The following is a 141,781-nucleotide window of genomic DNA, read 5'->3' as shown; positions in this document are numbered from 1 at the left end:
CCCCAAGCCCAGGCCCCACACCGTGGCTTCCTCAGTGTGGGCCTGCATGGGAGCCCGCCAGGCAGCCTAGGCCAGTCGCCTCACAAGGCTGAGCCTCAGTTCCCAGGCACTCCTTGGGAGATATTGGGCGATATTGGGGGCACAGATTAACCAGATGTTGGCAAAGTACCTGGCACACAGTGGGTGCTTAGCAAATGCTTAGAGAGTAAGGGACTGAGTGGCCTCCCAACCCCCAGGTGGTAGGACAGAAAATCAGAATTCTAGGCTGCCCAGGGTCCCTGCAGGCGCTGCTCTGCCCTCCCCAGAGACAGACCCCTCATAGCAGCGGCGGCCTCGGCCCGCCTGCTGAATGAAGAGAGCCCCACGCTGCCCCATGCCTTCCCAGGTCAGCCAAGGAGACTCGTTGTACAAGACAGAACAGATTCTGCGGCTACAGGAGGGGGCCCTGAGGCTGGCAGGGAGTCCTCAGCAGGCCCCTTCCTCACCCAGGCGGCGGCCCCACTGCCTGAGCGAACCCCATGAGCTTCTGTACAGCCCACAGCCTCTAGCCACCCCCACAGGGGCCCAGAGTTGCTGGCTGGGGATGCATGTGTGGCCGTCAGCTCATGACGCCCCTAGTCACAAATAAGCCCCTAAACTGAGAGTTGCAGTCAGCCCAGGACAGGTCACTGCTGGTGAGACCAGTGGAGCCCACCAGCCCACAAGGACTGCACGTCTCAAGCAGTCCCGCGTACTGGAATCACCTGGGAGCTTGTGAAAAGGCGAATTCTGATTCCTAGGGCTGGGGTGGGAGGCGTGGCAGGGCCTGAGATCCACATTTCTAACAAGCTCCCAGCCAGCGCTGCCGGACCAGGAATCACACTGGGAGTGGCAGGCCGCTGGGCGGTGTATTCATGGCCATGAAATCGTTAAACACGAAGGACTCTAGAGACTGTGCTCTCCTGTTCCCCATTAAGGCCAGAAACCCTTCCTGCCGCAGGTCTGATGGAGGGACGGTGCCCGGCATGTACCAGGTGCTAAATGAAGGTTAGTTGGCCCGAAATAAAATTATGTCCAGGAACAGGCAGCTCTTCTGGTGGGGCAGCTCTCTCGTGAGTAGAAAGCTGCTTCCGTGGATGCAGCGGGGCTCCCCGAAACTGCCACCCGCTGGCCTCAGCGCACCCCAGGTCCCTTCACGCGTCGCTGAGGCTGAGCAAAACGTTTGCAAGCTACAAAGCGACCAACAAGCAAACAAAAGAGGTTGACTCCCAAGACTAAAAATAGCACGATCACAATAAATGTTTGCCTGCAAAATGTAACCTTTGTCAAACAGGCAAGCGGAATGCGACTCGTGTAGTTAGATTCAAATGATACTGAATTGTGGAGGCAGGTGCATTTTATTATGTTTCATGTGACCTGGGGTAACATGTTTCTGACCCTCAAAGAGCTTAGGTGACCCCGTACCATCTTCCTCAAGCTCTCTTCCCCCTTAGAAGTCAGCAATGGGGGCCTCACTGAGTCACTGCCCCTCCAAGCTGTCAGTCTCACAGGCTGCCTTCAGGGGGAACATACCTCAAAGGCAGCTCAGAATGGTTCTAATCTTCTGTCAAAAGCAACAGTGGAATCGGGCACCCGGGTGGCTCAGTCGCTGAGCGTCTGCCTTCCTGGGATCAAGCCCCGCATTGGGCTCCCTGCTTGGCGGGAAGCCTGCTTCGTCCACTCCCACTCTCCATGCTGTGTTCCCTCTCTCGCTGTGTCTCTCTCTGTCAAATAAATAAATGAAAAAAATCTTTTTTTTTTTAAAAGTAACAGTGGAATCAACATTTTTTTGTATAAAGCCTTTTTTACTATTTTTTATAATTTTTTTAAAGATTTTATTTATTTGACAGAGAGAGAGAAATCACAAGTAGGCAGAGAGGCAGGCAGAGAGAGAGAGAGGAGAAAGCAGGTTCCCTGCGGAGCAGAGAGCCTGACGTAGGGCTCGATCCCAGAACCCTGGGATCATGACCTGAGCCGAAGGCAGAGGCTTTAACCCACTGAGCCACCCAGGCGCCCCTGTATAAAGCCTTTTTAATAGTTAAGATGATTTCACAGGCATAAAGGCTCGGAAAAGATAGACATCACTAAAATCCCTTTACCGTCTTGACCAGTCAGTTACCAACCCCATTGATCGTTTCTTCTTATTGTCTCTTGAACCCATCTACTCTTTCAAGTTTGCTGGTTATTTCTGTATTTATGAAGACATATCCATTTACTTTAGAGAAAGAGAAGCCGAGTCAGGGCAGAGGAAAGGAAAGCTCCATGCTGGGCATGGAGCCCGACACGGGACTCAGTCCCAGGATCCCGAGATCGTGACCTGAACTGAAATCAAAGTCGACACTCAACCAACTCAGCCTCCCAGGCACCCGTCAAGTTCACTGTTTAAATTCACGTTGTGGGGATTTCTTTCTTTTTTTTTTTTTTTAATTTTTTTTAAAAGATTTTATTTATTTATTTGACAGAGAGAGATCACAAGTACACTGAGAGGCAGGCAGAGAGAGAGAGGGAAGCAGGCTCCTTGCTGAGCAGAGAGCCCGATGCGGGACTCGATCCCAGGACCCTGAGATCATGACCTGAGCCGAAGGCAGCGGCTTAACCCACTGAGCCACCCGGCGCCCACGTTGTGGGGATTTCTTGCTCAGATTTCAGCCACAGCCTCCTGCCTGGTCTCCGTTATGCTTGTATTGCCTCCCTCCAGTTTGCCTCCCATATTTGTGCTCGGGTATTCTCCCTAAAATTAAATTAGAGGGAATCACTCTCCAATATAAAATCTTCAGGCCTCCTCACTGCCTCTAGGACAGAGCCCTAACTCTTTAGACTGGCTCACAAGGCTCTTAATGCCTGGACCCTCCTAACTTCTCGTCAGGAGCCCGGGACACACTTCCTAATCTCCCCATCCTACTTATGCTGAGCCAGGTACAGCCCCTCCCCCACAAGGAGGGGCCATGCTATTTCTTGCCTCCATGTATCCATGCACACATTAACCCCTCTGCCTAGGATCCCCTTCCCAGACGTTCTTCATAGAAAATACAACTCTCATTTCAAGCTCACTACATGTTTAGGGAGCGAGGGAGGGAACGATGACTATGGAGGCAAACATTCAAAAACACTGACAAGCCCATGGATGGGTTATGGGAAAGCAGAGGCTTGGAATCCCTTAATGTTAAAGCTGCAGGGAAGGGGACTCTGGAGACTGTCTTGTCCAATCTCTTCACTTCATGGGTAGGAAACCTAGGTCAGAGAAGGGCACTGACCAGTGTCCAATGTCCCCCCAAATTGGTGGCAAATCTGGGATGAGAACCCAAGACTCCTAATTCCAGACCAGCCTTTCCTCCACACCACTGCCCAGCTGCAAAATGCTCTTTTTGACAGCCTCTTGTTCTTTGAAAATTTTCGTTCAATTATCTATCCTGAGTAGCCCATCCTACTCTGTGCCTTAGTCTTTTTCAATAAAATGCCTGACCTATATGTTCATTTATGTGAAAGATGATTAGAGCAGTAATCCTCAAATCTGGAGCAACAGAATAACCTCCTGTACAGTTTTCCAGAACCCTACCCAGACCTACTATACCAAAAACTCTGGGAAGAGCCCCAGAAATATGTATTTTGTTTAACCCCCCCCAAAAGAACCAAGAAACTGATAACACTGAGTGTCTCTGGAGAGGAGAACTGGAGAGTGGAAGACAAAAATGAAGGACTTCATGTACTTTTAAAATTCTGAACCATGTGAATATATTTCTTTCAAGAGATGGTATAATCTTTTTAAAGAAAAGAAATAGAATAACCAGACAGAAGATCAATAAGTAAATACATGACCTGAATGACACTGTAGACTATTTGGACCTAACAGATGTATGCAGAACACCCAACGACAGCAGAATATATATTCTTCTTAAGTGCATACAAAATACTCTCTAAGGTAAGCCACATGTTAGGCCACAAAACAAGTCTTAACAAATTTAAATGATTCAAATCATAGAAGGTATCTTTTCCCAATAACAATGGGAGACACTAGAAATCAATAGCAGAAGGAAAATGAAAATCCACAAATTTGTGGAAATTTAATAACATGTAGTTATATCACCAATGGACCAAAAAATAAATTACAAGGGAAATTAGAGAATACCTTAAGACAAACAAAAACAAAAACACAGCATACCAAATCTTAAGAGATGCAGTGAAAGCAGGGGGAAACTTTTGGCTGTATGTGTTTACATTAAAAAGAAACAAAGAAAGGTCCCAAATCAACAACCTAACTTCATACCTCAAGGAACTAGAAAAAGAACAAAGTAAAACCACGCTAGCAGAGGAAGGAAATAATAAAAGATGAGAGCAGAGATAAATGAAATAGAGAATAGAAAAAAATCAACAAAATTAAAAGTTGGGTTTTGAAAAGATAAACAAAGTTGACAAAACCTTAGCTAGATTAATGAAGAAAAAAAGAGAGAAGATTCAAATAACTAAAATCAGAAATGGAAGAGGAGACCTTAAGGTCTTTATGTCTTTATATATCTTTATGTCTTTTATGTCTTTATAGACATAAAAGCTATTATAAGAGGATATTGTGAATAACTGTACATGAACAAATTGGTTAGCAGAGGAAATGGATAAATTCCTAAAAATACACATCTGTCAACACTGGATCATGAACATCTGGTCTGACTACAGTCCCTACCCACCAATGAAAGCTCTTCAGGGCATGTGGCACCTGCCTGGCTCAGTTCGTTAGGTGTTCAACTCTTGATTTTGGCTAAGGTCATGATCTCAGGGTCGTGGGATTGAGTCCCATATCAGGCTTTGTGCTCAGAACAGAGTCTGCTTGAGATTCTCTCTCCCTCTGCCCCTCCCCTCCTCAAATAAATAAATAAATCTTTGAAGTCTTCTCAGGGGGACAACACAGGGAGAGTGCCTTCAGTTTGGTGCCACCCGGCTCTGGCAAATGCCTGTTCTGACCCAGTGTAAGCCCAAGGCAAACCCTGACTGGCCTATTAACAAGATGGGGACCAAATCAGGCAAAGAGAACCACTGCAGGTGACTGGACTGAAGGCAAATGTGGCTCATCTGCAAAGGTAGGGTGCACATCACACAACTAGGAGGCACCCCTAAAGTACCAGGTTCTGGTGAACAGGGGACACTGCACTGCAGCGCACTACACAACCTCTTCTCCATAAGGCCACTGCTTTCAAGAGCAGAAGATGTAGCTGACTTTCATATCACACGGGAACAAACACAGAGAGTCAGACAAAATGAGGGAACAGAGGAATATGTCCCAAAGGAAAGATCAAGACAAAAATCACAGCAAGAGAGTTAATAAAACAGAGATCAGTAATAGGCTGATAGAGAATTTTAAGTAATGATCATACAGATACTCACTGGACTTGAGAAAAGAGTGAAGGATTTCAGTGAGATCCTGAACAAAGATAAAAAACATTTTTAAAAAATATAGATGAAGAACTCAATAACTAAAATTAAGTTAGGCTAGAGGAAGCCTAGGCATGAATCAGTGACCTGGAAGATAGAGTAATGGAAAGCAATCAAGCTGAGCAGGAGAAAAAAAAAAGAATTAGAAAAAATAAGAATAGACTTAGGGAACTCAGTGACATAATCAAGTGTAATAACATTTGCATTATGGGCATCCCAAAAGGAGAAGAGAGAGAAAAGGGGGCAGAAATTTATCTGAACAAATAATAGCAGAAAACTTTCTGAACTGGGGAAGGAAACAGAAATCCATATTCAGGAGGTTCAGAGACTTTATCCCACCCCCAAGAAAATCAACCCAAGAAGATCAATATCAAGACATATAGTAATAATAAAAATAGCAAAAACAAAACAAAACAAACAAACAAAAACACAGTGTAAAGAGAGAATTTTAAAAGGAGCAACAGAAAGCAGTTGCACACAAGGGAAATCCCATGAGGCTATCACCTGATTTTTCACCAAAAATTTTGCAGGCCAGAAGACAATGGCATAATATATTCACAGCACTGAAAGAAAAAGAAAAAAGAAAAACCTGCAATCAAAAATACTCTGTTTGGTAGGCTATCATTCAGGCAAAGAGAAGTGAAAAAGCATTTCCCACATGAACAAAAGTTAAAAGAATTCTTCACCACTACACCAGCCTTACAAGAAGTGTTAAAGGGGACTCTCAGAGTGGAAAGGAAGGACCATAAACATGAGTAAAAAAAAAGTAGGGAGCACAAAAGCTGTAAAATTAAGTACATCTATAAAATAGACTGACAGAATAAAAAGATGTCAACTATCACACCACATATGTAAAACATGAAGGGGAGAAGACTAAAAATTTAGTGCTTTTAGAATGGGTTTAAGCTGAGGGACCATCAACTCAATATGGACAGCTATATGCAGAAGATGTTATATACAAACCTAATGGTAACTACAAATCAAAAACTGGTGATAGATATACAAAACATAAAGCAAAAGGAATCTAAGTGTATCAGTAAGGAAAGCCAGCAAACCGTGAGAGAAGAGATCAAGAGAAGAAAGGACCAGAGAAGTACTACAAAAACAATGATAAAACAAGTAACAAAATGGCAAGAAATACATACCTATTCATAATTACTTGGAATGTACATGGACTAAGCACTCCAATCAAAACACGTAGAGTTATGGAATGGGAAAAAAAGGGGGGGAGTCACTTCCAGGAAGATGGCACAGTAGTAGGACCCTAAACTCACCTCCTCCCGTGGGTATAACTAAATAACATTCACATCAGTGCAGATAACCCAGGAAATGACCCGAAGATTAGCAAAACAACTAAATGTAGAAAAGAGGCCACACTGAAGAAGGTAAGCAGGGCAGACATGACGTGGAGACGGCTAAGCCCTGTGGATCTGACCAGAGGAGAGAAGGAGCCACGGGTTCAGAGAAGGAGGAGAAACAGACTATCCCACCAGGGAGCTTGCACAGGGAAGACACATCCACATAGCATTTGGTGCTGAAAATCAGAGGGGCCAAATTTCGTTGAGTTCTTTCAGTCAGTGAGACATATAGTCTGGAACTCTAAAAATCAGCAGGTTTGGCTCTGGGAGAGCCCAGGGGGAGCTAGGAAACTTAGTCCCCGCCCTTAAAGAGGCAGCGCAACAAACACCTGAAGAGATAAAAACTAGAAGCAGCAGTTTGGAAGATGCCTGGAGCATACAGGAAGGAGAATTTGTTACTAATCTCAGTTTCCTGAGGGACTTCTCCAGGAACAAAGGAGTTGGCAGGCACCATTCCCCGGTTCTCTCAAGACAGGGGAAATGTGCAACAAGGCATTCACCACCTAATGTGCTTAAACTGGTGCCCTGACCCCATTAGCCAGAGCTGCCTCACAGTCCAAGCTCTGCAGGTCTCCCCTCCACCCCCCCCCCAAGACAGGTGCAAACCTTGCCGACACTGCATCTCCCAACCTCCTGAGGAGGACAACCTCGCCATCGTCCCACCCCCATGAGCATCTCAAGGAGCAACCGTGGCTACACTGGTCTCCTCAGGGGCTGTGCATCCCCAGTGGAAAAGAACCAGGGCCACCTTATTAAAAATGCCTCCTCTGCCCATTATTTATAAGAGTAAGAGATGTAGCTGACTTTCCTAATGCAGAGAAACAGACACAAAGAGTTAGGCAAAATGAGAAGACAAGGGAATATGTCCCAAATGAAAGAGCAGGACAAAAACCACAGGAAGAGACCTAAGGAAAATGGAGATACATAATATGTTTGAAAGAGAATTTAAAATAATGATCACAGGGGTGCCTGGATGGTTCAGTCAGTTAAGGGATTGCCTTTGGATCACGTCATGATCCTGGGTTCCTGTGATCAAGCCCTGCACTAGGCATCAGGCTCCCTGAACAGCAGGAAGTCTGCTTCTCCTTCTCACTCTGCCCCCTCCCCTCTGGTGTCCTCTCTCCCTTTCTCTTTCTCTCTCAAATAAATCAATAAGGTGGCACTGGTCCACATTTAGTTGTGGAGTTTTCTCTGCCAGTCTGAAGTAGAACTCCTAACAATATCAACCCAAGGAGGCCCACACCAAGACACATGGTAATTAAAATAGCAGAATGTAGGGGCACCTGACTGGTTCAGTCCATAGAGCATGTAACTCTTGACCTTGGGGTTATGAGTTTGAATCCCACATTCGGTATAAAGATTACTCAAAAATAAAATCTTTGGGGGGAGGGAGGAGCAAGGTGTCAGAGGAGTAGGAGACCAAAATATCGTGGGGTCCCAGGAGTTCAACTAGATAGTTATCAAACCAGTCTGAACACCTACAAACTCAACAGGAGATCAAAGAGAGGAAGAGCAGCAATTCTAGGAATAGAAAAGCGACCACTTGCTGGAAGGTAGGACATGTGGAGAAGTGAATCCGAGACGAAATATGGGAAGAGAGACAGTGGCAGGGAGGGGCCGGCTCCCAGCAAGTGGTAGAGCAGCGGAGCACAAAATCAGAACTTTTAAAAGTCTGTTCCACTGAGGGACATTGCTCTAGAGGCTAAGGGGGGGGGGCGATAGGGGTAGAACCCTCCTGGGAACAATGTGGTCTCAGGACCCATGGGGTCACAGAAAGACTGGGGCTGTCTGAGTGTGTCAGAGCTCCCAGGAATCAGAGTGCAGAGGCTGGCTGCAGAGACAGAGCCGAGGAGGGGGCTCTCAGCTCAGGGTTACCTTAAACCATGATCCGAGGCACAGTTGGACCACTGCTCTTTGAGCAGGGACCCCACAAGTGGCAGATCTGGAGACACTCCCTCCTTTCTCTTCTGGGAGGAGGGGCATGTGACTGTGCTGCAGGAATCTGATGGGTTTAGAGACTCCAAACAGGGCCATGTGCCAGAGATAGAAACACTCAGTCACAGGCCAGGTGAGGTTGGAGTGCAGCCAGAGACCAGGGAGACGGGAGGCATTGATGGCTTTTCTCTGAGGGCATGCTAAGAGCAGGACCCCAAGCTCCCAACTCCTATGGGCTGGAGACCAGGGTGCCGCCATCTTCATTCCTGTCCTCCAAAGCTCTATGGAAAGTGCTCGGGGAACAAAAGCTCCCCAGAGCAAACTTCAGCTGAAGACTTAGCCTGGCCTCCGGCAAGGGCAGTGCAATTTTGCTTTGGGCAAAGACATTTGAGAATCACTGCAACAGGACCCTCCTCCAGAAGATGAGAAAGAACATCCAGCCAAGGGACACCTGGGTGGCTCAGTAGGTTAAGCACCTGCCTTTGGCTCTGATCATGATCCCAGGGTCCTGGGATTGAGTCCCACATCGGGCTTCTTGCTCAGAAGGGAGCCTGCCTCTCCCTCTGATGCTCCCTCTGCTTGAACTCTCTATGACAAATAAATAAATTAAATCTTAAAAAGAAAAAAAAAAAAAAAAAGAACATCCATCCAAGACCAAGTTCATCAATAAATGAGAATTGAGGAACTCCAGAGCTAGGGGAATGCAACACATAGACATCATAGCTTTTTTTCCCCATGGTTCGTTAGTCTTTCAAAGTTAAATTTATTAATCTTAATTTTTCTTATCCTATTGTTTTATAATTTTTCATCTTTCCTATTTTAGCCTTTTTAAACTATTTTATCATATCAATACTTTTTTAAAAAATCTTTTCAAATTTTCATTGTTACAGTAATATCTAACCCTTTATTGTATTTAGCCTTATTTTTTGTATCCATATAGGTTTCTCTTTCTTTAAAAATTTGGGACACAGTTTCTTCTAACAGATCAAAATACACTGTAAATCTAACACATGGCTTTGTTCTAGTCTAGAGCCTGATCACATTCTTTCCTCTCTTTTCTTTCTTTTTCTTTTTTCAACGCACTTCTGATCATAAATATATATATATATATATATATATATATATATATATATTTATATTTATATTCATTTTTTCACCTTTCTTCTCTCCCCGCTTTGGGTCTCTTCTGATATTTCTCTGGAGTCATTGCTACCCTTTTAGTATTTTGTTCTCTCGTTCATCCTATTCTTATCTGGATAAAATGACAAAGCAGAAAAAACTTACCTCAAAAAAAAAAGAACAAGAGGCAGTACTGGCTGCTAGGGATTGAATCAATACAGACATTAGTAAGATGTCAGAACTGGAGTTCAGAATGACGATTATCAAAGTGCTGGCTGGGCTCGAAAAAAACATGGAATACTAGAGAATCCCTTTCTGGATAAATAAATGAACTAAAATCTAACTAAGTTGAAAACAAAAAGCTATTAATGTGGGGCAGTAAAAAATGGAGGCTCTTACTGCCAGGATAAATGAGGCAGAAAAGAGGATTAGTGATATAAAAAACCAAATGATGGAGAATAAAGAAGCTGAGAAAAAGAGAGACAAACAACAACTGGACCATGAGGGGAGAACTCAAGAGATAAGTGATATCATAAGATGAAAAAATATTAGAATAATTGGGATCCCACAAGATGAAGAATGAGAGGGACAGAAGGTATATTGGAGCAAATTATAACAGAGAATTTCCCTAATCTTTCAAAGGGAAAAAGCATCAAAATCCAGGAGGTACAGAGAACCTTCCCTCAAAATCAATAAAAATGGGTCTACATTCCATCATATAATAGTAAAACATACAAATCTCAGTGACAAAGAGAAAAGCCTGACAGCGGCTCAGGACAAGAAGTCTATAACATACAATGGTAGAAATATTAGATTTGCACCAGACCTATCCACAGAGACCTGGCAGGCCAGAAAGGATTGGTATGATATATTCAGAGCACTAAATGAGAAAAACATGCAGCCAAGAATACTTTATCCAGATAGACTGTCATTAAAAACAGAAGGAGAGATAAAAAGTTTCCAGGACAGACAAAAACTAAAAGAATTTGCAAACACCAAACCACCCTTAAAGGAAATATTGAAAGTGGTCCTCTAACCAAAGAGAGAGCCTAAGAGTAACAGACCAGAAAGGAAGAAAGATAATATACGGTAACAGTTACCTTACAGGCAATACAATGGCACTAAATTCATATCTTTCGATAGTTATCCTGAATGTAAATGGGTTAAAGGCCCCAATCAAAAGACACAGGATATCAGAATGGATTAAAAAAACAAGACCCATCAATATACAGCCTGCAACAAACTTATTTTAGACCCAAAGACACCTCCACATTTAAAGTGAGGGGGTGGAAAACAATTCACCATGCTAATGGACATCAGAAGAAAGCTAGTAGTGATTCTTATATCAGATAAATTAGATTTTAAACCAAAGACTATAATAAGAGATGAAGAAGGACACTAGATCATACTCAAAGGGTCTGTCCAACAAGAAGATCTAACAATTTTAAATATCTGTGCCCCTAACATAGGAGCAGCCAACTATATAAACCAATTTATAACAAAATCAAACACATTGACAATAATACAATAATAGTAGAGGACTTTAACACCCCCTCACTGAAATGGACAGATCACCCAAACAAAACATCAACAAGGAAATAAAGGCCTTAAATGACACACTGGACCAGAAGGACACCACAGATATATTCAGAACATTCCATCCCAAAGCAACAGAATAACATTCTTCTCTAGTGCACATGGAACATTCTCCAGAATAGATCACATCCTGAATCACAAATCAGGTCTCAACCAGTACCAAAAGTTTGGGATCATTCCCTGCACATTGTCAGATGACAGTCTTCTGAAGCTAGAACTCAATCACAAGAAGAAAGTTGGAAAAAACTCAAATACATGGAGACTAAAGAGAATCCTACGAAAGAATGAATGGGTCAACCAGGAAATTAAAGAAGAACTGAAAAAATTCATGGAAACAAATGATAATGAAAACACAACTGTTCAAAATCTGTGGGACACAGCAAAGGCAGCCCTGAGAGGAAAGTACATAGTGACACAAGCCTTACTCAAGAAACAAGAAAGGTTTCAAGTACACAACACTAATCCTACACCTAAAGGAGCTGGAGAAGAATAGTCAAAAAAGCCTACACCCAGCAGGAGAAGAGAAATAATAAATATCAGAGAAGAAATCAATGAAATGGAAACCAAAAGAATAGTAGAACAAATCAACGAAACTAGGAGCTGGTTCTTTGAAAGAATTAATAAGAGTGATAAACCCCTGGCCAGACCTATCAAAAAGAAAAGAGAAATGACTGAAATAAATAAAATCATGAATGAAAGAGAAGCAATTACAACCAACACCAAAGAATTATAAACAATTATAAGAACATATTATGAGCAACTATATGCCAGCAAATTTGACAATCTGGAAGAAATGGTTGCAGTCTTAGAGACGACGTATAAACTGCCAAAACTGAACCAGGAAGAAATAGAAAACCTGAACAGACCCATAACCAGTAAGAAGATTGAAGCAGTCATCAAAAGTCTCCCAACAAACAAGAGCTCAGGGCCAGACAGCTTCCTAGGGAAATTCTACCAAACATTTAAAGAAGAATTAATATCTATTCTCCTGAAACTTTTCCAAAAAATAGAAATGGAAGGAAAACTTCCAAACTCATTTTATGAGGCCAGTATTACCTTGATCCTAAAACCAGACAAAGACCCCATCAAAAAGGAGAATTACAGACCAATATCCTTGACGAACACAGATGCAAAAATTCTCACCAAAATAATAGCCAATAGGATCCAACAGTACATTAAAAGGATTATTCACCACGACTAAGTGGGATTTATTCCAGAGCTTCAAGTTTGTTTCAACATCTGCAAATCAACCAATGTTATACAATACATTAATAAAAGAAAGAACAAGAACCATACGATACTCTCAATAGATGATGAAAAAGGATTTGACAAAGTGTAGCATCCTTTCTTGATCAAATCTCTTCAAAGTGTAGGGATAGAGGGTATATACCTCAATATCATCAAAACCATCCATGAAAAACCCACAGTGAATATCATTCTCAATGGGGAAAAACTGAGAGCTTTCCCCCTAAGGTCAGGGACATGGCAGGGCTGTCCACTATCACCACTGCTATTCAACATAGTACTATAAGTCCTAGCCTCAGCAATCAGACAACAAATAGAAATAAAAGGCATCCGAACCAGCAAAGAAGAAGTCAAACTCTCACTCTTTGCAGATAATATGATGCTTTATGTGGAAAACCCAAAAGACTCTAGTCCAAAACCGCCAGAACTCATACAGGAATTCTGTAAAGTGTCAGGATATAAAATCAATGCACAGAAATCAGTAGCATTTCTATGCACCAACAGCAAGACATAAGAAAGAGAAATTAAGGAGTCAATCCCATTACAGTTGCACCAAAAACCATAAGATATCTAGGAATAAACCTAACCAAAGAGGCAAAGAATCTATACTCAGAAAACTATAAAGTACTCATGAAAGAGACTGAAGAAGACACAAAGAAATGGAAAAATGTTCCATGCTCATGAATTGGAAGAACAAATATTGTGAAAATACCTATGCCACCTAAAGCAATCTACATGTTTAAAGCAATCCTTGTCAAAATACCATCAATTTTTTTCAAAGAAATGGAACAAATAATTCTAAAATTTATATGGAACCAGAAAAGACCCTGAAGAGCCAGAGGAATGTTGAAAAAGAAAACCAAAGTTGGCAGCATCACAATTCCAGACTTCAAGCTCAATTACAAAGCTGTCATCATCAAGACAGTATGGTAGTGGCACAAAAACAGACACACAGATCCTTGGAACAGAATAGAGAGCCCAGAAATGGACTCTCAATTCTATGGTCAATTAATTTTTGACAAAGCAGGAAAGAATGTCCAATGGAAAAAAGACAGTTTCTTCAACAAATGATATTGGGAAAATTGGACAGCCACATGCAGAAAAATGAAACTGAACCACTTTCTTACACAACACACAAAAATAGACTCAAAATGGATGAAAGACTTCAATGTGAGAAAGGAATCCACCAAAATGCTTGAAGAGAATACAGGGAGCAACCTCTTTGACCTCTGCTGCAGCAACTTCTTCCTAGAAACATTGCCAAAAGCAAGGGAAGCAAGAGCAAAAATGAACTACTACAAATTCATCAAGATAAAAACCTTTTGCACAGCAAAGGAAACAATCAACAAAACCCAAAGACAACTGACAGAATGGGAGAAGATATTTGCAAATGACATATCAGATAATGGGCTAGTATCCAAAATCTGTAAAGTGCTTATCAAACTCAACACCCAAAGAACGAATAATCCAATCAAGAAATGGGCAGAGGACATGAACAGACATTTCTGCAAAGAAGACATCCAAATGGCCAACAGACATGTGAAAAAGTGCTCCACATCACCCAGCATCAGGAATATACAAATCAAAACCACAGTGAGATACCACCTCACACCAGTTAGAATGGCTAAAATTAACAAGTCAGGAAACAACAGAGGTTGGTGAGGATGTGGAGAAAGGGGAACCCTCCTACAGTGTTGGGGGGAATGCAAGCTAATACAGCCACTCTGGAAAACAGTGTGGAGGTTCCTCAAAAAGGTGAAAATAGAGCCCCCCTATGGCCCACCAATCGCACTACTGGGTATTTATCCTAAACATACAAATGTAGTAATCTGAAGGGGCACATGCAGCTCAATGTTTATAGAAGCAATGTCCACAATAGCCAAACTATGGAAAAAACCTAGAGGTCCATCAACAGATGAGTGGATAAAGAAAAAGAGGTATATATATATGCAATGGAATACTACGCAGTCATCAAAAAACCAAAATCTTGCCATTTGCAATGACATGGATGGAACTAGAGAATATTACACTAAGTTAAATAAGTCAATCAGATAAAGACAATTATCATATGACCTCTCTGATATGAGGAATTTGAGGGGGAGAGCAGGAGGTCATTGGGGGGAAGGGAGGGAACAAATGACACAAGATGGGACTAGGTAGGGAGACAAACCAGGAGAGACTCTTAATTTCAGGAAACAATCTGACGGTTGCAGGGGGTTGGGGGAAGGGATCGAGTGGCTGGGTGATGGACATTGGGGAGAGTATGTGTTATGGTAAGTGCTGTGAATTATGTAAGACTGATGATTCACAGACCTGCACCCCTGAAGCAAATAATACATTATATGTTAATTGAAAAATAAATAAATATAAATATAAATAAATAAAAAACATCATTTTTTAAAAGAAAGGGAAAAAGTATTGCTAAAAATAGGAAAACAATTACATACAAGGGAAACCCCATAAAGCCATAAGCAGATATTTCAGCAGAAATTTTACAGGTTAGAAGAAAGTGGCATGATACACTCACAGTTGTGAAAAGGAAAAATCTGCAGCCAAGAAAACTATGCAGCAAAGCTACCAAATAGAAGAAGAGATAAGGAGTTTCTCAAACAAACAAAAACTAAAGGAGTTCATGACCACTAAACTAGCCCTCCAAAAAATATTAAAGATGGCTCTTTGAGTGGAAAGAAAAACCGTAAGTGAGGGTTTAAAAAGTTGGAAGCACAAAAATGATAGGAAAAAAAAAAGGGGTGTGAAGTATGTCATCACCATATACCTAAAATGTAGAAGGGGCGGTGAGGAGTAAAAAATAGGTTCAAACTTAAGTGACCATTAACTTAATAGAGACTCCTACATACAGAAGAGCTTATTTACAAATCTAATGATAACCACAAATCAAAAACTAGAAATAGATATGCAAAGAATAAAGAGAACAGAATCCAAATATATCACTAAAGAAAGCCAGTAAACCATGAAAGAGCAAGAGAAGAAAGGATCAGAGAAAATCTACAAAAACGACCAAAAAGATAAGTAGGAAAATAGCAATAAAAACATATCTATCAATAATTGCTTTGAAGTAAATGGACTAAACATCCCAATCAAAAGACATAGAGAAATAAATAAATAAATAAATAAAATAAGACACAGGGTGACAGAGTGCATAAAAAAATAAGACCCAGCTATATACTGTCTACAAGAGACTCTTTCAGACTGAGACACCTCCAGATTCAAAGTGAGGAGATGGAGAAACATTTGTCATGCAAATAGATGTCAGAAGAAAGCTGGATTAGCAATACCAATGTAGAACAAAATAGACTTTAAAAGAAAGATTATAAAGAGACAAGGAGGACACTGATAACAAAGAGGACAATTCAACAAGAGAATATAGCAATTGTAAATACTTATGCACCCAACATGGGAGTACCCGAATACATGAACCCGTTAATCATACACATAAAGGAACTAATTGATAGTATTATAGTGACAGTAGGGGACTTTAACACCCCACTTATATCAAAGGACTAAATTCATCTAAACAGCAAATCAACAAAGAAACAGTGGCTTTGAAGGATACAGTGGACCAGATGGATTTAACAGATATATTCAGAACAGTCCATCTAAAATGGCAGAATACCCATTCTTTTCAAGTCCACGTAGTGCATTCTCTAGAACAGATCACATATTGGGCCACAAAACCAGTCTCAACAATTTCAAAAAATTGAAGTCATACTTTGCATCTTTTCTGACCACAATGCTATGGAATTAGAAATCAACCACAACACAAACAAACAAACAAACAAATCCCTGGAGAGACCACAAATACAAGGAAGTTAAATAATATGCTATTAAATAATGAATGGGTCAATGGAGAAATCAAAAGTTACATAGAAACAAATAAAAATGAAAACAAAACTGTCCATAAATCTCTGGGATATAGCAAGAGTGGTTCTAAAAGGGAATTCTTAAGAAGTAAGAAAAATCTCAAATAAACAACCTAACCATACACCTAAAGAAGCTTAAAAAAGAAGAACAAACAAAACACAACACCAGCAGAAGGAAGGAAATAAAGATTAGAACAGAAGAAAATGATATAGAAAAAAAAGCCACTAGAAAAGATAAATGAACAAGAAGTTGGTTCTTTGAAAAGATCAACAAAATTGATAAATCTCTAGCCAGATTTATTGAGAGAGAGAGAGCGAGGACTCAAATGAATAAATTCAAAAATGAAAGAGGAGAAATAACCAACAGCACAGAAATAAAACAATTATAAAGGGATATTATTAAAATTATATGCCAACAAACTGGACAACCAAGAAGATATGGATAAATCCCTAACTTTGTAAACTGGATCAAGAAGAAACAGAAAATTTCAATAGACTAACTATACCATCCATGATATTGAATCAGTACTCAAAAAAACCCCAAAAAACAAAAGTCCAGGACCAAATGGATACACAAGCAAATTCTAACAAACATTTAAAGAGTTAATACCTGTTCTTCTCAAACTACTCCAAAAAATAAAAGAGGAAGGAAAGTTTTCAAATCTATTCTATGAGGCCAGCATTACCCTGACACCAGAACCAGATAAAGACATAACCAAAAAAGAGAACTACAGGCCAATATCTCTGATGAACATAGATGCAAAAATTCTCAACAATATATTAGCAAAACAAATCCAACAATTAACACAAAAAATCACTCACCACAAGAAGTAAGATTTATTCCAAAGATGCAGGAGAGGTTCAACATTTGCAAATCAATCAACATAATACATCACATCAGCAAGAGAAAGGATATTTTTTAAAAATGATCATTTCAGTAGATGCAGAAAAAGCATTTGACAAGATCCATTCCTGATAAAAACCCTCAACAAAATAGGTTTACAGGAAACATATCTCAACATAATAAAGGCTATATATGAAAAACCCACAGCTAACATTACACTCATTGGTGAAAAACTGAAAGCTTTTCCCCTAAGTCAGGAAAAGACAAGAATGTCCAATCTCATTATGTTATTCAACCCAGTCCTGGAAGTTCTAGCAGTAGCAATCAGGCAAAAAAAGGGAATAAAAGGTATCCAGACTGATAAGAAAGAAGTAAAACTTGTTATTTGTAGATGGTGTGATATTCTGTACAGAAAACCCTAAAGACTCCACAAAAAAAAACTGCACTCGAACTGATAAATGAATTCAGTAAGGTCACAAGATACAAAATTCATATACAGAAATCTGTTGCATTTCTATGCACTAATAATGAAGTAGCAACAAGAGAAACTAAGAAAACAATCTCATTTACAACTGAACCAAAAATAATAAAATACCTAGGAATCAACTCAACTATGAAGGTGAAATACCTGTACTCCCAAAACTATAAAACTTTGATGAACAAAATAAAAGAGGACACAAACGGGAAGATATTCTATGTTCATGGATTGGTAGAACCAATAATGTTAAAAATATCTTTATTATCCAAAGCCCTTTACACATTTAATGTAATCCCCATCAAAATACCACCAGCCTTTTTCACAGAACTGGAACAAATAATCCTAAAACTTGTAAGGAACCACAAAAGGCCCCAAATAGCTAAAATAATCTTGGAAAAGAAGAAGAAAACTGAAAGTATCACAATCCCACATTATAAAGCTGTAGTAATAAAAAACAGTGTGGTACCTACAGGAGGATAGACACATAGATAAATAGAACATAATAGAGAGCCCAGAAATAAAACTACCCACGGTTATATGGTTGATCAATCTTTGCTAAAGAAGGCAAGAATATCCATTGAGAAAAAGACAGTCTCTTCAACAAATGGTGTTGGGAGGATGGACAGCTACATGTAAAAGAATGAAAATGGACCACTTTCTTACATCATTCACAAAAATAAACTCAAAAATTAATTAAAGCCCTATATATGACACTTGGACCCATAAAAATCCTAGGAGATTACACAGGCAGTAATTTCTCTGACAATAGCCATAGCAACATGTTTCTAGATATGTCTCCTAAGGCAACAGAACCAAAAGCAAAGATAAACTATTGGGACTTCATCAAAATAAAAAGTTTCTGCACAGTGAAAGAAACAATCAACAGAACTAAAAGACAACCTACTGAATGGGAGGAGACATTTGCAACTGACATATCTAATAAGGGGTTAGTATACAAAATACATGAAGAATTTATATAACTCAACAGCAATTATAATAATAATGATAATCTGATTAAATAGGCAGAAGACATGAGCAGACATTTCTCCAAAGAAGACATCCAGATGACCAACAGACACATGAAAAGATACTCAATGTCACTCTTCATCAGGGAAATTCAAATCAAAACTGCAATGAGATATCATCTCACACCTCTCAGAATGGCTAAAATCAGCAACATGGGAAACAACAAATGTTGGCGAGGATGTGGAGAAAAAGGAGCCCTGTTGGTGGGAATGCAAACTGGTGGAGCCATTGTGGAAAACACTATGGAGATTCCTCAAAAAATTAAAAATAAAATTACCATATGATCCAGTAATTCCACCACTGGGTATTTACCCAAAGAATATGAAAACATTAATCTGAAAAGATATGTACATCCTATGTTTGTTGTAGCATTTTTTATAATAGCCAAATAATGAAAGCAATCCAAGTGTCCATCAATAGATGAATGGATAAAGATGTGGTGTGTATAAACAATGGAATATTATTCAGCCATAAAAATGAATGAAATCTTGCCATTTACAATGACATGAATGGATCTGGAGGGTATAACCCTCAGTGAAGTAAGTCAGAGAAATACAAATAACATATTTCACTCATATGTGGAGTTAAAGAAACAAAGAACAAAGGGGAAAGAGACAAACAAACAAACAGGCTGTTAAATACAAAGAATAAACTGGCCATCACCAGAGGGGAGGTGGGTGGGAGGGGTGGGTGAAACAGATGAAGGGGATTAAGAATACAGTTATGGAGAATGCAGAGTCAAGATGGCGAGGAATAGCAGACTGAGACGACATCAGGTCGCAGTTCAGCTAGATAGTTATCAAACCATTCCGAACCTCTACAAACCCAAAAGGAGATCAAAGAGAAGAAGAACAGCAATTCCAGAAACAGAAAATCAACCACTTTCTGAAAGGTAGGACGTGTGGAGAAGTGAATCCGAAGCCAAGGGAAGATAGACTGTGGGGGGAGGGGCCAGTTCCCAGCAAGCAGCAGAGCAACAGAGCACAAAATCGGAACTTTTAGAAATCTGCTCCACTGATGGATGTGGCTCCAGAGGCTAAGTGGGGATGGAGCCCTTGCGGGGACAGCGTGGTCTCAGGTCCTGCAGGGTCACAGAAGGATCGGGGGTGTCTGGGTGTGGCAGAACTCGCAGGTATCAGAGCGGGGACACCAACTACAGAGATGGAGCTGAGGAGTGAATTCTCAGCTTGGGGTCACCTTAAACTGTGATCCGCGACACAGTTTTACCACTGCTCTTTGAGCAGGGAGCCCACAAGATCCGGGGAGAATCACCTTCCTTCTCTGGGAGTCTGTGGCAGGAATTTGCTGGGTTTGGCGACTCCAAACAGGGCCATGCACCAGAGATAGAAATGCTCAGTCACAGGCCGGTTGAGCTCTGAGCTCCGCCGGAGAGCAGGGAGATGGGAGGGATTGAACGCTTTTCTCTGAGGCTGCACTGAGAAGTGGGGCCCCGGGCTCTCAGCTCCTCCAGGCGGAGATTGGGAGGCGCCATCTTTATTCCCGTCCTCTGGAACTCTATGGAAAGTGCTCAGGGAACAAAAGCTCCAAGAGCGAACCAAGCACATGATTTAACCCAGCCCCTGGCAAGGGCTGCGCATTTCGCCTCCGGAAAAGACATTTGAGAATCATGGCAACAGGTCCCTCTCCCAGAAGAACAGCAAGAAATCCAACCAAGACCAAGCTCATTGATCAAGGAGAACAGTGGAATTCCAGAGGTGGGGAAAGCAAAGCATGGAATTCAAGGCTTTCTCCCCATGATTCTTTAGTCTTGCAATTTAAATTTTTTATTTTATTTTTTTCTTATTCTAATTTTTTAAATTTTCCTCCTTCCCCCTTTAGGGTTTTTTAACTAGTTTATCTTAACAATACCTTTCTAAAAAAATTTTTTTAAACCTTCATTATTATAGTCATATTTTATCCTTCATCATATCTAACTTTATTTTTTGTATACATATAGGGTTTTTTCTTCTAAAAATTTTTGGGATACAATTTCTTCTAATGAATTGAAATATACCTAAATCTAGTACATGGCTTTGTTCTAGTCTCCAGCCTGAGCACATTCTCTCCACTTTCTTTTTCTTTCTTTTTCCAACCAACTTATCAATTCCTTTTCTAGAAATTTTAAAAATTTTCATCTTTACAGTTGTATTCCATCCCTTCATCATGTTTACCCTTATATTTGTGTGTGTATATATATATTTTTTTCTTTCTTTAAAATTTCAGGAGATTGTTTCTTCTAAGAGACCAAAATATACCCAAAATCAAGTGGGTGGTTCTGTTCTATTCACCAGTCTAATATATTTTTTCTTAAATTTTTAAAAATTTCTTTTTACCCCGTTATCTTCTTCACCTGATTTGGGGTCTCTTCTGATTTGGTTAGCATACATTTTTCTGGGGTCTTTGCCACACTTTTAGTATTTTATTCTCTCATTCACATTTTTTTATCTGGATAAAATGACAAGGTGGAAAAACTCACCATGAAAAACAAAAACAAAAACAAAAGAACAAGAGGCAGTACCAAAGGCTAGGGACCTAATTGATACGGAGATCGGTAATATGAAAGATCTAGAGTTCAGAATGATGATTCTTAAGGTGTTAACTGAGCTTCAAAAAGGCATGGAAGATATTAGAGAAACCCTGTCTGGAGAAATAAAAGAACTAAAATCTAACCAAGTTGAAATTTAAAAAGCTATTAATGAGGTGCAATAGAAAATGAGGCTCTTCTATTAGGATAAATGAGGCAGAAGAGAGAATTAGCAATATAGAAGACCAAACGACAGAGAATAAAGAAGCTGAGCAAAAGAGAGACAAACAACTACTGGATCATGAGGGGAGAATTTGAGTGATAAGTGATACCATAAGATGAAACAATATTAGAATAATTGGGATTCCAGAAGAAGAAGAAAGAGAGAGGAGGCAGAAGGTGTATTGGAGCTAATTATAGTAGAGAATTTCCCTAATATGGCAAAGGGAACAAGCATCAAAATCCAGGATGCACAGAGAACCTTCCTCAAAATCAATAAAAATAGGTCCACACCCTGTCATCTAATAGTAAAACTTACAAGTCTCAGTTACAAAGAGAAAATCCTGAAAGCAGCTCAGGACAAGAGCTATGTAACATACAATAGTATAAACGTTAGATTGGCAGCAGACCTATCCATAGAGACCTGGCAGGCCAGAAAGATATATGGCATGATATATTCAGAGCACTAAATGAGAAAAACATGCAGCCAAGAATACTATATCCAGCTAGACTATCATTGAAAATAGAATGAGAGATTTAAAAAACTTCCAGAAGAAACAAAAACTAAAAGAATTTATAAACACCAAACCAGCCCTATAGGAAATATTGAAAGGGATCCTCTAACCAAAGAGAGAGCCTAAAAATAGTAGACCAGAAAGGAACAGAGACAATAAACACTAACAGTCACCCTACAGGCATTACAATGGCACTAAATTCATATCTTTCAATAGTTACCCTGAGTGTAAATGGGCTAAAGGCCCCAATCAAAAGACACAGGATATCAGAATGGATTAAAAAAAAAAAAAAACCATCAGTATGCTGTCTACAAGAAACTCATTTTAGACCCAAAGACACCTCCAAATTTCAAATGAGGAGGTGGAAAACAGTTTACCATGCTAATGGACATCAAAAGAAAGCTGGGGTGGGGATTCTTATGTCAGAAATTAGATCTTAAGCCAAAGACTATAATAAGAGATGAAGAAGGACACTAGATCATACTCAAAAGGTCTGTCCAACAAGAAGATCTAACAATTTTAAATATCTCTGCCCCTAACATGGGAGCAGTCAACTATATAAACCAATTTATAACAAAATCAAACACATTGACAATAATACAATAATAGTAGGGGACTTTAACACCCCCTCACTGAAATGGACAGATCATCCAAGCAAAACATCAAAAAGGAAATAAAGGCCTTAAATGACACACCGGACCAGATGGACACCACAGATATATTCAGAACACAGATTCAGAACACTCCATCCCAAAGCAACAGAATACACCTTCTTCTCTAGTTCACATGGAACATTCTCCAGAATAGATCACATCCTGAGTCACAAATCAGGTCTCAACCTGTACCAAAAGATTGGAATCATTCCCTGCATTGTCAGACCACAATACTCTGAAGCTAGAACTCAATCACAAGAGGAAAGTTGGAAAGAACTTGGAGGCTAAGGAGCATCCTACTAAAGAATGAATGGGTCAACAAGGAAATTAAAGAAGAATTGAAAAAATTCATAGAAACGAATGGTAATGAAAACACAACTGTTCAAAATCTGTGGGACACAGCAAAGGCAGCCCTGAGAAGAAAGTATATAGCGATACAAGCCTTTCTCAAGAAACAAGAAAGGTCTCAATAGTTACCCTGAATGTAAATGGGCACAACTTAACTGTACCCCTACACCAAGGACCTGGAGAAGAATAGCCAAAAAAGCCTAAACCCAGCAGGGGAAGAGAAATAATAAAGATAAGAGTAGAAATCAATGAAATGGAAACCAAAAGAAGAGTAGAACAAATCAACGAAACTAGGGGCTGGTTCTTTGAAAGAATTAATAAGAGTGATAACCCCTGCCCAGACTTATCAAAAAGAAAAGAGAAATGACCTAAATAAATAAAGTCATGAATGAAAGAGGAGAGATCACAACCAACACCAAAGAAATACAATTATAAGAACATATTATGAGCAACTATATGCCAGCAAATTTGACAATCTGGATGAAATGGTTGCATTTCTACAGACATATAAGCTACCAAAACTGAACCAGGAAGAAACAGAAAACCTGAACAGACCCATAATCAGTAAGAAGATTGAAGCAGTCATCAAAAATCTCCAACAAACAAGAGCCCAGGGCCAGATGGTTTCCCAGGGAAATTCTACCAAACATTTAAAGAAGAATTAATATCTATTCTCCTGAAACTGTTCCAAAAATTAGAAATGGAAGGAAAACTTCCAAACTCATTTTATGAGGCCAGCATTACCTTGATCCCAAAACCAAAGATTCCAACAAAAAGGAGAATTACAGACCAATATCCTTGATGAACACAGATGCGAAAATTCTCACCAAAATAATAGCCAATAGGATCCAACAGTACATTAAAAGGATTATTCACCACAACTAAGTGAGATTTATTCCAGAGCTGCAAGGTTGTTTCAACATCTGTAAATCAATCAATGTTATACAATACATTAATAAAAGAAAGAACAAGAACCATATGATATTCTCAATAGATGCTAAAAAAGGATTTGACAAAGTGTAGCATCCTTTCTTGATCAAATCTCTTCAAAGTTTAGGGATAGAAGGTACATACCTCAATATCAACAAAGCCATCTATGAAAAACCCACAGTGAATATCATTTTCAATGGAGAAAAACTGAAAACTTTTCTGCTAAGGTCAGGAACACGGCAGGCCTGTCCACTATCACCACTGCTATTCAACATAGTACTATAAGTCCTAGCCTCGGCAATCAGACAAAAAAAAAAGAAATTAAAGGCATCCAAATTGGCAAAGAAGAAGTCAAACTATCACTCTTTGTAGATGATATGATACCCCTTTGGGGTCTGGGAAAACCCAAAAGACTCCACTCCAAATCTGCTAGAACTTGTACAGGAATTCAGTAAAGTGTCAGGATATGAAATCAATGCACAGAAATCAGTTGCACTCTTATACACCAATAAGAGAGAAGAAAGAGAAATTAAGGAGTTGATCCTATTTACAATTGCACCGAAAACCATAAGATACCTAGGAATAAATCTAACCAAAGAGACAAAGAATCTGTACTCAGAAAACTATAAAGTACACATGAAAGAGACTGAGGAAGACACAAAGAAATGGAAAAATGTTCCATGCTCATGGATTGGAAGAATAAATATTGTGAAAATGCCCATGCCACCTAAAGCAATCTACATGTGCTTTTTTTTAACCTCCCCCCACCCGCAATCTACAGGTTTAATGCAATTCCTATCAAAATACCATCAATTTTTTTCAAAGAAATGGAACAAATAATCCTAAAATTTATATGGAACCAGAAAGAACCCGAAGAGCCAGAGGAATGCTGAAAAAGAAAACCAAAGTTGGCCGCATCACAATTCCAGACTTCAAGCTCTATTACAAAGCTATCATCATCAAGACAGTATGGTAGTGGTGCTAAAATACATAGATCAATGGAACAGAATAGAAAGCCCAGAAATGTACCCTCAACTCTATGGTCAACTAATCTTCAACAAAGCAGGAAAGAATGTCCAATGGAAAAAAGACAGTCTCTTCAACAAGTGGTGCTGGGAAAATTGGGCAGCCACATGCAGAAAGATGAAACTGGACCATTTTCTTACACCACACACAAAAATAGACTCAAAATGGATGCAAGACATCAATGTGAGAAAGGAATCCACCAAAATCCTTGAGGAGAACACAGGCAGCAACCTCTTTGACCCGAGCCACAGCAACTTCTTGCTAGACACGTCTCCAAAGGCAAGGGAAGCAAGAGCAAAAATGAACTATTGGGACTTCACCAAGATCAAAAGCTTTTGCACAGCAAAGGAAACAGTCAACAAAGCCCAAAGACAACTGACAGAATGGGAGAAGATATTTGCAAACGACATATCAGATAAAAGGCTAATAGCTAAAATCTATAAAGTACTTATCAAACTCAACACCCAAAGAACAAATAATCCAATCAAGAAATGGGCAGAAGACATGAACAGACATTTCTGCAAAGAAAGACATCCAGATGGCCAACAGACACATGGAAAAGTGCTCCACATCACTCGGCATCAGGAAAAGGCAAATCAAAACCACAGGGAGATCCCACCTCACACCAGTCAGAATGGCTAAAATCAACAAGTCAGGAAACGACAACTGGCTGCTGGCAAGGATGCAGAGAAAGGGGAACCCTCCTACACATTGGAGGGAATAAAAGTTGGTGCAACCACTCTGGAAAACAGCATGGAGGTTCCTCAAAACAGAGCTACCCTATGATCCAGCAATCGCACTACTGGGTATTTACCCTAAAGATACAAACGTAGTGATCCAAAGGGGCACGTGCACCCAAATGTTTGTAGCAGCAATGTTCACAATATCCCAACTATGGAAAAAAACTAGATGTCCATCAACAGATGAATGGATAAAGAAGATGTGGTATATATACACAATGAAATACTATGAAGCCATCAGAAGAAATTAAATCTTGCCATTTGCAATGATGTGGAGGGAACTAGAGGGTATGATGCTGAGCGAAATAAGTCAATCAGAGAAAGACAAGTATCATATGCTCTCCCTGATATGAGGAATTTGAGAGACAAAGTGGGGGGGTTGGGGGGTAGGAAAGGAAAAGATGAAACAAGATGGGATCGGGAGGGAGACAAACCATAAGAGACTCTTAATCTCGCAAAACAAACTGAGGGTTGCCAGGAGGAGGTGGGTAGGGAGAGGGGGGGTGGGGTTATGGACATTGGGGAGGGTATGTGCTATGGTGAGTGCTGTGAAGTGTGTGGGCCTGACAATTCACAGACCTGTACCCTTGGGGCAAATAATATATTATATGTTAATTTTTAAAAAATACAGTTATGGTGGGGCACCTAGGTGGCTCAGTCAGTTAGGCAGCAGATTCTCTGTTTCAGCTTAGGTCATGATCTCAGGGTCCTGGGATGGAGTCCCACATCAGGCTCCCTGCTGAGCGGGGAGCCTGGTTCTCCCTCTGCCCTTCCCCCTGTTCATGCTCTCTCTCTCTCTTGCTCTTTCTCAAATAAAGAGAGAAATTCTTTTTTAAAATGTGGTTCACAAATACGTATATGTATGTATATGGTAGAATGCTATTCAGCCTTAAAAAAGGAAGGAAATCCTGTCACATACTGAACACAGAAAAATCTTGAGGACATCATGCTAAGTGATAGAAGCCAGTCACAAAAAGACAAATAGTGCCTTATTCCACTTATACTGAGTATCTAAAGTAGTCAAATAGATAGAGACAAAAGTTAAGGGGTGGTTGCCAAGGGCTGAGGCAAACGGGAAATGGAGAGTTTTTGTTTAACGTGTACAGCGCTGGTTTTGCAAGATAAAAAGGTTCAAAAGATGTGTTGCACAACAGTGTGAATGTATTCGACACGACAGCACCGTTCCCTTAAAGATGGTTAAGGTGGTAAAGTTTATGTTATGTGCTTCTACCCCCAAAAGAAAACATTTTAAGCCATGTAAAAGAAAAACATTTTCTCGGGTGAGTCCCAGCTTTGCAAACTACTGGCCCCAAGGGACCCTGCTCGGCTTCTGGAAAGAAGAGCAGCATTCAACCCGGCTGTGAAAGACAGAGACGTCTTGACTGGGCAAAGCGGGGGGGGGGGGGGGGGGGGGTTGTAAAGGAAGGAATTCCTTGAGACGCAGCATCACTCTCGCCAAAAACATTTATCATGATGCCTACTGTGTGCTTACGTGTTCTCTCACCTAATCCACACACCAGCGACTCTATGCGGGACAGGGGGCACTACCAGGGCCATTTTACAAAGAAGAAATCAGGTGGCAGTTTAGGGGGAGCGGGCGAGGGCACCAGTCTGCCTGCCCAAGGGGAATGGTGCACCGAGAGATGACGCAGAACGTCAGAGGTGTTGACACCAGGCAGAGACATCACATGAAGCCGTGGACATGGGGAGTCATTGCAGGTCCTGGAGCGGAAGCACGCGATTCCAGCGGTGTCTTCAGCAGGTGAATCTGGAAGTAGTGTGTGGCTGTGCCTTGCACTAGGTGGAAACCCAACCAGCGCCAAACGAGTGACAAATGCCTAACAAACAGATGCGCACAGTTAGGGTGCAGGGTTGGGGGTCACGTGCCCCAGTCTCTATCTCCCCCGCCCCCAACACTCCCGGGGCCTCTCCTCTGGAATGACTCGTATCCCTGGGGCGGTGCCTCTCCAGGTACCTGCTCTGCTCTGGCAGTGCGGGACCAGATGGGACCAGGCGTGGGGGCACCTCCCATCCCTGCGTGCGCCCTCTGCTGGAGGCGCCTGGCCTGGCTCGTGTATGCCGGCCAGTCTGGGCACGGAGCCTCTCCGGCTTTCATTTTTTATTAGAATGATGGGATGTCTTTTGAAGCCTCGATGATATTAATGCCAGCCTAAGGTTTCAAAGAGGGCAGTGTTCTTTGTCTCATTGGCCTCTGGCCTCCAGACACTCCACCTCTACCTCCCCTGCGGAAAGGATTGAGTTCTCAAGCATTCTGGACTCCCTTCCCCATCTGTGCTCAGCTCTGAGCCTCAGCACCCCAGCTCATGCTCAGGGAGGCCTAGCAGGCAGAACCCTGGAGCTCCTGGTGGGTGATGCTGGAGAATTCTAGAAATCGATCTAAAATTGAACACAAGGTGTAGGGACTTGCAGATTTGATCTGTTCTTCTTCTGGACACAAGGCTCCTACCACCACCATTGTTTCTCCAGATCCTTGGTCCAGCCAAGAAGCATCCAAGCTTGATCTCTCTCTTTGTATTTATTGGAGGGGAAGGTACTGGAGCAGTGTGCAGTGTCTTGCTGCTGGCCTTGTTCAATCCAGATGTCAGGATGAGAAAAATAACCCACGACCCTGGAACACACTGGGTCCCCATGATCAATATGCTTTTCTTCTTAAGATTTCATTTATTTATTTGACACAGAGAGAGAGAGAGATCACAAGTAGGCAGAGCAGCAGTTGTGGGGGGCGGGGAGCAGGCTCCCTACTGCGCAGGGTGCCCAGTGTGGATCTCAGGACCCTGAGATCATGACCTGAGCCGAAGGCAGAGGTTTAACCCACTGAACCAGTGCCACCCAGGTGCCCCGATCAGTACAAGTTTTCCTTGGTGAATGTAGATTACAGCAAACTGCAGAAAGAAGGGCCAGACCTCTAAATGAAAGGTTTCACTCTATGGCTGCCTAGGAGGGAGGTCGTGCCAAAGTTATCTGCATAATTTCCCTCTTTATCCAGGAAAGATTTCCTCTCTCAATGCATGAAATCATGCTGGTGTATTGTGTTGGGGTTTACACTGCCAAAAAAAAAAAAAAGCTCTGAAACTTGAAAAAACAAAAATAAAATTGGACACGGATGACCGTGATGGCAATAGACTCCTGCCGCAGCAGAGAGGTAATAACGTCTACGGCGATGGGACTCTTCTAGAAGGACCTCAGCCACACGGAAGGAGCACTGTGATGGGCTCAAGCATGGGGCTGTGGGGTTTGCAAACCACCTTCAAAAGCCGACCCCTGGAACCCTGCCTACTGGGCCTTCCTGGCATCCACGCAGCTCTCTGCAGATTCCTGAGGCCATGGCTCCAAGCCCTGGCTAATATCCCCTCTGACTGCAAGAGTCCCCACTCTGCCATTCTAAGCCTATCAAGCAGTATTAAGTGAAGGAAGACAAGCACATTTGAAAACCAGACTCACCCTTGGAGGGTCGAGTGTTCATTTCCGAATTAACCCAGGCTGGATTCAGGGGTTTGGAAGTTTCTGATTTGTTTCTTCTCTTTGGGGGAATAAAACAAAACTCACAGAGATGGAAAAGGTGCCAGGAACCATGCTAAGCACTTGACACACGTTTCTCTTTCTGTCTTCACAGTAACGCTCTCGTGCCCATGAATAAAGGGAGACTGGAAAGTTCATAAAAAATCGGCCCAGTGTTTCCCAGCTGGAGGCCAGGTTTCAGGTTCGGGTCTGTCTGATGCCTAAGTACCTAGCCTTGCCTCCTGTGTAACCCCTCCACCCATGCTGCGTTTAACAGCCACACCCACCCCAATCAATCCTCCAGCAAGAACCCAGCCCCAGCCAGATTGTGTGTTGCTGCCTTTCCCACCTGCTCCGGGTTTCCGGCCAGCTGCCAGAGGACAGCTAGCGTCTGCTGGAGCCCTGGGAACATATGTGACTTGCCTATTTGCAGGTACAGGTACAGGCACAAGCCCATCTTCCAGGGCATGAAACAGACATGGGAAACGTATGTTCAGGGCGCCTGGGTGGCTCAGTCTGTGAAGTGTCGGACTCTTGGATTTCGGATCAGGACATGATCTCAGAGTCATAAGTGTCGGGCTCCACACTGGGCATGGAGCCTGCTTAAGATTCTCTCCCTCTCTCTGTTTCTCCCCTGCTTAAAAAAAAAAAAAAAAAGAAGGAAGGAAGCAAAGAAAAGAAAAAGGAAAAGCATGTTCAAAGTGTTTAATGTGCATTGGAAAATGGCACGCTCCAAACCATAGACTGTTTAGTCCATCTGGGCCCGTAAGAGGATTCTAGGGAATTTTAAAAGTGCATCCGCATTCCGCATTTCAATCCCCACATCCACCCTGTGAAAGAGACAGGCGTCAATATCCTCATCTCACAGAGAGAGCATGAGGCTCAGAGAAGCTGTGACCCGTGCAAGGTCACACAGTTACGGAAGGCATCTCCGCCCGAGCCAAGGCTATGCGAGTTTCCGGAGGAGGAAGCACAGGCTGGGCCGCAGCTCTCCAACACCTGGGCCAGTGCTGCTGGCATCGGCTGGCAGAGAGCAGCAGTCTGCGGGAAGATCTCCAGACAGCGCCATCTCGCAGAGCTCTTCCTCCCTCACACGTGCTGTTTTTCTCATTATCCTTCCTCCTTTTGCTTCTCTTCCTTGTCTCTCACCGTAAATTACATCCCTTGTCTAAGGAATAATTAATTCCGCTTAAATAAAGATACCAGCAGCCTCGTTGCTGTGCTTACATAATTACGGACCATCACTGGGAGAGCCGGCCTCTGGACACACTGGAGCTGTACCCCGCTACTTACTGAGCTTTAAACAATGTGCCAGGCAGGTGCACGCCCTAGCTCATCACCTCCTCACACGCTTCTGAGATAGGCTTCCACCTGCCCATTTTACAGATGGGGTAATGGAGGCTCAGAAAAGTCACTCATAGCTTATTCAAGGTCATACAGCGCATAAGTGATGGAGCCAGACTTGAACTTAAGCCATCCTTAAAGCTAAAGTTCATGTTCTTTAGCCCACGACTTCCGCTGAAGAGTAGCCAAGCCATAGCCACTGTCCACCTTCTCCATCTTTAGAACCTTCCCCATTAACAGCCAACAGCATGCTTCATTCAGCGAACTCAGGGGAGACCAGGCTTGGAGATAACTAATTATATTAAGAACCATGATTTCCCCTCATATATGGGCTGCTTACTGCAGGCGTGATGCTTTGCCCCATGAATGAGGTGGATACTGTTATCCCCATTTTACAGATGGGATAACTGAGGCTCAGTCACTTGCCGCAGTACAGAGCTTGCAAGCCGTGAGATGAGGTTTTGGACCCAGATCTGGCTGATGCCTTTAACTGCATTTCTTCCCTCTTAACAGCCAGGTTTACTACTCTTCCAAAGATGGCACGAATTCTCTCTGCCTCCAGAGAAGCGCAGGAGAGGCCAGTCTGGTCAGTTTGGATCAAGGGACTCAAAACACCCTGAGTTCACGTCTCCTTGGTTCTGCCTGCGGGCTGGCTGCCTTTCCCTGCAGGAGAACTGCTCCGGGCTTCCGGCCGGCTGCCAGAGGACAGCTAGTGTCTGCTGGAGCCCCGGGAACATATGTGACTTGCCTATTTGCAGGTACAGAGCAGACTGAAGCTCGGAATATTTAAAAACGGTTCCTTTTCTTTCAGCAAGACACGTATGCACTGTTCACTTTCCAAAGAGAGGGAGAAGAGCGGTGTGCTGTGATCCGCACTGGGGGGTCGGGGAACCTGCCATGAGGGTCGCTAAAGCAGAAGAGCTGGCTAGACGTGACAGAGCGAGAGAACCAATAAGGACCCTTTTGGTTACCAAGTGACCGAAAACCCAACCCCAACTGGTTTAAGCCAAGTGGATTTAGTGGTTTATAGGGCAAAAGCCCCCCGTGTCAGTGGAGTTCCCCCGAGCCTATCAGAGGACCAAAGACTTCTCAGCTCTGCTCTCCTCAATGTTGGCCTCACTTTCTGGTCATGGAAAGATGGTGGTCACAGCGCTTACCCTCTCAGGAAAAGGGAAAGGCTGGTCCCACAAAGCTAAGAGAATTTCACTGGCTCTAGCTGGCCTGACTCAGCTCAGCACGGACGCAGGGAAACATACTGTGTTGGTTGGCTGGGCCTGGGTATATAGATCACCTTTCGGTGAGGTCAACACCCACCCAGACTTAACTTAGCGCGGAGGAGGGGTGGCGCCCTCCAAGCAGCATTGGGGAAAATCACAAGAAGCAGGAGGGAGGGGTGTGTGGGGGGGGGTGCTGTTGGATGTCACAGAGAATGGGAGCCACAAAGAGGATTGCTGGGAGGAAGGAAGGGAAGGACGAAGACAAGAAAGAAAAGCAAGTCTCCTTGGGGTGAGCAAACTCACAATCAGATCCACAATTTTGTGGTTACAGAGATATGCCAAATAGCTTCCAGACAGATTATGCTCCAAAAAATCATTTGTAAATCAGTTTCGAACTCAGCACATTTTTACCCATGTGGGGAGAGGGGAGGGGGCATATTTTATTGTCAACTCCCCCAACTTGCCTAACACTGTAAAATGCAGCCCATAATATAGTGGAAATGCTTGGCTATTTGCAATGAAAAATAGAAAGCAAAGCTTACAACAGTGAGTGATAAATAAAAAAGATTTTGGATCTGAAACCTTGTCATTATTTGCTGCGAGTGCTGATGCCTGAGAAAAAGGACACTAATTAATGAGCACGAGCTAGCAGATGGAGACTCCTGTAAGGATCTGAAGGGGGCTTCTCCACCTTCCAAGGACTCAGGAGGTTGGCAGCAGGGCTCCCTGTTAGGCTGAATTTCCCCTCACATGTTACGGTTTTCCTTTTTCTTGACGTAGGTACATCAAGGAGAACATTCATCTGACATCTTTTTTAACAGGGATGTCTGGAAGATGCGGGTCTTTGCGATTGCACCATGATTTAGGCCATTCGGGGCCCACGAGTGGAATCCAAAAGAGATGGTCCCATTACCTGTCCGGGTGGTGGTTCTGCAGCGCCGGGGCTAGAGGTGGTAAGGCGGGGGCAGGAGGTGCTGGGAAGGAGGAGACCTGGCTACGGGGGAGGCTGGACCTGCAGAAGAATGACCTGGGCTTGTGGGAGGAAATAAACAAGAGAGGTGCTAATCTCAGCCCCAGGGGCATTCAAATTCATGTGTCGCTAGCCCTCAGGCTTTCCCCTCTCTGACCATCTAGAAGTATGGGGACAGCTCCCCAGCTGAGCCTACACAGAGCACCATCCCACACCTGCCCATTGGCCCCGGAGGGTGATTCTCTGCTGCTTCTGTTTCCCGAGAACAAGATTCCCTCTCCTTTCCCATGTGCTCTCTTCACAGTGGCAACCGTGTCACAGAATTTCTTTGCCTAAAACCCCATCCTTTGCAACCCTCCAAAAACCTTTCAAGTTTGTCCGGGACCGACAGTAGCATTTCTTATAGCCTTCCGTGTGTGCCTTAGAGCCCTTAATCTTGGGTCAAATAAGTTTAAGAAACTTTTTATGGCATATACACATAATGACAAAGTAAAGGCTCTGAGGAATCTTTCAGTAGAGGACCTGTTTTGATTTTTTCTCCATCAATCCTTTGCCCATTCTGGCACAGACAACCTCTTATGCATTGTCATTTAACAGACACACTTTGGAAATCATTGTCTTTTTTTTTAAAGATTTTATTTATTTATTTGACAGAGAGAGAGATCACAAGTAGGCAGAGAGGCAGGCAGAGGGGGTGGGGGAAGCAGGCTCCCCGCCCAGCAGAGAGCCCGATGTGGGGCTTGATCCCAGGACCCTGAGATCATGACCTGAGCCGAAGGCAGAGGCTTAACCCAACTGAGTCACCCAGGCGCCCCTGGAAATCATTTTCTTAAAAGATAAAGCCCAGAAACCCTAACAAGGCATGGTGAGCAACGGACAGGACACCTGGACGCTCCCTGAAGATCAGCACAGTGATGGCCATTCAGCCACCGGGAGCCCTTGGGTGAGTTTTCTAACTTCTCTGTTTCTCTTTCCCTATCTGCCACACAGCGCATCTTCTCCAACACTTAGCTCAGTTTAATGAGCACATACTACATGCCGGGCACATTCTGAGCAGTGTCTGTGATAGAACTAGTTTGGTCCTCACAATAACCCAATGAGGTAAGGTTTTTATCTCTACTTAGCAGATGATGAAACTGAGGCACTAAATGAACTTGTTGAAGGTGATCCAGCCAGCTGGAAGTGATGGTATCTACCTAACAGGGTTTCGAGAGCTGAAGGAGATAAATCACAGAGCATGGGATAGTGTAGCTGCTTAGTAAATAGGGCTTTTTATTTTCATTTATCTTAAGAGCAGTAGAAGTCCAATAAAAGGGTTTAAGTTGGGCACCTGCCTGGCTCAGTCAGTTAAGCGTCTGCCCTCAGCTCTGGTCATGATCCCAGGGTCCTGGGATCGAGTCCCACATTGCGCTCCCTGCTCATCGGGGCGTCTGCTTCTTCTTCCTTCTGCCCCTCTCCCCCAACTTGAGCTCCTGCTCTCTCTCTCTCTCTCTCTCTCTTTCTCTCTCTCACAAAAATAAATAAATAAAAGGGTTTAAGTTATTAAGAGAATATTTTTTGAAGAATAGGACAGAGGGGTCCAGAGTGGACCCAGAGCGGCCAGAGGCTGTCACAGGGGAAGGACATACTGGCAGCTGGACCAGGCCCATGGGAGAGGAAGTGCCTGAGAAGACTTTCCATGGTGAAATCAACCACCTCAGTGATTAATGGGCATCAGGGGTGAAAGAGAAGGAATGGCAGGTTTCTGGTTGACCCTGGATGGATGGTGGTACCATTGACAGGAGCCCAGTGTGGGGACAGGTTTATTATGAAGACCAGAAGGGGATAAGGAGCTCTGTTTTGAACAAGTGACATATAGAGACCATGTGAGCGGAGATGGCCCGCAGCCACAAGACCCACAAGTTCATATCCAAGAACCACTTCACACTGATGAGAGGTCAGGCCTCTGGAGAATGATAAACCAGCCCTCAATGGCCAGCTAGTGAGCCTTTTACTGTGCCTGACCTCCTGTTGAGCACCTCGCTGGCTCTTCGCTGAACCCTCCTCCCACCACCACCCCTGGAGCTCTGTTCTTTTTTTTTTTTTTAAAGATTTTATTCATTCATTGAGAGAGAAAGAGAGAGTGCGTGCTCGAGCCAGTGGGCAAGAAAGAGAGCATAAGGGCAGAGGGAGAGGGGGAAACAGGCTCCCTGCTGAGCAGAGAGCCTGATGGGGCTTGATCCCAGGACCCCAGGATCATGACCTGAGTGGAAGCCAGATGCTTCACCAGCTGAGCCATCCAGGTGCCCCTGGAGCTCTGTTCTTATCCTCAATGCACGAAAGTAAAAAAAGAGTTCAGGAAGGTTCACTTTCCTGGCATCAAGTAAGTGGTTGGTAGAGCTGGGAACCCAAGTTGTCCGGATCCAGAGGGATGAGCAGTCTGCAGTCGCACAGTGGACACACAGGGTCCACACATTGTCAGCAACACTAGGGAGCCAGACAGTGGAGCAGAAGGTCTCTGTGCCCAAGAGTTTTTCCACTCTGCTCCAAGAGTTTTAAGTAGGGAGCCCAACACATGGCTCCTTCAAGACACCAAAATCAAGACCTGAGCTTAGAACAAAAGTTGGATGCTTAACCGACTCAGCCACCCCGGGGCCCCCTGCTCCGTTAGCTTTAAAATCCCTTTGTTTTCATCTGACCTGCCCACCTCATCTCCTGGTTTCCTCCCAGCTCTGGGAAGGCCTAATGCCAACCTTTCCCCATGCTCTAGTGCTCAGGTGCCAGCAAAGGTCTCAGCTTTGTCTGAGCCTGGCCACCCTACTGGATCTCCTTCCGCCCACACTGCGTCCTGCCGCAGAAAGGGCCCGAGGGCCCTGTCGGGGCGGGACAGGGCCACGCACTCCACAGGAGGGCAGCGCTGGCAAAATCTCCAGCTAGGAGCATTTGAGCAGGGACCTTCTCGGGCTTTGGGTTCCCCCAAGAGGGAGCCAGTCCTGGGGCCCAGAAGGGAAGTTGGAATCTGAACCCTCCGTGCTGGCTTCCACTTTGGATTTATTTAAATGACTGTGAGCACGAACATTTTCTTGTCGTTTTGTTTTCTGGTTATTTTCTCCTGAGTGACCTGACTTACGGTATCTTTTGATCATTTATCTGTTGGGATTTTACAGTTAAAAAGAAATCATTGGGGCGCCTGGGTGGCTCAGTGGGTTGGGCCGCTGCCTTCGGCTCGGGTCGTGATCCCGGGGTCCTGGGATCGAGTCCCACATCGGGCTCTTTGCCTGCTTCTTCCTCTCTCTCTTTCAGCCTGCCTCTCTGCCTACTTGTGATCTCTGTCTGTCAAATAAATAAATAAAATCTTAAAAAAAAAAAAAAAGAAATCATTTATACCTGCTGTTTATATAATTTTTAAAGACAGCTTTAAAAATACTTAAAAATGTCTAAAACTCTGCCTTTTTGTTTTTGTCACCACTTTACCTTTTAAAATGGTGTAAGTGAACATGGGCATATTCTTGATGTAAAAAATGTAAAATCATACAATTCAAATAAAGCCTTAAACCCACTGAGCCACTGCCTTCGGCTCAGGTCATGATCTCAGGGTCCTGGGATCAAGTCCCACATGGGGGGGGGGGTCTCTGCTCAGCAGGGAGCCTGCTTCCCTCTCTCTCTCTCTGCCTACCTCTCTGCCTACTTGTGATCTCTCTCGTCAAATAAATAAATAAAATATTTTTAAAGAATAGTTTAAAAGATTTTATTTATTTGACAGTGAGAGAGTGAGAGAGAGAGAGAGAGAAGGATACAAGCAGAGGGAGCAGGCAAAGGGAGAAACAGGCTCCCCTCTGAGCAGGGAGCCCAATGCTGGACTTGATCCCAGGACCCTGGGATCATGACCTGAGTGGAGGTCAGATGCTCAACTGACTGAGCCACTCAGGCGCCCCTTGAGCTATCTATTTTAATCTATTAAAATAACTGCACATCGGGGCACGTGGTTGGCTCAGTGGGTTAAAGCCTCTGCCTTCAACTCAGGTCATGATCCCAGGGTCCTGGGATCAAGCCCCATATCGGGCTCTCTGCTCGGCGGGGAGCCTGCTTCCCCACCCCCCTCTCTGCCTGCCTCTCTGCCTACTTGTGATCTGTCTGTCAAATAAATAAATAAAATCTTTAAAAAATAAAATAAAATAACTGCACATCATTTAAATAAAAACAACACAAAAAGATAAGAAAAATAGGGGCATCTGGGTGGCTCAGTCTGTTAAGCAACCAACCCTTTGATTTTGGCTCAGGTCATGATCTCAGGGTCTTAAGATGGAACCCTGAGCTGGGCTCTGCACTGGATATAGAGGCTGTTTACAAGCCTCTCTCTCCCTTAGTTCCTCCCTTCCCCCCAGCATCGGCACACTCTCTCTCTCCTTTCTTTCCTAAAATGAACGACTAATTAATTAAAATAAGATGAATAAAAAATAAAATAACTGTATATCTTTGCCCTAATATGACACAATTTTAAATATTATAATTTTCTAGTATTTCAAATATTATAATTTTGTAGTATGTTTTATATATCGATCAGTTCCCTCCCTCCTTCCTCTTATTTTACAAAATTTTCTTTGAAATTGTTTATATTGCTAAATGAGTTATATATATATATATATATATATATATTTTTTTTTTTTTTTTTTTTTGCCAAAGTCTGAAAAAGAGTCACATTTGGGTTTGCACTAAGCCATTAAATTCATTTCACCTTTCTACCTACACATTATTTAACCTTTACCCCAGGCATAGGATGGGTCTCTCCTTATTCAAGTCTTCTGTTGGGGGGGGGGGAGGCAGTTTTCTTCTTTGAGAAAATGCTATATTTCGGTTTAGTTTCTAGAACATGGGGTTACTCATGCCCCATAACTTTCAAAGACGTCCATCCCCCCCCCCCCCCGTAAAACCCTCTGGACTGACAACTTTGTTCTCGATCTCTCCCTTAAATTCTTCCTCAATTCACTTATTCATTAAACCAGTATTTATTTCTAGAGTCCGCTGTGTGCCAGGTCTGTGCAGTAGGTATACAACAGCAAGCCAAGCGGTTTTCTTAGAATGATCTCAAAATAAAACATTTAATTAAAAAAACACAATTATGTCAAAACAAAAAGTTTAATTAAAAAAAAAAAAAACTAAAACCAAATTCTCTCTTCTCAGGAAGCTCCTATTCCAGGGGGGAGAGAAGAAGGGAAACAAGGAAGCAATTAGACATATGTCATATCAGATGGTGTGAAGCGCTCCGGGGAAAATGGAAACACAGTGGGGTGGGAGTGCGGGGCTTTGGAAAGTTGGTTGGGGAAGTCTCTCTGTCCAGGGTGCTTTTGAGCAGAAACCGAAGGAGGCACTTTAGATTTTCTCCTTTTGATTCTGTCACACAGGGAAATTTTTCTATCTTCTTTTTCCCAGAAAATTGCCTTTTTCATGGGAGTTTTCAAAATTTGTCAGCCATGTCCCGTACTCTCTTTTTAGATTTTTATTTTTAAAGTCTCTCTGCTTCTGTTATTCCCACCATTTCGGCTTGTGTTTGTTTCTGCTTTCTTTTCTTCACTACGTTTGCCCATTATATTATCTAGACCTCGTTTTTGCAAAAAGAACCGACTCAAAGGCACATGCATTAATTGGACTGTTTTCCATTGTCCTAATTTATTCTTTTCTGCTTTTTGCCTGATCTCTTCTTTCCTTATTATTATTTTTTTTAAGATTTTATTTATCTTTTGAGAGGGGGAGAATATACACGCACAAGCAGGCGGGGAGGGGCAGGGGGAGAAGGAGAAGCAGGCTTCCCTCTGAGCAGGGAGCTCCATGCAGGACTCGATCCCAGGATCCCAGGATCATGACTTGAGCAAAAGCAGAGGCTTAACGCACGGAGCCACGCAGGCATCCTTCCTTCCTTATCTTTATCTTATCCGGGGTTTTGTTTTCTGATATTTCTAAATTTATGTAGTGAATATTTTATTTGTTTAACTTCTTCTGATTTTAATAGTAAAATCATCTTAAAAGCTAAACAAATTTTGGGGGCAACTGAGTGGCTCAGTCGGTTGAGGGTCTACTCTTGATTTCGGTTCAGCTCATGATCTCAGGGTTGTGAGATGGAGTACCTCATTGGGCTCTGTGCTCGTGAGGCAGAGTCTGCTTGTCTCTCTCTCTCTGCTCCTCCCTCCACAAATCCCCTCAAATAAATAAATAAATAAATAAATAAATAAAGCTAAATAAATTTTTGAGTAGAGGGGCACCTGGATTGCTCAGTGGGTTAAGCCTCTGCCATCGGCTCAGGTCGTGATCTCAGGGTCTTGGGATCGAGTCCCGCATGGGGCTCTCTGCTCAGCAGAAAGCCTGCTTCCCCCTCTCTGCCTGCCTCTCTGCCTACTTGTGATCTCTCTCTCTGTGTTAAATAAGAAAATAAAATCTTTTTTTTAATTTTTTTTTAAGATTTTATTTATTTATTCAACAGGTAGAGATCACAAGTAGACAGAGAGGCAGGCAGAGAGAGAGAGGAGGAAGCAGGCTCCCCGCTGAGCAGAGAGCCCAATGTGGGGCTCGATCCCAGGACCCTGGGATCACGACCTGAGCCGAAGGCAGAGGCTTTAACCCACTGAGCCACCCAGGCACCCCAGTAAATAAAATCCTTAAAAAAAAATTTTTTTTTTTTAGTAGAACTTCTCACATACACCATTGATTTTCATAGATCTGGTTCATCTTTGGGTTATTTTCCAAATTAACTCTTTATCCTTTTCTCTTTTATCTAAAAGCAATTCTGGAGAATTTTGAAGAACCTATTGCCATTCATTTCTAGTTTCAGCATATTGTGAATGAGGGATGTGATCCATACGAGGCCTGTATTTCAAATTTACTGAGATTTTTCTTTACGGTCGAAAATTCCACTTTTAAAATTATTCTGTGGATCCTGGCAAATAGGTTGAGTCTAACTTACAGCCCCAGCCAACAGGCAAAATATCTTCAGGAGCCGGGGGTGGAAAGCGCAAAATGTGAGCAGGAAGTAAGCTTCAAAGGGGAAGTGATTTTGATAGCAAAAGGACAAAGAACTGGCTTTTTTCTACAGGAACAACCGAAGGCCAGGCTCTGTGCAAGGCCCTTGGCGTGTTATTGTCTCATTCAGCAGTGGGATAGGACAAGACTTCGGACTGGGAAACTGCCGCATAAGGAACTTCCTAAAGTCTATTCCCCTGTTCAAAGCGTGTCCCCCGCTTGTTTCCCTGAGCTGATTCCCACTTTTCTTTCAAGACTCATCTTAAACGTCACCACTTCTAAGTAAGTCTACCCAAAGATAAGAGCTGGGTCTGCCTCTTCTGTTCTTCATGTAAGTCATCACTAGTCCTACCTGTGTCACCCTTTGTTGCCTGGGAGACCCCTGAGGGTGGCGGGCACTTTGTGGGTTCTCAGTAAATGTTTGTTGATGAAGCAAAGATTAAAGGCAAAAGCAGGAGACCAAAAAGAGAACTCATGTCTGAAGATTTGACACAGCAAAGCCGTCACGCTATGGTCCCTACCCCTCCCCAGTCCCTGCGGAGCAGGTGATGCCTGGGGGTTTATAGGTAATCATACTGACATTAAAAGCTTGTCCCATTTGCAGAGTGCTTTGCTGTCTACACAGCATTCTCTTGCAGGCATAGTTATCTCTTCTGATCTCCAGGAACTTAGGTTGTCCTAAGCCCATTTTCTAGGCAGTGAAGCATTCCGAGACTGGGTCTGGCCAAGGTCACACAGCTCGCAAGCTGCCACAGCCAAGAGTTCCTCGACTCCATTTGTGGCCACGTTCAAACTTGAACTCTGGTCCCTCCTGACATTAAAGCCGACACACGCATACACACAAACACCCAGACACACACGCACACCTCCCCGCCTTGGTCAGGAGTATCAGTTCCTCCCGTCCTGCTCATCGTCAGGGCCTCACAATCGTGTCTTTCTTTTCCAGACAACGTGTTCAATTGATGCCTTAAAGGAAATGTGTGAGCGTGACCCCCGATGTTATATGCTGATTCTTTCATCCATTCTTATGGACAGTACACATTGGCTGAGCCAATGTTAACGAAGAGAGCGCCAAGCACTCGGCAGGCCTTGGACACTGTGACCCAGGTGTAGAACGAGGAGGACAACTTGGAAGGTCCTTCAGGGCAGCCCTGCCCACAGTCCAACCGCCACGTCCAGGCCTGCCTCCTCCTCCCCCAGCCTAGCAGTTTCCACCCCACGCCCTCTTTATCTCCCTTCATAAAAAGCCCCATTCTCCTTTTGCACAATACACTTTCACAACAGATAGTCTATTCAACCCAGAGCCCAAATCATCAGCAACCAAAACGCTGGTTCCTCTTTCCTCCTAGGTCCTCAAACATTTCCAAGGGAGGAGGCAGAATTACATTCTGCAGAATTCACTTGCTGTTTGCTTGACTGTTTTCTCCTACGGAGTAGAAGCTTCTTGAAGGCCTGGACTGGGTCTTTTCGCCATTGACTTATGGAGGGGGTAAGAAGCCTAGATCTTGCTCTGTAAATATCGGTCACTGTTTAAAATAGTATCATCAACATAGAAAGTTGTCAAATACTCTAAGAGTCAAAGATGGAAATAAAAATCACCTATAATTCCCACAAACAGAAATAACTTTTTTTTTTTTAAAGATTTTATTTATTTGCCAGAGAGAGAGAGAAAGAGAGGGCACAAGCCGGGGAGCAGCAGGCAGAGGTAGAGGAAGGTATTGGTACTGGGCTCTGCTGAGCAAGGAGCCCAATGTGGGACTCTATCCCAGGACGTTGGGATCACGACCTGAGCCAAAGGCAGACACTTAACCCACTGAGCCGCTCAGGTGTCTCCAGGAATAACTCTTTTAAACTTGTATTTCCTTCCTAGTATTTTATATGTGTTTTGGGGGATAAATAAATGTTATTTATTTACACATATTTATAATTATATTAAACTTATAATAACATTTATAATATTTAAATTTATATTGAATTTATATGTGTAAAACATATAAATATGTGTTTCGGGGATAAATATGTATGCATACATAAATTTGTACTAAAATAGAATTCTGACACAGATCCAATTTTGTATCTTGCTTCCGATGTTACAAACATTTCCCAGGTCATTAAATATTCTTCAAAAACATGGTTTTTAGAGGTGGCTCACCACTAGTCTTGGTTTCTGCTCAGGTCATGATCTCAGAGTCAAGGGATGGAGCCCGACATTGGGCTCCATGCTTAGTGGGGAATCTGCTTGAGATTTTTTCCATCTCCCCCAACCCATGCTTTCTAAATTAATTAATTAATTAGTTAATCAATTAAATCTTTTTTTTAAAAAACATGGTTTTTAGTAGCTATATAGTATTACATCAAATGTGCATGCCCTAACTTCTTTAAAAATTTCCTCATTGTTGAATACTTGGATTATTTCCATCTCCTTTTTTTTGTTTCTAACTTTTGCCAGCATGAGCAACGCTTTAATAAACATCCTTCACATGCATTTTTGTTCACCTTGCTGTCTTTCTCTCAGACTTCTAGAACTGAAGTTACTGAATCAGAGTAACTTTTAAACTCTTGATCTCTAATATCAATCAATTTTCCAGGCTTCGTACTAATTAGCCTTCCCATAGCAATACCTGTCATCACTGTGGCTTTTATGTGTTTATTTGTTTTTAACTGTTTGGTGATCCTGGCAGTTTCCTGTTTATGGTCAGTGGCCGTGTTTCTTTGGGCATATTTTTATTCTTATATTTATGCAAATAAGGCCAGTTAAGTTACACGAGGGGAATGAACGCATGCAAACATGCACCCTGGGTCACAAGAAGGGGGTGGGAGCGCTGGATTATCTGATGTACCTGTCATTACTCTGTAAAAAAGAGTACTACTGGAAAAAGAATGTGCAGATGTTAGACGTTCACCCCATCTAACCACGCAGACTATCGCTTTTCTTTGGGTTTGCTCTGGAAACCCTGGTTATTCCCAAATTGTGTTGCTATACTTCCGAGGATTTTGAGTCATTGCCCACCTTCTGTGGGACCCCCGTCCCCGCCCTAGTTCTCAGTGATTCTCTGCCATTTCTGGGTCTCCTGCCACTTAACCTGTCCTTCGGGGCCCCAGACATACCTTTGCTTTCCACGGCTCTTTTAGTTCAACCCTGGGGTCTGACACCAGATTCCAGTAAGAGGTTAGATACTAAAAATCCAGTATTAAATACTGCAAAGTGACCAGTCATACTTTTTCAAAGGTCAGTTTTAAAAGGTTTAGTTCTGTCAATGAAAGAAACAGATTTTAGGGGTGCCTGGGGGGCTCAGCTGGTTAAGTATCTGCCTTCGGTCCAGGTCATGATCTCGGGGTTCTGGGATTGAGCCCCACATCAGGATCCCTGCTCCGCGGGGAGCCTGCTTCCTCTTCTCCTCCCTGCTCATGCTCTCTCTTAAATAAGTAAATAACATCTTAAAAAAAAAAAAACAAACCCACAAACAAACAGATTTTAATCTGTTTGTTTAACCTGCTAATCTCCAAGCCGTTACTCTGGTGAACACATCCATTGAAACACTGGAAGAGCTGTGTTTCATCCCTTTTCTCAGTTTACAACATTCCTCAGATTTTCAGGGATGTTGATTACCAACAAACGTTCTGGAAGGCCTGTGGCATGCACACGTCCTCCCTCAGGAGACCACGAGGGTGAGTACACCTCATAATAACAAACCTTCCTTCCCATTTTGGCTCTTAGGCGGGGAACCATGGCAGGCCCTGGAGATGCCACCATTGGCTGCTTCTGCCTCACGACAGCTGATTTCTCCCTCCCTAGTGTGAATCTGGAGGCTTCTTTCCTGGGCTGGGGCAGGTCAGGGGATTTGGCTCAATAGCACTGGTGTCTAACTGTGCATCTAGGCCCTTGCTGGGAGCTCCTGACATTCACGGAGGCATTACAATTTACGAAATGCAGCATCATGAAGCCCCTGTCATAAAAGACTGCTTTTACTCCTCCCAATTCCCCCCAGAAGGGGACACTCCTGAAGTGTAAAAGGTGTCAGAGAAGGATGTGGGTCACCTGTCCTGGGGTGACCTCCTGGTCACGGGACCGGGGAGGTACATGGAGGGAACAGTTGCTCTAAAGAATAGGTGAAAACAGGGGTGCCTGGGTGGCTTAGTGGGTTGAGCCTCTGCCTTTGGCTCAGGTTGTGATCTCGGGGTCCTGGGATGGAGTCCCGAGTTGGGCTCTCTTCTCAGCAGGGAGCCTATTTCTCCCTCTCTCTCTCTGCCTGTCTCTCTGCCTACTTGTGATCTCTCTCTCTCTCTGTCAAATAAATAAATAAATAAATCTTTTTATAAAAAAGGAATAGGAGAAAACGGACGTCCCGGAAAAGAATTCTCAAATGGGAACTCTGGCTTCCAAGTCCGGTTCAGCCACACCACAGCTGTGGCCTTGGAAGTTTGCTTTAACATCTCGGCATGTCAGTGTCCTCCTATGTGAAATGACGACCAGAAGCCGACATCCACCTGGCACTCGGGAGCCTGCACAAGTATGTTCATTGGAGCGGGTCCATGAAAGTGAAAAACTGGAAACATCCCACAGTGCAACAATTCGTTTAAACAAATGAAGACACATGCACACCATGGAACGGTATCATCCGTGGGTGATGACGTGGATGTTCATACACAGGAAGGATATTTGTGGCCCATTACCAAGTAGAGAAGTTGTTGTAGTTCAGTAGGCATAGCGCTATGTCATTTTTGTTAATTTTGGAAAAATAAGATATTTACACGTATCATCATTCATCTGTTTAACAAGATTTACTCTGCACAGTTTCACTGGGATGTGCATTTACATGCGGGTATATGGGTATAAATGGTCCAAGGATCTCCACCAAGATACAATGTCTCTACAGGGGGTTCTTTTTCTGTTGGGCTTAGCTGGTTTTCAAATTCTTTCACAATGAACTTGTGTCATAAAGAAATAATAGAGATATAAAATGTTTACAATGCAGAAGCTGAAACACCAGGGTCTGCCTCCAACCAGGGGCATTTTGGTGGGGCCAAGTTCATCTGCTGGTTGCTTGGGGAATGAGGAACCCAAGCAAAGGCCTGAGAGGTTTTAAGGGAATTCATTTGGGCTCTGGAGGAGTCAATAATCTCTTTTTCTCCCTCTCTCCCCCTTGTTGTGAATGTCTGTGTCTACTTCTCTCCGCTGAGCAAACACACCCAGGTGTCTGCTCCTAGGGGCCCTCCTGGATTTTAGGATTCCTATTTGTTCTTCGGGCAGGCCATACAACTCCACTGATCAGGCAAGGCCTCTGGAACTCCGGTCTCTACATTCCAGTCATGTTCAGGAGATGATACCCTGGGCATCCAGATCAGACATTGGTGTTGCCCCAATCCCAGTCACCCACCGGGACAGGGGCCATCTTCGAAGGAATGCTTCTCCCCCAGGGAGCATATCACATTTCTGACACCGTGAGTCATTCTGGTTTCAACCCAGAATGTAATGTCACTTCCAGGTTGTATGGGCACCTCCCCTCCCTGTCAGTCATTCCCTGATTTATAATAATGAATAAAAGTTACCATATATCGGCATTTCTGTCCCAGATCCTGTGCTGGGCATGGGCTCGGGCAAGGCTCACAATAACTCTGTGAGGGGCTTTCATCCTCATTTTACAGATGAGAAAACTTGGGTCAACTTGCCCAGGGATATGAAGCAAGTAAGCCTGGGCCCTTCCAGGCCCAGTACAGGAGTGACCAAACTGAGTCTATCATTTCACTGAGGCTGCTGTTACCCAAGTTCTTGAAGCTAGCAAGTGGAAGAAGTTAAAATGTGCTGTATCTCGCACAGATAGGGGCCCCCCTCCCCGACTTACGCCCTAACACACTCCCCACTGGCCCCTCCCTGACTTGTGTGCCTGCCGGCCCTCACTCCCCACTCCCCCGTTCTACTCCACACTACAGCAAATACTTGTGGCAATTCCAAGAATCTGTAAGAATGTTCTCTTTTGCCCTGGGGCCTTTGGACAGGCCGTACCTTCCCACGCATTTGCCTGGCACAGGCCTACTCATTGAGATGCCACCTCCTCCAGAAAGCCATCCCTGATCAGCCCGAGTACCCTTAGGGGCTTCCTTGGTTCATCCTGGCATGTATCACACAGCATCACGGTTGCCTGTCCTCTCGCCACTTTCCCTCCCCTGCAGGGCTGTGAAGCCTAAGGGAGGGCCACTCGTGCCGATGGCAAGGTCCTCAGCAACCAGCACGGTGGTGGGCACAGAGGAGGGAGCCAGTAAGCATTTGTTAATTGAATGCTTGATTATCAGAGCTGTGTTCTGCTTTGTTTGGAGAACACAGCTTAGGTGCACTAAGTGGGATATAAAATGACAGCAATGTGGCTTCCTGTCTATCCTATTAAGAGGGCATAGTGGGCGAATGCTTTGGGGTCATCCTGGGCTCAGCGCTCTGATGTGAAAACCACGGTGTCCTCCTTTGCTAAAGCCAAGAAGTCTTGGGCTCCTGTTTTCTCACTCCCAGGCAGAAACAAACCATGTTCTGAGTGACTGGAGTCACTGCTCACAACACCAGGAGCTGGTTTAGGGTGGGGCTCGGGGCAGTGGCCTTGGGGCTCCAGTCTCTAAAGGCCAGGGCCTCTGGGCTGGGGGGAAGGGTGAAGAGTGGCAGGTCCTGTCCCCGGGAGGCTGCAGTCACTGGGGGAGAGACAATGGGGCTCAGCATCTGCTCCTCGCTGGGAGAAGGGACCCTCCAGTGAAAAGCCAGGGAGAGCAGGGAAGTGTGGGAGGAATTGATGAGGAGAAGGGGTGGAGCCAAGGCGAAGCAGCCGGGAGGAAGGAAGGGAAGGGGAAGGAAGAGAGGAGGGAGGGGTGAGGATTCAGGCTTTCCTTCCTCTCGATGACCTGGTCCTGGGCTGCAGCCGCTCTCTGGCATTGTTTCCTGCGGAAACCCTCGGGGCCCACGAAGACCTCACGTTTCTCCCCAGCCCCTGGCAGCAGCCCCCGTCCAAGGGTCAGGCATCCAGCAGGTGCTCAATACTTACTTGGGAAAATGAGAAACGTGGCCAAGTTTGCTCTGGGAACTTTTCCCTTGTCTTCTCCCCACTTCTCCGGAGAAGCTGAGGGCAGAGCAGGTCTTGGGAGCACGCCCAGGCGCCCCATGAATAATTGACCCTTCCTGGCGGCTGTGCCCGGCTCAGTCCGAGGACTCGACACCGGCCCAGCGTCTGAGTCAAGAAGCGGCTCCGAGTGGCGGGCGTGCCGGACGTTGGGAGGCCGAGGGTCCGGCCTACCCGGGAGCGGGGTCTGAGGGAGGCCAGGCTGTGCCAGAGGCCGCGGCCCCGCGGGGAGGCGCTGGGGCCTGACCCCCCGCGCTGCAAACGGCCACGCCTCGGCGCCCCCCAGCCGTGCGCCCGGTCGGGGGTGGAGGGCCGAGGCCCAGGCCCAGGCCCAGGGATGGGAGAGCCCACGGGGGGCCGATCCCTCCTCCGAGCGCCTCCTCCGAGCCCCTTCTCAACCCGGTCCCGGCACTCGCAGCCCGCGCCGCTCCCTCGAGCCTGGCCGTCCAGGGCTCTGCAAACAGCTGTTTAAAGGCTCTTTTACAGTTCAGTGCTCTGCGGGGATGTTTGTTCCAAGCCCATCTGCCTACTTTAAAAATATATAAGTAAAGAACACACCCAGCTTTCCACCCCTGGCTGGGGAGGGGCGGACTCGGCGGCCCCCGCCCGCACTTCGGAAGGACCCGGCACCCAGCCGCCGCCGCTGCCCCCGCCCCCACCCCCACCGACCCTCCTCTCGGGAGGACGCCCCGGGCTTCCCAGGGGGGAGGGGGCACGCAGCCCCCCGGCCCCCTTTGTGCGGGGCCGGGCCGGGCCCCCCATTTCCATGCGAGGTTCTGACGCTCCCCCTCTCCCCCGCTTCAGTTAATCTTTGTTCCCCTTTTCTGCTGAGAGGAGAAAAAAAAAAAAAAAAGAGAAAGAAAGAAAAGGAGGAAAAAAGGCGTGACTTGATTTTCAAACGAAACTCCCACAGCAAACAAAACCCTTTTAGAGAAATAAGAAAGGAGGAAGAAGGAAGAAAAGAGGGAAGAAAAAAAAAAAGGAGAAAGAAAACCCTCCAGGCTTTCAATTTGAGTGGGAGAGTTGAACCGAAAGAAAGAGAAAGAAAGGAAGAAAAATCCTCTCTGCGGTAGAAAGAGAAAAGAAAACTTGGGCTGACAAGAGGGGGGTGCTGGGGGGGTGGAAGGAAGTGAGAAAACAAAAGAGAGATAAAAGGGCTGCTTTTCTGTCTCTCTTCCTCTGCGAGCTGGGTTAGGAGGAGCTGTTTTGCATCCCTTCACGTCAGCCCTGCCTCATTCCCTTCTTCCAGGGAGGGAGAGAGCGAGCAGGAGGGAGAGAGAGCGAGAGAGGAGAGGGAGAGAGAGGAGGGAGAGAGAGAGAGAGAGAGAGAGAGAGAGAGAGAAAGAGAGGAGCCGGAGGGAGGGCGGCAGGAGCAGGCGGCGGGCGCGCGTGGAGGCGGGCGGCGGGCGCGCAGCAGCAGCCCGGGCGGTGGGCAGCCAGGAGCCCCCGGCCCGGCCCCGGCCCCGGCCCCGGCCCCGGCCCGCCGAGGGCCCCAGCGCAGGAGCCGCGCCCGGAGCAGGGTGAGTGTCCCGCGCGGCCCCCCGGCCCCCTGGCCCCGCAGCCCCCGGGCGGCGCGCCGGCGGGGGCGCGGGGGGCGCGGGGGTGGGTCGAGGCGGCCGCGGCCGACCCGCCCCCCGCCTCTCCCCGGGGACGGCCGCGCGCAGGCCCGCGCCGCGCTGCAAACATGTCGTCTTTTCCTTTCACTTCCACATTCCCTCATGCCGGGGAGCTGGAGGGAGAGAGGGAGAGCCGGGGAAAGAGGGAGAGATGGCGTCTGGGGGGTGGGGGGGCGGGGAGGGGGAGGGGAGGGAGGGAGGGAGCGAGCGAAAGAGGGCGAGAGCGAGGAGAGCGCGCGAATGAGCGAGCGAGCGAGGAGAGAGAGAGGGAGAGAGAGAAGCAGAAATGAAAGGAAAGCGCCGCGGTGGCGGCGGCGGCGGCGGAGCGGGAGGCCGGGGAGGCGGCGGCGGCGGCTCCCGGGCCCGCACGTGGGTGTCCCGGCGCCCCGCGCGCTCCCCCCACACCCGGCCCGGGACTCAAAGTTTCACCCCCTCGCCGCGCCGCCCCGCCCCTGCGGCTGCCCACAAACTTTATTCTCCGGGTGGCGGGGGGGTGGGGTGGGGGGGCGGTTGCTGCGCGTCCCCGCCGTCCCGGGTGGGGGGCGGGGGAGGGCCGAGCGCGCCGCCGCGGAGGAGGTGGGGGATCCGGGGCGCCCCGGAGGGCAGCCGGCGGCCACACGCGGTGCGCTGCTGGAACCCGGCCGGGCCGGCGTCGGGGCGCCCCGGGCGGGGGACCTGTTGAAGGCGCTCGCCGGCTGGCGGGGTCCCCACGGCCTGTCCCTAGGCTCCCTAGTTTCACTTCCCTTCCTCGTCGCCCCTCTCTGTCTCCTCGCGGTCATTTTCCTAATTGGACGGAGCTGTGGGGTGTGATCGGCGGCGTCAGATTAGGGGGCCGGGAGGCTGCCGGGTGGGCGCGGGGACCCGGGGACCGACGGGGCAGCCCCTGCAGGCGCGCGGATCCCACAGATCCGGCCCTGGTGCCACCGCCCCCCGAACTGCGGACTTGCTAACTAGTGCGTATCGGGTTTTTTTCCAACTTGCCTTTTAAGATGACTTTTATGGTCGCTGCAACTGCTTCCCTCCAGTCTGAGCTGTAGTTTGGGAAGATTTAAGAGCCCTGGGAGGTGCTGGCGTGGGTTTTAACTAACCCGAAACGGCCCTTAGTGTATTTCTAAGCTCAGCGTTGGTTGGGGCGAAGGCAGAGCCGTAGTCTGGGTGCGTTTTCACAGGGACCCTGCGAGGTGCTCGTCCTTCCCTGTCTGAGCGGTCCGCGAATGACCGACCATCCTGGTGGCCCACCTTTGAGCTGCAGGCTGAGCGCCCTAACTGTTAAGAACGCCCTGAGCGCCTTTATTTCTATGCAAAGTGGAAACTCCTAGCCGGTGTGGACCTGGAGCCGACGGAAACGGTTCCCGTGGGCGCCTGGGAAATTCACAAAAAATTCCCCCACAGGTGTGCAAAGCAGGACTTTGCACCATTGGGGGTCACCCAGCCAACTTTGAAGCTACTCTTTGAGTTCTGCCTTTGTACACGTGTAAGCAACAACAGTCAAAGTTCATTTCTCCCAAGTAGAGGGCCCTGGCCCTGCACCCCGATGTGCTTTTCTGGGGGAAGGGGGCCTTCAGAGTACCGGGTCTTATGGGAGAAGGGAAGAAAACCACCCCGAATTGTCATTAGACATAAAACATGTATTTTTAGTGTTTGTGATTAAGCCAGGGGCCTGTCCAGTTTTTGGGGGGTGACCCAGTATGATCGTACCTTTCTTGTTTATTTTATTTGTTTATTTATTTGACAGACAGATCACACATAGGCAGAGAGGCAGGTGGGGGAGGGGGAAGCAGGCTCCCCCACCCAGCAGAGAGCCCGATGAGGGGCTCGATTGGGGGCTCAGTGTGGGGCTCGATCCCAGGACCCTGCGATCATGACCTGGGCCGAAGGCAGAGACTTTAACCCACTGAGCCACCCAGGCACCCCAGCTTTCTTGTTTATTTTAAAAGGGAATATTGTTTTCTAGAATTTTCTTGATGCCTTTATCAACTGGCCCATGAGCCACATGTCACCCTGGGCCAGGCACCCACCTGACCCTAATTGATCACCTACAGCTCCAGCTGCATTCCCGTGCTCCAGACAACTGCAGGACCTGGCTTTCTCACTCAAGGGCAATGGGAGTAGAGCTGCTTTCTTTTGAATGGGGGGGGGGGGCATTTGGGTCACATTTTCTTTCCTGTGGTTTCTCCTGGTTGCCCACTTGTCTATGGAGGGAGTTGCATTGAGTTGAAATGGGGATAGGCGCTCACTCTTCTCCAGGCAGATTCCTAGGTGAGTCCTTATCCTGTGGTGTGTGGCCGGCAGGTCATTTGTTCCGTACTGGGGTCCCTTCCATTCCAACCGGGCATTTCCTACCAGGGAGACTTATTTTAGGCTCGCCGTCTGGAGACAAGGAGACAGACAAGGTCTGGAGCCGTTCTCAAATTGAAGGAAGGGAGACTAATGGGACCACCGGAGATTTTGCATGACTTCTATTTTAGGGTTGCCTTGGGGCCCAGAGATATTTCTATCAGAGTCTGCTTAAAAAGTTCAAGTTTGAAGTTAGACGGGAGTAAATAATGGAGAATGCGGGTGTGTCTCAGAGGGCGCTTGCTCACCACCGGGTCCCAGGCTCATGTTGCTGAATGAAGGCATCTCTGCGTCTGCTGAGTCTCCTGTTAATGATGATGGTTGATCTCAACCCTAAGACTAAGCTGGAAGACACGTCAGAGATTTTCTAAGAGATACCGAGGCACAAGAAAAGCTCCATGCCCAGGGCCACACTCTGTGGGCAGAGTCAGCATTTGAATGTGAGCTTCTAGAGTCCATGTCCAGTGCTCTTCAACACAAGGCCATGGCCTCTCTTCCTGCGGGGGGTCCCGAATCAGGCTCTGTCCAAAGAGCATGGCTCTGAGAATAAGAAAACCATGGGTGTATGCTGCCTGCAGAGGACAGGTAGATGGAACGCCTTATTGTCCGGGTGTGTTGCCCATGTACTGTTCTGAAGGGTTTGACAGGCCAGCGGTGACTGCTGGGGGGAACTAGAAGCAAAGACCCCCAGTTCCGTGGGGCAGCATTTCATCAACAGGATGTCCCCATGTCACAGTCAGCAGTTTGGGATCTGGCCTGCTTTCTTCCTGCTTTGTACTCATGTACAATTTATTTAGGACTAATCTGCCGTGAAGAATGGGTGTGAGGAAGAGTCAGAGGCCTGAACTGGTATCTGTTCATGGGCCAGACCTCCTCCTAGAACATCAGCTCGTGAGGGTAGAAAGTCTGTGTTCATTGCTGAGCCCCTGTGCCCAGAGCAAAGCCTGGCACATGGTGGGCCCTCTGTAATACTTGGCGAGTAAGTGTACTGGGCACTGGGAAAGAGACCTCCCTCCCAGAAGGAACCCATGAGTGACACACAGAGGCGGGGATGGGAAGGTGATTGATGGAACCTGCAGAGTTTTGCAGTGAGTCATGGCTTCAAACAAGCTCCAGACAGGTAAGGCAGGAGGAGCTGGGAAGAGTCGGTCCGGAATAGGTGGAGGCACTGGGTAGAGATTGTGCAAAACAACAGAGAGATCTCAAATTGCACTGCATAGACAGAAAACAGTAATAATCACGTATCTGAGGCCGGGCTTGTGCTCTTTGTGTATGTCATGTCCCTTCCTGTTCCCATTTGGCAGATGGGGAAACTAGAGCATAGAGGAGTTGAGTCACTTTTCCCAGGGCACAGAGCTGATAAACTTGAACCCCGGCTGTCTGGCTTCGGACTTTGCCTCCCTGGCAACGAGGTCAGGCATCTGTCCCCACACCAAGGAGCTGAGGCCTCAGAGCTTTGGGGTTCCTCAAAAGGGTGGCAGCAAGAGAACTCAAAAAGGAACATTTGGTCTGTAGTAGAGTGAGGCTGGTCAGGGCGCGTGCTCTCTGCTCCCACAGCCAGAGCCCACACTGTGCTCCAAGACCATTCACCCAAGGAAGACGCTAGGGAATGCTTCTTTGAGAGGCCTAACTATCCCCCAAGCAGAATGGCTAGTACCAGGGGCGCCTGGGTGGCTCAGTGGGTTAAGCCACTGCCTTCAGCTCAGGTCATGGTCTCAGGGTCCTGGGATCGAGCCCCGCATCGGTCTCTCTGCTCAGCAGGGAGCCTGCTTCCCTCTCTCTCTCTCTGCCTGCGTCTCTGTCTACTGTGATCTCTCTCTGTCAAATAAATAAATAAAATCTTTAAAAAAAAAAAAAAAAAAAGAATGGCTAGTACCAGATCTGGGACTATTTTGCTCCTCATAAACATTTAGATGTTTTTCTTTTGAAGTATCCTTTTCAGCTTAAATTTTAGTTGGGATGTATTTAAAACTGCTGGGAATCCTAAAGCTAGAAGTATCATCTGTTGGCCTTTGAGGCCTCCAGAAGGTGTTTTCCATGGGTGTAAACTTTCCCTTTCTTTCTTTTTTTTTTTTTTTTTTAAGATCTTATTTATTTATTTGACAGAGAGAGTACAAGCAGGGTGAGGGACAGAGGGGAGAGGGAGAAGCAGGCTCCCCACTTAGCAGGGAGCCCAATGCGGGACTCAGTCCCAGGACCCTGGGATCATGACCTGAGCCAAAGGCAGTCACTTAACCAACTGAGCCACCCAGGCGCCCCCAAATGTTCCCTTTCTACTCCAGGGTTCTGGGCCAGGGTCTCCTAGGCTCCCCTTTCATTGACAGTATGATTTACCAGTCTCTGTGCTGGGCCCGACCTCATACAGCTTGTAGTCTCCCTGGGAGACAGACACTGAACTAATAATTATACAAATACTCTTTAATTACAGTTGTTATAAACGCTTCAAAGGGAAAATGGTACAGAGGCCGTGGGAGCCGATAATCAGGGATGATGGAGGAGAAGGGAGCTTTCCTGAAGAAAGGCCATTGAAACAGCCACGGGAAGGGTGGGCAAAGAGGCTTTTAGCCAGGGTGGGACAGTCCATTAACCTTGACATAAACCCTTTCTCTTCTAAGCGGTCCCGGCACCCCCAGCATCAGCATCGCGGCTCAGGAGCCTGCCAGAAGTGCAGAAACTGCATTTTCATGCAACTCACCTGCATGGTACAGTCTGAGACATGCCAAAGGAATCCAAGTACTGAGCCGGCAGCTTGTCAGCCATGAATGAGTGGGGTGGCCACTGAGAAAGTTACTTCCCTGGTTAATGAGGGAATTAGATCATCTCATGAGTTCCTCCTGGCCTCTGTCATCTTTGGCTTTTGCTGGTTTGCACTCTTTCCAAGCTTATTAAGAACAAGGGCCCGGGCGTCTGTAGCTTCCACCTCTGCGGGGGCCTGGTGGGGGTGTGGGAGGGCTCAGCAGGCACGGGTCCGAGCCATGGCCTGCCGTCAGTAGATGCTGCACAAGCGGCCCCACCATCGAGGGCTGTGGGGAAGGATCAGAATGATTCGCAGAGAGCATGTGCAGCTTTGTTGCACGCAGAGAGATGGTCTTAAGGTGACCCAGGGAGGATCTGGCCTGAATCAAGAGCAAAACGGGCAAGGGTCAGAAGGGCTTTGGGGAAGAAAGGTGTAACATTTCTGCCGAAAGCGGAACCTGAAACGGGGGAGTTGCTCAATAGCCCATTGCTTGTGAACATGAGACTTAAAGCCTTGCCACAGAGTTTCGCGCCTGAGATCCCCACATCAGTGTAGAGAGGACCGGCGGCGGGGGGAAGGGTGGCGGGGAGGGGGTACTTGAGTTGCATGTGCACCTGTGCCAGGGGTAACGGGGGTGAGCGTGCACTTTGCACCCAGAGCACTCGCCAGCTTCCAAGGGGTCTGTGGTCTCCCGGAACTAGGGGCAAATGCCTTTCTTTTTTTTTTTTTTTAAAGATTTTATTTATTTATTTGACAGAGAGAAATCACAAGTAGGCAGAGAGGCAGGCAGAGAGAGAGAGAGAGAGGAGGAAGCAGGCTCCCTGCTGAGCAGAGAGCCCGATGCGGGACTCGATCCCAGGACCCTGAGATCATGACCTGAGCCGAAGGCAGCGGCTTAACCACTGAGCCACCCAGGCGCCCGGCAAATGCCTTTCTTAACCAATCTCCCCAACTCTCTTAGGACACAGCACTTGCCAAGGACTGGGCCCCGTGGTAAGCACTTGCTGTATATCTGGTCGTTTAGGTTGAAGAGCTTTCCGGAGGTCAAGTGTCAGAAGCAGGCCCGGCACTGGACAGTCGGGCCCCAGAGCGTCCCTGCTCACAAAGCCTCTCGTCGTTAACGGGGCAGGTGAGACTAGGGGAGAATGCTTCTGGCAGAACAGAGGTGGAGGTTATGGAAGTCCCTACGATTTCCGGTTAAGTGTCTCCCGGTTGCTCATGCGCAAAACAGAAAGGTTTTTCCCCGAGGAAACAGGTTGCACATTGCACCAGGTTGCTGGGCTAGCCCATGAGAGCCTGTGTCACTGTTGGGCCCAACTCATTTTTGTTTGCTCAGGATAAAAAAAAAAAGAAAGAAAGAAAGAAAAAGAAAAACAAATTAGAAAACAAGACGGCCAGGCTAAATTAAAGATTCTAGCTTTGGGCGGGAGGTGCTCGAAGACATGCACTGTCGAATAAGGGGTGAGTTGGTGGCAAGAGACTGGGGTAGATTCCAAAAGGGGGATTAAAAGATGTGAGAAGCCAAAGCAGGGCCAAAAACGTATGTCGAATCAGCAGCTTCAAAAAGGTAAAATGACTGGTTCTTACTACTTACTAATTAATGTGTGTAGCTCGAAGACCTGACCCTTCCCCCATCCCCAGCGCCTTACCCCCAAGTACAGAAGCCTTTTGTTTTCTCTTTAATTCATTTCTGTGTTGTGTGAATTTTTATCAGTGTGTATTATCTTTCTAATCTATATATTTATAAGTGGAATAAAAGGACTAGTAGAAGTGGGTTGACCTGTACGGGGGTTTTAATTCTGTCTTCTGCAACTGATATCGTAAAGGCGTTTCTGATATTAAATCTATACGCTCTATTGTGTGTATATTTTGGAAGTACTGAGAGACGTGTTGGAAACGTGAGGATTTTCAGTGCCATCGGAAGCTGAGGGTAGCGGATCATGTTGTGGCCCGACTGCTTTCCCTTTCTTCCTTCTGTAGCCCCGGTGTGTAATACTTAAGGGGATCAAAATCAGGGAAGAATGATCACACAGAAAGCAGGAGTGGGTCCTCCCTCCAGATTTACACGGGAAGCTGTAACTTCTGTGACGACTCTTGGTGATGTGTGGTTTGTCTTCTGGGTCATGTTTGAACGCCTTCCATGACCCCATCCCGTTCCCAGTGGGGCAGTGGTGGGATGGGCCTCCAGATGGGGAGGGCTCTCCCGTGTGCGTTCGGTAAAAAGCAAGAGCCAAGCTTTGGTGTTGGTTTTGTGCACCATATCACAATGTCCTCACAAGGACCGCATCCCCTCCGGCCTTTTGAAAAGCATCAGGTAGGTACCCTTTGGGTGCTGACGGGGCTGTTAGGCTAACACATACTCTGTGATTTTTTTTTTTTAAAGATTTTATTTATTTATTTGAGAGAGAGACAGTGAGAGAGAGCATGAGCGAGGAGAAGGTCAGAGAGTGAAGCAGACTCCCCATGGAGCTGGGAGCCTGATGTGGGACTCGATCCCGGGACTCCGGGATCATGACCTGAGCCGAAGGCAGTCGTCCAACCAACTGAGCCACCCAGGCGTCCCACTCTGTGATGTTTGATCCTGGGGCCGCACCTCCCATCACCAGCCACAGACCACGCGTTCACTGTGGTCTTGCCATTACCTGGAAGCAGGTCAGCTCTGACATTCAGGATTCTTCCCATCCCCTAACACTCCTGCCCACCCCTGCCCCAAGCTGGGACGTCAGTGCCTACTATCAGTCCCACCCCTACATCCCCTGTGCCCTGCCCCAGCTGCCTCCCTAGGCCTGTGCACCCCACATTCTCCTTTGGCCCTGCCTCTCCCCAATTCCCATATCACTCTCTCCCCCCAGGACTTCAGAGAAGAGTTCACCCTGTCTGTCCCTGCTTCCTCTCTCCCACTCTTCTCTCCAGCTCTGAAACAGGAGACCATTTAACCCCCTTCTCCTCCCTGCTCTTACAAAGGCCCCTGGCCCACCCCCCAGATCACACCTCGCAGCCCATTTAAGGGCCTCTACTTACCTGACTTCTCTGTCCCAGATACTGTCATGGAGAGTGTTGGCTTATCACTCGGGGCTCTCTCCCTGCCTCTCTGATCCTACTGTTTTCTGCCATTCCCTCCTCTCCTGGCAACAGTTTGGTGCCTCTGCCATGGCTCTCTGCTGCTCGTTTCCCTTCCTTGGCTGTGGTTTCAGACTCTTACCCTATGTCCCTGTCTTCATGTGTCCTGTAAACGGTCCGGAGCTGGGTTAACATTGGTTTTAGTTTTAGATATGTATGGATCTCTTTCTGCCATCTTATTAGTTTGTGCTTTCTCTTTCTTCTGTTTCTGAGTCTTCATTCATTCTTTAACTTTTTAAAGACTTTATTTTTAAGTAATCACTACTTCCATCATGGGGCTCAACCCCACCACCCCAAGAACAAGCGTTGCGCACTCCACTGACCGACTGAGCCAGCCAGGCGCCCCTGTTCATTTTTTCTAATTGATTAAAAGTTTTTTTTCTTTCTTTCTTCCTTTCACTTTGCTTTTTCCTCTCCTGTGTTGCAGGTTATACACTGTTTCTATTCTTTTAATGCATGCAGACTGTAGAAGGTATAAAATTAGTTGGTGTCTCTATCTTTTCTCAAATAATGCAACGATCTTGGAATGCTTTATGTAAAGTCACTGTTGTGACACATTCAGTTGTCACACAGGGGTTTAGATACATCTTGTTTCTCTCTTTTCAGTTCCACAAATGAGGCAATTACTTATTTTTTTTAAAGAGCGGGAGAGGGGAGGGTAGACGGAGATGGAGAAGGAGAGGGAGCAGACTCCACGCCTACCCAGTGCAGAGCAGGACCTGGGGCTCAATCTCACGCCCTGAGATTGTGACCTGAACTGAAATGAAGAGGGAGGCTTAACCGACTGAGCCACCCAGGCCCCCCGGGGAATTTATTTTTAATGTTCTGTGCAGTTAACCTTTGGTTTGATTTTCCACCTGTTTTCCATTTTGTTTACTTAGATTTCTCCTTGCATCTCAGACCTACTTTCTGAGATCAGAACCCCATGTGGTGAAGACCTTTAGTCATAAACTTTTCAGTTTCTGTTTGGCTAAAATCATGTGTCATCCTTGTTGTTAACGCATTGTTTTAGTGGGTATAAAACATTAGCTTGGTAGCTATTTTCTCTGAGTATGTAAAGTTAGTATTACAGTCAGGCCTGGGTGGTCCGCTCATGGGACTCTTGATTTTGGCTCTGGACATCATTTCAGGATCCTGAAATCTGGCTCCACTCTCAGTGCAGTCTGCTTGTCCCTCTCCCTCTCCCTCTGCTCTCCCCCTGCTTGTGCATGAGCACTCTCTCTCTAAAATAAATAAATAAAATATTTTAAAAAATAAAGTAAATAAAGATAGTATTCCATTGTCTTCTTGCCGGTTATTGATGTTGAGAAATTGGTAGCACAATTCTCAAGTATTATCTTCTGCCTGGTTGTTGTTGATGGTGGTGGTGGGATGTCTCTGTGTGTGTGTGTGTATGTGTGCACACGTATGCACACTCATTTGTATGTTCTGTAGTTCATTATTATTTCCTTAGGAGTGGTTTTGAATCTCTTTGGCTAAGGATTCATTGGGTGAAACCAAAGATTGGTGACTTTTATCAGCTCTAAAGGATTTTTAGCAGTTAACCTCTTGGAATGTTATCTTTCCATTATTAGCTCTCTCTGGTCTCTCTTTTGGGAACTCCAGTTAGATGTAAGGTAGATCTTACTCTGTCCTCTATGTTTCTTAACTTTCATTTCATTTTCAGTCTTTTGGGTTTTTTGTAATGTTTTTTTTTTTTTTTAAAGATTTTATTTATTTATTTGACAGAGAGAGATCACAAGTAGATGGAGAGGCAGGTAGAGAGAGAGAGAGGGAAGCAAGCTCCCTGCTGAGCAGAGAGCCCGATGCGGGACTCGATCCCAGGACCCTGAGATCATGACCTGAGCCGAAGGCAGCGGCTTAACCCACTGAGCCACCCAGGCGCCCTTTTTGTAATGTTTTCTGGATAATATCTTACTTGTCTTCCAACTCACTAATTCTCTCTTTAGTTATCTCTAACCTTATGGTTAACCCTTCCACAGAAGTATTGTTAGTATCAATATTGACTCACAAATTTTAATATTTATTTGCATGTTTCTGTTGCAGTTACAATTTTTAATGCTCATCCTTTGAGTTTTTAATCTGGATAATTATATTTTATTTCTTTGTTTCTATTTTATCCTTTTCTGAGAACACATGGTGGTTTGTGTTTTTTAATAATCTCTTACTTCTTACTTGTGTTAATTCCCCATTTTATTAATCACATTAACTATTCTTACTTTTGGATTCTGTATCCGATAATTCCAGTCTCTAAAATGTTTACAGGGACACTTCTGCTCATTCCCACTCTTGAGGGCTCGCTTCTTATGTGTTTCATGATTTTTGCTTTTGCTTTTAAGATTTATTTATTTATTTGAGTGAGAGAGAGAGAGAGAGCATGCATGAGGGAGGGAGAAGCTGAGGGAGAGGAAAGAGAATCCTCAAGCAGACTCCCCGCTGAGCACAGAGCCCAAGGCAGGCTCTGACCTGAACCAAAATCAAGAGTCACATGCTTAACCAAGTGCTTAACAAGGTATCCCTGTATGTTTCATGATTTTTTTTTTAAGATTTTATTAATTTACTTGAGAGAGAGAGCACAAGCAGGGGAAATGTCAGGCAGAGGGAGAGGGAGAAGCAGGTTCCCCATAGAGCAGAGAGCCTGTGGTGGGTCTCCATCCCAGGACCCTGGAATCGTGACCTGAGCCAAAGGCAGACGCTTAACCGACTGAGCCACCCAGGGGCCCCATGTCTCATGATTTTGGATTGTGAGTTTATGTTTGTTGGAATTCTATCTGCGAGGATTATTTGAAATACGGAATGAGAGTTCTTTCTTCCACAGAGGATATGTGCTTTCTACCAGACACCTGAAGGCCCTTCAGATGGGTCCATTTATTTATAATTCTTAGTGTGCTGTCTCGAGGGCTTGGCAATGACCGCAGATCCTCAGAGGAGCCTTTTATTTTTGAAAGCCCACCCATAGCAACACGAAACCAGATTACTTCCTTCCTAATTATATATGACCAGACACCCTACTTTGTCTCATCGTTTCCCTATTGCCAAATAGTTTCTCTACATATTTGGACAAAGTCCTGGTCATGCCAGGCCCAATTAAAAACCATGTATCTTCGGAGCCATCCCTTGCAGAATCGACCTGTTCTCCCACATCCGTTGGCCCCTGTTGCCTTACCCCTTAGTGTGTAGATATGCGTGTTTAGACCCCACATTGGATTCTGAGTTTCTGGAAAGCTGGGAGCGGTGCCCTTTATTTCTGGAACCCCAACACCTGGTGCACTGTTGGCCATCGTAGTTGCTTAATAGAGACCTATTCATTGAGCAAAATCAAGTCTTGTCTTCTTCTTGGATAGAATTAAAAAAAAAAAAAATCGAAGCACAAACCTGCCCCATACTCTTAGATGAGTCCAGTTTACTTTTTTGGATCTCTGTATCCTCAGCTGTAAAATGAAGGGATGCTTCTGAGATCTCCACTTGTTCTGGGATTCAGCACAATTTGCATGATTGTCCGTCATGATAACATGGATCAAGTCTTGGCTCACAAGTGGAATTGAGGGATGTGAGAGCCATGGAGAGAATGAGCATGATTTGAAGCAGCTGGGCAGGATTTGAAGAGGAAAAAAGAGAAGGGACTCAGAGGCAAATTAAAGGTAATTTGATATGAATAAAGATGGCATTTTAAAATGTGTGACTTAAAATGACAATTTGATGGCTTTCTTTAAAAAATAAACAAATTAAGGGCTCTGGGTGGCTCAGTGGGTTAAGCTTCTGCCTCTTCTGCTTCTGGTTGTTGTGATCTTACAGTCCTGGGATCAAGCCCCGAATCGGGTTCTATGCTCAGCAGGGAGCCTGCTTTCCTCTCTCTCCCTACCTCTCTGCCTACTTGTGAGATATCTCTCTCTCTGTGTTAAATAAATAAATAAAATCTTTTTTTTTTTAATGAACACACTATAACACAATAAATTTCAGATGGCTTAAAGATGGTAAATATAAAAAAATGAACCCAGGAGATACTATGGCTTAAAACCCAGAAGCCATAAAAGAAAAGATTGACATATTTATACACAAGTAAGAAATTTCTGTGTGGCTAAAATCATCATAAATGGAATCAGAAGAGTCTCCTAGTTCTCAAAACTAGAGAACATTTTTGCAACATAGGTCATAGATAGAGTGGTTTCCTTAATATCTAAAGAGCTCCTACAAATCATTAGGAAAAAGACAGTCAGCTCAACTTTTTTTTTATGTTTTATTTTATTTCATCTTTTTATTTTCAGGTAGCTCTAGGGTCAGCGTTGGGCTCAAACTCATGACCCAGAGATCCAGTCACATGCTCCACCAACGGAGCCAGGCGTCCCTCAACTCAATTTTTTTTTAAAGATTTTATTTATTGGGGCACCTGGGTAGCTCAATGGGTTAAGGCCTCTGCCTTCAGCTCAGGTCATGATCCCAGGATCCTGGGATCAAGCCCCACATCAGGCTCTCTGCTCAGTGGGGAGCCTGCTTCTCCCTCTCTCTCTCTGCCTGCCTCTCTGCCGACTTGTGATCTCTCTCTCTCTCTGTCAAATAAATAAATAAAATCTTTTTTTTTTAAAGATTTTATTTATTGGACAGACAGAGATCACAGGTAGGCAGTGGGGGAGAAGTAGAGAGAGGTGGGGGGAAGTAGGCTTCCCGCTGAGCAGAGAGCCCAGTGCTGGGCTCCATCACAGGACCCTAGGGTCATTAACTGAGCTGAAGGCAGAGGCTTTAACCCACTGAGCCACCCAGGCGCCCCTCAACTCAATTTTTAAAAGAGGCTACAAACATGGACAGTTCACAGAAAAGGAAATACAAATGGTTCTTAACCTTGTAAGACCATGCTCAGCCCTCTGCTAATTAGAGAGGTGCAAGTTAACTCTATTCTGGAGAAGTCCTAGTGGGAACAGATACTCCCATCATTGTCTGTAGAGTGCATGTTGTACGGTGAGAATTTTGACAATATTTATTAAAATCCAGAGTGCACAAGCAATTCCAGTTCTGGGAATTTTTCTCACAGGTCTGTGACATAACATGCAAAACAAGCATTTTTCAAGACAGTTCATTACATCATTGATTGTAAAAGTAAGAAGCCCCCCCCCAAAAAAAGAAAGAAAAGAAAAAGAAAATCTTAATGTCCACCAGGAGGGAACAGATAAATAAATTGTCCTATGATCATACAATGCAGTTCGTGCAGCTGCAAAAAAGAATGTGAATGTTTCCCTGTGTATCCGTGTGGTCCTGGTCACTGAAATATTTTCTTAAATGAGAGAGGACAGGACAGAATTGCCTGTCTGCAGTAGCTCTGCAAGGTTACTTTTCATACATCTCGAATTTTATGCCTTATGCGCATATCCTACCTAACTCCCCCCAAAAAAAATTATTTTTAAAGAAGGAAGTTAAGGGGCACCTGGGTGGCTCAGTGGGTTAAGCCTCTGCCTTGGGCTCGGGTCATGATCTCAGGGTCCTGGGATCGAGCCCCACATCGGGCTCTCTGCTCAGCGGGGAGCCTGCTTCCCCCCACCTCTCTCTGCCTGCCTCTCTGCCTATTTGTGATCTCTCTGTCAAATAAATAAATAAAATCTTTAAAAAAGGAAGTTAACCTCACCTTTGCTCTGCATTTTCACACGGGGCATCTTAGTTACTCCCCTCACCTGTGAGGTTACCATTTTTATAGACAGAGAAACTGAAGCTTCAAGTCCGAAATGATGTGCTCAAGTTCACGGAGAGAGCCCTGGAACCTGGCATTGAATCTAGTTATCACTCCAGAACCACTGGGTTCCTGTCTGTAGACAAGTATTTTTTTTGTCTTGTTTTCTTCCCTTATTTTTAACTGACATCCCATTGGTTAAAGAGCACTGGCTGTACACCGTGGCCAAAGGCCCACCCCTCCCGAGGGAGAGAGTGGAAAGCTCTGTCCCACCTCCCCCAGCTGGCTTGCTGGCTCTCAAATGCCTATGGGGCAGAGCTCAGGCAGTAGGTGGTGGAGACAGCCCCCGAGCCCAGCCAGCCACATCAGACACAATGAGGAGGATTAGGGATGGGCTTTGCAGCCCTACCTTTGAAGTTCCCAGCTTTTATCAGAGTGTCTGAACCTTAACATTATTTCAAGGGAGCTTTTATTACTGTCTGTGAACTGGCCTCAGGTAGGTACCAGCTGCTGCCAGGTGCTGAGGGAACACTTCCTGGTGCCTGAAGCCTGAAGCCGGGGCTTTCACTTTGTTAAATGGCGGAGAAGTTTTTAGGGCTAAAGGCACTTGGTACTTAGAAGATTCTGGAAGAATAATTTTCTGTTTCTATTTTTCTATCCAGAGGTGCAAGTGGATGGCATCCCTTTAATTAAAGGGAAGGAAAAGTGCTTGCTTGCCTTTTTTTTCCTTTTTTTTTTTTTTTTTTTTTTTTTTTTGGTCTTCTATGCTGTTTTCAAAGTAGAGTATTGACAGCTTCTTTTTTGTCAAGGAGAAATGCTGTAGGAGAACAAAGCTAAAGGTGTTGGCCGTGTATAATACGAGGCTGTAATTTATAGGTACAGCTTCACCCGGGGGAAGAATTTGATGTCTTTAAGAGCTACAAAATCATCCAGCACCACCTGTCCTCGTGTGTGGCATCACATTTATTTTCTGAGCTGGAGTCATCATTTCTTAAGAAAGAGGCAGGGTCCTTTGGGGCCGAGGACTTATTAAGGGGGTAAGAAGTCTTTAGGATCTTTGGGCCTGAGCCGGCACGTCCAACCCCTGTCGAGATGCTACTTGGTATCTTGACAAGGGATCCGCCCCAGTGGCCCACCCTCCTACCCTGTCCATTCGTGTTTGTCTGGCTGGTGGAAGTGCCCTGAACATCACAGAGCTGTCCCTGTGTAAAGTTTGTACCCAGCCGTTCACTGAGTGCATGTGTGGGTCGGAGGCACTCAGCAAACGTTCCTCAAATGAATAAATTATTTTTATTATTAGAGGTAGACTTTAAAGCTTTTGATCATAAAGAGCACTGGAGAAATTCAGATGTCTGCCATGATTCCTCCTTGGGTTTTCCTGACGCTTGAAATAATTAAGACCATCTTCTATGGAACTGTTCCTTCCTTGGCTCTAGGTCATCTCTGTTAGGCAAAGGCCAACTTCTATAAATCGTGTGCTGAGTACTCTTAATGCCCTCCCGAGTGTTCCAGTTCCAGTCCTCCTGGGTTCCAGAACCCAGTCCTCCTGGGTTCTAGCTCATTCTCCAGGAGAACTTCTGTGTAACATCAGCTAAGTTCTTTTGTTTCAGTTACAGAGCTTGTCGGAATCTGTCCTCCAAACCCCAATTTTATTTTATCTTATTTTATTGTTATTGTTATTATTATTATATTTTAGAAACAGAGAGAGCATGTGTGCGAGCAGAGGGGAGGGGCAGAGGGAGAAGGAGAGAGAGCATCCCAAGCAGACTCCACTCCCAGAACAGAACCACGCCCTCTACCTTTGCTTGGTCTCACGACCCTGAGATGGTGACCTGAGCTGAAATCAAGAGTTGGACCCTTAACCGACTGAGCCATCCAGCCCCCCGCCAACCCCCCCTCTTAGAGCTTTTATGCCTTTGTTGTAAAAATGATGCCCTAGGGTCCCCTGTGTGGCTCAGTTAAGTGTCTACCTTCAGCTCAGCTCACCATCTCAGGGTCCTGGGATCAAGCCCCGCATCAGGCTCCCTGCTCAGTGGAGAGCCTGCTTCTCCCTCTCTCTCTGCCTGCCTCTCTGCCTACTTGTGCTCGCTCTCTCTCTGTCAACTAAATAAATAAAATCTTTAAAAAAAAATTTATTCCCTATCCAGGTAGGTTAACCCATCTGAGCTCAGGAACTGGCCTCTCCCACCACCCTTTTTGAATTTACTGTTTAAAGAGAAAGCTATTGTCCCGTCCTCCACAAAGGACAAAAGAAATGTTTGTTTTGCCTTTTTGCACCTTGGCCCCACTGCTTGCTCTGTTTCCCTCTCCCGGTGGCAATTACTTGAAAGACCTGGACAGAGAAGTTGGGTTCTGAGTATTCTGGGGGGGTTGGCTGTCTGCTTATGACTCACACCCCGCCTGCACTCACTCCGACCTCCCAGAGATTTTAATTCCTCTTTGCTGGAAACTACCCCTTAGCTCTTGAAAATATTCTTAGGTGGTTTTAAGATGTCTGTTCAGTGTGGGGGGTTTTTTTGTTTGTTTGTTTGTTTTCCAAATCCAGTTCAGGTTTGAATGTCCAAGGAATGAACAGTCTCTTGGCTCTTGGATCTCTTCCTTTTGTTTTTTAGAAAATAGATTTTATTGATTTTTTTTCTTGTTACAAAGAGATTTATGATTTTTGCAGAAAATTTAGGAAACATAAACAGGCAAAAAGGTGAAAACAAAACCCTTCTATAATTATTAATATTTCAGTATATTATATGCCTTTCCAGCCTATATTTTTTTAATTAAAAAGAGATCATACCATGTGTACCTTCATGTTACTTTTTTCTTTCCTTTTTTTTTCTCTTCTGTAACAATTTGTGATTAAAATTTTCATGGAGTTAAATCTCTTCCTCTAAGTCACTTTATTTATTTTTTTTTTAATTTTTTTTTAAGGGGCGCCTGAGTGGCTCAGTGGGTTAAGCCACTGCCTTCGGCTCAGGTCATGATCTCAGAGTCCTGGGATCGAGTCCCGCATCGGGCTCTCTGCTCAGCAGAGAGCCTGCTTCCCTCTCTCTCTCTGCCTGCCTCTCCATCTACTTGTGATTTCTCTCTGTCAAATAAATAAATAAAATCTTTAAAAAAAATAAAAAAATTAAAAAAAAAAATTAAAAATTTTTTTTAAAGATTTTATTTATTTATTAGGGAGAGAGAGAGGGAGAGCTCACACACGAGCCAGGGGGAGGGGCAGAGGGAGAGGGAGAACCATACTCCCCGCCCAGCACGGAGGCCTCTGTGGGGCTCAATCCCCGGACCCCTGGACCAACCAAATGCTTAACCAACCGAGCCACCCGGGCACCACTATTTTTTTTCCCGTTTTAATTCCAGTAGAGTGAACATACAGTGTTACATTAGTTTCAGGTGTGACATATAGGGACTCAGCTTCCGTACGCCTCCTAAGCTCATCGACTCTAGCTCACTTTAAAGGACCGCACAATAGGGGCGCCTGGGTGGCTCAGTGGGTTAAAGCCTCTGCCTTCGGCTCAGGTCATCATCTCAGGGTCCTGGGATCCAGCCCCGCATGGGGCTCTCTGCTCAGCAGGGAGCCTGCTTCCTCCTCTCTGCCTACCTGTCTGCCTACTTGTGATCTCTATCTGTCAAATAAATAAATAAAATCTTTAAAAAAAAAAAAGGGGGGGTCTGCATAATATTCTTTCAAACAGAAGGACCACAATACAGTTAAGCAGCCTCCTTGCGTTTCCAGTATGTTCTCTCTTCCTGTCTGCTAAGGGACGTTGTTGGGTATTTTTGCCCACAGCCTTGATTATTCCTTGGGATCCATTTCTAGAAGGGAATCCCTGGGCCAAGGACACGTTCTAAAGGCTCTTTTCTGATGGCTAAACAGCCCTCCAGGAAGGTTTATACTGTTATTTTTCCTCCTTTTGGGTAAATCCAAAGGCCTTTTCTTTTAAGCCCCGGCTGGGTGTTCTCAGACATCACTTTTCCAAACGGGGAGCACGTGCTGATGGAGAGTCGGTGTCGGGGCAGCAGCCTGAGCTGCGCAATGAGGTAGGACATCCTGTCCTTGCCCCTGGGCTTGCTGGGGGACCCGAGGGCTGGGTCTGCTCAGATCGCTGGCAGCTGGGCAAGCCTTCGGCTCCCCAGGGAAACCTCCAGGTACCCACCCTTAGAAGGCCCGGGACGGTCCTGGCTTCGAGGGTTCCAGAGTGGTGGGGAACTCTGACAGTCTTTCTTCCAAGAGGATGCCCGAACAGCCGACATCCCACCCTGAGGCCAGAGACCAAGGCTGCTCCTCCGGACCTGGCTTGGGGTTTGGGGTTACAGGTCCTGGGGATTTTCTATGCAACCCCCCTCCTCCTCCCCGGGAGAGGAATGCGTCTGCCCAGACCTCCAGCCGCGCCAGCCACCGCTGGGCTGGAGGAAGGCTTGATGGAATTACGGAGGAAGTAACATTTGCTCAGGCTAAATCGGGCCTTCCTGTTCCACCTTCACACTCGCTCTTCCTCCTTTTCGACTCTCTTCCTCCTGCGTGTCAGCCCGCTCTTTGGGGCAGTTTTGGTTGGCATGGCCTCTGAAGACCTTCCCTTAGCTTCCCTCCTTCCTCTGCTGTGCCGGGGACACCCAGGCTGGTGCCCACCTTCGGGATCTGGCACATTCAAGCGTGTCACCACCGCTCCTTCCTGGCTCCCCGCACCTGCTCTCCCAGGCCTGGTGGAAAGGCCACAGGGGCTCCTGGAGGCCCAGGCTGCCCCTCTCCCACCCAGAGACCCAGCATGCCAGCTGCTGCCCGTTGGGTTCCAAACAACAACAACAACAACAAAAAACACACACACAAAACCCAGCCCCCTGAGATGAGGGTCGGATGTTTCAGTTTCTATGAACCTGTGCTGGAAATGAGAGGCGCGGGCCGGGAGAGGGAGGCTGGAGGCTTCCCCTGGGTGGGCTTTGTTTAAAATTTAATATGCTCTTCCTTTCTCTCGATACACCAGCGACGGCTTCGAGCTCCTTTGTCATTGGAGCCCCGTTATCTGTCTGGTGGATGAGATCTCTTATCTGCCGGGTCCTGCCTCTTGTCTCTGAATAGCCCATCACCATCCCGCCCCCCCCCCATTTGTGACGTGCCCTTAGATCCCATTCTGCTGCTGGACAGAGAATGAAACCTGTCACTTCGCTTTTCAACCAATTAAGACCTGGGGAAGATGAGGATCCACTTTTAATGGTGTTGGACCCACCAAAGGCACAAACGGTGGGCAACTTTAGTGTCCAGTTAGAGGGGGTGTGGAACCCCGCCCTTAGCAGTGGGGACCGTGCCGGGTCCCAGGGTGAGAGTCCCGGCTCAGGGTGGCCCGAGACAGGGTCATGGGTTTGCCCCCCTGTGTGTTCCAGCTTCTGCCTGGGCACCGTCTTGGCCCTGGGGAGCTCTGCAGGACAGAAAGTGTTTTCACTATGGAAACAGGGAGCTGCTCTTTTTGCCACAAGCTCCCCACGGAAGTGGCTCTGACACAAAGGGGAGGACGTTACCTTAAGCCACAGGACTCGGGTTCACAGGAGCCATGGCTCTGCATCTTGGCTCACCATCTCCCAGCCCTGATGAGGCACAGCCTTCCCGACCAAGCCTTGGTTTCATGGCCTGTGAAATGGGTTTATGAGCCTACTTTTTACAGCTGTGCTCTGTGCGGGATAGCACATGGAAATCGTTATTACCTGCGTACTGCAGGGCCGTCAAGTCAGGGAAGAGCCCTCCTGAGTTCTCTTCTCTCTTACGAATCTCCTTATTCTTCATCAGAGCAGCAAACATTTCCCAGGCATCTACCATGTGCTCAGCTCTGTGGCATAAAAGGAAATGGAAGGGCCTTTGTGCCCAGTGAGCCAGAAGGAATATTGGATTTGCAAACAAGAGCACGGGAATTTGGGAACATGGTGGGGGTAGGAGTGTATGCAGAGAAGACTGCCTGGTGGAGGTGGTGTTTAGGGGAGTCTCAGCAGACAAGGGAAGCAGGAGCATCCCATTGGGCACCGGAACATGCCAAGGCAGAAAGAACCGGCACATTTGAAGACTCAGTGGTGGTTTGGTGGAGATGGCAAGTAGGATGTGTAGGGGAGATGGTAGAAGATGGGGCTGGAGGCAGGGGCTGGCCTGGGAATGTGTCCAAAGGCTTGGACTTAATTCAGAGGCTAGCCAGAGCCCCCATGGGCTCTGAGCAAAGGAGCAACATGACAGATCACTGGCATCAATCAGGGGACTTGGGACTCATGTTGTAGTTAAATCCATGTGTGTAAATCCCCATGGAAACGTTGACCTGAGAGTCGAGAAAGCCCTCAGAGAAAGAAGGGTAGCACTTCGGCTTGAATTCCTCCTCCTTTCCCCTAGAATTTCAGCTTTGCACCCATTGTTTACAGATAATTTACAAAAGTGCATTTTCTATGCTTGATTGTATTTCTTAAAACTCGCCAAGAAATAACCCCAAGTAAAATTTTTCCGCCAGGGTGTGTTCCTAATACATATTTATGGTTACCAAATTGACTTGAGAATGTAGGAAGCGCTTTTGAAATGTTGCAGGAGCGCGTGAGATCTTCGCGCTGGATTTCCCCGAAGCCGGGCAAGAGAACGAGAAGGCAGAAAAGATCCTGTGTTTGTTGAGCACCTGCTCCGGGCCGGCACAGGGCTAGACTCTCTGAATTCAATAACCCTGCAAGAAACAGCCTTCTGGACTCATTAGGGGCAGGGAAACAAGTTCATGCAGGCAGCCACTTCCCTAAGGCCTTGTGCCTGTAAGGGATGGTAGGGGGATTGGAACCCAGGTTTGAGAGTTCACACTCCATCCATTGAACCACTCTGCCCCTAGGGCACACCGGAACAGTGAAGCAGGACATCCCGAGGGGGGCCGGGTGAGCCACTGGAGAGGCTTCTAGATAAAAATTAGACCGAAAATACGAGCTCACTCCCATTTTCCCTCTGAGCACTTCTGCTGGCTGATGGGCTGAGAACACGGCTCTCCTAGAGAGCCTTCTTCCAAAGGGTGATGGCTGGAAGTCCTTGGCTGCATTCTGATTTGGGTGTTTCAGTTGGCTGTGTAGATGCTACACAGATCCGACTGTGGGAACTTGGTGCCTGCAGGGAGAACTGGAGTTGTGGGGGGAGCCGCAGGAACTCCTGGCACACCACCCCACTGGTGAGCTCCCTTCTGCATTTGCAAGGGCCCAGTGGGGGGTTTGGACAGAGTTGCTTCAAGTTCAAGTTCAACTCTAGCAGTTGGGCTGGGGTTGGAAATGTGGTTTGGGGGGGTGGGCCTTAGAGATCATGTAGGAAGGGAAAAAATAAAAGCCCACGTGGGTCCATTGTAGTAGTTGGATTTTGCTGGTTTTTTCCTTCAAAGGACGAGTCTGCCATCCCAGTACCAAGGGCTTGCTCGTGTGCGAGTGCGGACTGCGGAGGATGGGGGTGACTCCCCTGGGTGCCCCTGGGAATGAACGTCCTCCTCCAGAGGGGCCTTCCAGCCCCAGAGTGACTGTGGGTCCCTCCCCAGGGCCGCCATCTTCGGGTGTCATTGCCATTGTCATTACAGTTCAAATCCCATCATTCCTCAACCTTCGTTTGGTGACTTCCTTAACCGTGGCCAGGGGACGGTGTGCAAAAACACTCCGTCGTGGCAGAAGCCTTTCTCTAACCAAAGCGTAGGCAAATGAGCATTCAGGGAAATCTTATTATTAAGATAGTAAATCTTAAAAATTTTAAATTTAAAAATACGGGAAAGCGTCACGGTGTCAGAGTGGCTCTGTCGGTGGAGCGTCCGAATCCTGATCGCAGGCTCGTGAGTTTAAACCCTGTGTGGGGCTCCATGCTGCTTAAAAAAAAAAAAAGAAGAAGAAGGAGAAGAGGAAGAAGGGGGAGGGGGAGGAGAAGGAGAAGGAGAAGAAGAAGAAAATACTGGCAAGTAAAAATTGCCCATAGTCTCCTCAAAGTAAAAAGTATCAACACTGTTCAGTGCCTTTATGTCTGTGGTCCCAGCCTTCTGCAGCGCACATATGTAAACTTACCGTATTTTAAACGTGGTTACAAGCACATTGAACTTTGTATCCTCTTTCTCTTTCATTTGACGTAACATTATGGCAAGCAAGAACTTTTGAAAAGCCTTGTGCTTTGCAAGCGAGCATATGCTTTGCAGACATTTCTGTCAGCCCAGTAACCAACTGTAAGAACTCACGTTCCACCCACAACAGAAATTGTGCCAGTCGGGGACTTCTTTGATCCACCGTGCAGTAAACGTAGCCAAAATAATTGTAAATTTAAACAGACTAAAACCAAAATGCAACCACTTGAAAAAATTTAAAACCCTCTCCTAAATTGCTCTTTGGTCAAGGAAGAAATAAAGAATTTAGTGACAAATACTTAGAAAGCCTTGAAAACCAGAATGCCACATAACCAAACCTCGGGGAGACAGCCGCGCTATTCTCATGGACTTAAATGCTCTTATTATGAAGAAGGGAGACAGAGAAAAAGAATAAACTGAGCATTAGCCTGAGATCTTAGGGGGAAAAAAAAGCCTAAAAAACAGCCTCTAAGGAAAACAGGGAGAAAAAAAAGAGTAAAGCCAGAAATAAATGAATTAGAAAACAGAAACACAGTAAAATTAGCAAGTATGTCCAAGAGCTGATTCTGTTTTTAAACAAACAATAAAATAGACTAACCTCTGGCAAATCTACTTGAGAAGTAAAAGAAAGAAGAGAAAAAAATAATAGGAACGAGAAAGGGAACCTTGCGATAGAGACATTTTAAGAAATACAAATGTAGGCACAATCGGCTTCAGTTTGAAAATCTCAAGTAAATGAAGGCTCTTCTGAAAATATGTATGTTGTTAATTGAGGGGAAAAAATCCCAAACTTGTGATTGTTATCAAAGCACTGCCCCCTTTACCCAAAGAAGACACTAGTCCCAAGTGTTTTTGCTAGGTAATTATTTCAAATTTGATAATACTGATAACATTAAGCAAGTCCATGGCTTAGCACAAGATTGATGGAATGATCCAGTTCATTCTACAAAGCAAAATAAGCCTGATATTAACCATGGCACAGAGACCATATTAAAGAATGGAAATGTTATGTTGGAAATAGAATTCAATAATGTATTAAACAAGTCATCTACCATAACCCAGTGGGGGCAATTGTCAATATCAGGAAAGCTTTATATAGTAACTACGTCATGCTAATGGGTTAAAGAAGTAAAACCAAATTGATTCCAATATATGCAGGGGAAAATTGATTAAAATCGAACAACCATTTCTACCTAATCAATACACCAAAAAAGGAATGGAAGGGTGCATCTGTAGCGTGATGAAGAGTATCTGTTTCAAACCAATAGCCAATGTTGTAATTAACCATGAAACACTAGAAGCATTCCTGTTGAAACCCATAATAAAGTAAGGAGGCCCGCCATCATATTCACCGTCTAACGTTGCTTTTAGAATCCCCAGTAATACTGAAACAGAAATACATACTAAAGAAAAAGTAAACGTTCAGTATATACAGTTTACTCTATACCAAATCTTGGGCTAGAGGTCCATTTCCAAAGTTTAGAAATTAAAAAGTCATAGGGGCGCCTGAGTAGCTCAGTGGGTTGAAGCATCTGGCTTCAGCTCAGGTCATGATCCCAGGGTCCTGGGATTAAGACCCGCATCATATCGGGCTCTCTGCTTGGCAACAGGCCTGCTTCCCCCGCTCTCTCTGCCTGCCTCTAAGGCTACTTGTGGTCTCTGTCTGTCAGATAAATAAAATATTTAAAAAGGGGCTCCTGGGTGGCTCAGTGGGTTACAGCCTCTGCCTTCAACTCAGATCATGATCCCAGGGTTCTGGGATCAAGCCCCACATCAGGCTCTCTGCTCAGCGGGGAGCCTGCTTCCCCACCCACCCCGCCCTCTGCCTGCCTCTCTGCCTGCTTGTGATCTCTGTCAAATAAATAAATAAAATCTTAAAAAAAAAAAAAAAAAGAAGTCATCATCAAAAAATCCAACAGATTTGACTACACTTAAAGAAAAAATTGTAACTGCTCTGTGAATTCTACAAAACATTTGAGAGCCTAGAGAAAAAGATTTTAAAATTAGATACCCTAAAGTGTTAGTATTTTGATTCTACTAAATTATAGATATATTTGTTTTTAAAATTAAGTTTTAGGAATGCCTGAGTGGTGCAGTTGGTTTAGCATCCGACTCTTGGTTTTGGCTCACATCCTGGTCCCAGAGTCGTGACATTGAGGCCCTTTTTAGGCTCTGCCCAGAACGGAGTCTGCTTAAGACTCTCTGCCTCTCCTTCTGCCCTCTCCCCCCACCAAATAAATAAGTTTTGTTTTGTTTTGTTTAATCAGGATTGAACCTTTAAGAGACAATGAACAGCCAATAAAATTAGCAAGTAAATACCTACCCACAGAAGTGCTGGATGGTCAGCTCTGTGAGGTCAGAGAACAGGTCGGTTCACTACATCAGGGATATTGTACTGAATATTACTTATTGAACAAATAAATGAATTCAATGCAAGTTTTTAAAGTATTGCATGGATTTTTAACCTTCTAAATTTTTTTTAAGATTTTATTTATTTATTTGACAGAGAACACAAGTAAGCAGAGAGAGGAGGGGAGGCAGGCTCACCGCTGAACAGGGAGCCTGATGCAGGGCTCAATCCCAGGACCCTGAGATCATGACCTGAGCTGAAGGCAGAGGCTTAACCCACTGAGCCACCCAGGCAGCCCTACCTTTTAATTTTAAAGCAGGAGTTTTGACCAAGGTTTTATAATGAAAAATTGCAAATAGAAATGAAAGAACAGTACAGTAATAAATACTCATGCCCTCATGTTTAGATGTTGCCATGATATCTGCTGCCATATTTGTTTCATCTGTACATGTATGTGGTTTTTTTTTTTTCCTGAACATTTTGAAGTTGCAGAATATATACACTCCTGAATTACTTCGGTTTTGAATTCCAAATTTCCTGGAATTTAGCTATCTGTGTGGAGGATTACATCTTCCAAAGTGTGTCTCTGGAGATTGTCCCAGCCCTTAAGAAGGCATTCAGGAGGGACACCTGGGTGGCTCAGTGGATTAGTAAGCCTTTGCCTTCGGTTCAGGTCATGATCTCAGGGTCCTGGGATAGAGCCCTGCATTGGGCTCTCTGCTCTGCAGGGAGCCTACTCCCCCTCCCCCGCCTGCTTTTCTGCCTACATATGATCTCTCTCTGTGTCAAAATAAATAAATAAATAAAATCTTTTTTTTAAAAAAGGCGGCATTCCAGTGTCACAGTGACAACCTTCTGGTATTTAAGAGAAATGAAAGTGCATAAAGAAAGTCAGGCCCTGTACTGTCTCTAGCTTAATCCTCTTTCAGAGCCGTATGAAGGAGGTGTTGTGCCAGTTTGGGGGACAGCTGAAGTTCAAAGAGGTTAAGTGACTTATCCAAGTGCACACCGTGGCGTTGTTCAACCCAGACTCATCTGACACCATCGAATCATACATCCGCCTCTTCTCTTTACCTTCTCTCTTTGTGAACACATGCAGGCGTTTTGTGGGCCATATGGACAAACAGGAAGCAATCTGAGTGTCCTTGCGTGCAGTGTGGGCAGGCGGATGGTGGTCTGTGTGTTCGTGTGGATATGCTGTGTTTATGAACATAGACCACTGATTATGAACATATGACGTGGACAATTGCTTGGTCGCCCAGGTGAGGGGAAGTGAGCCCGACACGAGGTTATAGGTGCCACCATCAACACCTCGTGAAAACCGAGAAGAAATACATAAGCAGCTGGGTTAGGGCGAGGAGTGTTAACTTTTTTTTTTTCTCTTCCATCCTTTTCAAACTCTTTGCAGTGGGTAGTTTTATTAATCTTATAATAGAATTTTTTAATCAGAAAGAGAAACTTGGGGGCACCTGGGAGGCTCAGTGGGTTAAAGCCTCTGCCTTCGGCTCAGGTCGTGATCCCGGGGTCCTGGGATCGAGCCCTGCATTGGGATTTCTGCCCAGCAATGAGCCTGCTTCCCCCTTTCTTTCTCTCTGCCTGCCTCTCTGCCTACTTGTGATCTCTGTTAAATAGGTAAATAAAATCTTAAAAAAAAAAAATCATTAAAAAAAAAAGAAAGAGAAACTTGGGGGCACCTGGGTGGCTCAGTGGGTTAAGCCTCTGCCTTCGACTCAGGTCATGATCTCAGGGTCCTGGGATCGAGCCCGCATAGAGCCCCGCATCAGGCTCTCTGCTCAGCACGGAGCCTGCTTCCCTCTCCCCTTCTGCCTACCTCTCTGCCTGCTTGTGATCTCTCTTTCTGTCAAATAAATAAAATCTTAAAAAGAGGAAAACTTGTACCCACTTTACAGTTTTGTAAGCTCACGACAAGGGAGGGCTCTGCTCTGTTTCTTTACTGTTATTCTTGTATTTTCCGGTGCCCACCACCATGCTTGGCATGTTATGGACATAATAAGCGTGCTGGACGGGTGCCCACTGGGCAAGCTCTCAGGGCCGGGGACGTGTTTGCAGAGAGTTTCCGCCAGCTGGTCTCCCCAGGAGCAGGCCCAGGCCAGGTGTGTGTCAGGGGGCGGCCTGTTTGCAGGGTGGTGAGCTCTCCTTGTCCAACCAGAAGGGGCCCCCACTAAGGCGGAAGGCCCGTTTTGGCCATTCAGCTTCACCAGAGCATTTAATGCTAACATCCATGTGTAATAAACAAACTCCAGCCAGACAGAAGCAGATTCTCTGGCCTTCTCAGACTTTCAAAATTGAGAGTGCCGGTTCTGTGGACAGTTTCCGTTTGTTGAGTGCTCCCCGGAGGGCAGGCTAATAAACACGGTCTCAAAGCCGCCCTCTCTTTTAGTTTTCACAACTACATAAGCATCAGCAACTACATCAGCTCCACTTTACAGATCAGGAGACTGAGGCCCAGAGGAACGAGGCCTGAATTCCAGGGCAGGTCTTGGTTTTGTCAAGAGCTTAACTTTCAGTGAATCGCAAGCATTTCTGGGCATTAATTTCCTCGTTCGTGAACAACAGCCGCTGACGTTAGTTGAGTGTTTCCTACGTGCCAGGTTCAGCTGAGTGGAGAAGGGGAGGCCGCTCTTCTCAGCAAACAAATGGGATTTATGCCACTAGCGTCTCTATGCCAGGGGTTGACACAGCACTTGCCCTGTGCAGTAAGCCCAGCTTCTCTTGTTGGTTTGGGCTTGTTTTGCTTTCCCCAGGCCAAAGCTTCTGAGGTGCCCCGTGGTGCCCCGTAACTCTGGGTTCTCATATACCCAGGCCATCTTCAGTAGCCGTGTCATTCATTATTCCCTGCTCAGGAGGGAATTGTTAAAATGCAGTTTCCTTGGGAAGCCTGGGTGGCTCTGTCGGTTAAGCATCTGCCTTCAGCTCAGGTCAGGATCCCAGGGTCGTGGGATCAAGTCCCGAATCAGGCTCCTTGCTCAGTGGGGAGTCTGCTTCTCTCTCTTCCTCTGCTGCTCCCCTGCGCAAATAAATAAAGTCTTTAAAAAATATATAGAGGGCACCTGGGTGGCTCAGTTGGTTAAGCGACTACCTTCGGCTCAGGTCATGATCCTGGAGTCCCAGGATCGAGTCCCACATCGGGCTCCCTGCTTGGCAGGGAGTCTGCTTCTCCCTCTGACCCTCCCCTTCTCATACTCTCTCTCTCAAATAAATAAATAAAATCTTTTAAAAAAATAAAATAAAATAAAAAATATATAGAAATGCAGTTGCCTGCGTCCAGCCCCAAGTGCACTGGATCCAGGCAGGACCAAAGAGATCGCACCTTAAAGTAACGTTGGGTGGTTCCTAGCTGCCGGTCTTGCTGCAGACAACACGGGCCAACCCTCAACTGTTACAGTGGCCTTGTCCTTCAGAGATGAAACCTCCAGATGCTTGGGCTAGTATAAACCAGAGTCCATTTCCATCTGGAGGAACCCAGCAGAGTGATGAACGTGGCTAAGGATTGCAAATTTTGTACTCCAACTGAACACTTGTGAATTTCCCATTGACAGAACATTCTCCTCAAACCTTAGCTCTGTGGAGCTCAGCAGGCTATGTGCAGTTGAATGTAAATTCCAAGAACACTTAAGAAACTTAAATTATGTTTTTTTTCCTGTTTTAAGAGAGAGGAGAGGCAAGCAAGATGACCTTCGAAGGGCAAATTTGAGGCTCTCTTACCTAGCAGTGGAGTGTCCGCCTAAGAGGAAAGCTACACATCTACATTTAACTTCTTTTTTTTTTTTTTTTAAGATTTTATGTATTTATTTGAGAGAGAGAGAGAGAGAGCACGAGCAAGAAAAGCAGACTTCTGGATGAGCAGGGAGCCCCACGTGGGGCTCAGGACCCTGAGATCATGACATGAGCTGAAGGCAGACACTTAACATCTGAGCTACCCAGGTGCCCCTATGTTTAATTTCTTAAATGTATAAGCACTGTCATACCTTCTTGGGCCAGAGCCACACGAAAGGATGGGCCATGGGCCGATGGTGCTGTTCTGCACTGTGTCACCCAGCCCAGAGAAATTGAGAATAAGACTTAGCTATGTACGGGGCGCCACCTGCCAGGACAGCATCCGAGGGTGTGACCAGCAGCTGCACCGTGAGCCCGGCGTGGACCGTGTGGGCATCACGTGCCTCCTGCCACGGTCGGGGTTTGGGGGGGCCAGGAGCCACCCTTAATTCTCATTCTTTACGGGAGCCCCACAGGCTGGTTCGTGCAGACGGGGGTCGGCTGCTACACCAGCTGGCCACTCCGTTGTGAGCCCTTCTGCGTGTCCCCAAAGATTCAGGGAAAACCTGGTCGGGCATCCTGGGGGAGAGATTTGTTGGCCCGGGGTCAGCAAGGGCCAGGTCCCTCGGAGGACTTGCAGGCCGGGCTTGGGAAATGCACACTAAGAGTTAGGACTTTGGCCCCGGGGCCTTCCTTCTCCCCGACTCTTCTCAGAGTTTAGGAAACGGGCAGTGACAGTCCCTCCTGGAAGGGCTTCTGTGCGAGATAAAAATGGGATGACACTGGGGGACTCTGCACTTGGGAAAGGGAGGGTTCTTGGTGCTGCTTTGTCTGTGTTGTTTGAAAGAAGTGGATTGCATTGTGGGTCTCCAGGAAGTCGCCGGCTGCCTTCCCGGTTTCTGAATTCCTGTGTGTGTGTCTGTGTGTGTGTGTATTTTCTGTGCCCCTGGCGGGGGGAACAGTCATCAGTTTCCTGCTGATTAATCCAGTTCCTGGAGGGCCCTTCCCTGGCAGAGAGGGAGGCCTGGCCTCCTGCCTCACTGCCTCACTCTCCTGGCCCCTTCCATGAGGCCCTTCTGCCCTCCGGTCCCCTACGGCCCAAGACGCCCTTTGCAGGCCTGGTGAGCCCAGCTTGGTTCTGGTGGGGCTTCCCAGCTTGCAGCTGCCTTGGACTTTGCCTACAGGTGTGTTTCCTTTGCCCACCTGGCACCTGTGGGGACTTGGGCTTCTTCCAGTCGCCCCCAGGTTGGGGACAAGAGGTTTTGATCATCTGAACTATAGGCCCTTGGAAATGAGGCTGTTGGGGTCCTCTGCCCCTTCGGAGCAGGAGGCTGATGGCAGGGGCTCCAGAAAGGCACCAGACCCCAGGGTCTCCCTGCTGGTAGGAAGGAAATCTGGAGAGTATGCCTTTGGTTTTCAGAAGGAAAGTTCTGGCAGTGGGGAGAGGCCAGTGTGTTGGGATGTGGGGTCCCTGGCCTGCACCTTGGCCTTTGAGTGAAGGACTGTGGAGAAATGGAGGGCAGCACGGGACGAGGCTGAGCTGTCAGGCCTGTGCTCGCTGTGTGGGACTGGATCCTCCTGGTCAGTTCATTTCGAGACTTAGTGACTGCACGGTGGTCCCGTGAATGGTGCAGGGGCCACACATGAATCCATGGTCTTGTCCCCAAACCCTGTAGCTCTCTGGCTGCTGCGTGCCGGCCATGAGCTGAGCCTCCCTTCTCGGAGCCCTCAGCGCCCATGGACATGGTGTCTCCGCTCTGCGCAGAGGAGCCCAGACGTCCCTGGATGGGGACCCTCAGTGTCCGTGAACTGCGGAAGGCGAGCCTCCAAGATTGGGTGGTGTACAGCCTGAGTTTGGGGCCTGAGGATCGCCCGTGCCTCCTCCATGGAGGGATGGGGTCACGACTGTCTTTGTGCCCAGTGTGGGGCGGACCCTCGGAGCTTCTGGAATGATGCCACCCCATCAGGCACGCACAGCTCCTCACACTTCATCTGAGGCTGGCCGGCTCTCAGCCAGCCTGGGAAGCCCCATCCTTGCTAATACGGGCTGGCTGAGTCAACATGGCCAGGATGCGTATTTGGTTAGCAAACACGGAGCCGCAGCCGGAGCCGGCCCACTGCCTTCCTGCTCCTGCCTTTCTAGCAAAAATGTCCTCTGCAAAGGTCAGCCGGGACCGGCTACATAATTTGCTGTTGCAAAATGAAAATGAGGGCCTCTGGTTTGAAAATGAGGAAGAATTTCAAGATGGCTAGAGCAGCGCACGAGAGAACCAAGCACAGACCCTCCTGAGCCTGGCACCGTCGTGGTGGCGGGGGGGTGCACCCTGAGGTCAGTCCTGCCTGACGGATTTCTGAGGCTTCCGGGGTGGCCACAGTGGGCTTCTTTTCGGAAGAACAGGGACTTGGGCTCCACCCAGCTGTGAGTTCTGCGACGCGCTCTCCCCCGCCCTGTCCCTGGGCAGCTCTTCCCAAGGGCTGGAGGGACTCCCACTTCTCCTTTTTCTCCTCCGCCCTGTTTCCCCTTTCCTGGGTTAAACTCCGAAACACCGACCCTCTCTCCCATTCCTCCTCCTCCTTCCTTTCCTCCCCTCTTTCTGGGCCATCCCCCCCCCCCTCGGCCCCAGCTCTGTTTCCCTCTTCTTACCCCATTGCTTTCATCTGGGGGGAAACCCTTCCCGTGTTTGCTGGGTGACATTTCCCAACCATTCATGCGGTGCTGTTTGATTTTAATGCCCCTTTGAATGAGCAAGAATGCTCCTTGGATTTCCAGAGCCTCTCTCTGAAGTGGCTGAAGCCAGCACCTTCCCCCACCAAGGGACGTCCCTTCAGTGGCCTCTGGCTCCGTCCAGATGGTCTCTGCCCATTGGGAGCCTGGAATGAATTCTCATTGTTAGCATTTGTCACTCACCATGTCCTGCCCACATTCAGCTGTCAGCCCTACTGGCCACAGTGGAAAGAAAGCCTGCTCTATTCTTCCTTGCGATACTGCTCGTGCCCCAGTGATAAACCTGGCCATGGTTCCCAAAGATGGAAGTTTCCAGGCTTCCACGGAGGGCCAGGGGTGGGGGGTGGGGACAGTGGAGGAGTTAACAGATAAGCCCAGTGGACGCTGTCCTGGCCTGCCTGCACCGTGGCCACACTGTAACCAGAAGGACGCTCCGAGCAGCCACTGGGTCACCATGGTCTCTTGCCTAAAACCGTCCTCTGGCTTCCTGATGCCTGAGAATGGCATCCAGATGCTCGTGTGCCTTCAGGGCCCCGTCCGCCCGGAGAGGCGGGCAGCACGGGGTTGCTGAAGGGACCTTTGAGCCCCACCTTTGGGGAGGTAGAGAGGGGAGAGGACCTGAGAGGGGCAGCAGGAAGGAGAGAAGGTCTGTCTTACCTCTGATCTGGTTCCTTAAGGGATGGTACTGCACCCCGGTGCACATTCCAATCACCCAGGGGCTTTGGAAATTACCAGAATCTCTGGGGATGGGCCCACTCTGGGTGTTTTCATTTGGTCGCCCGGGGCAGCAAGTCCGAGCATCCCCTGTGAGCACTTGCAGAAGATGGCCTCGGCGAGAACACACTAGCACTTGTCTCTCGTGACGATGGCAGGGCTGCTTTGCTCAATCAACCCTGAGTCTCTGGCCAGAATGAGCTAAGTGAGCGCTAAGTAGGGATGGTTGGAGATCCCTGAGTCACCTGGCAGGGCCCATGTTCAGAAAGGGAAACTGAGGCCTCCTCTCTAGGGAACAACATCACCACTGGGTAGCGGAGCCTGGGGTTTCCAGCCTTCGCCAGCACCGGGCTAGCATGGGATGAGGGCTGAGCCGGTGTGTTCCAGCCCAAACGGGTTCCAGCGGGGACTTCGAGGTCCTGTTAGAGCATCGTGAGCACCATGGTCCCTGCAATCTGGATCCTTTTCTCTGACCTTCAGACGTCGGGTACCCCTATCTGGGCTTCTGTCCTCCAAGAACTCCAGATCCAGGGGGCCAATGGGCCCAGGTATAAAGTATTGAAATCTGGGGATGCCTGGGTGGCTCAGTTCATTGGGCAGCTGCCTTCAGCTGGGGTTGGGGTCCCGGGGTCCTGGGATCGGGTCCCACGTCCGGCTCCTGGCTCGGTGGACGGCTTGCTTCTCCCTCCCACTCTTCCTGCTCTCCCCGCTTGGGCTCTCCCTCTCTGTTAAATGAATAAATAAAATCTTTAAAAATTATTAAAGTATTGAAATCTGGGCACACAGGAGATGGGCTTGAAGGAGAAGAGATGAGCTCCCCCCGGGGCTGGGGGCTGACCCGAGAGGAAGCCATGCCCAGGTGCTGACTCCCCCTCGCACCCCCGCCCCCCGCACCTGGCAGCAGGGCGGGGCCCGCTGTGGCCGAGGCTGGCGGGGAGCAGCCTTGCCTGTGGAGTCCCGCGTGCCGTCCAGGGATTCCCCGTGTGTGCCATGCAGACGGAGCGGGGAGTGTGACCCCCGTCCTCATGGAGTCGAGTCTGCGTTGGGCAGGTTGGGTAACAAACCAAAGATGGGCCCCAAAAGCACAAAGAACAAGTCACAATTCACCTGCAGGATCTATTTCTTCATCACTTTGTATTTTGAAAATGTCGAGCCTAACCCACAAGCTAAGAACCTTCATCTAGGGTTCCCCAGTTAACATTTTTGCTATGTTTGCTTTATCTCGCTCTCTTTCAGATGGTTTTGCTGAATCATTTGAAAGTGAGTTCGGGGCAGCGTGATACTTCACCCCTCCGTACCTCGGCAGGTGTCTTTAGGACCGAGAACTTTTCCCTCGTAGCTGCAATGCCGTCATCATGCCTAAAGAAATGACCGCTATCCAATAATATAATACATATAATCAGATGATCTTCCCCAGCTGTCCTATGAATGCGTTTTTTAGGTTCTTCTCCTGATCCAAAGAGGCTCACGTGTTGCGTTTGGTTGTTACGTTTCTTTGGTTTCTTTTAGTCTAGAACAGTCCCCCTGCTTTGTGTGCGTGTCCCGGTGCCTTTGAAGAGCCCAGGCAGGCCGGCTATCTTGTAGAATGGATTCTGGCTTTGTCTTTGATTGCGTCCGCGCAAGTTAAGTTTGCGTGGTTTTGAAACTGTGCCCGATAATTGCTTCATTGTGTCCAAAAGAGTCCGAAGGCAGAGGGTACAGTTGAGAGTAACTCCTTTGTCCCCTGCCCTTGTGCGCGTCATGGGATGTCCCATCCAGCCGCCAGAAGAAGAGGCGGCCTTAGTGATAGCACGTTATATTTATGAAATGTTTCAGCCAACTGGGAAGATTATTTCACTTGATCCACCTCAAGCCTGGCCCGATTGGGCAGGGGTTCTCTAGCCGCTGCGTGGATGGGGTTCTGAGAGACTGAGTTCATGCTCAGGTCCCCACGGCGGGCAGAGGTGGCCCGGAGCCCAGCCCTTCTGGCCCACGCCGGGGCTTCCCATGCGCCCTGCACTGAGCTGGCAGCTGGGAGACCGGGTAAGGTACAGGGTCATGTCACCAAACCTCAGCCCTGGGCCCAGCCCCTGCATCCCCAAGTGCTAAACAGAGCCCTGGATGTACTCTTATAGGACCAGACCCGTCTGGACGGTCAGGAGCTCAGTGACTGAACTGATGGATGGAGGCGCTAGAGCTGCCTGTCCCTGCCCTGACCGGTCCCACACTCACCTTCCTACTGGTCCTTCTCATCTGGGGCCTGCATCTGCCGATCTGAGAAGCCAGACACACAAGCAAGCTTGTTAGAGCTGAGGTCAGGGGCGCCTGGGTGGCTCAGTCCATGAAGCATCTGCCTTCGGCTCGGGTCATGATCCCAGGGTCCTGGAATCGAGCCCCGCATCGGGCTCCCTGCTCAGCGGGAAATCTGCTTCTCCCTTTGCCTCTGCCCGCTGCTCCCCCTGCTTGTGTGCTCTCTCTCACTCTCTCTCTGTCTCCATGTCAAATAAATAAAATCTTTAAACAAACAAACAAAACAGAACTGAGTCCAGAGGCTGCAAGGGAGGGGCGTTGTCCGTGGAGGGAAGAGTGAGTGTAACTGCTAAGACCCCTCTCAGAGGCATCCTCAGTCCGATCAATTTCCGGGCTTTCTGAGCTGGCTGGTACCCTCCACCGGGCCCTGGTCTGGGGGGAAGTGAGCTTGCCAGAGAAGGGACTTCTGGACAAGTGAGGTGTTGGTATCACGTGTTTCAAGTTTAAAAGGCCTAGAAAAGACTGTAACGTCCAGCAGAGTGGCTGGTGGGAACAGTCAGTGTGGGCGTGTGTGTGTGTGTGTGTGTGCGCACGCGCGTGTGCGTGTCCGAGCGTGAGGGAGCTTTGGACGCGGTGGCCTCCAGGCTTGAGCATCGGGGGTGGAGGTGGCGAGCTGGGGCTGGGGTGTGGCCAGGGGTCCCGGGGCTCAGGCTTTCTCTTCTAATTGTGTTACCTTGGGCAGGAGCCCACTGAATCGTGCTCTTCTTTCTCGAAGAAATTTCTGTTCTCATAAATGTATAAGCATGGTGCCCTTTCTGTTTCTCGGCTGAGTACTCCAGAAAGATCCCAGGTCGGCTTACAGTGAGTGCCAAGTCTTTTTTGCTTGTTTGCTCGCTTTTCGTTTTGTGTTTTTTTTTTTTATCAAACTAATCCACATGCATCTTTTTTTAATGTCAGATAATACTAAAGGCCTGATCAGGAGGAAACGGCAGGCCCCGCCCGCCTCGTTGGCCGCTGCAGCCTTCCAGACCCAGAAATGAATTCTCAGTTCCTTTCATTTCCCCTCTGTTATTCACCTCCACATTTTGACACAATATGTTGATCCTACCACTTCTCCATTTAGCAATTTTGGATATTATCTGTCGCCTCCGTACTCTTGTCCTTCCTGCTTAATATTATTCTATCACAATTTGGGACGAAATTCACAATGTTAGTAACACAGGGTTCATCGCGGAGCCTAGTACTGAGCTACTTTTCTTCTTTAAAAAGAGTTCATTATTTTTCTCAGCAGCTTAGTTTTCTGGGTCCATTTCTGATTTTTCCCAATTCACCACAGGATCGAGAAAACATCTATCAGATGTTTCATCCGTAGTTCATTGATCAATTTCTTTTTTTTTTTTTTCCCCTAGACAATGGGGTATCTTGCTGGTGAAATTCTTTAAAGCTTTCTCAAATGACAATCAAGTTCGTTTTAATGGATTACAATAACTAACTCCATGCCTCCTCCTCTGAAAAGGTTTCCCTGCCTCGCTCTCCCTAAGGCTGCCCTTCCTCGGGGGGGCCCCCATGCCCCCCCCACAAGATTGTAATCACCTGTTTCCTTGCCTTTGCTCCCCCTACACCGTGAGTTGAGTTCTCGAGGGCAAGCCTTGTTCACTCACATTCTCAAGGAACGCACAAGAGCCGGCTGGCACATAGCAGGCACTCAATAAATATGTGTGGGAATTTGCATTTATTGGATTGAAAAGCAAGAGTAGTTACATGCTCCCGGTGGTGCGGAGAAATGCCCTACCCTGCACTCCTTTGCATTTTCCATGTGCCTCATCTCTCGGCGTCCTTGTTGAGTTTGGAGGCCTTTCTGGGCCCGTTCCAACTTAACAGCCCTTCCCAGATGAAGCTAGCAAAGGCAGGGCTTCCTTTCCCAGCACGATGGCGCACCCCACCCCCACCCCCCACTAGATTGGCCTCAAGCGTGTCGGGGAGCCTCCTATTGGTCCTTGTCACTTTCAAATCCCAGCCCACGCCACTGAGCTCGGCACAGACTGATTGCTCAATAGAGGAGCGAGGGGGAGACTCGCTCAATCAATCAATCAATAAACCAATCAGTCTTCCTGCACCCGGCCTCTCTGTTCCCAGGCATTTCTCATTATCCGGCGTCTGGGTGATCAGAAGGAAAAAGGAACCTCTGCATAAAGGTGACCCCATTTTGGGTTTTGTCATGACTCACTGAGTATTGAAAGACAAGGAGGGTGAGACCAGGAAAGACAAAGACAGGGGGACTGGGGACTTTCACCCGGGATCTCAGAGGGATGTCTTGGGAGCCACTCCGGTCACTGGACGGAGGGCTGTGTGCGGGTAGGCAGGGGCCTATGTGCTGTGTTACCCAGAGCCTAGCACTGGGCTGAGCACACGGGAGATACTGGGTCCTGACCGACATCTGACTGCAGGGAGGAATGAGGGACGTGGGGTCCTTGGTGCACCCACATATCCCACAGTCTTTGGATCCTGGCTAACTCAGGAAAGTGCTGATGCCACAGAGGCCCCTCCCCTGTAAGCACAGTGATCCCACACCACATCTCACCCTCCTAGCCCGAGTCCCTGCAGAGGACACCCCCCCGCCATTCCCAGAGCCACTGGAGTGTCATTCACTCCACAAGTACCATGTGCCTCCCGCTAGGCTTGCCCGCCCAGCTCAGCCTCCCCACTCAGACCCTCCTCCTGGGCCCTCCCTCCTGGGCCCTCAGCTCTCAGCCAGAGCAGGACAACCACAAGGGCCAAGCCGCCCACGGGGACCAGGCCTCCCCGACGGCGTCGCACCCTGAGGCCCTCCCCGCCTTGGCTCACCCAGGACCCTGAAATCAAGCAGCAGGCCGAGGACCTGCGCCCCCGCTCCCCGAGAGGGAGCCCCGCTCTCGCGGGTGTAGTGAGTTTCGTGGGGGGGCGGGGGGGGGACGCCTTTCAAGCCGCCCTTTGATGCTTCTCCGATGGAACTGAATTTATTTTTGGTATTTTTAGGAATTAACTTGCAGTTCTCCGCCTCTCCCTGCCTCCCTTTCTCCCCCAGAAAGGGGAGAAGGAAAAAATGAAGGGAAGGGTCTGCATTGTCACCGTGATTGGCACGAGGGTGAATGAGGGGGTCACCGCCTCGGCTGCTCCTTTTCAAGCGCCCCCCCTCCCCTGCCCCGTATTCACACAGCACACTCTTCCTTTCAAAGCTCCGTCTTTCCCTCCCGCTTTGTGTCTCTGCTGTCCTTCCCTCCACGCTCTGCCTTTCATGCCGAGCCCTGCCCGGCTCCCTCGGGGACCACACTCCTCCCGCTCTCCTTCCCCCCTTCTTCCTCTTCTATTCAGTTCTTTCTGCCTCTTTCTTTCTTCTTTTTTCTTTTTCTTTTTGAATAGTGCTTCTGTTTTCAAGGGATGCAACGAACAGAGAAGTCGGTTTATTTGAGCAGGGGAGAATGTGAATGTGTTCCTTTTCCTCCGTTGCTCTAAATGTGTAAAAAGAAAAAAAAGAAAAAAAAAAAAAAAGCCCGCTGTGTGGGACATGGTTTCCTCTAGGCTCCCACTTTGAGAGGGGAAGGGGGTTTGGAAAGGGGCTTCGCCAGACCAGAGGGAGCTGCACACAGGCCGACCGTTCTTGCCGGGAAGGGCCAGTCCTGCCGCCTGCAGGAGTCAGAGGTGGCCCTGGGGACCAGCTCCATCTCTGCCTGGCCCTAGGGGGGACTTTGATGTGAGGGTCAAGGTCCCACGTGATGCAGACCCCCCCACCCACCCAAAACACCCTCCTCTGTGAGAACTTGGCTTTCCTTTAAGGGATCCGGTACGTGGGCTGAGCACGAGAAGGCCGGGTCCGCACGCACTGCCTCGGTTGTGTGGCATGTGACCCCCATCCCCTGGGGGCAGCAGGTCCCGCATCACCTGGCCCTGGAGTCCCACAGAGGGGACTGAAAACCTGGAACAGCCCAGAGGAGGATGCTGAGAGGGGCCAACGGCTGCTGGGAGGCGAACCCTCTATGGAGTTCAGAGGGATGGTTGGCAGAGGTTTGATGCCTAGGAAGTGCGGGGTGAGGACCAGAGGCTTCCATCTAGTGACATCAGCACAGAGGGGAGAGTCTGAGGAAGCCCCGGTAAGACAGGACAGCAGAGCCCACCGGGAGGAAGGAACAGAGATGGAGGGAAGCCGTGAGTGGCCTGGAGCCTGGAGAACATGGCAGGGCTGCCACCAGATCAGGGGGGAGGCCCAGATCAAAGCCTCTGCGTTTAGAAGCACTCGCCTTGGATGACCGGTAGAGGGGACAGAGAATAGGGGTGCAAGCGGCGGTGGAGGACATGGGGCCTGACCCCCTGCTCAGGGAGTAGCAAGAAGGCAAGAAATCAGGCACCTCCAGAGGCTGCAGCCGGGGTGTGGTGAAGGCCTCGAGCCTGAGGCCCGAGAGGGACGGCCTGTGAGTGGGTTACCTGAGGAGTGTGGGGGAGGCAGGCCTGCGGGAGAGAGCGGCCAGGGCTGGGGGTCCATTTCTTGCCCATGGAGGGCTGGCTTCAGGCTGCCGGTCTGGGAGACCCTCTGCCCCTCCTCAGAGCCCAGGAGGAATGTCTAGGTGACCTGCGGAGATACGGGGAGCCCTGGGGTGCGAGGGACCCAGGTGATGTGGAATGAGCATGCTGGCATAAGCCCCAAGGCCCAAGGGGAGGCCCAGGGCAAGCTCTGTGTCTCCCTCCTCTGCCACACCCAGGCCCGCTGGCCCAGGGCAGGGGCTTCGTAAATATTTGCTGAGGTGTGAATGGGTGTGGGATGGTTCTAGCACAGCACAAATCTGAGTGCAAGGTAGGATGGAAAGCCCCATACCCCTACGCCTTGAGGGCACCAGGTGTTGAGGGAGAGGGGCTGCCTCCTCCTCAAAGGAGACTGGGACAAGGTTCCAGACATGGAGGGTGGCCCGGGCAGGAACAGCTAGTGACCAAGCCAGACAGCAGGACAGGTAGGGACAGAGAGCGGCTCACCTGTGGCCACCGGGGTCCAGGTGGAGGAAGAGCATCGGGGAGGTAGATCTGAACCACCACCCCTCCCCCAACACCCCAAAAGGTGATTTGTTCAGGAAGCATGCCTGGAGCATGGACTGTGTCCTCACTCTGGATCTGGGGAGCTGGACGAAGTGGACCATGGGTTAAGGTAGCAGGGAATGGGGTTACCCGGCGAAGTCTGGGATCTGGACCTCAGGGAAGGATGGAGCAGCCTGGGAAGCTGGTGTCATCCCTGCTGGAGAGATCGGAGACAGGCGCCCGGCCAGAAGGCCACCACTGCTCTTCCTGGCCCCACCTGCCTCTCAGGACACCTGCTGGCAAAACTGGAGGTTGCAAGTGTTAGGGGTGTGGGCGGCCGGCAGGTTTTTCCGGTTTGGGCCGGAACATCTCCTCACTCTGGGAAGGCGCCCACAGCCACCCCGGCCTGGAGATGAACAGGGAGCAGCTCCCGGCAGAGGAATGAGGGTCTGCGTCTGTGGAAAGGTTTTTGAGAGGCAGGCGTGTTTCCTGGGCCCTGGCCACCAGGGCTGCAGAGGAGCCGGGGGTCAGCCCCCCTTTGAGGACTGGCATCAAGGGATGCTACGGCCCCAGCAGGGTGCCGAGTGCTAATAATAGCAGCCGGCAGTGGTGCCAGGTTCTTCTGTGGACTCTTTTCCATTTTTCAGCGTGTGAGGCTGGGACTGTCCATGCCACCGCACTTTGGGAGAGAGAAATAGTCACACCTCTGGGCGTGAACAGGGGCAGGACTGAACTTAGGCCTTCGGAAACCAGTTTGGGCTCTAAACCAGCGCTTCTACTTTTAAAGCCACTCTTCTCTGTAATCCTTACAGACCAACACCTTACCAACCCTGCCCGGATGTCCTAGCAATTTCACGTTCCCCTAGAAGTTTCTAAATGCCATCTGCCTGGGGCACCTGGGTGGCCCAAGAGGTTAAGTGTCCCAGTCTTCATTTCGGCTCAGGTCATGATCTCGGGGTGGTGAGATCAAGCCCTGCTGTTCTGAATCTTTCCGTGTCTCAGTTTCCTTATGTGTAGGACACGGGGTGATGGGACCAGTACCAACCACACAGACAGTGGTCAGTACTAGGTCAGGTGGTGCCCTTCGGGCTGGCACAGGCCAGCATTGTAGCTCCCAGGACAGCCGGAACCCTCATCCCTGGTGTGTAGAGCAGGGATGGGCCCTGCCCACACCCGGGGCTGCCCGGAGGGAGGCCAGATTGGCCCCCAGCAGAGATGATCCCGGGCAGGGTGCCCTGGAGGGCTGTGCACGCCCCAGCGGGCAGGTTCCCTCCCCAGCGCGGCCTGGCTCTCCCGAGTCCCGGAAGAGCCTGTGTTCATCCTGCACTTGGCACCCAGCTTGGGGGATGTTTGGAGGAGGGGCTCTGCCCAGCCTCCCGGAGGCAGGCCTGTGCTGCGGTGCAGGGAAGAGAGTGACCCTTGTCCCCTGACCTGTGTGTGTGTCCCTGAGAGTGGTTTTCTCATAAGAAGCTTCGTGGGCATTTATTTTCCTTCCAGGGAATCCGGGTTCGGGTGGGGGGGGTCTCATTCTCAGCGTCTTTCCTTCACATTGTGACCATCAGGATTGTTTGCTGACGGTGGGCCATCCCAGCTCTGAGAGACTGAGCAGGTGCCCAGGGGTCCCAGAAATCAACTATTTGCGGGAGGAGAGTTGGGCTTTGGGATTTGTTTAGGAATTTGGTCTTTGGGGCTGCCTTGATGGGTTGTTATATTTCTTTTTTTTTTAAGATTTCTATTTATTTATTTGATAGAGATCACAGGTAGGCAGGGATGCTGAGCAGAGAGCCCGGAGCAGGGCTCGATCCCAGGACCTTGGGACCATGACCTGAGCCGAAGGCAGAGCTTTAACTCACTGAGCCACCCAAGCGCCCCGGGTTGTAATGTTTCTGAAAAGACGATGTCTGGCACCTGTGAAGAGGGCTTCCACGTCTGGTGGGGAGAGGCCTTCCTGACTCTTCGAGGGCTCCGCTCTGGGCCCTGGGCCCGAGGGACCCTCACGGCCCACAAGCCCTGGGGTCGGGAATGCCAAGTCCCCAGACAAGCCAGGAGCTCCTTTGTGAGCTGAGAACGAAACTGGAACCTTGCATAAGGTCAGGTTCATTCCCAGCCTCTCTGTCCATGTCCCTGATTTGGCTGCTTTCTCTCCTTCACGATAGGAGATGCTTTTCCCACGTGGTCATGCTCATTCATGGGAGTGGTGAGAGCGTATTTTTCGTAGTATAAAAGACATGCCAGATATTCTAGGTGACACACATCGTGGGTGCACAAATATTGTAGTGGTGAAGCCAAAAAAAAAACGCCATTTACCAAACGCCAGCCCGCATGCTGGGTACTTTCACCCCATGATCCTGTTTAGTCTTCTCTACCCTTCTGTAGGGCGGGCAGCTTATCCCCATTTTACAGTTGAGCAAACTGAGGCTCTGCGAGGTGAAGCGAATCACCTAAGGCCATTCAGCCAGGCAGGCAGTGGCCCGGCTGACTCCACATCCCGCGGGATGGTGGGGAGGAAGCCTTCAAGCGGGACCACAGTCACCCCTGCTGAAGGCCAGATAGCTATTCATGTTATGATTGTCACCTCCACTGAAGTCGTTTTGGCCCTTGGGTCCCGGGACCACATGCATTTGAAGTTTTGTTTTCTGATTGTCACCTCCACTAAAGTCGTTTTGGCCCTTGGGTCCCGGGACCACATGCATTTGAAGTTTTGTGCCTGGGGATCCACGACCCAGAGCTCATGGCTCTGCAGCTGAGGCCTCTGGAGCCCCTGAGTATCATCCTTTGTGATCTAGACTGAATAGGGAACCAGATAGCGCTCTGGGCTGAGTGGGCCACTCGAGCAGCACTTCTCTGGGTCTGCGGATCCACCTCCCTGCTGGGGACCTGCCCTCCAGGGCCCCTCCTGGCTCTCCCTCCCAGGACCCCCTACCTTCCCGGACTCCCCTCACCTCTCCTCCAGCCTGCAGATGAGGCCTGCCGTGGCCCACCGAGTTCATGCCCAGGACTGGGCAGACTCAGCAGCCACCACCCGCACTGGGATGCCCAGCCCACCCACCCTGCCCGCCTCTCGCACAGTCGCAGGTGGCTTCCCTCCGCCCCCACGTGCATTCCTCCCCGGCCAGCCTGCGGGGTCCGCGAGTGTGCGTGTGCACGCCGGCTCCTGCCCCTTGCGTGGGTCCCGTCCCTCGCTGCATGAAGGTGACTAAGAATGGATGGATTTGCACGAGGCTCCCGCTCGCCGCTGATTCCGGCCCGGGTGGCCGGCGTGCGTGTCTGACGTCTGCCTGTGTACGCTGTCAGCCGAAATGTTGGGCCAGCTGTCCCTCCCCACCCCCCCGGGAGCTACATGGAGGCTTTCCGTGAATGAGAGGCATTTTCTACTCCTCTCCTGGCATAAATCCGTTCTCGAGTTGGGTGTGTGGGTGTGCAAAATAAATGTTGATTACGGCCTGGGCATCGGGAGACAGCCTTGCTGGGGGCTGACTCACACCGGCAGTGGTGGAGAGGAAGAAGGGGAGGGCTCTGGGCCCGGGCCGCCCTCCTCCAGCCTCATCCCCCAGCACCCTCTCCACCCGCGGCTCTTCTGTTCTCCTTACTGTCCCTTGTCCACCCTCTGCCTCCAGCCGGACAGACCCTCTTCCGTCCTGCATCTCTGGGGATGGGGGGCTTCCTAGCCAGCCTCCCCCATCTCGAGGCTTCCCTGCCCCTCTGCCCGACGTCCGTATACAGAGCCGCAGGGATCATACTCGCTGAGTTTAGTGGGCTCCGGGAAACCTCCTGACAGCTCTGGAAAAGGGGAACCTCGGTCCCCTGTTGCAGAAGAGACAGGCTCACACCAACGGCCGACTCTGCAGCCCGAGCCTCCGTGGCCTCCCGAAGTGCCACATGACAAGGAAGAATGTTCTTGACCCCCCCCCAGGCTGAAATGGTGGGGGGCAACGTTACTTTGTCCTTTTGTGGCACCCCCACAATTGCAGGCTCATTTCCAGTCTGCTCTTCTGCTCCGTGGTTCTTAGTCTTGGCCTTCTAACCAAACTGTGAGGCCCCTGAGAGTGGGGATCTTGGGGTCCCACCAACAGCCCGCACCAGCCTGGCCCAGCAGAGTGGATGGTGATGGGAAGAAGACAAACGTGAGCTCCTAGAAACCTAGTCCTTACTACGCTCCAGCATTGTTACCAGATTCGAGCTCCCTGATCTCCTCGCCCTTAAAAATACTGGCCAAGAAGGAAACTTAAACTCCGCCTTTTTCTGGTGATCTGGTGGCTTCAGGGCAGGTCACTGGACTCCGCTGTGAAGTGGGTCCTGTTGTGAGGCTCCCATGCCTCCCAGACACGATCTCATCAGCTACAAGCCTGACCTGAAGGAGGAGCTTTAAGGCAGGGCCTTGCCATATCCCTCCTCCCATTTTACAGATGGGAAAACCAAGTCCCAGGGAGGTTGAGGAAATTGCTCAAGGTCACACAGCTCATAAGTGGCAGAGACCGGGGGCAGGCCAAGCCTGCCAGCCTGAAGGCCAGGTTCCCTCCTTCACTCGGTTCATCTGCAGAGCCAGGGGCTGTCCATCCCTACTCACCCATCCCTTTTTGCTGCTTCCTGTCTCTTCCTCCCCGACCTTGCTCCCGACCTTGCTTCCTGAGGCGCTAAACCTGCCTCTTGGGGGAGAAGCAGAGCTGTTGTGTCATTCGTGCCTCTGTGGGCTCAGCAGGCCTCAGCCCGGGACGTGCTGTCTCCTGTGGCCAGGCCTTGCCAGCTGCACCCAACGGGGCGGGCCAGAAGCCCTTCCAGCAGAGCCTTTGAGTCCCGGGACTTAGGGAACGAATACCAGGCCCCAGACCCTGGCCCAGCAACGGGTCACAGCGTCCACAGAGGCTCACAGGCCTGTGGGGCACCCGAAGATCCACAGGCTCTTTCTTCCCCAGGTGACTTTGGTCTTGGAGGAGAGTAATACCATTTTTCACCGAGCTATCTATCCTCTCTGTCACTTTGAGACGCTGGGGCCACGGCGATAATCGGCTTCCTTGTCTTTCCGTGGTAAATCTCTTTGTTTCTCTTGTCATTTCTGATCACTCTAGATTGAACACAGAAATGCAGCAGGCAGGGTTGGGGGGATGCGGTTGGCTGGGCCGGAGCAGGGGGGGGGGCTGACCCTCCCCTCCTGGGGACTCAGGCAGAAGGGACCTAACTGGGGAAGAACATGGTTGTAACCAGTGCAAAGCCCACCTTCACCTCTTACTGACGGCGTGATGTGGACAAGTGACCGCTTTTCCAAGCCTCGGTCTGCCCATCTGTGAAATGAAAATTAAGATGCTTGTCTCCATGGGATGGCCCGCATCACGTGCCCAGCCCGTCACAGAAGCTCGGTAGATGATGGCTGGAGGGAAATGGGCCGACCACCTTCTGTCTGCCTTAGAGTGGGGAGATACAGAGCTGGTTAGCAGAGGGGACGTGTCTTCTTCTCGGAGACAGGTTAGAATTTTGGTGAAGAGTGAATCTTGAGGAAGGAACGGATCCGCCATCCCGTCTGGAGCGGGAACGTACGTCGCCTGGTAGATTGGGCATCCCGCACGTGGGGCTGGGGCCGGCGGCGCAGGGCCATGTGCGCGTGGGCTTCCGTGGGCTCCCCGGAGGAGGGATTCCGGACGTGGCTCATCCCACGCTCTAGTTCCTGCCCTTGCTGCATCCTCAGGGGACCTCCGGCGTCTCCCCCAGCTTAGGAGAGCAGGGTGCAGGCCCCTGGAGTGCCTGCTCCAGTGAGCCCTCACCCAGACACCTCCCAGGTATCCTCCCCGCCGTGCATCTGCCTCCTCCCCTCTACAGGTGAGGTCCGTGGGGAGCCTGCAGGGTGGCGGGCAGGGGGCCCCTTCTGGGGTGACTCTGCATCTGTGTCTCTAGGTTCTGGAGAAGCCGGGCTGGCGAAACGGGGGTTTCTTTTCCTTCCTTCCCTCCTTTTTCTTTTATCTTAAGCAAGAGATAAATAAATGTCGCCCTGAGATGACAAGAGAACATTGAAGGAGATAAAAAGCACAGCAAAAGGGAGTGAGAGACCGGAAGCAAAGGACAGAGGGGTAGGTGGACCATACCCCGCGCGCGGAGGGGAGAGATGAAAGAGGAAAGAGGAGATGGGAGCGCGGGACCAAGCGGCAGAGCAGAGGATGGGGTTGCCACGGAAACGGAAGGAGGGGAGGAATGGAGGGAGAGGAAGACAGGATGGAGAAGGCTGAGGTCCCCGCGAGGGCGGGGCTTGGTGAGGAAGAAGGGAAGCCATGAGGGGCTCCCACGGCTGACTCCGGCCCTGGCAGGGAAACTGAGGTCAGCAGGAGTAGAAGATGCAACTGGACAGCTCATCCCTGCCCAGAACTGGCCCGGGTCCTAGGGAGACCCAGCTGGAGTCAGCTGCACACAGTCCCCCCTTCCCCACCCCCACCCCCCCGACAGGGGCTGCCTCTCTCCAAGCCTCCGTTTCCACAACCGCACAACAGAAATGGTCCTCCGGTCCCCAGAGGGCTTCCCGGAAGCCGAGAGATTGTGTGTGCTCATCACAGGGCCCAACGGAGTTCAAGCCCAATAAAATGCCCTGTGGTTCCACCATCTGTGATTCTTATCTTTGTCCCATGAACTTGTAAGCCCAAGTTTTGTTTGTTTTTCCCTGTGACATGAAGCTGGTGATCTTTGGGTCCAGCACGGGGTCTTTGTCTGGAGAGCAGATGTGCTTTTTGCTTCTGGAACTGGAGGAAAGACATGGAGTTTTCTGGAAACACGAGGCCTGCTGTCCCTTCTCCTGGGAACTGGCGCTGGTCGTGGAGTTCAAGGAGCGGAAGTCTAGGCTCAGGAGAGGAGCTGGTTCTACCTGGGGCTCAGCAAAGGGCTTTTTTTTTTTTCTTTGCACTTGAATATGGGTCTTTGCAAAAGGACGGCCTTCGTTCTGGGTGCACACTTTGCTGGGAAGGCACGGGGGTGGGGGCGGGGGGGAGCACACAGACATGCTCTTTGCTCTGGCCTTGTCAGGGTAAGCTAACCGCAGGGCCAGCCAGCAAGCCAAGAGTTACATAAAGAGATACAGCATTATGACTTTTAATAAGGTCCAGGAAGGGAAAGTATTACATGCCTAGCTTCTTAGAACGTGGGGGAGTCAGGCCTGACTGGGGGTCATGGGGAGAGTCAGGGACAGCTTCCTGAGGAAGGGCAGCCCCCTAGAAAGGTAAAAGATGAGGAAGAACATTCCATTCAGGGGGAACAGCGTATGCAAAGGCTGTGTGCAGGCAGGTCTGTTAAAGATGAAAAAAGCCCACGTTTCTGGGGTGATAAGTCAGGGATCGAGCAGCACGCCCCGAAGCTGTCACATGGGCAGAAACCAATCACGCAAGTTCCTCTAAGTCCTTGGTGGAGGTGTTTGCACTTGACCGCGGGAACAGGGCGCACTTGACACCCTGAGCAGCGTGGGGAGCTAGGACTGTTCTAGCATTGGAGGCCAAGGACCAGCTGTGAGGGCCAACTCTCGAGAGCTCAGGACCCTTCCTTGCAGGTTAGTTGACTCCATTGCTGCCAGAGCCCACCGTGCCCACCGTGCCCGCCCTTGAGGCCCTCAGACCGTGGAAACAGACACCCCAGGGGGAGGCTGAGTGTGGAGTGACCACCATGTTTGTTGACATGGTTGGACAGAAATGTAGCCAGAATCAAGAGCTCTCAGGTTCCTCTTTGAGGTGGGGGGAGGGCTCGGGGCCTTGGCTTCCCACATCTCCAAATTTTTGATACTGGTGGACAGGAGGGTCCACAGAGTTCCTTCCAGCCCTGCCGATGAAGATTCCAAGGCCAGCCTTGAGGGTACACGGCGACAGTGTGCGCGCCGAGGCCCTTCAGCAGGGCCACTGTCCCGCTGTGGCAGAACCGAGCTTTCTTCCTTTGTGGTGAAGAAACAGACGCATCTGCCCAGGGAGCCTGTGGGGCGTCAGGTGGGAGGCTGGGGGCCCACGGCTTCTGGGGGCCTGGTGACTTCAGATCAGAGACACCGCATCATTCCCACACCCGCATCTCTACAGGCGGCGTGACATTTGCTCCCCTAATTTCTGCCTCAGATGCCTGGGTCATTTTTAGTCAGGCTCATTTCTATAAGGATCAGAGACCCTCCCGACCCATCTCAGGACAAGGGGCCCGACCCATCTCAAAAGCAGGGGTCGGGCCCATCCAGGGTACGGGGCTCCCCAGGCTCTCCCGAAGGTGCCTCAGTCCACCTCTGGCCAGGGCCCTGCTCCTCAGAGACCCAGGCACAGCCCCCAGCCCTCCCCTCCCACTCCCCATGCCTCAGGCTCGCTCAGCTCTGCCCATTCTTGACCTGGCCTGACTCCGTCTCACGGCGTGCCTGGGTGAATTCCTCGGACATCCCTGTGGTTGAGGGCGTGAGGCCTGATGCATAGCCAGGTTTCCAGAGAGGAGCCCGTCTGGCCCGAGTCCATTTGGGGCATGGGGAGGAGCAGGCCAGGATCTGGGTCCAGCTCCCATGGGTACCGCCTGTGTGGGGTGACCCCGCACTGGGAGCGGGGCAGCTGCCCTTAGGGGAGGGAGAGGAAGGAGCCCACGTGGGGTGAGCTGTTACAGCCTCAAGAAGGTAGGTTCTCCTTTTGAATCTCAGTCACCTAACATGGGGTTACGTTAGTTTCAGGTGTGCACGATAGTGACTCAGCATTTCCATACGTCACCCTGTGCTATCACCTGTGCGCTTCTGAATCCCCAGCACCTGCTTCCCCCACGCCCCTCTCCTCCCCTCGGGTCAGCAGCAGTGTTTTCACTAGAGTTACCTCTTTCTTGGTTTGTGTCTCTCTTTTTTTTCCCTTTGCTTTTTTTTTCCCTTTGTTTTGTTTCTTAAATTCCACCTATTAATAAAGTAGGATACTCCTAATTCACCCTCGAGGCCAGGTCACTGCGAGGGTGCTCGCCAGATCTTAACTAATTAACTGGGAGAATCAGGATCAGCTGGGGAACTTTTGGAACGCTAGGATGCCCAGGGGCGTCTGGTTGGCTCAGTCGGAAGAGCGTGCGACACTGGATCTCGGGGTCATGAGTTCGAGCCCCCGCGTTGGGTGTAGAGATTACTAAAAATAAATAAATAAAATTAAATTAAAAAGAAAATATCTCAGAAGATTCCAGGCCCAGGCACTGGTCCTCTTAATCAATTGAGGCCTTTGGACCCTGTGAAGCCAGGATGTCTGCCCTCGGGACAGTTTGCGAGGTCACACAAATACAGGGAGCCCAAGGTTGTGCCTCTCACCACGGGGACTCCATCCCTTGTTTCCTTGGGTGCAGGCGTCACAGCGTCCTGGAGGAGGGGACCTTACCCAGTGGCTGTCAGCTTTTGCCTCCCCCTTCCCCTAGCTTGGTGCCTCTCTCCCAGGACACTCCGTGGCGGACCCCCTCTGCTCCCCTCCAGTCCCTGTCCTCTGGGTGGGCCGGCTGCTGGCGAGATGATCGTAAACATACAGTCATGAATCAGCGTGATTGTACCAAGTTCTCCAGAGAAGCAGCACCAGTAGGATATATATATACAAAGAGAGAGCGAGATTTATTTTAAGGAATTGGCTCACCCAATTGTGGGGGCTGGCAAGTCCGAAATCTGCAGAGCAGGCTGGCAACGCGGGCAGGATTTCCATGATTCGGTCTTCAGGCAGAATCCCTTCTTCTCTGGGAAACCTCGGCTGTTCTCTGGAGGCTTACCACTGATTGGATAAGAGCTGCCAACATTAAGGAGGGCAGTCTGCTTTACTTCGGGTCAGCTGATTGTAGATGTTAATCACATCCACAGAAGCGTTCACAGCAACATGTAGATTAGTGTTTGAGCAAACAGCGGGCACCACGGCCCAGCCAAGTCTACAGGAATATTAACCTGAGGGCCTCAGGCTGTAGAAGAGGCCCTCGCTCTGCCCTCAGGCTAAGGAATGCTTCCTTGGAGGCAGTGCCTGCGCTGAACCCTAAAGGATGAGGGGTTATTCACTCGGGCTTGGCAGAGGAGTCAGCCTGTGCAAAGGGCCTGAGGTCGGAGACAGGCATGTATGTGTGTGTACATGTGAACACACACACTGCAGTCAGGAAGGCTTGGGAGGATCAGGTGTAGCAAGAAGTGTCTGAACACAGTGTACGTGTACATCAGGCCCTTGTGTGGTTTGTGGGTTGGTGACATGTGCTGGTGGCCCAGCCACCCCGACTCCTAGAGGCAGGCTCAGCAAATCTGTCCCTAGAGAAAAGGGGAAGCTGAGGCAGACAGAGACTCCCACACTTCCCCCTTGGCTGCTGCGCCCCACCCCCACCCGTGCCCTCAGCTCAGGCCTTAGGCTGCTGCATCCAGTGAAGGCCCCGGGCTGGCAGAAGTGAGACTGTGGCAAGGAGCCCCGAGGTTTGCACAAGACTCCAGCCCTGGCTTTTGCTTCCTCTTCCTTTCTGGGGATTTACCTTGAAGTCTGCAGTGAGGAAGACAGCCGAGGACACAGACGGCAGTTTTGCTACAAGTTGAAGTCCAGGAGTGCTCACAGGCCGGGTCATACCTGTAACCACTTTTTTCCTTCCCTGGGCTCAGCTACCTGTCCCCTCCACACCCAGGGGCAGAGGGCCCAGCGGCCCACACCCGTGCACATGCGCACACCCCCCACCCCCGCAGCTGGTGATGGGGGCAGAAAGGGGAGGCTGAATCACATTCCAAAGGGTGCAAATGCTAGACCAAGATGTGAGACCATTCTCTGCTCCCTATGGGGCCCTGAACTGTCTCCACTGGGCCCTGGGGCCTCAGCCCTGCCCCTACCCCACCCCAGTAAGGCACGCGCGCGCGCACACACACACACACACACACACACCGCTCCCCATGCCCTCCCCTACCCCGCCAGATCCTGGTGCCTCCACTGTAACTGAGTTCACTCCGGTCAGCTGCTTGAGTGCTCTCTGCTGTATCCCTACAACCAAGACCAGTACCAGCCCCTAGTGGGTACCCAGGAGCTCTGGCTGAGTTAGTGATTCAGTTGCCGGACTGGAGACATAGCGTCTCAGCCACCTGGTGCCTCAAGGCCAAGATGAAGGGGCCAAGGGCCAAACCTGCCTTCCAGCACAAGCCTGGAGCCCCCTGCAGCCTGTGTGTGGGCACAGGTGGGGGCACCTCTAGACCCTCAGGGTAGTCATCGAAGTGAGTGGATCACGAGTGCATGGGGACATCCCAAAGGGGGATCCTGTGCTGTCAGTTGGTTTTTGAGATGTCCTGGTGGTAGAATTTAGTCAAGGAATAACCTGCTGGTCACTTCCTTCCCGGGGGCCCTGAGGCAGACCAGGCTCCGGTGCCTTCCTCCCAAGCTCTGCCCTGCCATCTGTGTTCTAGGGACACTGGCCGCCCCAAGCTCCCCAGACCTCTCGGGCTCTCAGAGTGGGGATGCGTGAAGGGGCTCTCACTGACAGGAAAGGCACCTTCTAGAACAATGGGGGTGGGTAACAAGTGCTGCCCCATCTTGCAGAGGGGACCCTGGGGGACAGGCAGGTAGGCCAAGGATTAAACTGCCCTCAGTGTTCCGAGAAACCGCGTGTGCCCTTTTTACAAACAAAGAAACCAAGACCTTGTGTGGTCAGGTGACTCGTCCAGGGTCACACAGCAAGTCACCCTTAACGCATTTGACGAGAATGTTGGTGTTGACAGGAACCCTTATAGTACAGCAGCAGGTGAAGTGACAGCGCTCTGGGGGCCAGGGTCGCTGTCCAGGCCTCCTGCTGGGCCTCAGGGTGAGGCTTGGGGCCCTCCCCAGGGGGCTGGCCTGGGTGGTGCCTGGCCCGGGGATGTAGGGCTGCTCCTCCTTCCCTCCCCTTCCTCTGCCTCTACAGCTCCCCACCCCCTCCCTCTCTCTCCCCTCTTCCCTTCTCCCCTTCTTCTTCCTTGCCCCCTCCATGGCCTCTCATCCACCCCACCCCCCGTCCCAGTGTTTAAGCTACCACCAACCAGCTATTCTATCTCCTCTCTTTTCCTGCCTTTGCCATGTCCTTTCTGTCCACGCTGGGAACCCAGGGTGCCCCGGCAGAAGGCTGAGCTGCAGCCTGCCCAGAAGAGAGCCCAGGAAGGTCTGAGCTCCCCTTTCTTGGGGTCACCGTGGTGAGCTTTTATTCTGAGCGCCATATAAATTGGGGGGGGGTGGGCTGGCCTTGTCCTGAGAGGGGAGGCCACAAGGGGGACCGTGAAGAGGGAGCACCTGGCCCACAGGTGGTGCACACCTGGCAGGCTCTCCTCCAGGCCTGGGCAGTGTCGAGCTAGGGCATAAAACAGAAGGGCTGTAACCAGTGGGGGGGGGGGTGCCCAAAAGAGGACCCAGAAGAGAGAAATAGGGACACTGGTTTGCAGAGTCCCCAGCTTTGCACTCCTCGTTTCTGTGTCTGGTAGACAGAGCTCGCATGCACAATGCAGGTAAATTAGATTCCCTCTGTTTCTTTCTCTGAGCCTCTGTCTCAGCAAACAGGGCCCCTCTGAAACGTACATGCAGACGCAGGCGCGCACTCAGCCGACCCTGTCGCCCCACTGAACATGCACTGATGGGTTGGGGGGGGCGGTGTTCTGCTCAGCCAAGTGGAAGCACAGGGATCTGACGGGCCACGCAGGCACGGGCTGGTGCAGGGTTCCAGCAAGAAGTGCAGTCCGAGTAGAGGTGTGCTAGAGGGGTCCCCGGACCAGCTGGGCAGGGACAGCTCGGAGGCCTCCCAATTGGAGGTCACCTGGGCCCCCCCATCTGAGCACCTGCTGGCTCCTCGGAACCTGGGGGTGACCGGGCATCGCCTGGGAGCTAAGGCCAGGCTCAGAGCCGTGACACGACCTACCAGGTCGCACAGATTAAAGGCACAGAGCTGGAGGCCTGGGGCCCTGATGGGGCCAGACCGGAGGGCCCCCGGGCCTGCACGGCCCAGCTCTGCTGTGACTGAGGGGACACTTGAGCCTGTGACTGAGGCCCTGGGTTCCTGGGCTTCGTGGAGTGCATCTCGCCCCACCCCCCAGGGGCTTGTTTCAGGATTGAATGGCTCCCCTGGGACCTGGTGAGCACTCAGTTAATGGGAAGTTAGCTCTTCTGCCCATATTCAGGGTTAGTTGCTGGCACCTGTGTGCTCTTCCCCGCATGGGCACAAGCTCCTCTCGAGCGAGAAACCCGGGCAGGTCGCCTTTTACACCCAGGCCGAGGCTCCTGTCACAGAAACATTGACTCAGCCTGCCTGCTCCCAGAGGCAGGGGACGCCTGCTGGGTCAGAGGCTGGTGTGATCCTTAGGAGTGGTCCCTTGCACTCTTAAAGGGCACTCCTAGCAGGGACAATAAGCTGGAGGATGCCCCGCCCCACGGGGGACCACCTGTGCTCCCACGCCCCATCGGCTGCCAGAGGCCTGATGGTTTCTTCGCACATGTTCCCTCGAGGTCGCCAGGAGGGGAGGGTGCCGGCTTTGGGGCCACAGAGAGGAGCGCAGAAAGGGAACGAGCATCCATACTGCCATCCTCTTCTCTTCACCCACCCCACGAGGAGAGGAGACGCTGCTCCCCCGCCACACCCAAGAAGAAGCAGGCTGGGGAGGCTGTGGGATGTGCCTGAGCAAGGAAAGGGCAAAATCCGGTTTTGAACTCCAGACCCAGGGCCAAGTCCCCAGCACTGGTTCCACTGCTGGCGGTCAGTGGCTCCCTCCCTGGCCCTGACTTCACAGGAGTCTAGAAAAAGTGCTGAGCGGGTTCTTTGCTCAAACCCACAGTCAGCATAAGGGCTGCTCCTGGGTGCTGTGTCAGACTGGTGACCGGGGGGGGGGGGGGGGTGCGGGGAGGCGACGATGCTGCCCCACAGGATGGGCGTGGTGGGCACAGCGGTCTCTAAGGATTCACCCACTGACTCCCCCAGCTCGCATCTCCGAGCACAGGGCTGGACCCGGAGCAGGGATTTTATTAGCAAGCGTTTGTGGCACAAAGAAATGAATGGGTTCTCATCCCAGAAGCACCCCAACCTTTGCTGAATTGGGGGCCCCGGGAGGGAGACGTCTCTCTGCTCTATGGCCTTCATCAGGAAGCTCTTCTTCCGGGATCTGGGCGAATAAATAAGTTTAATTGTTTGCATTTGGTGAGGGCTTGATAATTAACAAATCCCCTTCATCTAGTTACGACCTCTGGGCTCTCACGATCCTTCCGTGGGTAGGTCTTTCCATCGCCATGTTTTTTGTTGTTGTTGTTTTTTAAGATTTTACTTATTTATTTAACAGGCAGAGATCACAATTAGGCAGAGGGGCAGGCGGGGGCGGGGGGGAAGCAGGCTCCCTGCTGAGCTGAGAGCCCTACTCGAGGCTCAATCCGAGGACCCTGGGATCATGACCTGAGCCGAAGGCAGAGGCTTTAACCCACTGAGCCACCCAGGCGCCCCCCATCGCCATGTTTTAGATGGAGAAACTGAGGTGCAGAAGAGACTTTGAAGTGACCTTTCTTAGTCCCTTGTAAGTGACAGAGCTCAGACTTGGGGCCAAGCTGCCCACCCCCATTCCATGCAGTGGGGCATTGGGGCAGGGCTGAATGAGGTTTAGCCCTTCCGGCCTGTTCCGGATGGACCCTGAGCCCGCGTCAGGTTCCGTTCCACCTGACCCTCCCACGAGAGCCTGACTTTAAGATTAATAGTTTAATCTTTAGTGTCCATTTCAAGGAAGCTAAATTCCTGTCTGGGGTGTTTTATTTTTAGCCAGCTTCAGGAAGGGGAAGCTCCATTGGCCTGTGGGGGGGAGGGAGGCAGGAGGCCCAGAGCCAGTTTCCTGAGGAAGGGCTGAAGCCCGCCATGCCCCTGACCCTGACCCTGGGACCAGAGCTGGCCGGGCAGCCAGGAGCCACCCCAGCAATAATCTTTCCCCTCCCTATGGAGCACTTATGATGGGACTGCGCCGAGTGGGGGTGGGCCTTGCAGTCAGGCTGAGTGTCCCAGGCCAGGGAGGAGGCCCTCCCACATCCGGGGCACACACAGCAGTCCTGGGGAGGCCTGGAGAGGGTGCCTGGGCCCGAGGGAGGGCCAGGGAGTCCCAGGAACAGGTGGAATTTGAGGGAAGCCTGGGAGGCTGGTGGGAGGAGCCGTGTGCAAAGGCCCGTTACCCAGACTGCGCCCCCAGGAAGGCAGGGAGCCCGTGCACCAGGGTTTGGACCCCGACAGGTGAGAGCATTGGCTTTTTTAGAAGAACCGATCAGGTCAGAGCGCGTGCCTGCGAACCTGAGGGTCGACTCTTGGTCTTTATTTCAGACAGTGCTCTCAAACGTTGGCGTTAACCATCATGGGGACTTGCGTCAGATCACATTTTACATGGAACGCCAGTGTACAAAGCAGAGGAAAGGCCTACTTTTAATCGGCATAAATTTAGATATCTAAATGTGTAATACTTCGCTAATCCAGAACAATCACCTGTTAGAGAGACACAGTCGTGGAGCATCAGGCTTCATAGATAGGTGGTAACCCTGAGATCGACCTTGGCACCTGATTTATTTTTGTGTTACCTTATTTTTGCCATATATTTGTTTTCTTTCCCCCCACCTCAATATAGATAGAGATAGATCTCTATCTGTATTGATATTTTTTTTAAAAAACCAAAACGGGGTGCCTGGGTGGCTCAGTTAAGTGTCTGCTTTCGGCTCAGGTCATGATCTCGGGGTCCTGGGATCAAGTCCCGCATCAGGCTCCCTGCTCAGTGGGGAGCCTGCTTCTCCCTCTCCCTCTGCTCTGCCGCCCACTTCTCTCTCTCTCTTTCTCCAATAAATGAGTAAATAATCTTTATATATATGTAGTAATAATGAAAACACATTTAAAAAAATAAAAACTAAAAACCACAACAGCTCATTCATATGGTCAAGCCCTTACTGATGGTCATGGTTGTTTAACGCCTCACTGTATGGTCTCAAGGTCTGTGTAAAATTCATTACCTTGGGGAACAAAGCCAGTGGGGCTACAAAATGTCCTGGGGGAAGGCGTATATTACGTTTGAGGAAATGGGTTCTCTAAAATCGATTTTTGAAAGAGACGAATCTTTATTTTTTTACAATTTCAAATCAGCTTTTTGGAGGAACTCTCTGGAAGGACGTTCTGGGGAACATAGTTTGAGAACCACTGTGGAAATGCTACCTTCCTGTTAACAGGTGGGAAGACTGAGGCCGGCGAGGGGGCACAGCTTATCTGGGATCCCACAGGGAGATGGAGATGATGGGCAGATCCACAGAGGGCGTCCCCATGATGACAAGGGTGTCCTGTTCCCAAGACAGCGGGAGAAACACACCAGGGACAGACACAGCCCAAATTAGCCAAGTCTCTGCTGAACGTGTGTGTGTGTGTGTGTGTGTGTGTGTGTGTGTGTGTATCTGTTTTGTGTGCAGCCTGGAGCCGGCTGTGTTGACGCTCCCTTCTCCTCCTGCAGCGATGCCCTCCTAGCCAGCCGCCACGGGATGGAGGGCTTCATGGACTCAGGGACACAGACGGATGCCGTGGTGGTGCTGTCCTTGGCTCAGGCTGCCGTGCTGGGCCTGGTCTCGGAAAATGAGCTCTTCGGAGCCACCATAAGCGCCGAAGCCTTCTACCCGGACCTGGGGCCCGAGCTGTCCGGGACGGCCATGGGGGAGCCCGGGCCCCCCGGCCCCGACGTCTACCAGCTGGCCTGCAACGGGAGGGCCTTGGAGGAGCCGGTGGAAGAGGAGGTGCTGGAGGTGGAGGCCGCCTTTGAGAAGCACACCCGGCGGAAGACGCGGCCACCTGTACGGCTGGTGCCCAAGGTCAAGTTTGAGAAGGTGGAGGAGGAGGAGGAGCAGGAGGTCTACGAGGTGTCCGTGCCCGGTGACGACAAGGATGTGGGCCCTCCCGAGGCCCCTGCCGAGGTGGCCGGCGGCGGTGGCGAGGCCCTGGTGCAGAGCAGCGCTGTCAAGATGATCGACCTGAGCGCCTTCAGCCGCAAGCCCCGGACACTGCGCCACCTGCCCCGAGCCCCGCGGCCAGAGCTGGATGCCACCGCCTACGACCCCCACTTCCCCGACCCGGCCCGGGATGGCTTCCCAGAGCCCGGCGTGGCGCTGCCCGGGCCGGAGCCCCTGCCGTCCTCCGAGTGTAGCTTCGAGGCGCCCCACCTGGCCCCACTGGGCGACCCCGAGGCCCCCGCCCTGGAGTCGCCGGAGCCCGTGAAGCCAGAGCAGGGCTTCGTGTGGCAGGAGGCCAGCGAGTTCGAGGCGGACGCGGCCGGCTCCACAGTGGAGCGCCACAAGAAGGCGCAGCTGGACCGGCTGGACATCAACGTGCAGATCGACGACTCCTACCTGGTGGAGGCGGGCGACCGGCAGAAGCGCTGGCAGTGCCGCATGTGCGAGAAGTCCTACACGTCCAAGTACAACCTGGTGACGCACATCCTGGGCCACAACGGCATCAAGCCGCACTCGTGCCCGCACTGCAGCAAGCTCTTCAAGCAGCCCAGCCACCTGCAGACGCACCTGCTGACACACCAGGGCACCCGGCCCCACAAGTGCCAGGTGTGCCAGAAGGCCTTCACGCAGACCAGCCACCTCAAGCGCCACATGCTGCTGCACTCGGAGGTCAAGCCCTACAGCTGCCACTTCTGCGGCCGCGGCTTCGCCTACCCCAGCGAGCTCAAGGCGCACGAGGTGAAGCATGAGAGCGGCCGCTGCCACGTCTGCGTGGAGTGCGGCCTGGACTTCTCCACACTGACGCAGCTCAAGCGCCACCTGGCCTCCCACCAGGGCCCCACCCTGTACCAGTGCCTCGAGTGCGACAAGTCCTTCCACTACCGCAGCCAGCTGCAGAACCACATGCTCAAGCACCAGAACGTGCGGCCCTTCGTGTGCACGGAGTGCGGCATGGAGTTCAGCCAGATCCACCACCTGAAGCAGCACTCCCTCACCCACAAGGTAGGGGGACTTGTGGGGGGGTACCAAGCCACCTGCACTGGGGGGGAGGGTTGCCAGGGGGGAGGGGGGCTCTAGCCACTTGCCCTCCTGGGGCTGTTGGGGGAGGGGACCTAGCTGCCGGCCCTCCCTGGGGGCTGCCCTGGCGCCTCTGCTCCTCCCCCCCACATCCTCCCCAGCACCTCTCCTTCCCCCCAAGGGGCCTGGCCCCAGGCCTGAGGCTCTTTCCTCTCCTCCTGCAGGCCTTGTCCAGTGCTCCCCAAAGTCCTGCTTCAGATCCCTTAGGGAGCTATAGAGACGGGAGGCAGATGAACCTGTCATGTTTATAATTACATATTCTTTCGGAGTCGTATTAGAAAAAAAATACAGTTGAAACTCAGGGCTTTTTTTTTTTTTAACAGTAAAACTTAATTTTTGAAGTTTTTGAATAAAATGTTGGAGAAGCCCCAGCAGGCCCTGGGGAACCCAGTTGGAGAACCTCCGAAGCAGCCAGCCCTCCCAGAGGGCGGAGGCCACAGGGCAGTGGACGAGACGGTCAGAAGTGGAGGTTTTCTTTGCTCCTTGTAATTACCGAACTGTGTCCAAACCTGTGGTTTCCCTTTAGGAAAAAGCTTAAATATATTTCATTTTAAAAGGGAACCGAAAGAAGGAAAAATATCTGTTATGGAAAAGGACACAAACCAGGCAGAGCGATTTGTAGGGATGAAAGATGGAGCACACTGGCCTTGTCCACTGTGTCCTCGAGACATTACTTTGACCCACTGTCCCCCACCATTCTCTTCCTCCCCACAAGCCACCCTGCCTTTCAGCCACTGTCACCCCTTCCAAGAGGGCCTTCTGTCCAGGCTGATGGAATGAGGCCTTTTGGGTCCCACAGCCTCACTCGGCCCTCAGCTTACACCATCGTCTCCACCCTGAATCCAACCAACTTCACGTTTTGCAGTTCAACGTGCAAGAGCTCCCTTGTTCCATAATGGCAGCTGTAGGCCACTCGGGGTCCAGCCTGCGTCCTCACCTCTCCCAGTGGACGCTGCAGCGAGTGGTGGGGTTGGGGGTGACTCCCTCCTTCCCCACCTGGGGACTATCTTCCTCTAGAGCAGAGATGACTTGTAGGCTTTGGCCGCTGCTCCCCAGTCAGTAGGGTACAGCTGCCCAGAGTGTGATGTTAAGAAGGATTCTGAAGCTGAGTCCAGGCTCGGCCATAAAAGTGGGACCGTGTGTCGAGTGAAACCAGACGACTGACTGACTTCATGTCTGCAGGGGGCGGTGGTGGGAGCCATAAGCACATGGACCCTCTCTGTGCCATTTTTCTTCTCTACTAAAAAGCCCCATAAGTCTGCAAAGTGTTAAAAGAGAAATAATACCGTGAAGAAAATCTGAGAACAAAAATCAGAGGCCGGCAAGATGGAAAACATGCCTGTCGTCAGTCTGGATTTGCACAGTGCGTGCATATATGTACTTAGGGAGTCAGCGCCCGGAGGTGGGGCCCCCTGGTGGTCAGACACATCTTCAGTGTGTCCCCCGAGTCCAGATACAGGACACACAGCCCCGTCTGCTGAAGGAGGTAGACAGAGGCGCTGCCACCTTGTAATACAAAACTCACGTACGCAGTCTGGACAGCAGCTGTGACCCCAAACACATGTCTGTCCCACTGGGGGTCTACTGTGTGACTGGCTCAGCAGAGAGATCAGGTCCCCGCATTTGTCCTGACTTTATTCCCCCCAACAATACGTCGGACCTCCTGTGCCCACAACACCCTGTCCCATTCTGGGGTCCCCTCCAGACCGTGGACAAGCCTGTTACAGTCAAACCAGAGGCTTTGCCACTGGAAGCATTGTCTCCCGGGGCAGGTGTCCCAAACTACTTCAATGATAAGAATCATCTCAGCAACCTGTTGAGACCAAAGATTCCTGGGCCCGGCCCCTCCAGGGAGGAATCTTCCAGAGACTGCGTGAGCAACAAGACGGTTGGTTCTTATCACCAGGGAAGCTTGGGAAACTCTCACGGGGTAAACTAGATGGGCTCCAGAGGTTTGAGAACTCTGCATTCAGACGAAAGTGTCATTTTTCTTTCTTTCTTTTTTTTTTTTTTTTTAAAGATTTTATTTATTTGACAGAGAGAGACACAGTGAGAGAGGGACCACAAGCAGAGGCTTAGGAGAGGGAGAAGCAGGCTTCCCGCTGAGAAGGGAGCCCGAAGCGGGGCTCAATCCCAGGACCCCAGGATCACAACCCAAGCTGAGGGCAGACGCTTAACTGACTGAGACACCCAGGTGCCCCTGAAGTGTCATTTTTTCCTTAGTGTCCATACTTTCCATCAGATTGTCAAGGGGGGTCCATGAGCCAGAAGGACCGCTGAGACAGAACACTAAGAGGAAAAACACATACATGTGCCCTTGACCTGAGGACAGTCCACCAAGCTGTGGCTGTCTCCTTGACCACAGATCCCAGATGCCTGGCATGATGCTTCCCAGTAGATGGTTCCTGGATGAACGAATGAACGAGTATACACATTTGCCTTGGGGCAGACCTAGAGGTATACCTGCCCAGGTGGGCAGGAGACAGCAGGTGTGTGGGTAGGAACCGGAAGGCTTTCTGGAGATGGTGGCCCTGTCCTGACATTCTCCCAGTGGCTTTCCACGAGTGGGACCCATCCAGAACACCCCCAGGAAGTCGGTTTCTGGAAGCCGTGCACACACTCAGACATTGTGCCCCTACCCCTGCACACACCCACACTCTTCCAGAGGCTGTGCCCATCGTGTGGCCTGACCATCATCTCTACCCCCACCCCCACCCCCTCCAGGGCGTGAAGGAGTTCAAGTGTGAGGTGTGCGGCCGGGAGTTCACCCTGCAGGCAAACATGAAGCGACACATGCTGATCCACACCAGCGTCCGGCCCTACCAGTGCCACATCTGCTTCAAGACCTTCGTGCAGAAGCAGACCCTCAAGACCCACATGATTGTACACTCGCCTGTGAAGCCATTCAAATGCAAGGTATGGGGCTGTCAGCGTCCCTGGGCAGGACATCCCCAAGGGTGGCCCTGGGTGGGCATGATGGCGGCAGCTGGGACCTGCCCAGAGCTGACCAAGCAGGGGGAGCCCAGTTTGGGGTGAAAATGCCGAGGCTCAGGGTTGCAGGGGTGGGTCACCGTGGGTCATGGCGTTCAGAGCCTATATGCTGTTGAGGTGGTATTTTTTTGGAAGGTGGGGAGGGGATGAAGGTCCTGGCACAGCCAGAGGGAAGAACCCCAGGCATGGGACTCAGTGTGGCTGGAGACCCCAGCCCTGGGTTTCTGGTAACTCTGGCTCAGGTAGAGTAGAGCAGTGACCTTGGTTCTATGACTCTCAGGCCTCTAGGGTTGGTCACCTAGGAAAGGACAGAGTGAGCACTGTCCATAGCGAATGGGATTCAAGCCCCCGCAGGGAGGTGGGAGCAGGCTGGGGGTGGGGGGAGGGGCGCCCCCCCCGCCCCCCGGAAGGCTCCTGATGCCCAGTCGGCGTGTTGCAGGTGTGTGGCAAGTCCTTCAACCGCATGTACAACCTGCTGGGTCACATGCATCTGCACGCGGGCAGCAAGCCCTTCAAGTGCCCCTACTGCTCCAGCAAGTTTAACCTCAAGGGCAACCTGAGCCGGCACATGAAGGTCAAGCACGGTGTTATGGACATCGGCCTGGACAGCCAAGGTGGGTGGGCCACGCACAGTGGGCGGTGCCGGAGCGGTCCCATCACAGCTCACTCGGGAGCCTCCTGTCCAATCAGGGGCTGGGGAAGGCTGGCCAGGCCTGAGACCTCACTGGGCTGGGCTGCGGGCTGGCCGGGAGGCGCCCTGGAAGGTGGTGCTGGCGATGGGGCGTGTATGTATGCTTCAGAGGACTTCAGCGGGCTCACGTAAACTATGATAAATAAAAATACTAACCACTATTGATTGAGTGCTGACTGTGTGCCAGGCCTTTATTAACTCAGGGACTCCACATGGGGAGGTTGGCTCTGCTAATCATACCCATCTTAGAGATGCAGAAGCTGAAGGACAGAGAAGTTAGGTACTCATGGAGGATCACAACACCTAGGCATGGGGGGAGGACAGACATTTGTATAACTGTGACATTGACATTTAAAAGAAACGCTTGGCTGGGAAAGGAAATAACAAAAGGGGATAGGGCAGCCAGAGAGATGAGGGAAGCTGGGTGAGGTCCCAGTCCCATCTACAGGAGGGTGTGTGGACAGCCCCAGGGAGAGCTCTGAGCTTCCCAGCAGCCAAGGCAAAAAGTGTGACCACAATCCATCACACTTTTCATGGTGCTTGCCAAAGACCATGTAGGCCACGCACTTAGAGGAGGAGCCTCACCTCTGCAGTCCGTAGCTGTTTCATAGGCTGGTGTTGTGACATCCCTAAGTGTGAGCGACAGCCTGTGCCCTCCACATTCATCAGTTGTGGAAGAACATTAGTCTCTCTGGCCTTATTGAGGGGAGAAGGGACTTTAGAGATTCTACTGGAAGAAAGAGCTGATAGCACTTTGGAAAGGCTCCCTGGGTGGTCTGGAGCTAGCTGACTGTCTGGCATGCCTTCTCAGACCACATAGCAGGGAACAATACGGGTGAGTTAACCTGCCTGGATGACATTACTCGCAGGCAGTCAGTCAGAGGTTGGGTATGGCTGCGGGCACCCTAACTTGGTTTTGCAGCAGCTAACCAGGGAGTGGCCTGGGTTTTCTGGCAGAAACGGATGCCCTCAGTTTTCTATTCTTGTGAGCAAGGATGCAACCCCATTAGCTGCACAGACGTGCTCTGTGCAGCCCCTTCCAACTCAGAATGTGGTATGAGAACCAACAGTATCAGCATGGCCTGGGATGTTGCTGGAACTGCAGACTCAGCCCTCCCTCACACCTGCCGAATCAGAATCTGCATTTCAAAAAAGACCCCAGGGCAATCTGTCACACCGTAGAGTTTTAGAGGCCTGAACTTTGGTTTGCATTGGAATCACCTGGAAATCTGTTAAAACAAATGGCAGGGCTCCACCCCCGGAGCATCTGAATCTGTAGGTCTGGGATAGGGTTGCAGAATTTGCATTTCCAGCAAGTTCTCAGGGGATATACCAAAGCTGCCAATGAAGGACCTCACTTGGAGAACCTTTGATCTGGACTCTAAAGGTCTGATTCTCTAACTTGGCCGTGCATCGGAAGCACCTGGGGAATTTTTAAAATGCTGATGCCTGAGTCCCAACTCCAGAGAGTCCGAAGTAAGTGATCTGGCATATGGCCTGGGATCAGCACTTTAAAGCACTTTAGATAATTCTGTGTGTACTAGGGTCTGACTAGCCACAGTCTGGCAGACCCGCCATGTACCAAACCCAACCAGGAGGGACCGGAGCAGAATTTGTCCTTTTGGAAACAGCTGTCCCTGCACATGTTGTCCCCAGGGAATGGTGGAGGCACACACTCTTTCTGTCTGAGGTCAGTAACAGGGATGCATAGGACTGTTTTCTTCCTGACTTCTCCAGATGACAGGCAGTACAGGAGTGATTGGCACTGGAATGGCTGGGACCCAAGCCAGCCTGTCTCTCACATCGGGCTTCACACTGATGCAGGAGAAAGGCAGTGTATATTCTAGAAGGAACCATCTAATAAACTGGAACTCTAATTTGGGAGATGGATCAATGTCCTTGTAAAAAGTGGTATGCTATTAGCTTGTTTCTAATGTTTAATCAAATGCATTATATGATGGTATGGCACTAGGATTTTCAGGAAGACACAGCCTAGTGTCTTCAAGATTTCAAACCGCTGACCCTGTTTTATAAAGTCAGGAAGACTCATGGTGGGTCAGATGCTCTGGGCATGCCTAGTAGACCTGCCACACTCAGACTGACGTAAGCAATAATGAAGTAGATTCACAAAGAACTCGAAATCCCAGCCGTCTTCAGAGTTGGCTGATTGAGCCCCTCAACAATGACACCAGGATGAGGTTCCCTGTGTCTGTTCACAGCATTAGCTCTGATTAGCTCTGATTTTCCTCATGGTCACAAGATGGCTGCCATTGCCCTTCTTTCCTTTTGCACAACCAGTAGGAAAGTAAGAGACTCTTCCCTTTGCTCTGTGAAACTGATGAGAATTGTGTGAACTCAAAAAATTTACAAGCAGGCCTCTCCTCATGATTCACTGGCCTGAATTCATTCCTGAACCACTCGTTGACAAGGGACAGAATTGCCCTTAGACCACTGGTTCTCAGCTGGGGGTGAGTTTGCCCCCTGGAGACATTTGGCAAAGTGTAGAGACATTTTTGGTTGCTGTCCCTGCAGTGATGCTACCAGCATCTGGATGAGACCAGGGAAACTGCTAGCCATCATACCATGCACATCCTAGTGCCCCCCGCAGCAAAGAATTCTGGCCCCAAATGTTAATAGTGCCAAAACCCTGCCTTAGACTTGTTAGGGCCACCCCCTTGACCGGGGTCTGTTTGTCCCCAAAACACATCACTTCTCCTAGGTGCACTGGGACTCAGCCACAGTCCTTGCCAGCCAGCTTCCCAGGGTCCCCAGATCATACCCCGGGCTTCCCTCCCTCCCTCTGATGGAAGGCAGCCCCGGGCCACCCTGTGGAGCTTTCCATCTGGCTTTTGTTCTGACGCTAAGAACTTTATAGTAAGATTTCAAATTGACTAAATTACAAGAGGCCTCTTCGAGTTTTTGCCTCGTGCATCTCTGTTGACCTACCTTGGGTGTTTGTCCTTGAAGAGTAAGGCCCAGGGAGACCACTGGGCAGAGCTGGTTTAAAGCACTAAGGCTGGTAGGAAGCCAGAGGTTAGAAAGGGCTCCTTCTGGCCATTTGAGGCAGAGCAGCAGAGTGGATCAAAACAACAGCTGGGTGCCCTTTGGCAAGTTGATTAACCTCTCTGAACTTCCTTTTGGCCTCCTCCATGGGATTGCTGTGCGTGGTCAGGATACAGTGTTTGGAAAGTTCCAGGTATGCAGTAGGGGCTAAATGGGTGTATAAACATGATGTAGAGCCGCAGGCTTTCATGTGGCCAAGGGTATCAATGCAAAACACTGCAGAGGATGCATAGGAGGGCAAACGAGAGTTCAAGGCCAAGCCTGCACCGCTCCCCCTTCCCCAAGCCCCCCTCCCCACCTTCAGCGCTCAGGTCTGGTGACACATCTGAGAAGCCTGGGGCTTCCTGGCACAGGAAGGAAGAGAAGCCGTGGAGAATCCTCTGGAAGCAATGACTAGGAAGCCCTTTCTTGACAAAGGCCCTCGGCGTCCGTGTAGAAGTGACTGGCTCTTCCCGGGAGGCGGCCTCTGGGCCTAACTGTGCCCCTGTCTTGCAGACCCCATGATGGAGCTGACGGGCACTGACCCCTCCGAGCTCGACAGCCAGCAGGAGATGGAGGACTTCGAGAACGCCTACGCCTACGCCGGTGTGGATAGTAGCGCCGAGGCCAGCGTCCTCACCGAACAGGCCATGAAGGAGATGGCCTACTACAACGTGCTATAGCACAAGCTGGGCCATCCAGAGGGGGCGGGGAGGGCGGGGGATGTGGGGGGAGACCCACGTGCTGCGGGCCACCCCTCCTGCAGCGGAGAAGCTACTGCCCCACGGTCCTAAGCCCTCCTTCCCTCCCACCGAGTCGTTTGCACCACTAGGGACTTGTAGACCAAATGGAGACTGTACTGGCCTCAGCTGTGACCCAGGCACAGGCCCCAGGCATCTGGGGAAGGAAGGAGAACACAGGGGGCCCAGCTCTGGGTCGCCCTGGCCTGCTGCTGTGGGAGAGCGGGAAAAATGCTGGCGGGGGCCATATGGGGCCAAGACACTAGGGCCCAGGTCCTCAGGTCTGTCCAGGCCCCACAGAGCTGGGGCAGCGGTGTGGGCGGGGCCTCCTGAAAGCTCCTCAGGGGTCCTGGCACTGGAGGAAGACAGAACTTGAGCCTGGCCTTGTTTCCTTTCCCCACCAACTCCTGCCTCTAGGGATGTCTGAGCTCCTGTGCTGGTCAGCACTGCCCGCCCCACCCCCACCCTATTCCCCCACCAGGCCCTGGGCTGGGAACCGCTCAGGGCCCCAGAGCCCCCTTCCCCACCCCATTGGTCAACAGCCAGGCAGGACCCCCTGCCTTCTACCTCCTGGTGCCTCCCACACTCTCCGGAGCCAGGCATGCATGCAGCCCGGTCCTGGCCTCAGGAAGGCGGGGTATAGCCCAGCCCCCAGCCGGTGTCCTCCCCAGCCAACCCCCCGAAGGCCCCCACCTTCCAGCAGTTTGAAAGTGGGTGTCCCTAAAGTAGATTGCAGCAGTTGTCATCCAGTTCCTTGCTGAACGGGTCACTGCACCAGGGTCCCCCGACATTGAGTAGAGCAGGGACGTGCCTTTGGCTGGGCACTTGCTAAGCAGACGGAGGCCCCTCAAATGAGGGGCAGGGGACCGAGAGGGGCTGTCCTCAGAGGCGGCCCAGGACCACCTTGGGGGTGGCTGGGGTGCTGTATTATTGACAAGTATCCGTGTTGAGGAAGCAGGACAGCCAAGAGTCAACAGGTTCCCAAGAAGAGCCACTTAGTTAAAAAGAAAATGAAGACCATAGAGAAAAAAAAATTTTTTTTTTGAGCAAATGGGGTATTTTGAAGGTAATTTATTTTGTTTTCCTTTCCACTTCTGTGTAGCCTATTCTTTTCTGATGGAGATCATTTTCTTTTTCCAAACGGAAGCTCCCTCATGTGCTGTGCGTGCTTCGTGCCTGCCCAACCTCGAGCGGGCAGCTGGCGGGGCAGGGCTCAGGCGCGGAGGGGCCGCGGAGGGGCCGGGCCACCGGCAGGGAGCCTGGGGCCGGGGCAGGAGGCGGGAGGCCGAACCGGGCAGGGCCTTGTTCCCTGCCGGCCCCTCCAGCCAGTGACTCGCGCGGCACCAGTGGCGGGAGCCGCTTGGTTCTGCTCAGCCGGCGGCTCGCTCCCTCGCTTGCCCGCTCTCCTGGCCTCTGTCCCCAGGCCAGCTCCCGCCCCGGGAACTGAAGACAGGCCGCCCGGGGCATGAAGTAGCACATTCAGGAACCGCTAGGGCACCCGGACTCCTGCCCGCTCGCCTCCGGAGGCCTCGGTGGGGAGGGGCAGGCGGGGCTGTCCCCAAAGGCGCAAAAGGAGGTGAAGCCACCAGCTTCAGCCGGGAAACCAGGAAAGGAGGGGTAACAGCCGGGGTGGACGGGAGGACCAGCCGGAAATGCAGCTGCCCCCAAAGCTGTATCCTTAGTGAAGGACCAAGCCAGGCTTCAGGGTGGCTGTGATCAGGACTGAGGGAGGACAAGGTGGCCTCGGGAGCAGGCAGCCAAGTGCCCCTTCCTTCTCTGCTAAACCTCCCTCTAAGAGGCAGCAGACAAGAGAGCTGGGGGCTCACGGGAGCCTTTCCCCTCCTGAACCCCGAGGCCCTCCCCCCGGCCCCCCAGATGCCCGCCATGATGACCCTCAGGTGGCAGTGACCCCGTCACTGTAGAAGACATTTTCTCCTGCTGAGCAGAAGCCTCACCCCCTGCAAACTACCTCTTCCCACAATGTCTTTCTCCCCTGGTACCAAAAAGAACCCTGTACCTCCTCGTCCTCCTCCTCTTTCCTGCCAGTGCAGTGGCCTTGGTCATGGAAACCCAAGGGAGAAGGTCTGCCCCCAGGGTGGGGCTGTCCTTTCCTCCCCCAGCCTGGCCATCAGCACCGGCCCTCTGCGAGGTTCGATACTTGAACGCCCCCCTGCCCTGTGCCTTGGACCCGGGCAAAGCGAAGAGAAGGAAACAGCACAACTCACACACCGGAGCTGGGGGGTGGTCTCGGCAAGGCTCCCGTCCTCACCCCTCCCTCGACCTTTCAAGAGAGGCACCGGCGCGGCCTCTTGGGTGACTTGGAAACTCCTGGACATATTCCATCCTAACTTATTTTGACGTGTATACAAACCACCTGTTTAGAAATTCCACTTGTGCAAAGCCCTACTGTGTTTTTATGTTCCTGTTTAAAAGAGAAGTTTACTTAGCAATAATTATAAATAAATGAATATTCTTTAGCGAGGTGACTGTGAGTGCTTCTTCCCCTGGTTCTTGAGGACTCGGTCCTCACCCCTCCCCCACAAGGAACCCGCAACAAGGCTTTCCAAACCCCGCACAGCAGGGGGATCTCTCTCCAAGGAGGGGAGGAAACCCAGACCATCCTTTGCCTCATTGGGGATGGCTACCTGCAAGCGCCAGGTGCCCACCGGGAGCTGCTCCCAGAGCCCCCCAAGAGCCCAGGGCCCAGGCCCCAGAATTCCCACCACCTGCAGAGGAAAGCCACTTTCCCTCCTGACCCACCAACAGGGCACCAGGACCGAAGCCAGCTCACGATGCCAGACTGCACTCGGAGGCTGCCAGCTCCTTGTGATGGGCATGAAAGGGCCGGAAATCTTGCGCTTTGCCCCAGGAGATGGGCCTATGCGGAGCTAGCACACCAGCTTTCCTCCTACAGCCCCGGGAAGTTCCGTGGTATTGGCGAAGGGAGTAAGTAGTCCCCTCGACCAGATGGAGGCCACCGGAGCGAGCGGGGGCTAAAAATCCAGGCTCCCAAGGTCCCAACTGTCCAGTGTCAGGAGCCAGGAGAGTCCCCCCGTGACTGGGGAAATGGACTTAGGGTTGCCACGTATATATTGTAGCAAGTGAAGGGGACCAGACACCAAGTCGAATGCAATCCCTGCATGAAAGCCAGCCCTTCTGACGGATCTCTCCAGCTTTACAGCAACTTGATAATCTTACCTTTCCGGTTTTGCCGAAGAACAGTGAAGATGAACCTGAGTCTGGAACCCAGTGGTCTAGACTGCGCGCCACCCCCCACTCCAGTCCGGGTCCGAGCCCCAAGCCCCAGGCAGTCGTGGAGGGGACGTAGGGGCAGCTGCTGTGTGGGATCCATTTTGAAGACCAAGAAAAGGCCACAGAAAGAGGTCTGGAGATGTTGAGGTTTGAACCAACAAAATAACCCAAATCTCACGGGAAGTGATGGCAATCCCAAAGCAGAGAGAGAGAGGAGGGTACAGTAACAGGATTGTGCGAGGTCATTCCAGGGAGCCCACAGGCCTGCATGCCCCGAGTCCCAGCGGCTCATCAGGTAGCTCTGAGGGAACTCAGGACGCTCATGCTGCTGCCTGTCCCCTCCCCTCCAGGTGGCCCTTGAGGGATGGAGGCCCGGGACACAGGTCTGCAGGGTCCCAGTCTGTCCTGGGTACAACCTACCAGCCCTGAAGGCCCTCTGTCTCCGGGGCCCGGGCTGGGCGGCCTCCTTCCCCCGGGCACAAACACAGCAGCCGATTTTTGTGAAGAGCTGTTTTAGTAGCTAAATGTGGCACCATGTGTTCCAAGGGCAATATAAATTACAGTATGCAAAACACACTGACGGGCTGAGGTAAAACACGCTGTTCCTTCACATCACCATGAGGCGAAACACAAAGATATTAAAAACATTTTGCTTATAAAAAATGTCCCCTAGAAAGGCGGGGGGGGGCGGTCACTCAGCGGCCAGCTCGGCCCAGCCCAGCCCCGACTAGTGGCCCAGAGCCTTGTCCAGGTTGTTCTTGATGGTGTCCAGGAAGTCGGAGGTGTTCAGGAAGTGCTCATTCAGCTTCACACTGCCGAGAGAACATGGTTCGAGTGAGGAACAGGTCCCGCCAGGCCTTCCAGGGCAGAGCTGGGGCTCAGGAACCTTGTGGCGGGGGACTGCCCTCCCGGGCCCACAGGGAGCAGCACACCCAGGCCGCCTGTCAGGCTACCTAGCCTGGAGTTGCGCAGGCGCTCGTCCGGAAGGGGAGGGCAAAGCTCGAGCCACTAGGGATGGGGACAAACTCACTGGGCCTCAGGACTGTGGACCTGTCTCACCTTAGGCCCGTGGCAGCGAAGCCCATTCCAGAAGCAGCCTCCAAGAGGAGCCTCAGGCTTCTCCCCACCCAGCCCTGAGGTCCAGGAAGGCCAGCCCCACCCTCTGCCACAGGCCACTCACTTGCTGAGGCCGTGGATGCAGCCCGCCAGGTCCTTGGTCATGGCTCCGCTCTCCACCGTCTGGACACACACTTTCTCCAGGGTCTGTGCAAACCTGCAGGCAGTGGGGCAGAGTGAGGCCCCAGCTTACAGAGCCTGGGCCCGGACCCCACCCTGGGCCAGCTCAGGCCCCCTCCCGCTCCGCTCACCTGATGAGGTCCTGGTTCCCGTCCAGCTTCCCCCGGTGCTCCAGGCCACGAGTCCAGGCAAAGATGCTGGCAATGGGGTTCGTGCTGGTAGGCCGGCCCTGGGTGGGGGGAGACAGGGGTCACAGGGGGCTCAGGAGCCAAAGCAGCTGACAAGGGGGCCGCCTGGATGCAGGTGCCCGCTCCCAGACTGACAAGCCAGCCCCAGCTTCCCTCGGGTAGAAGCGCATGCGACCACAGTCTTCCCACTCACTTTCTGGTGCTCCCGATAGTGGCGGGTGACCGTTCCATGAGCAGCCTCGGCCTCGATGGTCTTGCCGTCCGGGCAGACCAGCACAGACGTCATCAGGCCAAGGGAGCCAAAACCTGTGGATGGGAAAGGCCCTCCTTTCAGTGCCAGCACCACTCCGCAGACCACTAGGTTGAGCCCACCTGCCCTCCTGCTTGGGAGCTGCCTCTCAGCTCAGGACCCCCGACGGCGCCTGGGAGCAGGCCCCCGTTTCGGGCTTGTCTACCCTTGTTGTGGGTCTCCAGAGCCCCGCACAGGGCAGCGGGGTGTACATCAGCCTGTGAACATACATCTGTGTCCCCGCCACCAGGTGTCCCCGAGCCTGTGGCCCCCAGGGCTCCAGACCCTAAGAGTTCCGTCCCCCACCCCCTCCAGCCTGGCTCATAACCAAACGGCCCGTTCAAGCACAGAGCAGACAACTGCATAAACATCACTTTTATCCACTGCTCTTTTAGGTGACTTTAAACTGGAGACTTATTTCCAAATCTCCCCGAATCCAGATGTCAACCGTTCCTATGGTCAAGGTCTCCTGGGGTTCAAAAGCACCCCGTGGCACCAAAATAAGAATTCTAAGTCCCGGGACGCCTGGGTGGCTCAGTTGGTTAAGCCGCTGCCTTCGGCTCAGGTCATGATCCCAGCGTCCTGGGATCGAGTCCCACATCGGGCTCCTTGCTCAGCAGGGAGCCTGCTTCTCCCTCTCCCTCTGCTGCCATTCCGTCTGCCTGTGCTGGCTCTCTCCCTCTCTCTCTCTGACAAATAAATAAAATCTTTAAAAAAAAAAAAAAAAAAAAGAATTCTAAGTCCCAAGAATTAGAGAAAAGTGAAAAAAAATTTTTTTATTGGGACACTTAGGTGGCTCAGTGGGTTAAAGCCTCTGCCTTCAGCTCAGGTCATGGTCCCAGGGTCATGGGATCAAGCCCCGCACCCAGCTCTCTGCTCAGCAGGGAGCCTGCTTCCTCCTCTCTCTCTCTGCCTGCCTCTCTGCCTACTTGTGATCTCTGTCTGTCAAAAAATAAATAAGAGTAAATGCCAAAAACTTATTAAAAACATTTTTTTTATTAATTTTATTTGTCAGAGAGAGAGCTAGCGAGAATGCACACACAAGCAGGGGGAGCGCCAGGCGGAGGGAGAAGCAGACTCCCTGCTGAGGAGGGAGCACAATGCAGGACTCCATCACGGACCCAGAGATCACATCCTGAGCTGAAGGCAGATGCTTAACTGACTGAACGACCCAGGCGTCCCAAAAAAGTGAAAAACTTCTTTAACAAAACAAGTTGTCTAAGGGGTACCTGGGTGGCTCAGTCAGTTAGGAGTCTGCCTTCGGCTCAGATCATGATCCTGGGGTCCTGGGATGGAGCCACATGTCGGTCCCTCTGCTTATTGGGGAGCCTGCTTCTCCCTCTGCTCAACCCTGTGCCCCATCCCACTTGTATTCTCTCACTTTCTCTCAAATAAATAAATTAGTAAAAAACGTTTTTAAGATTTTCTTTATTGGACAGAGACAGCAAGAAAGAGAAAGGACAAGCTGGGGGAGCAGCAGAGGGAGAGGGAGAAGCAGGCTCTCCACTGAGCAGGGCTTAATGACTGAGCCACCCAAGTGCCCCAATAAATAAAATCTTTAAAAAAAAAAAAAAAAAAAGGCGAGGTGGGGGCGCCTGGGTGGCTCAATGAGTTAAACCTCTGCCTTCGGTTCAGGTCATGATCTCAGGGAACTGGGATCAAGCCCCGCATCAGGCTCTCTGCTCAGCAGGGAGCCTGCTTCCTCCTCCCCCTCTGCCTGCCTCTCTGTCTACTTGTGATCTCTGTCAAATAAATAAATAAAATCTTAAAAAAAAAAAGGAAAAGGAAATTAGTTGTCTAAGAATGTCTGGCTGGGGGGAGGGTGTCTCTTCTCCGCGTTTACTGGACCCTCACACTCACCAATTCCTTATTACGTAAAGGTAACTTTCATGCCTTTCTCTAGTCTGCTCTGTCTTTTCATCCTTCCGTCCTAGACAGGAATTGTTCTAGCGAGAGGATCACCACTGCACTTACTGAAATAATAAAGCCAAAGGTTTTTATAGAACATCGGGCCCCTACGCTTTTTCATCACAACCTGGGTGAAGTTCACTTTCCTCCTGATCAGGAGCTAGACTTCAGCCCATCTCCTGTAGCCTTGCTTCTCCTCCCTCACTGTGCTTCCCTGCGGTCAACTCCCACAGCCTTTCCAGCTCTCCTTCCCAACAGGACGGGGCTAGTTCTCAGGCTACCTATCTGACGGCCTCATTCACACTCCTGCTGCAATCCAATTTGTCTCCTAAAACACTCTAGGGCTTGGGGCTTTGCCACCTTCCCCAATACTCTGCATCCAACAGATTGACTGTGCAAAATGAATTCTCTGTGCCTCAAAAAGCAGCCGGTTGCGCTCAATCCCATTTTTCTCTCAGAGCCAACCCTAGCCCAAACCCGGAGCCACAGTCACCTGGACTCTGGACAGGGACGACCTCAAAGCTGACACACCTAGCCCTTTAGAACTTGAATTCCTTTGTTCTCTCTTCTCTGTTAACAGTAGCCTTTGTAATGCACTAGTCCAAACCTAATTTGGGAAGCCTTCCTCCGTCAGATGTCAGAGAGTTTCTGCCCCCTGCTGTCCATGGGAAATCCTGCAACGAGCCAGCGCGCCACGCCAGAGAAGTTCTCTATGAAAAGGGTCTGAAAAATCCCGCAGCCGGAGAAGACCAACACCCCGCGCCCTCGGGGAATGATGCTCCCAGCATACCCTGCGCCAGGATGTCCGACTGCACATCTCCGTCATAGTTCTTGCAGGCCCACACGAAGCCGCCCGAAGACTTGAGGACCTGAGCCACCATGTCATCAATGAGCCGGTGCTCATACCAGATCTTATTCTTGTCGAAGTCAGTCTTGTAGTGCCTGGGAGCAAAAGGGCCTGTTGTGCGGAGAGGGCGGGAGGCTGACAGGTTGGGGCTCTCCCCCAAAGCTCAGAGCTGAACCAAATGCACCAGGACAGTGGCCCCCACCCCCGTAGGCTGGGGGCTAGGGGGACAGGCAAGAAAGGCTGTGGAATCCTTAGGGAGCAATAAAGCAAGAGGCTATTACTTCTCAAAGATCTCCTGGAAGATGTCCTTGAAGCGCCCGTCGTAGGCTTTCAGGATGGTGTTCTTGGTGCTCATGTAGAGCGGCCACTTCTTCTGGATGGCGTACTGGAAGCAGCTGTGTGCGAAACCCGAGATGGACTGCGGGGGGAGAGAGAGAGGTCCCTGGTGTGCTCCCCAGCCTGGGGACCGCCAGCCCTTTCTGGTCGCTGGGCACCAGGTCCGACCCCTGGAATGGCATTCCTTCCTTCCACACCACCCGCCCACACCCTGGAGGGAGCCGCAGCTGTTTCTACTGGCCCAGCAGCCTCCTCCCAACTTCTGGGAGAAAGCAGCCCCTCAAGTTTGCTTTGGGAACTACCCTCCTCTCCCCATATGGGGAGACCATATGGCTGGGGTGGGTCTCATTCCCCCATTCCCCCCGCCCACCTGCCTGTCTCTAGAGGGTACCGGTGTCCGGGCTCATCCTCTCTGAGCCCTCCATGCCTGGCTCGGAGGTGGTCCTGGGACCAGGCCTGGCACTCTTGCCAGAACCATGAACAACAAGGCCCTTTTCTGACAGGGCAACGAAGTTGGCAGGGGACAAGCCGGGGTTCCTTGTGGCCACTTCCTCACAGCCCGAGAATGAGGGCAACCGCGGAAGACACGAAAGCCCAGAGTTGGGGAAGGGAAAAATGCTTATCCAGTTGGCTAAGCGAACCATGCTGCCAACTAATGTGCCCCCGGGGGGGGGGGGCGGAGGAGCACAGGAGTTCGGGGTGTCGGAGAAGGAGCACAGGAGGTCGGGGTGTCGGAGAAGGAGCACAGGAGGTCGGGGTGTCGGGAGAAGGAGCACAGGAGGTCGGGGTGTCAGAGAAGGAGCACAGAAGTCGGGGTGTCGGAGAAGGAGCACAGAGAGTCAGGGAGTGGGCAGCTCGCTAATCAGGAGTCTTCCCGCCCACTCTGCCCCAGGCACACTGCGGGCTCCCCTGAACGTGTCCTGGTTGCATCTGCTCACAGGCCTCAGACCTGCCTCAGCCACGGACACAGGGGGAGTGAGAACCCACAGTCCGCAGCGGCCCGGGAGGGGTCCAGGCTCAGGGAGGGGCACGCTCAGGAGCCGCGGGGCCTCACCTCGTCGGTATTGTACATGCCCATCCCCACGCCGCCGCCGGGGAAGTTGTACACCTCCCACTCCTTCGCACCACTGCCGTCCTTCGGTGAGAAGACCATCTTAAACATGCCGGCCCGGTCCACCACAAAGTCTGTGGCCTTGTACTATGGAGACAAGAGCGCAGCTCAGGCCGGGGGGGGGTCCAGGTGAGGGTGCCCCGGCCAGTGCGAGCCCACCCTCGCCGGCACCCACCTGGTCGCCATGGGCGTGCCTGCCGATGGTGATGGGCTTGGTCCAGCCCGGGACCAGGCGGGGGATGTTTTTGCAAATGATGGGTTCCCGGAAGACGGTCCCCCCGAGGATGTTCCGAATGGTCCCGTTGGGACTCTTCCACATCTTCTTCAGCTTGAACTCTGTGAGGACAGAGTCAAAGTGGCCCCGCTGCAGCCCCCACCTTCCAACCAAAATCTGAACCCTCAGCAAGAACGCAGCCAGACGGGAGCCCTGGAAGTCGGCCCAGGGCTGTCTGGGATTCGAATGTGCAGGCTGTGGGATCAGATTTCTTGGCTTCTGGGTCTAACTCCACCACCTCAAACTGTGAATTTTATGCAAGTCACTTAACCTGAACTGAAAAATGAAATGACTGCTAAAACACTTAGCCTTTGGGCAATTAAATAAACTTAGAAATGGCTAGCGTCTGCCGTTTTTCCCACATCATGCTCAGATGCGGCAGCACCTGGCCGCACTGCAGACGTGCGGTTCCAGCCACCGGGTCCAGCCCGCATTACTGAGAGGGTGACTCCCTACTTCCTCGTCCACAAAACAGGGATGCATAAATCCCAGGACTCCGGAGAAGTGAGAGAAAAACTGCAAAAAGCTTCACACTAACTAAGATGATTCCAACAGCCTATGGTCAGGTTCCACCCGAAAGACAGGAGGCGCTCTGGGGCATTTGGAAATGGGCCTTGAATGCCTTCTCCCAGAGCCCTCACACTGCAGGACGTAGCAACAGAGAAAGAGTTCTGCAAACCCCTGAGCTACTCTTTCTCGAATTTTCCAAACCTGGCCCCTCTGTCCACACAATGGTCCCTGAGTTCATGGAACCCTTGAAAGTGGTCCCCAGAACCAAGGCCCAGCAGCCAGTCCAAGCCTGGTGAGGGCACCTCTCTAAGACCCTTCCCCAGCCACAGAGCTGTGGTGCCAAGACAGTGGAGAGATACAAGCCAGAGAGAGAGCCCTGAGGCTCTCAAGGATACATGCCTGACATAGAGCACTCTGCTGGACAGGGGTGGCCCCAGTGTCTACGTAAACCTGCCTGTGGAACAGTCTAGAAGGCCAGAGGGGCAGGCTGCCCAGAGAGCCTGTCCTTACTATAACAGCATCAGCATGAACTTCCTCCTCGCTGTCGCCAAGGACCCCTACCCTGGCCAGAGCCACACAGCACAGCACAAACACCACCGGCCTGGGAGCACCACCCCACCCAGCCTCATCTGCAGGAACCCCTAGGGCTCCCCTATCCCCCCGGCTATCGCAGGGAGACCGGCTCATGGCATAGCCCCCACTGCCCCGACCCACCCACCTCCCCTCCACACCCTCATACCTTCCACACGGGCCTCATCGGGGGTGATGGTGGCACACTTGACGGCCACACTGTACTTCTGGGTGGCCAACGCCGAGTCTATGGTGACCTGGTCGTCGGTCTGGTCACGGTGTGGGAGCCCCAGATCGAAATACTTGAGCTGGACGTCCACATGGGGTAGGATGAGCTAGGGACAGATGACGGGGGCAGGCATCAGTGTGTGTGTGTCTCAGGAGCTTGTGAGGGCCATAGCACAGGACACCCAGGAAGGGCAGGGATGAGGGAAGGGGGCAGCATGGCAGGGGCGGGGGGGGGTAGGATCAGCCATTCCTCAGAGGGGCCAGGCGGAAGCTGTCAGGATGCCAGGGCTCTCTGGAAAGAGGCCAGCGGACCAGGCTGCAGCCCCTCAGAGGGCCCAGCCCCTAGCATGGACTGCGATGGCCCACCAACTCGAGATGCATCTAGATTTCTCCGGACAATGGGTTCCCTCTTCTTCCCCATTCAGAAGTGGCCATTCTCGACCTTTTTCTTACGGACGCACACACAATACAGGACGGGGGTCTTTACATGGCCAACAAGCTCTCCAGGCAGATCCAGACCGCGAGACTCTGGAGAAGCCCGGCAGCCACGCTGGGAGCCATCCACCATGATGGCTCAGACCCACTGCTGTCAGGACACACCTCGGCCCCGACCCCAGATAACGTCCCTGAACCGCTGAGGAAAGGTGAGCGCGCCACCCTGCTCTTTCCACTCCCTTGAGAACGCCCTTCGGACCGTGGGACATCAAGACGGACACCATACAGGATAGGCCTTGAACGTGCACCCCCCCATTCTGGAAAACACGCGGGCCTCAGCACCGGCACTGGCACAAGACAGATGGCTGAGGAGGGGCCCCTGCCCGACGTCGTGAAAACCATGCATGGTGTGGACATGACAGCAGGGTGGATGGAAGGATGGGAACGGGGCTGCGGCTGCCCACCAGGGTGGCAGGTGAGCCCCGGGGGCCGTCACAGGGATGAGGGGCCATGCGGAGAGCCACCCGCTGTGGGAGGGGCTACCTTCTCCTTGATGAACTGCCAGATGATCCGGGTCATCTCGTCGCCATCCATCTCCACCACCGGCTTCGCCACCTTGATCCTCTTGTCGGCATCTGAAACCAGGCCCACGCAGCGATCACAGCTCTAGGACGCTCGAGGGGGAGCCCTTCTCCTACCTGGCTGGACTTGCCCTTCACCAAGGAGGGAGCAGGGCCCCGTTAGCCATGTTCCCTCCCCCTCCGCAGGAGCAGCTCCCCGGCCACCTGGGGGGCCTGGATTCCCCCACCCAGGATGGCTGCCCAGAACTGGCCAGCAGGATGCCAGTCTGGCCCATCAGACCCTCTGCCCTGGGATCTGAAGGCAGCAGAGACCAACACAGAGCCTAACAGCCAGCTGGGGTCACCCCATCCAGCAGTAAGTCAGGGAGGGACACCTACGAGCCGCTGCCACCCCGTTCTGATACACTGCTTGAAGACAACACATCCAGGATTCACACCTTTCGAAATCCATGGAAAGCATAGGCTTAGGGCATCTGGAACAGAACTCAGAATCCTTGAGCCAAGCTGACTCAGGGAGGCCAGTCCTGTCAGAGAAGCACCTAAGGTCCAGGGAGATGGTAGAGGACAAGAGAAGTGGGGGGGGGGGCTCTCCAAGGGAAGTCTGACTCACGAGACAAATCAACAGTCTGAGCAGTGAATTCCAAAGAAAACTCAAGGAAACCGCCCACCCCCTTCAATCGGTGCAGGCTACCTGGAGGGAGAGTGCGATGAACCTTAGCCTGTAGCAGACAGAGAGGTATCCTGTTCCAGCACGTCGCTCTGCCCACAGCCGGGGAAGAAGCAGGGCCTCCAGAGTCAGGCAAGCGGGTCTGTGTAAAACCTACAGTCGGGCCTCTGTCCCCAGAAAGCTCAGGCAGGAGGACAGCTGAGAGCGGGACTCTGTCCCCAGCAGCCGCCTCAGCCCTCACTCAGGGCCCACGGACTCTTACGTTGCACACAATCCTTACAGACACTGTTCTGGGTCTTCTGCCTCACCAGAGATTAGACAGCAAGTCCTAAGAGGGGACCAGGACGTTCACTTAAAAACATCAGAAGTGACCACCGCTGGGAGGCTGGCAAGAGAAAGAAATCTCTGAAAAGCAGGCCTGAGACTAAACAAGCAGGACCACCTACACACCTTTAAAACAGAAACGACCAAAACCCCACAACCGCAAGCCTATCACTGTCCTACAACGCGCACCAGCGTGTGACTCATGCTGACATCCCCGGCCCACCAAGAGAAAGGTGAATTATGTGCAGCAAAAATGACTCACTTTCCAAAGATGTGCACAGATTTTTTTTAATCTAAAAATAATCTCCCAAGGATATGCAAACAGATTTTTTTTTTTTTAACCTAAAAAGAATGGGAGAGATTATTTAGGAAGAAAAATGAGACCCAGGGAGTGTGGCTTGTGTCAGAAGTCAGACTAGATCCCAGGTCTCTGGTTGAAGAGCGGCTCTGGACACCCTCGTGGGTCACATGCAGAGAAGCAGAGAGCAAACACAGACTCCAAACATTCCGTTCCCTAGAGAACAAGGCAGACGCAGCTGGCTGGCAGCGATCTACCACCCCTTCCAGGACTCGAAGGGGCCTCTGGACCCAAGTTAAAAAATTCCTCCACCCTTCTTGGTTGAAAGCTTGAGTATAAAAGGGCTTTAGGACCTGCAGAAAGTCTACTGAGGTGTTGCACAGCCCGCTTAGTTTTTAAGAACATCTCTTATGAGTTAATGTCATGAGAGCGAATGAAGATTTTTTTTTAACTGTACTCAATCTGCTGTAATTATAATCCCAAAGGAGAATTTATCCGGGGCCAGTCCTAAAGGTTTCAGCCTCACCTGGGCTCCACTCAAGTTTTGGGTTTCAGATACAGCAACCTGTGAGCCGTGGACACCCTGCACCCAGGGCTCAATGTCAAGATCACAGCGGGAAGCCCTCCCTGCTGTGCCGGCAGGTGTCAAACCCTCAGAAAACAACAGGGCCCACTTATTTACAACCAGGTGTTAAGTACCTCTTCCTGAAACACTGAGAAAAATCTAACAGTGGCAGACCTCAAGGATTGAGTATGTAAGGGGAAACCTACAGATGGAGAGAGTGGACAAGCAGGGGCTATTAACAGAGGCAGGAGTGGGGCACTGCGGGGCTCAGCTGGTTAAGCGCCTGCCTTCAGCTTCGGTCATGATCCCAGGGTCCTGAGATCGAGCCCCACATCGGGCTCCCTGCTCAGCCGAGACCCTGCTTCTCCCTCTCCCTGTGTTGGCCCTTGCTTGTGCTCTCTCTCACTTGCTCTGTCAAATAAATAAATAAAATCTTTAAGGGAAAAAAAAAGTCACAAGTAGAGCCTCCCTGAAGGCACACTTGCCAGAGATGGGCGCAGCCATGGGAGGCAAAGCAGCAGAGGCTTGGGGCGCCTGGGTGGCTCAGCCCCCCACTGGGCATGGAACCTACTTTAAAAAAATAAAATAAAAACCACCAACAATGGGGCACCTGCGTGGCTCAGTGGGTTAAAGCCTCTGCCTTCGGCTCAGGTCATGATCCCAGGGTCCTGAGCCCATGTTGGGCTCTCTTCTCAGCAGGGAGCCTGCATCCCTTCCTCTCTCCCTGCCTGCCTCTCTGTCTACCTGTGATCTCTGTCTGTCAAATAAATAAATAAAATCTTAAAAAGAAAAAAAAACACCAACAATTACAAAATCATGAAAAATTTACAAAAAAAAAAAGACACTGCTCAGGCAGGGTTTCTAAAAATATATTAATTGGTGACCAAGGTTTTAAAATCAGGTGATTTCAAACAACAGTAACAACAAATAACCAATTAATAAATGGGTAAAGGACTTGAATAGGTATTTATTCAAAAATGTATATAAATGGGGGGCGCCTGGGTGGCTCAGTGGGTTGAGGCTCTGCCTTCAGCTTGGGTCATGATCTCAAGGTCTTGGGATCGAATCCCACATTGGGCTCTCTGCTCAACGGGGAACCTGCTTCTCCCTCTCTCTCTCTGCTTGCCTCTCTGCCTACTTGTGATCTCTCTCTGTCAAATAAATAAATAAAATATTTTTTAAAATGATATATCAATGGCCAATAAGCATATGAAAAGTCACCCCACAGCACTAATCATGAGGGAAATACAAATGAAAATCACAATGAGATACCACCTCACACCCACAAGGATGGCTACTATCAAAAAACACAAACTAACTTAACAAACCTCCCCCAAACAAAACAACAGGTGCTGGTGAGGATGTGGAGAAACCAGAATCCTGTGTAAGACAGCTGGTGAGAATGGAAATGTTGCAGCCACTACGGAAAACAGTATGATGGTTCCTCAAAAAATTAAAGATAGAAAAAAAAAAATTAAGGATAGAATGGCCATATTGTCCAGGGGTCCCCGGGGGACTCAGTGGGTTAAGCATCCAACTCTTGATTTCAGCTCAGGTCATGATCTCAGGGTGGGGAAATGGAGTTGGGGGTGGGGGGTACTTGGGCTCTGCTCTGGGCGTGAAGCCTGCGTGGCATTCTCTCTCTCCCTTTCCCTCTGCCCTTCCCCCCTTAAAAAAAAAAAAAGAAAGAAAAGAACTGCCACACTGTCTAGCAATCCCACTTCTAGATATATATCCAAAATAATTAAAAGCAGGGTCTTAAAGAGATATTTGTACACTCATGTCCATAGCAGAATTATTCACAACAGCCAAGAGGCAGAAGCAACTCAAGTGTCTGTCAAGGAAGGAACGGATGAACAAAATGTGACAGGAACCTTGGAGAGAAGAGACTCTGGAAACAAATCCAGGAAGGTTAAGAGAAATGTCCCTCCAAACGTTAAACAATGTTCCTAATTCCAAGTTTCTCCAAGACTGGGGTCCCCACCACTCAAATATGAATGGACTTGCTCGGAAGCTAAAAAAGGCAGTGCTGCCAAGGTTTCTGACAGCGATGAATGGGATCTGGAGCTAAGTCAACAGCTTTTGCTGCTCAAGTTCTTTAGGTTCAAATTCCACAAAGTCCGTTTCCCCCGGGATGGCCGGCAGACTCAACATGTGAATACTTACACAGACAGACAGCACCGCTACATCCCAAACACTTTCAATCCAGCTGCAAGTAACATACGTAAGAGGAAACTTAATAGCAATTAGAAGCAGTAATAAATCCGCAAGGAATCAATAACCATACTGCCTATGCTTTCCCCAATTCCTGTATTTTACTCAGAAGGTCAACAAATTTCAAATGGACTTTTTTTTTTAGGATTTTATTTGACAGAGATCACAAGCAGGCAGAGGCGGGCAGAGAGAGAGAGGAGGAAGCAGGCTCCCCCCTGAGCAGAGCTCAATGTGGGGCTCATCCCAGGACCCTGGGATCGCGACCTAAGTGGAAGGCAGTGGACTATTTTTTAAATGAGTATATAGAGAACGGACTATTCAGCCGTAAAAATTAAGAAAAAGCTAACACAAGCTATGACAGGGATAAACCTGGAGCACATTATGAGGACCAAAATAAGCTAGTTACTATATTTTATTTATTTATTTATTTATTTATTTTTACTTACAGGGGGTACCTAGAGTAGTCAAATTCATAGAAACAGAAAGTGGCACGGAGACTGCCAGGAGCTGGGGGGAGGAGGGGGTGGGGCCTTGTTGTTTAACGGGTACAGTTTCAGTTTTGCAAGATTACAGAGCTCTGGGGATTGGCTGTACAACAACAATGTGAAAATATTTAACACTAGTGAACTGCACTCTTAAAAGTGGTCAAGATGGAGATTTTTGTTGTGTAGTTGTTTACCACGATACAAAATAAGAAATAAGATCTTTTTTAAGTTTTTAAAAATTTAAACCTGTGGGGGGGTGGGTGGGAGGGAGAGACAACCCAGGAGATTTTACATAAAAATCCAGTCTCTTCTTCTTTTTTCTTTTTAAAGATTTTATTTATTTATTTGAGAGAGAAAGAGAGCACAAGCAGGGGGAGTGGCAGAGGGAGAAGCAGGCACTCCTCAGGGAGCAGGGAGCCTGACCCAGCATTTCCAGGAACTCCTGGAATGTCACAAGCCAGAGGCAGACGCTCAACCCACTGAACCCCCCCAGGAGCCCCCCAGTCTCTTCCTGAAGCATAAGTGGCTTTCCCCACACGGAGCTGGCGCTCACCCACAGCTAGGATGGGCTGTGCAGGGGGCACAGCTTCTCCTTCATTCCAGGCCTATCACCTACTCTCCAAGGTCGTGTGCCCCAAGGCATCGGAGTTGGGAGACCCGGTGTGTGGTTCAGCCAATATGGCAGAGACACCCTAGCATCTGCCCCTCTCTGGGAGACAATGATGACAAGTAATCTGAAATCCAAGGAACAGAGCGCATGGGCCTCCCTGACAGCTTCCAAGGGCCAGCCTCCATGCAATACTGCACGCTATCCTCTCGGCCAGAGTGCGGGATGGAATTACAGCAGCCACCCGCGGCCGGGAAGGCCAATTCTCCTCCCCATCTGGACCGCTAGCACCCAACACGAAGTAAGGATTTCAAAGCCTGTTCCCCAGGCTCAAGATCGGCCTGCCGCTCCAAACTCAAGGCTGAAGGTCTCTCTGTCCCGAGAGAGCCACCCGAAGAGTGAGTGCTTTACCACTTTCCCACCTTGGCTGTGGTCAGCAGAGAAGCTAAGATCAGCAAAGGTGAGGGGCTCTTCCTTCAAAATGCATCCGGAATCCAAGCCCTTCTCACCACCCCCCAGCGCTACTCCCCTCTTTTTTCTTTTCTCCAACTCTTGCCAGATTAGGACTACAAGCCTCCTACTGAAGACCTTGCAGCCAGAGCACTCCTGTTTAATGTAAATCTTCTCAAAACCCTCCAAAACTTCCCCTTGCACTCAAAGTAAAGGTCAAAGCCCTCAGAAATGCAAGGCCCCCCATGAGGCCTGACCTAATCGGTCCCTAACCACCTGTCCTAACTCTGTGTCAGCCTCGGGCACTCCTCCCTCAAGCAAAGGTGGTCCCCTCCAGCATGGCCTTGGCACCTGACAACCAAATGGCCTTGTTTGCTTCCTTGCCTTAGGACTTGATTCAAGGTCTTTTCCCCGCCGTCCCATCCAAACTTTCTCGCACACCTGCCTGGCCGATTTGTTCCCCTCAGCTCGTGTTACTTTACACCACACTAGCCAACTTTGGCCTTGTTTTACTGACTGTCCCCGCATCAGAATTTGGGCTCCCCAAGGGCAGAAATCTTTGCCTCTTACCCCTGGCTCTATCCCCAGCACCGTGCACCGCGCCTGACCCACAGGAGAACACAGTAGTTGTTGAAGTCACAAATGAAATGTCAAGTCACAGTCAATCTGGTCTGTCCTGCCCTTGCCTCCTGTTGGGATGAAATGCGCTCTACCCCCCTCCCCTCCAGTCCCCTCCCCCCATCCTGGAATGCACAGCCACAGAGACTGAGGAATTCTCATCAGCAGACTGCACCAGACCATCACAAATGCAGTTAAATGCTCTACCACTGAGCTATACCCCAGCACCTAGACCATCACAAATGTACATGGATGCCATCTCTGCCAGGCAGTGGGTAACTTGCCCTGGAAAAGCTCACACTTTTACACTGTGTTAAAATATGCAATCCAGTGGCATTTTATATTCTTTTAAAGATTTTACTTATTTGAGAGAGAGAGAGACAATGAGTGGGGTGAAGGGCAGAGGGAGAAAGAGGTTCCCCACTGAACTGGGAGCCCGATGCTAGGCTGGATCCCAGGACCCTGAGATCATGACCTGACCCAAAGGCAGGTGCTTAACGGGCTGAGCCACCCAGGGGTCCCTGCACTGGCATTTTCAACATGCATTTCCATTAGTGTAAACCCCAGGACAGGTCACAGAGCCTGGCTTCCAGGAACCAGAGGGCAGTGTCCAGCACCTCGTACCCTGAATGGAACCAGCGCAACAGGCTTCAACCTCCCAGGGAGGATATGAGGGCTGGCCCCAGGCCTTCTGGAGGATGTTCCTCTAAACCTGCCATGCCTAAACATGCCCACCCAAAATACCTCTGATGGGGCAGCAGTGGTCCTACCTGCTGTGGTTGAAACCAGCTTCAGCAGAGAACACATAATAACTCCACCAGTGGGGTGCCTGTGTGTCCCAGTGGGTTGGATAATTGCCTTTGGCTCAGGAGTCTGGGGATCGAGTCCCACATCAGGGTCTCTGCTCAGCAGGGAGTCTGCTTCTCCCTCTGACCCTCCCCCCTCTCCTGTTCTCTCTCTCAAATAAATAAAACTTAACAAAACAATAATAAAATCCCTCCACCGGTGGGTCTGCAGAACTTTGAACAATCATTAAGTGACTCCCTGAAATCTAGGAGTGCAGGCAAGTCACCAAGGTCTGAAAAGTTAAGAGGTGGGGTGAGAAAATCAAGAAGTTCCCAGGTGAGGAGTGGAGGTAAGGCAGGCCAGACAAGACCATTCTCCCCGTGAGTGCTTGGGCCGAGCCTACCCTCACTTTCCCAAAAGCCGAGAAAGCCAGCATATGGGAACCACCACCAGCAGTCGCTGGAGGCCTAGGAATTCCAAAACTAGAGCCATGCATGAATTACCGAGCAGCAAAGACACACGAGTGTTTTAGCCAAAAAAAATATATTCTTTCCTTGTACTCGAGGGGAATGCCAAATCATTCTGTCTCCTGCAGCGTTGCCAGGTAACAAGCTAGCAGAAAGCCCAGTTGGAATCTCTTGTCCAACTCAAATACTACGTACTGGCCCCATTAATAAACCAACGGCTTGGGGACATCTGGAAAGACCTACGACTAAAAAAGCTTTCTTTCTTACCATCAGTGCAGGGGAGAAATAGGAAGAACCGGAGAATGTCTTTAACTCCCACTCTATTTTGCTAAAGTTGGTACCATATGGAAAACTCCGTTTTGAGGCCTGTGGCCACTTGGAATCTTGAGAATTGCAAGACAGACTACTTAGAGACCAATCCTAGAAATACAAAAGCAGAAATGCCCCTTTCTTCTTGGCAGGAGAAGGGGGGTGGGCCAACGAGTCCCCCCTCCCCTCCTCAATTCTGGTCAGCTGCTCCCACACTTGTTAAAGATTACCCTACCCTAACAGTAAGGCCAAGCTGCCTGGGCCCCACTCCCTCTTCCTCACTGTCCTGGCTCACTCGGAGGGGGCTGCAGGCCAGGTCAGGAAAGGGGTTTCCGTGGCAACAGGCAAGGGACAGGGCCAAGGGACCCACATTCTCCCTGCCTTTTGTAGCTGGCAGTGGAGAGTCACAGTACTGGCCAATGCCCACATGCCACGGGGTTAGGGGTGGGGGGCAGCCCAGGCTGGTAATGGAGGTTCAGGCTAAATCCTGCTTATTCTGACCTGATTACTGTTTTCTCTCCTAAGCGGGACGTTAAGGGTGTCACAGAAGCAGTGAGGAACTATTCAGGAAAGTGGCATTTTTGGTGCCGCTGCCCAACCGCCCCGTTGCCCAGGCGGGAGAGAGGAGCGAGCCAAGGAGCAGTGCAGGGGCGTACTGGCGAGAAAAGACAGGTCGGGCCGCGGAGAGGCTCCTGAGACCAGAGCGGAGCGGGGTGGGGGGTGGGGGTCACCAAACAATAGGGAAAATTAAAAGGACGCTCCTCCAGCGGTCGCGTGAAAGGCTCCAAAAATAGCGGCCGCGGGCCTGACAGTGAGGAGGGATTACCGAGCGCCCCGCTGCAAAGGAAGGGGAAGTGGATGCCTCCTCCCCGCCTTTGTCTGAGCCCGGCCCGCGCCGCGACCCTCGCTCTCACCGGAACACCGGGCCGGGTGCACCCGCCCCCTACTCGCTCGCCTGTCCCCCTCCTGGGGACGCTGGGCAGGCAAGGCGGCAAAATACCCTCCGGGCCCGGGACCCCGCCCGTGCAGGGCCGCAGGACCCGCCGCGCCAGGGCCACCAGTTGCCACCGTCCTTCAAGTCCCCACCCCTGCGCCTGGCGCGGCCAGAGAGCCGGGAGCCGGGGAGCGCGTGGCCGCCCCCCGCTCTTTGTGTGTGTGCCAAGCCCGCCGTCCCCAGCCCAGCGATGGTCCCGACTCGGGCTCCCAGGTCTCCGCCCGGGAGGCCGCCACGTCGCGGTGCCGGGCGCGCGCCCCGCCCGGACCCTCCTCGTGGCACTCACAGTGGCGCCGCGGCTGCTCCTGCAAGTTGGGGCCCGTCGGGGCTGCCGACGCCCAGGCCGGCCCGGAGCCGGAGGCTCTGCAGAGCGAGCGTACGACCCGCAGATAGCCAGCCATCCCGCCAAGCAGGCCAGACGCGAGCGCCGGTGCTGCCCCCGGCTGCCTGGCTGCGTGCAGCCCAGGCCCGTCCGGCGCCCAGGCGCGGGCAGGGGCGGGGCGGGGCTGCCGGAGGCCGCCACGCGATTGGGCCTCTTCGGGGAGGAGGCGGGGCCGGGGCCGGGCCGGGCCGGACTCCTCCGCCCCCCCCCCAACCGCGCACGAGCCGGACCCCGCCCCAGCGCCCAGCGCGCGCTTCCATTGGCGCCAAGGGGCTGCCGCGAGAGGCCGAAAGATCCACCGCGACCCGCGCGCTGGGGCGGGAGCCGAGGGCTTAGGGCACCTGTCAACGAGGCTAAACCCCTCTCTCCGGGATGCCCTATTTAAACCTGGGTGTCCGTTGCTGACAAATCAGCTTAAACCCCCAAAGTGAGCAAACGCCTGCGCCCTTCGCGTCGGCTGGGCTGAAACTCCTTGGCATGAACCAAGTGCGGGTTCCGCGTTCTTGGACTGAGGCCACGGGCACGTCGGCTCTCCTCAAGTTCGCGCTCGCGGATACTCCGGTCCCGTCCACGAGTTGTGCAGACTGACCCGAGTCAAGAGCTGAAATCTCTCCTCCTCTGCTTCTCACCAGAAGGTCAAGCTGCTAATCCTGGAAGTCCTTCAGCCCCGCCAGACTCTGTTTTCTCCCGTGCGAAATGGGAATTACCACAGTAGCGGGGCTGCCGGGAGAGGTGGGTGACATAACGCAAGGAAAAGTGTTGGGGCACACCCTCGGCTCCACGGTTGTGGTCGGTGCTTATCCCGATTTATCTGGAAGCGGTCAGGATCCACCCTGGCAAACAGTCCCATCTTTGCCTGTTGGCCTGCAGAAGACAATATGATTGGTTCTGTCACAGGCGACCCAAGTCTCATCGCCCCTGTTCTGGAAATGAGACACCAGCTGGGTCGGGTTTTATGTAGAAAAATCTGACCCCAGCCCCCGCTTTCCCCGTCACACCAACTCCACATACTAGCAACCTCTTCTCTGCCCTGTGGCCCCAGCTCTCCCCTTCATTGCCTCACAGTCCGCATTGCCAGATGGGGCTGGGCCAAGAAAGCGACCTTGAATTTCTGACTTCAACACTTCCTTCTCCCTGTCCCAACCAGGCAGATCTACTGCTTTGGCCCTGAGATTGATTTTGGACACCCCTCCCCGCCCAAGTCTGAGGTCTCAAGTCAAAGGCCTGATCTCGGGCCAGCCTGTCCCAGAATAACTCATGATGCCTTTCACTCTGTTCCCAGTCCTCTTGTTCAAAACACAGTTGAAGACCTTGAGAGCCCCTGGTATTTGCCTTTTTGCCATCCCGGTATTATCAGGCACCTGGGCTTCTGTGTCCATACCTGTCAACAGGGAACGTGGACCCCCTGAAGATCCTTGTAGCCTGAACAGTGAGATTCGGTTATGGATGTCAGCTGCCCATACTACCACTTCTGAAATGGCCATGAAGAAATTGCTGCCCACCCCGAGGCACTCATCTATTCCTTTGTGTGGCAGACTAGGGTGTCAGAAGCCCTAGTGAGAGGCAGACCTCGGGGTGTTCCAGAGTCAAACCGTCACCTGCAGAGAGGGTGGGGGCCCATGTATCCTTTGCAAATCCAGCAGTAGCCCAGGACAGTGAGACGAGGTCTTCTGATTAAACATCCTCTTGGGCGCCTGGGTGGCTCAGTGGATTGAGCCGCTGCCTTCGACTCGGGTCATGATCTCAGGGTCCTGGGATCGAGTCCCGCATCGGGCTCTCTGCTCGGCAGGGAGCCTGCTTCTCTCTCTCTCTCTGCCTGCCTCTCCATCTACTTGTGATTTCTCTCTGTCAAATAAAATAAATAAAAAATAAACATCCTCTTGCACCCTGCGTCCCTGGGTTCCCGCTCCATGCCAGCCCTCCCCATAAGGTGCCTCCCCGACACAGCTCACATTTGCTCAAAGAGGTTAGGACACACACTCAAAGTCACAGAGCTGGGAAGCACCAGAACCCTAGCTCATACCCATAGACCTGGCTCACAGTCTGTTACTCTTTTAAGAAGAAAGAAGGAGCAAACAGAGTCCCTATTTACTGTACTTGTTTGGAATTCCTGGCAGTGCCAGCTACTGGACCTGAAAGCCACTTTATAGAAAGATAGTGTGTAAAGGAAAAATGCCCAGATCCTCCAGTGTGGGGTCAGCAGAATCGGAAACTTCCACACTTCCATGTTTCTAATCAAACAAACGGCAATTAGTTACTGAATCGAGGTTTTCTGCAAGTTTCGCATGGAGGCACCAGACTCGGTCTCTACCCCTGGGGAGCCAGACACACAGCTGTGCCATCCCCACAAACCAGGCACAGGAAGAAAGTATCCCAAGAGGAGCTTAAGTGGGGAGCAAAGCACCAAACACAAAATTACTTCTGGTGGGGGAGACTCTGGTTGGTTTAGGGCAGGACTGCACATCTGGCTGGCTCTTAAGGATATTTACCACCTGGGAGGAGCTTGAACAGGCTGTTTGTGAGAGGGAGGGACTTTAACTTCCCCCGGTGGACCCTCTAGAGCACTAGGTGCACAGTGTTTGTTGGCAGGGGTAACATCTGGCAACAGCAGTGACAGCACGTTGGGGACCAGGGGATCGGTCCTGGGCCGCGGAGGTCCGAGTCCCTGAAGGAGGGCCAGGCCTCACCCAAGGTCCTGGCAGGACCCTCAAGACCGGAGGTGTTACAGAGATGGAATGGGCAGGAATCGCTGTGGGCAGGACTTGGGCTGGGGGAGGAGTCAGAGTGACTCAGACTTCCATCCCTGGGGCTGGAGGGATAGTCACGCCATTATTAGAATCAGAAAAGCAGAGAAGGCAGGGTATGTGGGGTGGGGGGGCGTGGGTGGGTATGTGTGTGTGTGTGTTGATAGCCAAGCTATTTATGGTCATTTCTTTCTTTCTTTCTTTTTAAAATATTTTATTTATTTGACACAGAGAGAGATAGCAAGAGAGGGAACACAAGCAGGGCGAGTGGGAGAGGGAGAAGCAGGCTCCCTGCTGAGCAGGGAGCCTGTCGTGAGGCTCCATCCCAGGACTCCAGCCAGGATCATGACCTGAGCTGAAGGCAGACGTGTAATGACTGAGCCACCCAGGTGCCCCTATTTATGGACATTTCTAAACTGACGTCCCTGCCTGAAGTCTGTCCCTTCCCCTTCCCAGTCACACTGCCACAGGCCTGAAGCACAGCCCTGAGCAGTCACTCCCCAGCTAGCTCTGGACAGTAGCTCTCCAGGCCACATACAGTCAAGTCTGATGGCTTGTAACATTTACCGACCTTCACCTCCTCACCATCCTTCTCTCCTACTATTTCCTCTCCCCCAAAACTCTAAATTTAGCCATTCCTCCAAGTAGTCCCTGACTCTGAGCCTTCGTACAGCCCATCCTTCCAGCAAGTCCCACACCCACCCCACCATCCCACCCCAAACTCCCCAACCCCCCACATCAGTCAAGCCCACCTTCTCAAGCCTGCTCTGGTGTTGAGGGGCACACAGCATTCATATACACCTAAGTCATCATGCAAGGTAAACAATCCTCCCCCCCCAATAAAAGAGCACCATATACTACTTTTTTTTTTTTTTTAAGTAGGCAGAGAGGGAGGCAGAGAGAGAGGAAGCAGGCGCCCCGCTGAGCAGAGAGCCTGATGTGGGGCTCGATCCCGGGACCCTGAGATCACGACCTGAGCTGAAGGCAGAGGCTTTATTTACTTATTTATTTATTAAGATTTTATTTATTTATTTGCTAGACAGGGAGCACAAGTAGGCAGAGAGGCAGGCAGGGAGAGAGGAGGAAGCAGGCTCCCTGCTGAGCAGAGAGCCTGATGCGGGGCTCCATCCCAGGACCCTGAGACCATGACCTGAACGGAAGGCAGAGGCTTCAACCCACTGAGCCACCCAGGCGCCCCACCATATACTACTTTAATTTTAACTTTGTCAAAGAAATCTGCGGACAATAACAGGCAGGGTCCAGAAGCAAACCTGGAAGATTTTATTTATTTATTTTTTAAGATTTATTTATTTATTTGACAGAGAGAAAGAGAACACAAGCAGGGGGAGTGGAAGGAGAAGCAGGGTGCGGGGACCTCAAGCCACTGGGGGTGTCAGAGAGATGGATGTGTAAAGAGGCCATTTTAAAATTACCGTGGATGTGGTTGGAAGGAGTGTGGGCTAGTATCTCTCTGGAGGGTAACTGGGTAGCCTCCATCCTTTTATAAAATGCACATTCACGTTCATCCAGAAATTCCACTCTGAAAGACTGACACCATGGAAATACTCACCATATTGTTTAGAGACATAAAAGAGCAAGTTATTCACTGCGACACTGTTTATACCAGGGGAAAATTACGAACGACTTTATGTCCAATGTCAGTTATACTAAGAATGAGGTAGACTTATATTTGCTGATGTGAAAAATTGTAATGTGATACATTAAGTGAAAATAAAATGTTGCGGGTACGCCTGGATGGCTCAGTCCATTAAGCTGCCTTCAAGCTCTGGTCACCATCCCAGGGTTCTGGGATCAATCCTGCATCAGGCTCCCTGCTCAGCGGGGAGCCTGCTTCTCTCTCTGCCTCTGCCTGCCACTCTGCCTGCTTGTGCTCTCTCTCTCTCTGACAAAAAAATAAATAAATAGATCTTAAAAAAAAAAATTAAGTTGCAGAGAACTACCCTATCAATATATACATACATATGTGTGAAAATCACATATATGTAAAAATTGAAAGCCACATAAAAAATCACATATATGAAAATTGTGAAATTGTGAAAAAATCACATATATGAAAAATTGAAGCCACATAAACGGGGGGTGGTGGTGAGGGGAGACTCAATTTCTACTATATACAATTCTGTGTTTGAATATTATATAATAAGCCCCTATTAGTTTTATAACCAGAAAAAGAACAATCAAGATGCAGGTTTGTTTGTTTTTTTAAGATTTTATTTATTTATTTGACAGAGCTATCATAAGCAGGCAGAGGCGGGGGGGGGGGGGCAGGTTCCCTGCCAAGCAGAGAGCCCAATGGGGGGCTCGATCCAAAGACTCTGAGATCATGACCCCCGCCGAAGGCAGAGGCTTAACCCACTGAGCCACCCAGGTGTCCCAAGATGTAGACTTTTTATTTTTTTTTAAACAAATGCCCCAGTAAATGAGGTGTGGTACAGCAGGAGTACTCCAGGGGCTTCCCTTCCATCCCGGGGGACGTGAAGGGTTAAAGAGGCTGGGGGAGGAGAAGAGGAAGTGAGGTCAGGAAAGAAGGGTGAGGGGCCCCGCGGGCAATGTTGGCTGCCCGGCGGCAGGCCACGCCCCTCCGCTGGAAGCCACCGCCCCCCGCCTGCGGCCTCTGTGCCCCCGGCGCAGGTCCCAGGAGCACCGGACGAGGAATGGTGATAACAATGTAAACTGAGGTGGAGACGAGGAGAAGACGGTGCCACCTAGAGCAACAGTTCTCAAAGTGTGGTCCGCGGACCTGGAGGGGGAGGGGCGGCGGTATCCAGGAGGGCAAACTTGTTTTCCTGCTGATGGTCACGTGCCTTTCCGCCTGTGTTGTTGTTTGCACAGGTGGGAAAACAGCTGCACTTTACCGTGAATCATGACACCGAGGCGCCTGGCTACAGGAGCAGTGATTTTATTGCCCACCACCTATCCCTTTTTGGCTTTTTTTTTTTTTTTAAGATTTTATTTATTTATTTGTCATAGAGAGAGAAGCGAGAGCACAGGCAGGCAGAGTGGCGGCAGAGGCAGAGGGAGAAGCAGGCTCCCTGCCAAGCAAGGAGCCCCATGTGGGACTCGGGACTCAGGACGCTGGGATCCTGACCTGACCCGAAGGCAGCCGCTTAACCAACTGAGCTACCCAGGCGTCCCCCCTTTTTGGCTTTTAAAGAAAGCAGTATGAAGGTATCTTTAATAAAGCAGTAAAAAGGGTGCCTGGGTGGCTCAACCTTGATGGGGTCTCACCCAGTCTCAGAGACCAGGAAACCCCAGGAAATGCAGAAAACCAAGTCTGGGCAGTGTTGCGTCCGGATACCTGGAGCAGAAAAGCCACCTTGGCCTTGGTCCAGATTGACCCATGCAAGTTGGGGTGCCCCTGGTGCTTGCGGTGTTTACCATGCCCAGGTACACCCTTGGGGAAGGACCGGGGTGCAGGTCTGATGCAGGGGTGAGTCCCAGGACCCCCCAATGTATAACCCAATGTATAACCCAAGAGCCTGGCCACATGGTCGGCCTGGATGGAGGAGCCCTGCAGCTCAGAGCCCTTTCCTGGAAAGCTGACACATGTGAGCATGGTCCAGAATTAGAAAACAAGAAACTACTCGTGGGTGGACATAATAACCACATGCAAAGACAAATTGGAAGAAAGGAAGAAAGATAAAGGCATTTGGTAAGAAGCAGTTATACTTGGATGTAAGACTTGCTGCCTCCTTGGCTGGCAGGGGATCCCTTGATGTCAGCGATGAAGAGGACTAGTGGATCCAGATTTTCACGGAAAAGGGTGACCTTAGAACTCCTCCTGCTTCAGGATGAAAACAACCCCGTGACAGTCACAAGACTGTTTGTGGGAGGACCAGTGCAGACCGTGTACCACCAGCTGACTGTTCTCATACTCAAGGACAATACAACAAATTTTTGGCACAGACAGCATAGCTGTTGCTCTTGAAAGCTAACATGCATCTGGTAAAGATCCTAAACCTGATAAGTGAGCAGAAAAGTGATCATTTGTTCTCTGTTTTTACATTGCAGCCTTGAAGCTAGGCTATCTGGCCTAAGATTATCTGATCAGAATGTGTCTTTTTGTTTCTTTGTTGTTGTTTTTTTTTTAATAAGATTTTATTTGACAGAGAACATCGAGGGAGGAAATACAAGTGGGGGGGAATAGGAGAGGGAGAAGCAGGCTTCCTGCGGAGCAGGGAGCCTAGTGTGGGTCCTGAACCCAGGACCCTGGAATCATGACCCAAGCTGAAGGCAGACGCTTGCAGACACTTAACGACTGAGCCACCCAGGCGCCCCCAGAATATGTTTTAATGAAAGGAACTAGAAAGCTGATTCTTTTTAAAAAAGCTAATTTTTTAAATTTTTTATTTGTTTATTTGAGAGAGAGATCATAAGTAGCCAGAGTGACAGGCAGAGGCAGAGAGAGGGGGAAGCAGGCTCCCTGCTGAGCAGAGAGCCCAATGTGGGGCTCGATCCCAGGACCCTGGGATCACGACCTAAGCCAAAGGCAGAGGCTTAACCCACTGAGCCACCCAGGTGCCCCGAGAAAGCTGATTTTTTACATGGAAGCAACTGTGTACATTTGGACAAATAACACATCACTTTCTCTAACTCAATCAAGATCAGGGTCTTAGGAGCGCCTGGATAGCTCAGTTAAGTGCCTGCCTTCGGCTCAGGTCATGATCTCAGGGTTCTGGGATGGAGCCCGGCGTTGGGCTCCCTGCTCAACCAGAAGCCTGCTTCTCTCATTCCCTCTCCCCCGCTTGTATTCCCCCTATCGCTGTCTCTGTCAAATAAGTTTTTTAAAAAAAGAAAAAACAGGTTTAGACAGACATTCAGCTTGAACTCAAATGAAAGCCTTACCTCCTGAAATGTAGCTTCTTAGATGTTCCATCTGGACATCATTCTTTTTGTCTCCAGACCCAAGCCCAGAGCTCCTAAAACCCTTGGAATTTCCTGAGTGATAGGAGTGTCCTTTGTTATTCATCAGGAGGGACAGAAGCTCCTTTGCTCAGGACCCACTGGACCTCCCTCTCTGTACGTCTTCATCTCACTGTCCATCCAGATCCTTTATAAAATCCCTTAATGTAAGTTGGTCAATGTAAATCCACATTTACATTGGGCTCTTCCAGCAAACTAGGGGACCACGGGAGAGGGTCACAGGAATCCCTAATTTCGAGCCCTTTGATCCGAAGTTCCAGTGTCCCAGATCTGCACTTGGCATCAGTCTGGTGGGAGTGAGCCCTTATCCTGTGGGATCTGATGTCTCCTCCAGGTGGAT

General features: G+C 50.1%; 2 protein-coding genes, 1 long non-coding RNA gene and 1 pseudogene across 10 annotated transcripts; 3 read left to right on the top strand and 1 right to left on the bottom strand.

Moving 5' to 3' along the window:
* The first annotated feature begins 27,519 nt into the window (after nucleotides 1-27,519).
* Nucleotides 27,520-28,806, top strand: LOC123388106 (annotated as a pseudogene).
* Nucleotides 28,807-41,193: 12,387 nt separating this feature from the next.
* On the top strand, nucleotides 41,194-45,473 carry LOC106006963. Its single transcript, XR_001181360.2, has 3 exons — nucleotides 41,194-41,405; nucleotides 43,506-43,585; nucleotides 44,242-45,473. It is a non-coding gene; the product is annotated as an uncharacterized LOC106006963 (long non-coding RNA).
* A 2,400-nt stretch (nucleotides 45,474-47,873) lies between these two features.
* On the top strand, nucleotides 47,874-115,299 carry ZNF710 (zinc finger protein 710). 8 transcript variants are annotated; one of them, XM_045067280.1, is made up of 6 exons: nucleotides 89,212-93,203; nucleotides 93,351-93,451; nucleotides 103,792-105,283; nucleotides 108,083-108,274; nucleotides 108,789-108,963; nucleotides 112,599-115,299. In XM_045067280.1, exons 3-6 carry the CDS (start codon nucleotides 103,820-103,822, stop codon nucleotides 112,763-112,765), a joined length of 1,998 nt encoding a protein of 665 aa, XP_044923215.1. In that variant the 5' UTR covers nucleotides 89,212-93,203; nucleotides 93,351-93,451; nucleotides 103,792-103,819; the 3' UTR covers nucleotides 112,766-115,299. The 8 variants fall into 8 exon arrangements, with proteins under 8 accessions (XP_044923211.1, XP_044923215.1, XP_044923213.1 ...); XM_045067276.1 differs by lacking the exons at nucleotides 89,212-93,203; nucleotides 93,351-93,451 and adding an exon at nucleotides 47,874-48,533; XM_045067278.1 differs by having other exon boundaries at nucleotides 89,212-93,451.
* A 1,270-nt stretch (nucleotides 115,300-116,569) lies between these two features.
* IDH2 (isocitrate dehydrogenase (NADP(+)) 2) lies at nucleotides 116,570-133,862 on the bottom strand. Its single transcript, XM_004763733.3, has 11 exons — nucleotides 133,658-133,862; nucleotides 124,550-124,641; nucleotides 123,513-123,678; nucleotides 122,165-122,325; nucleotides 121,933-122,076; nucleotides 120,824-120,960; nucleotides 120,486-120,637; nucleotides 117,692-117,804; nucleotides 117,442-117,539; nucleotides 117,255-117,347; nucleotides 116,570-116,886 (listed from the first exon to the last, which is right to left on the bottom strand). The coding sequence occupies exons 1-11, from the start codon at nucleotides 133,770-133,772 to the stop codon at nucleotides 116,802-116,804; spliced, it is 1,356 nt and encodes a 451-aa protein (XP_004763790.1). The 5' UTR covers nucleotides 133,773-133,862; the 3' UTR covers nucleotides 116,570-116,801.
* Between the last annotated feature and the right edge of the window lie 7,919 nt (nucleotides 133,863-141,781).

The sequence above is a fragment of the Mustela putorius genome, unplaced genomic scaffold, assembly GCF_011764305.1.
Source record: "Mustela putorius furo isolate JIRA1106 unplaced genomic scaffold, ASM1176430v1.1 tig00003875_pilon_pilon_pilon, whole genome shotgun sequence".
Taxonomy (NCBI): Eukaryota; Metazoa; Chordata; class Mammalia; order Carnivora; family Mustelidae; genus Mustela; species Mustela putorius.
The sequence above is the reverse complement of the archived record's forward strand: the minus strand, read 5'-3'. Positions and strand labels throughout refer to the sequence as shown.

Coding starts and splice junctions, on each gene's coding strand:
- IDH2 (XM_004763733.3), bottom strand. CDS start 133,772: ATGGCTGGCTATCTGCGGGTCGTACGCTCGCTCTGCAGAGCCTCCGGC. Junction 122,077..122,164: donor GGCACGCCCATGGCGACCAG/GTGGGTGCCGGC, acceptor TTGTCTCCATAG/TACAAGGCCACAGACTTTGT. Junction 117,805..120,485: donor GTCGGACATCCTGGCGCAGG/GTATGCTGGGAG, acceptor TCCCATCCACAG/GTTTTGGCTCCCTTGGCCTG.
- ZNF710 (XM_045067275.1), top strand. Junction 105,284..108,082: donor AGCACTCCCTCACCCACAAG/GTAGGGGGACTT, acceptor CACCCCCTCCAG/GGCGTGAAGGAGTTCAAGTG. Junction 108,275..108,788: donor TGAAGCCATTCAAATGCAAG/GTATGGGGCTGT, acceptor GGCGTGTTGCAG/GTGTGTGGCAAGTCCTTCAA.